The 136,054-nt window shown below is 38.7% G+C and overlaps 2 protein-coding genes across 5 annotated transcripts; one reads left to right on the top strand and one right to left on the bottom strand.

Moving 5' to 3' along the window:
* Nucleotides 1-17,105: 17,105 nt before the first annotated feature.
* On the bottom strand, nucleotides 17,106-32,025 carry gfi1b (growth factor independent 1B transcription repressor). 2 transcript variants are annotated; one of them, XM_020925891.2, is made up of 7 exons: nucleotides 31,677-32,025; nucleotides 31,298-31,389; nucleotides 29,887-30,090; nucleotides 26,762-26,994; nucleotides 25,170-25,307; nucleotides 23,943-24,108; nucleotides 17,106-18,612 (listed from the first exon to the last, which is right to left on the bottom strand). In XM_020925891.2, the coding sequence occupies exons 2-7, from the start codon at nucleotides 31,377-31,379 to the stop codon at nucleotides 18,437-18,439; spliced, it is 999 nt and encodes a 332-aa protein (XP_020781550.1). In that variant the 5' UTR covers nucleotides 31,380-31,389; nucleotides 31,677-32,025; the 3' UTR covers nucleotides 17,106-18,436. The 2 variants fall into 2 exon arrangements, with proteins under 2 accessions (XP_020781550.1, XP_020781549.1); XM_020925890.2 differs by having other exon boundaries at nucleotides 31,298-31,422; nucleotides 31,677-32,020.
* A 9,507-nt stretch (nucleotides 32,026-41,532) lies between these two features.
* tsc1b (TSC complex subunit 1b) lies at nucleotides 41,533-89,912 on the top strand. 3 transcript variants are annotated; one of them, XM_055153324.1, is made up of 23 exons: nucleotides 41,533-41,837; nucleotides 49,973-50,147; nucleotides 50,950-51,053; nucleotides 54,769-54,921; nucleotides 56,079-56,223; nucleotides 57,888-58,042; nucleotides 60,303-60,376; nucleotides 61,921-62,099; nucleotides 63,958-64,070; nucleotides 65,474-65,639; nucleotides 66,213-66,334; nucleotides 67,188-67,278; nucleotides 67,358-67,465; nucleotides 69,955-70,152; nucleotides 71,695-72,103; nucleotides 73,559-73,572; nucleotides 75,234-75,400; nucleotides 77,176-77,358; nucleotides 78,155-78,265; nucleotides 81,398-81,520; nucleotides 83,145-83,332; nucleotides 83,892-84,065; nucleotides 84,483-89,912. In XM_055153324.1, exons 2-23 carry the CDS (start codon nucleotides 50,039-50,041, stop codon nucleotides 85,108-85,110), a joined length of 3,714 nt encoding a protein of 1,237 aa, XP_055009299.1. In that variant the 5' UTR covers nucleotides 41,533-41,837; nucleotides 49,973-50,038; the 3' UTR covers nucleotides 85,111-89,912. The 3 variants fall into 3 exon arrangements, with proteins under 3 accessions (XP_055009299.1, XP_055009298.1, XP_020781547.2); XM_055153323.1 differs by having other exon boundaries at nucleotides 41,534-41,837; nucleotides 67,361-67,465; nucleotides 73,559-73,602; XM_020925888.2 differs by having other exon boundaries at nucleotides 41,534-41,837; nucleotides 73,559-73,602.
* The last annotated feature ends 46,142 nt before the right edge of the window (nucleotides 89,913-136,054 follow it).

Raw genomic sequence — 136,054 nt, 5'->3', positions numbered from 1 at the left:
ATTTTGACTTGTACATACACATTTATATAATTATGTTATCTTTTTGGGACTTATTTAGAATTTATTATCGCCATTTATATTTTTTATTCTTTGTTATTATATTATATTGTGAACTATGTGAAACTAAGTACTCATGATCTAAGTTCAACTATGAATTCATAACTAATAGCTAGTATAGTCACATTTTCTTTGTGTTTTGGTCATTTTTAAGCAGTTTTTCTGTATTTTACTTAAACAAGTGACAATTTATGCCTCTCTTTACTGTTGGCAGGGATCAAATTTGTCAAAAATAGGGATACCTGGGACATTTTTTGTATCAAACTGGGACAAATCACTGGTTTTGGATAAATCTGCCGGGACAGAGCTCAAAACTCAGGTAAACAGAGACGTCTGGTCGCTCTAAGTTTGACGATGTAATAAAAACATAAGGAATTTCCAATGCATTTATAATTTATCTGAATTTGTAATGCAAAAACAGCTTGAAAATATTACTTAAGCATGTCTAGTTGGGTCCATTAAAGCAAGATTACTTAATTTATTTGATAATATTTTAACTATATATGTTTTTTATTTTTCCTTGCTCACTTTGGACACGTTGTGCTCTCTTTGTTATTATATTATATTGTGATGTGTGAGCTACAGTGTCCAAATAATTTCCCTAGTGGATCAATAAAGTGTGTCAAAGTCTAAGTCTAAGTCTAATAAGGTCTATTTGAACCCAGGCTTACAAAGAAAAAGCCTCACTAATCAGATGAGAAGGGCGCAGGGCGAGGCTGCCGTGACTAGATTTGACTCCTTAACGTCAGAAGGACGAAGAGGATGTGAGGAGACGGTCGGACCCTCCCGTCAGAGCAAACATTCCCTCAGAGCAGATCTACACACACACACTGAGGATCCAGGAGCTCAGCCTCTGCCCTGTGTTGACTCTGGTTCTCGTTGGTCTTCTTTTGCCGTGGCTCCGGGGCAGAGACTAAACTGTTGACTGTCGGCTCATTTTCATCTCCACCAGCCCTGTCATGTCAACACTTTACACAGCTATTAGTGAGTGGTTATGAGTCCTTGTAAGTTGTAAGTGATAAGCAGGAGTGACGAGATTGTGGTTGCAATTCCCTGATTTAATTCGTTTGTTGCATGTTTTGTCAGAAAAACAACGATCGATGACTAATAATGCTGCTGATTAATATAGCATTTTTTTGGACACTCAAACCAACCAACCGACCAACCAACATTCACGCAACAACATATTCAGTACTAGGACATGTAGAGGAAGTGTTTTGCCTAAGGACACAACAATAATTTGCACTAGAACCACTGCTGCCCCACTGTAAAAAAAAAACAAAACAACAAAAAAACAAAACAAAGCAGACTGTTCAGCAGAGGTGGAACCAAGTCGTCGTTTTGCAAGTCTTAAGTCTTTGGCCTCAAGCCCGTGTCAAGTCCCAAGTCAAATAAAGCCAAGTACAAGTCGAGTCTCGAGTCACTGGCCCATAAGTCCAAGTCAAGTCCAAGTTGTCTGCTTTGAGCTTCAAGTCATTTCAAGTCTTTAAACCAAAGTACCAAATATAGTTTAGATTTTTGCAATTTATGACTTTTTAAGATAAATTGTGCTTATAAAGTCATAGTATATTTACATGTGAGTATTTATAAAGTATATAAGAGTTGTAGAAATGTAAACTTTTTATTTTTAAATGTCTTGACAAGATCTTAGTGTGAATCGTTACAGTCAGAATAAAACAAATTCAGATTTAAAAGTGCTCCTCAAGTCTTCTCAAGTCCAAGTCAATCCCAAGTTATTGACCTACAATTCCAAGTCGAGTCCCAAGTCTTAGTCCATTTTATCAAGTCGAGTCTCAAGTCCCAAAAATAGTGACTCAAGTCTGACTAGAGCCAATCCCCAACTCTGCTCTTTAGCCAAAATTATGGAAAAAAAGAAAAATAATCACTTGTTAGTTTAAAAATTTCATGCAAGAACACAAACTGCCTACAGAGGCGAGTTGTAATAATCACTTGTGTTTATTCGAAAATTTTTTGATACAGAAAATATAAAATGAGTAAAAGTATCTCATTTAAAACGTACTTTAAGAGTAAAACAAATGTCATATATTTTGAGAAATGTTAAAGCGTTGTGAGTTTGATTGTTGCTCTGTCAGTTTGCTGTTCTTCACCCTAAACTAATAAAGCCTAAGGGACAAATAAATAATAGTAATGAAGAGATAATGATGAAGAATTGTGCAGATTTGTCAACAGTGGCTCTTCAAATAATTGTAAGAATTAAGAATTAATATTTGCTAAAGGCAGGACTTGAGCTCAAAATGTAAAAGTAACGGAAAATAAAGTAAAGTAAAGTAAAGTAAAGTAAAAAAAAAACAGTTATAGTATATTTTAATATCTAAGAGTTGTTCTTAAAGGGATAGTTCAGAATTTTGGACATGGGGCCTAATTTCCTAGTGAGCCAGAGTGTTGTAGATATGTGTAGACACTTTTTGAAACAATTCATCCAGTCCTTGTATTTACAGATGTCGGTGGTGCTAGGCTAGCGCAAGTCAATGGCCATAGTTAGCCTGCCACTAAAAACAGTCTTACCCACTCCACAAAACACCCACAGGAAATCTATTATTACACCAGACTGTCCATGTAAATGTCTGTGTTGATAGAATAATTTTAGAAGTAAAACCAACCTTGCATTTGAAGGATTTATGTCTGAGCAGCAGCAGTGAGCTGTGGCGGAATGATATCACCTAGTGCCAACTGGCTCTGTAATAAAAATGTCTGTTTACGTGCAGTTGCCATAGCGACACATAGAGCACATGAAGAAGCCTGTTCCAGTTATGACCACGTTCACATCATCACAACTAACTAAAGCAGAGTAAAATTCCACTTGCTGCTGAGAAAATAGTCCCTCAACATGTGACAATTCATGCAATACAAGGTTAGTTTTACTTCTAAAATTATTCTATCAACACAAACATTTACATGGACAGTCTGGTGTAATAATAGATTTGCCTCGGGTACACTGTGGCGTGGGAAAGACTGTTTTTAGTGGCAGGCTAACTATGGCCATTGACTTGCGCTAGCCTAGCATCAACAACCTCTCCAAATACAAGGACTGGATGGAATATTTCAAAAAGTGTCTCCACATGTCTCCAACACTCTGGCTCACTAGGAAATGAGGCTCTATGACCAAAATTCTGAACTGTCCCTTTAAGCTTACACAGTACTTTGTCAGATGACACAACTGATTTTATTCTATTCCTTGGAAATAAAACCTGTAAAATTTGACAACACATAACTTTCACCTACCTGAATAACATTTAACTTTCACTACCTTTTACTTATACTTATAGAGTATTTTTTGAAAGAAATAGTGAACTCTTTCTTAGACTTCACTCCCTGGCCTGTTCCTCTAACCCCCTCTCATGTGACAGACTTGACTGACAATCTGTTGCGTGCTGTGGTCACTTTATGATTTGTCAGTTATATTTTTGCCCTGCTGTCTCAAACCCACACTATTACCCCCGCGTCCTATCTCCGTCCCCAGCCCCCTGCCCCTCCTCGCCGCTCCGAGCCCGGGTCCGACCGTTACAGCGTGTCCCTGGTTGATAAGTGTAATCTGCACCATAGGCTGTGCTCCTCAGATTCAACCCCCCCCTCCCTCCCTCCCTCCTCCCTGCCCTCGCTCTGCCTGCCCCGGCGCTCCACAGCTGGGGTAGGAGAGGAGCAGAGCAGGGCTGGGATTGGTGGAGCGGAGCCACGCCTCCTCGCACAGGTGTAATCTCTCGGCAAATGCAAAAAAGACAGATTGTATCCTGAGAAGTTTGAGTAATGTTTGAATATAGACTCGCTGTCAAGTCACGAACATGAAGAAGAGAGCTGCAAGGTTAAGTTTTGATGATGTTTTGTCATCAATGACAAACAGACCTGGAGTTGTGTTTACTTTCATCCACACGTTTAACACACAAACCCTGCAGATTTAGGTTCTTCGCTCAAAACAGAAAATGCCAGACACCGACCATTGATCAGTGGAGATCAAAAATCAGACAAGTTTATACAATGGAACTGTTAACGGCTCAAGAACAGCTCAAGGTGCCAACTTTTGAAAAGAGGTGGGGTCCAGTGATTGACTTTTTCAAATAACACTCATGCCCTAACATGCCATGGGGGGGAGGAGTAAATATATAAATTGTGTGATGGCCCGGTTTCAGGACACTGTTGATGTGAAATGATTTGTGGCAATAAAAAAAAAATGCTGTTACACCTTATAATGGCATGTGGTAATACAGAAAGTGCTCCACTGTGTTTTTAAACTCTATACACCTTCACTAGAATCATTTGGATGATTTAAGCCCTGGAACTGCCAATCTCCACTGAACAAAAGGTAAAAGGGAGCTGTTGTAACTTTATTATATTTATTTGTATTTAATATCTTATTGTTATTGAGAATATGAATAGAAAGCAAGTAAAAAAGGTACACTAAATGCATTTTCACTGCCATCTTGACTCTTCAAAAGAAAACAAATAGAATCAATGTTGCTCTGTGTTACTGTTGTATTTAGTTGCTGCTATTTTCAATAAAATGTGAACACTGATGTTTAAATGAAGAAATCGGCCTCTGTCATCTACTTGGAAGCCTTTACTACATAACAGGAGCTGTTAACTTGTTAAGATGATAACTAATTTCTATGCAGAACTAATACTTGTTTCTATGCTGGTTTTAAAGCAAAATGAGTAAAAGAGAAAAAATTGTCATTCTGCACAATAGGCTCTAATCATGCTCACGTTACAAAACAGGAAGACGCTTGGAAACATGATGACGACTTCCTTTGGGCTCTGTTGGCAAGGCAAGTTTATTTGTATAGCACAATTTGTACACAAATAATTCAAAGTGCTTTACAGAATAAGAAAAACATTAAAATCACAATAAAAACAAATCAAAACATAAATAATCATCATATATTTAAAGCAGGCATGTCCAAACTATGGCCTGTGGGCCAGATGCAGCCCTCAGATAAATTTTTCTTGGCCCTCAGGCTTCCAGGTGATTTGTCCCAAATTACCTTGCATCAATTAAAAATTAACTTTTCACTGCAAGTTTTTTGAAAATCTACCTTAATAAAGCAATATTTTACATTTAGTGTGTGGTTTTAAGGATCTTAGCTTGAGTAAAGACTGATGGCTCATTCTAACGTGTTTAAACATGAACATATTTCAAGTATTGAGCTCCAGTCTACGGCCCTCAGCCCTCTGCTTCATCTATGTTTAGATATGTGGCCCTTGATGAAAAAAGTTTGGACACCCCTGATTTAAAGATTAAAATTAAAAAAGAGAGAGAGAGATTAATTACATAAATAAGAGAGAAGAGTGCGGAATGAAAATCTTTCAGTCATATGCACAGATAAATAGAACTGTTTTGAGCCTGGATTTAAACAGCGTCACAGAAGAGTCTGTCTCACATGTTTAGGAAGACTGTTCCAGGTTTTAGCTGCGTGAACCTGAAACGCTGACTCCCTGTATTTAGTCCTGACTAAATACTGCCAGTGCAGAGACCTGAGTACAGACATATTTACTCGTATTTCCTGGTTCGATGTCGTCAAGATGTCATTGTGTTCTATTATGTTCATCAGATCAGCAGTTAGATCCAGCTGTCTGTAAGTGACGTCGAAGATGAGATTAGAGTCCTGTCCCCCATGGAAAGCTTTGTCAGGTTGTGAAGATGCTGCTGCTGAATCCACGGTTTTGTCACATGCCCAGTGTTGGTAACTACATTGAAGTCATCATCCGCATGTTTCCAAATGTTTTCCAGTAAGCATGACTAGGGCCTAATGTTCTTTTTCACCAACTTCAAACTCAAACTTGTAGTGTGGGTGGTTGTGGCTGAGCGGCTAACACTCTTGCCAAATAGAAGTTTCGACTCTCAGGAGTTTGCATGTTCCTCCCCATCAACCCATATGTATTAAAATTATTAGAGCTAACGTGGCTCATTTCCCTCTTCATCCCTCCACAAGATGATGTCAGACTTAGACTTAGACTTACACAAACTTTACTGATCCACAAGGGAAAGTATTTGGACACAGTAGCTCACACATCACAAAATAATATAAAAAAGAACGCAAATATAAGTGGTAATAATACATTCTAAATAAGAAGCAAAAAAGAGCAAGAGACAGGTGGATGTGTGTCAGATAAGACATAATTATAGAAATGTAAATGTACAAGTCAAAATAAAATAGAAAGATAAGTAATAAAATATAAAAATCACAGTTTTATACAAGAGGTCATAGGAAGACAGTGCAACAATGATGCGATGATTGACAGGACATAGAGTTACATAAAGGGTGAGTAGTTGTTGTACAGTTGTAGGGAGTATTATCTGTTACATAAGGGTGCGTTGTGCAGTTGTAGGGAGTATTATCTGTTACATAAGGGTGCGTTGTTGTACAGTTGTAGGGAGTATTATCTGTTACATAAGGGTGCGTTGTGTGTACAGTTGTAGGGAGTATTATCTGTTACATAAGGGTGCGTTGTTGTACAGTTGTAGGGAGTATTATCTGTTACATAAGGGTGCGTTGTTGTACAGTTGTAGGGAGTATTATCTGTTACATAAGGGTGCGTTGTGCAGTTGTAGGGAGTATTATCTGTTACATAAGGGTGAGTTGCTGTACAGTTGTAGGGATTATTATAGTATAAATGTAGTCCTGTGTCTCTCACTGTTTGAGAGGGGCTGTAGGAGCCCGTTAACAGTCACAGAACAGAGAAAAGTAGAGAAACAATCACACAAAAGCAAATGTAACGCCAGCGCATTCACTATACATACAGCAATAAGGACAGTACATTTGAAGGCAAAAGTTAAACCAACAATCCCTCAATATAAAGATGTAATTTTGCTCAACATGGTGACATATTTGATCACTGAACAATCACTGTTTTAAAGCTTTAGAAAAACGCTGTCAGTGTTGAGAGTTCTCATATGTGAACTGCATTGTGTTCCACGTCTGACCTTCTCCAAAAGCAAAAGACAGTTGCCCAAAAGCACATTTCCTAAACGCACAAAGCTATCACTTCTAGAACCTGCTCTACACTAGTCCAAGATCTGGAGATGGGTCCCACTGCTTCTGACAGGTTGCCACAGAAGCATTGATTGAAGGATGGGTCAAATGCAGAGGACATTGGGGACAAAAAGTGTACCTTCATGCATTCATATACTGTACTGGGCACTGAAAAAACGCAAGATCTTTTGAGTTGAAACAGTTAAATTTCTGCCTCAGTACAGCTATAATGTCAACATGAGATCACAGACCACCCCTTCTAAAGCTTTTTAACATCTGAGAACCAGAAAATACCACTGTTAGAAAAAAACTACTCTTGCCTCTGACAGTTGTGAAGTGCTTCTAAACTTTTAAACTCACAACTAACAATGATGAAAAATGGCGTCTGTAAACATGAGAGCTGAAACCTTTCGTCTGTGTGCCAGTTTAATAATAGTCACAATAATCTCATGTGTCATATTTCCCAGAAGGCCGCAGTGAAATCTTGTTTGTGTCACTCAGGCTGACATGTGTGGGCGTGGCCTGCTGGATCGTCATAGCGATGGGGTTATCAGCTCGGCTCAGACCACAGACTGGAGCTGTATCACGTCTGCGCTGGTACTGCACAGGGGAGGCTACAGGAAATCACTAATGTGGTGACTAAGGGATCTCTGTTCTGTTCTGTTCTTTAGTTCCAGTGTTGGGAAAGTTACAGTACATATTGCACTTAAAGATCTAGGTGCAGATTTTATCCGGAGACAAAAAATGGTTTGAGAGGAGAGTTTTTTTTTTTTTTTTTTTTTTTTTTTTTTATAAATTTCGATTGCACATTACAAAGTATGTATACCAGACATCATATTTATGTAATTTTTTTCCCAAAAAATAACCCCAAGAAAAAACAAAACAAAACATAGAACAAAAAAATAAATAAAAAAATAAAAATAATAATAATAATAATAAAATAAAAATAAAATAAAATAGATTAATAATAATAGCAATAGTAATAGTAATAATAAAAGCTAAAGTAAAATAAAATTAAATAATAATAATAATAATAATAATAATAATCATCATCATCATCATCATCATCATAATAATAAATAAATAAATAAACAGCAGATAATACAAAGACAGATAAATACACAGTGACAGATTAAGAAAAAGACAGACACCACCATGCTAAGGTATGGTGCCCATTTTATATGTGTCCATGTATTTCAAAAATGGCTGCCATGTTTTTTTTTTTTCAAATTTTGTGGTCGAACCTGCAAGGGTAAATTTCATCTTCTCAATGTGTAAAAAACTCATAAGATCATTTATCCATTGGTCATGTGTGGGAGGGATCGCTTCCTTCCACCTCAAGAGAATGAGGTGCTGCGCTATCACAGAAGCGAAGGCTACAGCACGAGAACAATGCTCCGTGGTAGATACACCATGGGGCAGCACACCGAAGAGCGCAGTCAAAGCATTGGCGGGAATTTTTGTTTTATATGCCTCAGACAATATATGGAACATTGAAGTCCAATAGTTGTTAAGGTTAGGACATGACCAAAAAGTATGTATAAGAGAGGAGAGTTTAAGAGGTTGTTTTTGTTAGGAAAGACAATCCATCTAATCCATCTTTAAAGAGACATGGACGCCTCAGACATCATCTATCTCCTATTATCCATATCAACAGGATCACCGCAGGGATACGTTCTATCATCCCTGCTGTTCATACTCTACATCAATAAGTGTCAGAGCAACAATAATTAAGTATGTAGATGATTCTGTCTTTGTGAGCTGGCTTCAGAAAAATGAAAAACAACATGGGAAAATTGTTCATGACTTTGTAAAATGATGTGAGAAGTCATGTCTACACCTAAATTAGGGTGACCATATTGCCATTTGTGAAAACCCGGACACCTTACCGGGGGTGGGAGGTGGGGCCTCGACATTGAGCTACAGTCCCTTGTTATATCGCGGTTCACCTTTTGCGTTCTCGCCGTTTTGCAGATTTTTTTTTTTCTTTTCCTTTTTCTGTCAGTTTTGCATGTTTTTTTTTTACACACGGGTGGGTCAGGACTAAACCAGGTCTAAACCAGGACTAATCTTGGATTTAAGAGAGAGAACGCCGAGCAGTTTGTCTGCAAAGCGCGATCGGGCAATTGCTGCGTTCACCTTTGTGAGGTGCGGAGCTGTCCATCGGTCCTTTCTCCTGCGGTCCCTTCCGAGCCCGTCCCGACAGTGCGTCCTGGTTTAGTCCTGGTTTACTCTTGTTTTAGTCCTAGTTCAGTCCTGGTTTAGTCTTAGTTCAGTCCATGGCATAGGCAGCGCAAAAGTTTGATATAATCTCGGGTTAAGGGGCAGGTGTGGTGTTGTACTGCGCGGGTGCGGTGTTATACTGCGAGTCTCCAAAAACTGACCCGTGCAGGACTCTGCGCTGTAGGGCTCCATTACGGAATAAATTAATATTCAGTTTGTTACATAAAGAAGGAGGAAATTAACACGACGACAGCAGCAATAAGTTTTAAGAAGGATTTAAAAAGGGTTGCACCTGTCCTGTGTGTGCTGAGGGGTTTTACAGCCTTAAAACAGATAGAATAATTGTAAAATATAAAGTTGACTACTTTGCGGATTTCACATATCGCGGGTTATTTTTAGAACGTAACCCCCACGATAAATGAGGGAACACTGTACTCTCACTTCGCAACCTGTGCACTTGGCCTCTCACTTGTCCTGACCGGCATAGAACACGGAGAATTTCTTGTACAAGTCATTGTTAAATGTGCATTTGCGTTTCGGTATGTTGCAGACTGACCAACTGTTTGTGTCTGTTCGCTCCTTCTGAGTCACAGACGCTACGAGAGACGCTCAATTTAATGCCCCCAATGAACGGTAATGAAAACCAGGACATTTGCATCACTTAAAAAAAAAAAAAACGGACGCCCAGGACAGGATGCAAAATACGGACATGGGGAAAACGGACGTTTGGTCACCCTAACATAAATGTATCCAAAATGAAGGAGATGATCACTGACTTTCAAAAGAGTGTTCCTCAGAATGATGTCACATATATAAAGGGGCAGTCAGTTGAGTGTTTGGACTCCTGTAAGTATCTTGGAACATCCATTAATTCAAAATTGAGCTTTGACGATAATTGTACTGCTGTGTGTAAAAAAGAGACAAGATCGCCTTCATTGTCTGACGAAGTTATCCTTTTACAATGTCGACAGAACCATGAAGACGCTGTTCTATAAAAAGTTTATGGAATCAGGTTGAACTTTTTCATCGGTCTCATGGTTTGGGAGCGTCTCTGCTAAAAACAAGTTGGTTAAATGGGCGAGTGAGGTGATTGTCCATCCTCAGAGGAGAGCCGCCTGGACTCAAGACACTTACAGAGGACGTCCCAGAGGATTCTAAAAGACATGCAACATCCACTAAACTCAGAGATTTCGCTGCTTCCCAATGATCAGAGAATTTTAGACCCAAGATCTAGAACAAATAGTTTTAAAAAGAGCTTCTTTCATTCGTTTGTTCGATCTATCTATATATCTATCAGTTTTAGTACGTTTGTCTTGGAAAAATCATGTGTTTTTATTTATTATTATTATTTATTTATGTGTTTTTTGTACATAATGTGGATGAATGAAATGTGGGACCTCCAGAATTAAATATTTCCTTTATTGATATTACACTGTTTAGATCTGTCTCAAGTAACATGGGGTTACATTATTTGTAATAGGGACACACTGATCCTAGCCTGATTCAACAGCATTAGAATTTGTTCGCTCGACAGTAGGTGGTTACTTTTTTAAATTTAACCAATCACTGCTACTTGGTCGTGATGTATGTAATGCATCAGGATGTATGTAATGCATAGGAGGAAGGACAATAACATCTTTCTCCTTTATAAAATTCACCAAACATTCTCTTCGTTCAGGATTTAAATCCTCGATCTCGGGAATCGTTGCCAACACAGAATGTCTGGCTTCATCTACATCCATCTCAACCGCTTTGTTTACTATTGTGTTGTTCCACAAAAGGGACCTAGACAGGCACTTGAGTTTGATGCCATCGTTTCACAGCTCACAGCTAAGTGACCGATGCACAGTCTACAACATCCGGAATTTTTGCAAACCGTCTAGTGTATTCTGATTCCTGACCTAGTCGCTGGAGAGAAATGAAATAGAGTGGAGACACTAGGTGGTGCCAGCCAGGCACCAGCTTCAATCCAGTTCTAATACCAATTTTGATACTGTAGCTTTAAGTATATCCGATACCAACCGATACCAGAGTAGACATGGCAAACATTTATTTCCTTTACACTAAAAAACAGAAAAACAGAACTGATCCAAATGTTTTATGGTTATTTATCTTTACCTAACTACAGAACTACTTTGTGTCAATAAAAGTTAATTTGCATTGTAAGACTTTCTGACCATTAAATAGTTGTACCACATCAGTCTATAAGTCAAACCAGGATAACGGCTGAATCGATATCATCGCCGATATATAGGATACCAACAAGATCGTTGCATCCAACAGCCATTTTCAACCGATGGTACTGGCTGAGGGTACAAATGGATCAACTGTGTGTTTGACTAAGACTTTTAAATAGAGATAAACAACAAATGAGTCGTTTAAAGTGGGTTTAAACACCTAAACTCCACACACAACCACATTTCAAGAGTTGCTAAACTGAAGAAAGCAAGTTTATTTTGTTGAAATCATGTAAAATGTGTTTCTTAGGTGTAAATTGTGTCGAACTTTTGGACTTTGACAACATATTTTTCAACTGTTTTCCACAAATTGCTTCTTGGTGGGTTTAAAACTATCATTTATATTTACAACAAGTATTATCCCACCAAATTAAGTAGAAATTAGAGAATCATCATATACACTTTAATGGCACATTAGGAGTAGTAATCTCATGACAGTTAGCTCATGACACGTACAGTAGGTTCCAGAGAAATACACAAATCTAAACTAATGTCCCTCATGAAATCTGCTTCAGTTCATGCAAAATGGGGGAATCTTAGTGGAACATCAACTGATTGGAGAGTGTGAATCAGTTGGAGATTGGAGCAGAGACAAAGGGGGTGTTGACAGGACAGGCGTGGGACTCTCCCTCATGTAGGACAAACACACACACACACAGGCACGTACACACACACACACACACACGTCCCGGGGCAGGAGGATCAGGCCAGTTCTGCCCTCTGCTCATTTGCATAAACCACATTTGCAATACAAATAGAGTCCCGCTGGCTGCCAGGAATGTCAAAGATAGACAGAGGAGAGACAGTTAGAGGAAAGGAGCATTTACAGGTTATGATCTATCACAGGTTTTTATATTTATGCTGACAGGTATTTGTGTAAATGAAGAGATTTAAAGGAAATGTAGCCTCTGCTCTGTGATTTTAAAAAGTTACCGCCTTCACCTGCAGATAGAGACATATACAAGTTTCTCTCATTCTCAGTTTATGGACAGAACAGGCCTCATGCAAAAGCTCAGAATCTCCAGAATTCCGTTCCGTGACTCAGGATTGGCTGAAGGTTCTGGGGTTTAGGTAAAGTAAAGGCCATTCAGATCAGAGAGAGACATTTTAGGTTTAAACCAGAGACTGTATAAAAAAGTGGACTAAGAGAGTGTGATGTCACCAATAGCGTTCAGCACCAGTCAAATGAAGCTCACGAGTCTCGCAGTTACACGAATTAGTGAAACACCAAGATCACGTAGAGCGGGTTAATACAAACATTTTAAGATCAAAATGACGAGGCTCACTACAGCAGTTAAACGAGGGTTAGCTATGTCCATTTAAATATATAATCTATGGTTTAAACATCTCATTCCAGCATCGCAACCATCAACCCAAATGAGAGACTCGTGTGAGATCACATGTTTCGATCACATGGTGGTGACCTATACTCCAACCCACATGGCACAACAGGGACATCACCTGCATGATTTTATGAAAATGAGTTCAAACCATACTCTGGAATGTTCTCCATGTAGAATGATAAACAGAACAACATTTCCATGGACAACAAGAAGGAGGAGGCTTTGCTCTTGGCCAAATAAAAGTTAGGTTTATGGAGATGCAAGCCCGCTCAGAGCAAGAATGCCTGTTTTTTCATTGTTTTTCAGTGCAATAACCACAACCAAATTGAAAAAAACTTAAATTACAAACCAGATTATATTTCCAGACAGCCTTTATAATTGCTTTTACTTGAATGATGGTTTCCCCAAATACTTCCATAAATCCTGCTCCCCGTTTGACTCCAGGCTAAACTCCTACGCCTTTGTCTACTCCCAGACACTAGAGCTGTTATTTAGCCCCGCCCCCGTCTCCTCGGCACAGGTGCGGTGTACCTGCGCTGGCTGCTGATTGGACGAACTCGTGTCTCTAACAGGATGCAGCTCTAACTGTAGCAACAGGAGCTGGACTGTTGCCATGGAAATAACAGGATTTAAGACCTGAGATTTGTTTGGACCCAACAGTCCCCGTCTCCTCTGTGATGGGGACACTGATTTCTGATCCTGCACCTGTCACATGGAACACACATATTTCACAAGAGGGAAACTGTAGGGTTAAAACATTTTTCAAGAAAAATACTTTTCTGTGTAGTTGTGTGTTCTTGCATATTCACAAGATGTTCTGAGATTACAACATAACATTTAATGTCACATGTGCTGCGTCATTATTAGTCTGACTGTCCTGGTTAAAGCTGCACTATTGAAAGCCTACTGCAGTGACATCACACTGGGGGTGTTCTACATGTATGCCTGAATGACTGAGGAGGATCATCAGAGTGTATCAGACTTACAACTGCAGTCTGTCTTTTGATCAGACAAACAACGGACATGCACAAACGATCAAAGTACATTATTTAAGTTATAATAGTGTGAGGATTTTCTTTTACAGTGAGAAAAGTATGAAAACCATAAGAAGAATGTTGGAATATTTGGAATTATGCATGTGAATGATGTTACGCTAGTTTGTGTGTGTATGTGTTTGTGTGTGTGTGTGTGTGTGTGTGTGTGTGTGGGGTGCGTGTATGTGTGTGTGTGTGTGTGTGTGTATGTGTTTGTGTGTGTGTATGTGTTTGTGTGAGTGTGTGTGTGTGTGTGGGTGCGTGTATGTGTGTGTGTGTGTGTGTGTGTGTGCTACTACTACTACAACAACTACTTCTATTACTACAACTACTACTACTACTACTACTACTACTACTTTTACTATTACTACTACTACTATTACTACTACTACTCCTATTACTACTATTATTACTTTACTACTACTACTACTACTACTACTACTACTACTACTACTACTACTACTACTAGTACTACTACTACTACTATTATTATTACTACTACTACTTTTACTACCACTACCATTACTATTATTAACTAGAAAAGCAGTCAGAGAGCGCAGACCTCCGCCAAGGACTACCCCCATTTTTTATATAAATTGCGATAAAATCAGTCTTCTGGATCAGATCCGGATCAGCCTTTGGAATATGAAAGAGGATCCCATTGTCCATCCCTGAGTCAAATTTCATGGGGTTTGGTCAATAATTAACCCAGATATTGAGAAACAAAATTTTTGGCCCCATTTACCACAATGTTAACTAAAATTTCAAAGTGATCCAGAATCCAGGATTTCTTCCGGATCACCCCCAACATGAAATCAGTTCTTCCTTTTCATTTCCAACAAATCCTGAAAATTTCATCAAAATCGGTCCATAACTTTTTGAGTTATGTTGCTAACAGACAAACAAACAAACAAACAAACAGACAAACGCCGGCAAAAACATAACCTCCTTGGAGGTAAAAATAATAATTCCTTTTCTTGTCATTGCAGTGACAAGATTGAGAGACCAACATCATGTATTGAATGTTTCTCAAGTTTGAGATTTTTGGTTCCTTGACAATTAACTATCTGGTACTTTTTGTTTATTTATTTATTTTTATTTTAAAATGACCAGCTTTTCTTAAAAAAAAAGAAAAACTGGGACATCGCTGGTGTGGGTTGGTTGATATTAATAATACAATTGTGAATCGTGTGCATAATTAAGGAAAATTGTTCTGCACTCGGCACTAATGTGAATCAGTATAGTCACATTTTCATTGTGTTTTGGTCATTTTTAAGCAGCTTTTCTGTATTTGACCTAAACAAATCACAATTTATGCTAATTCTGTTGGCAGGGATCAAATTTGTCAAAAATAGGGACATCTGGAAAATTTCTTGTAAAAAACTGGGACAAATCACTGGTTTTGGATAAATCTGCCGGGACAGGAAACACAGGGCTCAAAATTGGGTAAATAAAGACGTTCTTCTTCTTTTGTCTTGTTCTCCAGTTCTTGGCACATATGTTTAACAGAAAACTTCAAAACCTCCCAGTGTTTTGTTTGTGCATCCTGGTTGAGGGTTGGATTGCAGTTGAGGGAGGTGCTGGTGTGATTTGCCCGCTCCTCTGTCCTGCTCCTGTGTTTGGGAAAGGTGTGAAGCTACTTCTTGTTTGCCAGACTAAATCCATCCAAATGTTTATCTCCGGGCGCGGCAACGGTTAGCTAAAGTAATTAACGTCCTCCCTGCAGCCTCTGATCAAATCTTGCTCTATCCTACTGGAGATTTGGCTGGATGTGAAGGCGTGTGTGCTAGGGTGTGAGCGGCAATCATAATAGTGCAATGAAAGTGTGTGCAGGCCTGATTTTCTGAGATTATAGTGTTAACATCAGGGATAACTTTATGATAGCCAAACAAATGATAAACTGGCCTAATGTTTTCCCATGCCACTGGCTTTGGTTTTGCATGCGCTCCTGTTATTTAGAAGCAAACACGCTGCAGGTGGTGGTTGACATGGAAACATAACAGCACACACACGGACAAATTACGTCTGGCTCACACTTATACAAATCATCTACAAATGATCAGACAAAAGCTTTTTAAAGACAGAAAATGGTTAAGGCTTCAAAGGGGTTCCACAGGGGTCAATGCTGGGCCCAGTGGTTTTTAATTAAAATGAAGTGAGCACTGCAAATGTGTTTTAAAAACCCCCAATGAATGCTTATATTATGTTTCCATTCCAAAAAAAAAAAAAAAAAAAAAAAACATTAAAGAGAGAAATGTGTAAAAATGCGAATGTTTTGGTAAAAAATATGATTTTATCTGATGGTGTGGTCTTGCAAGATTTCTTCTCACAATAATTCTGTAGGACTAAATATGACATTGTTAACTGGGTGTCAGAATCTGTACTTTTTTCATTTAAAGCCCCAACACATGCAATAAATAAATAAATAAATAAATAAATAAATAAATCTTCTTACTGATTGCACATTCCCCTGACTTATGTGCAGTTTTGATTGCACGTTCCCTAAACTTTAATTTTTTAACTGCACTATCAAAGTTTAGCAGTTAAAAAAAAAAAAAAAAACTGCTAAAGTCAGATAATACAGTTAAAAAAAGAAATAAACAAAAGTAAAAAGTTCTTCTTCTTCTTATTATTATTATTATTATTACAAATAAATAAATGTGTGTTACTTTTTATTTTGGATGTTTTTATTGACATAAAAAACTTGTCCATGCATCTCCACAAACCTGACTGTGTGGCCTTGGGAATGGCCTGCTCCTGCTTGTCTTTATGAAAATATTGTTCCTTTGGCCATAATATTTCACAGTATGGTGTAAAAAGTATCTATCCATGCAAAATATTCCGAAGTATGGTATTAATGTTCTATTTCCATGGAATCATGCAGGTGAGGCACCACCACCAGGAAGTTACATGCTGTTGTTTTAAGTATATTTAGAAATGGTTACAGATCCTTTATTATCTTAACCTTGTTTATACTACAGATACCTTACACCTTGATAGTATCTGCTACTTGTACTCTAGCTTTCAAATACTTTCAAATACTTGTATATGAGAGACAGTTAGGATGCATGTAGTCCACACCTGGTCTGTATATCCTCCTGGTTTCCTCCTGAAGGGATTTACTCTGCACATCCTGTTCTAACTGACAATACACATCACCATATTTATCTACATACACTGATCTACCCACAGCAACAAGGATATTTGTGAACAGAAAGCCCAACAGATTTTACAAGGCTCTTTATTTTGTGTCAGTAACACAAACATGAATATGGCATAAAAATAGTTTGAATAAATAACACAACATTCTTCATATAACTTTTACATTAGAAGAATAAGGCTACATTTGGCATTTAAATCTTTGGTCCAAAAGGAATTGCATAATAGTTCTGACCCAACCCCACACACATACATTCAGTAGTAACAATGAACTATAAATACAGATTAAATATACAAATAATAATAATAATAAAAAAAAACACCTTAATTTAAATATAACACACTAAGGACTGTAAATGTTTACATAAACACAATTTTAAAAAGTATTTGAGAAGTGATTGTATTTTATTTTTAGTGCTCTCAGGAATAAATAAACTGAAATTTCAAACTGATATGCATTTAAAAGTTAAGCTTATTCATTCGTGCAATTGCAGAAAGTAGTTTTGAAGTATTTGAAAGTCAATTAGTCCACTTTAGGTCTCATGTAAACAAAGATTACTGTAACAGAACTTATTTTTCCATTAAAGGAGACACGCCATGCAAAACTTTAAAGAAGGGGTATTAAGCAAAATTGATGAAATGTTCCCTCATCAAAAATATACCTGAAGTGGATTTATATGTCATTCATGCATGTTTGTGTCATCTAGCGATGACCTTATTCAAAGCTTTCTTATGGTTAGCTGTAAGAGTGTGTACAATGCACGACCCACATCACCCACACTCCCCATAAATATACAGAAACATATGACAAAAAATAAACTATTGCTTCACAAATCTAATCCAATGTGTTGTAGTTTCAATAGCAAGATACACGCTGATTGTGTTGTGATAGCGCTCTGAAAGGGGAGTGACTGGGCGTGGGGAGCAAGGAGAGGAAGAACTAAAAACACAGCATATCAAACAAAAATGTAACATAGGGATTCAAATGTTGTGTTAATGAATATTCCATACAAGTGTAATACCCCCTCGAAATGTTATCTCTTTGGCAGTTTAACCATGGCACATAGTTATTTTTTATGAACGTGCACAAACCAGGGGTGAGCCTGCACTCTGAGTGTTAACTGGGGTTTGTTGAATCGGGATGCAGTGGTGCGCGTGAAAAAAAAAAAATGACATGCCATGGAACACCGTGCTCTGGTGTGCATTGGCCTTTATGGTAACAACAATTTTAAAAAGTAAAGTTCAGGCTTTGTTTCAGAATGAACACAGTGTAATGTCTACCACTCATTCTAGACCACTCCTGTATGACTGAGGGTCTACAGCACACATGATGCAGTCTTTTTATAACTCTGGGACTACAGCACACATCATGCAGTCTTTTTGCGGCTCCTCGCTCCTCACTTGGCGTGCTGGCCCTCATGGTGGCGCCGCAGGTCCACTTTGCGTTGGAAGCCCTTGTTGCAGATGTCGCAGCCGAACGGTTTGAAGCCCGTGTGTTTGCGGCTGTGGGTGATCAGGTTGGAGCTCTGGCTGAACGCCTTTCCACAGACCTGGCATTTGTGCGGTTTTTCACCTGTGGAAACAAGACCACATGTTATCACCACGTTCAAGCTCAGCCCACTTTGAAACCTACTGGCACTGCAAAGGTTCCCATTCATTTTCCTTCCACCTGCTTGTCTCCATGACAATGTAATTGCATTGCCTGAAATGTTCCCTAGTATGGCATTTTATATACCTATCTCCCTGGACAATGATCAGGTGAAACTACTGGGGCCCAACACACAGTAAAACATATATGTTTTCATTATTATTATTATTATTTTTTTTTTTTTTTTTCATTAAAAACATTTAAATTGAATAAATGCAAGCTAAATTCATTTAATGTTAAAATGGGGAACATTCCAGGTGACATTAATAACACCATGGAGACAAAAAGGACAAAAAAGTGACAGACATCCATCCTAAAACCTTGAAATAAAATGGTGTGAAAATATTCTTCTCATCTTAGCACTTAAGTCACAGCTGCCATGAACATGAAAAAGGTGTGGCTGCCAAACTGCCCCAACGGCCCCTCTAACTACAACTAACCACTAACCACTAACCACACAAACACACACACACATACACACCCTTACCCCAACACACACAGATATTCATACAGGAAAAGTGAATGAAGAGTCTTGCCCAAGGACCAACAACAGCACTGGGTGGAGCTGGGATGGAACCATCAACCTTCTGTTTATTAGAACTCCACTCTACCACTGTCAGCTCCCCCATAACATTGGGGGGGGGGGAGTATTTATAGTTTAGATATGCATAAACATATATGTATAATGATTTTTTGTGCATATTTTCAGACCATGCCATAACAAACATATTTTTTTATTTAGTTTTATTTTACTTTTTAATGATTTTCCTCCACACAGAACAGACTACGCGTGTCTCTGATTGGCTAATGCACCTGTCAATCCTGCTTATCATAACTGAGGGGGTGGAGCTAAGAATCCAGGCTTAGTTGTTTGTATAGAAAAGCACAAGAGTTAAGCTTGAGTTGGTAATGTTATCTCTGTACAGTTAATCTTCATGTTTCCAGCTGAAGAATCGTGCTATTGTCCAGATTTGTAAAACATTTATGGCAGCTCCATAACCCTGGTGCACTTCCTTATATAGAGCTGCGTTTGAGGCAGGATGAACAGATATGCAAATGATTCTGGAAATTTGTTTCAGACTGTGTGATTTATCAGCAGTTATACAGCTCCTGGAAGCTGTTTCAGTTCGCCTGGAAAACACCATCACTAATAACAGTCGTGTGGAAGAGGAGTGTGCGGTAGTGTTTATCCAGGGTGAAAAAATATTGGCAGATAATTAATTCATATTGTGATTTAAAACACTCCTCTACTGTCAATAGTTGGGTCCCTAGCATACACTGTACAGCAGGGGACTCCATCGTTTTTCCTCTGGTCAGCTCTCTTACCAAACTAAAATACCAGAGAGCAACTCATTTTAGCAGCCACAAAAACTGAGACGATTATAAGAAAGAGGGCGAGCCTTTGGGTACAGTTAGAGTCTATGAAACATAAACCATTGTGCATTTATTAGTGCAAAAAGTTGAGCTTCAGAATTATACGTTTATAATAGTAATAGGCGCATAATTAACCAAATTTTTGTTATTAAAAAAAAAAAAAAAAAAAAAAAAAAAGTTAAAAAAAGTATTTCCCTCTTTTCCCTATATTTATTTATTTATTGAATTTACTTATTCTTACTCTTCTTACTGTTATTTTTTTAAATTTTTATTTTATTTTATTATTATTATTTATTTATTTTTTTTCCCACTGGAGACAGTAGAGGAGGGTAATGGTTGACAGGGTTGGGGAATACAAAAATTGTCACATATTACTACTAATTGTTTTTCTCTGAGACATCTGCTTTATGTGCACAAAAATAATGTTATTCATCAGCACAATGGTATAATTTTGAAATCCTCTGGCGAGCTACTTTGAAGGGGGTGGCTCCTGAGCTAGAGGTTGGACAGCCCTGCTGTACAGTATATATAAACAGACATAGCTAACCCACTAGCCGCTGTGTTCCAAATAGGAAGTGAATAGTGGGGTCATCATTCAGTCTTAAAATGTTCATATTAACCCACTCTATGTGATCTTGGTGTTTTTATTTAGCTATTTTATCTGTAAATCACTTCCTATTCCTGATATGGAACTCCAAATTCACACCTATAATTGGCTGCTAGCCTCGTGAGCTTCATTTGACTGGAGATGAACGCTGTGGGTGGTGTCACACTCCTAAAGGCCGCCACACACTACAGGATTTTTCAGTCTTGAATGATTTTTAAAAGTGTGACCAAAAGTGCACACCACAGACTCGAGGAGAATCTGATGAGATTTTAAATCTCCGATCACAAAGACTGCAGTGGGATCTGTCTGCAGACCACAGGATATAAAGTTGTGGGAGCGATTACGTCAACTGTTTCCTGTTCACAGTAAAACCAAAAGCAAAACTGTGTTTTTATTATTTGTGAAATGCGGTGCAATACTTCAAATACATAATTTTGAAAATGCACAGATGGTTGGAGATAAAGTTCACAGGAAGTCGAGTCACTATCACTAATCTGCAGCTTCACCTCGATCCGTGCGCTGTGTGGATGTAAACAGACACACGAGAGGAACGACTATTGCCTTTTTAATTTCAAAGAACGTTTCATACTGGATTAAAACTGCTGTTTTGTGAACTGGATGTCGTTATTTGTGGAGGACAATTTCTGTGAATAATGTGGATGAGATGATGCACTTTAAATTTGCCACTTAAGGAGAGGTGAGTGATAAAGTCTTCTCATTATTTTCACTCTATCCTGAGTTTGTATTTTGCCTCTGTTTCCGTCACTCTTTTGCCCCTGACGTTCTGTTTTACTGGCTGTTATCATAGCATTGATGATGTTTGGTGGATCTGACAGAGCAACTCAGAGTCACACTGACACCACACGAGGAGCCCAGCGGCTTCAAAATCACACAAAAGACATAAAATCGGGTCACGCCTCCCCGGGGAGAAACAAATCGCAGCCAAAATCGGGCAAATTCTCCTGTAGTGTGTGGCAGCCTTTAGTCCACTTCTTTAAACAGTCTAAGTTTCTAGTGTTAAAGCTGCATAATGTAGCTTTTCTAGTGGATGGTTCACTGCATGACCTGTGATTAAGCAAAGACAGTCAAACAATATCCAGTGTCACTCTGTGGAACACGCAAAGCAATAACACAGGGACACAGGGACAAGCAGTACACAGACCTGCACCAGGAAAAGTTACATATTGCACATTTATATAAGTTAATGACACACTTACTAACGGACTAACTAATGCAGGAAGGCCCACTTATGACTTTCAGCTTCCTGTTAAATGCAAGATTCAAATCAGTCCTAACTTGTCATCATTCGTTATCAACTCGTAATGGGTATTTTTTCCACATCTCCAACATTATGATTAATGACCTCAGAGTCTTCCAGCTAAATTAACTCATATGTATACAGCAGGGCTCATGCTAAACAACAGACTAAAGAAATGTAAATGATATTGTATATGCACATGTGACAGTATATGTTTGAATTTAACCATGTTCACATAGTTTATGTTGTGGTTAATCTCAGATCCAGTTTTTTATGGTGATTATCAATGATGTAATATGTCAGAGTTTGTCTTGTATGCTCCCAGTTCACGAGTAGGAATTACCACTTTCAAACATCACCATGAACCAGATATAGCTTCACCAAAAAAATAAAATAAAATAAAAAATTACAAGTATTGAACCATGAGGTTGATAACATGCCAGAAATTGTATTATTAGAGGACTTGACATATAATCGTAGTTTTGAAGTTCCAGTGATGCAGGACATTCAGGCTACGTTTATATGATGACATCTGAACAGAAGTGGCGTAGAGTCTTCAATTTTTATTCTGTGTTTAGATGAGCATTTTCGGGAGGAAATCTGCGTGTATACAATGACGCAAAAGTGTGTGGAATTTGATTGTGTATGTTTGTACTTAAAGCAGGGGTGTCCAAACTTTTTTCATCAAGAGCAACATATTTAAACACAGACAAAACAGAGGGCTGATCGAGGGCCGCAGACTGATGCTCAATACAGTGAATCATTGAAATATGTGGAGGTTTAACACGTTAAAATGAGCCATCAGCCTTTATTCATGCTAAGATCCTTAAAACCACACACTAAATATTAAATATTTGCTTTTTCAAGGTAGATTTTCAAACAGCTTAAAATGTTAATTTTTAATTGATGCGAGGCAGTTTGGGCCAATTCACCTGGAAGCCTGAGGGCCAAGAAAAATTTGTCTGAGGGCCACATTTGGCCCACAGGTCATAGTTACGACATGCCTGACTTGAAGTAACAAAGGCATCTTTCAGACCTTTTCACGCCACGCATTTTCATCAGCTGCTCCTTCCACAAAGTCGTCCCACCATCAACTGATTCTCCAAGTCTCGTCCCTATCCGTCTGACTCGCCTGTGACCAACTGGTGCATCCACAATTGGACAGAGGTGATTGCAGATCCTTCTCTGTTCACTAATAGTATCTCTGCAGATTCTGTACATTTGTTGGGAGCCTCCTGTAAGTTTATTAGAGCTGCCAGAGCAAATCCGGCATGTTTGTTTCTGTATAATCCAATAATCCATTGTTGTGTCTTGACTGAACTTGTTTATTGAAACTGTTGTATATTATCCAAAGGCCATTCTTACTCAACAGTGTATGTTTTATGTTTTATGTTTGTATGTCAATTTACTATTTCACTATTTCACTATTAACTATAATATATGGTACCAAAACAAACACAATCTCAGTCTCCTGTCACTCCCTCCCAGAGTCAAATTCTAGTCTTCTGGTCACAAGCCCATACTAATATATTACTACTCAAGTACCAATTCATTACCATGTCCCATTGTGTATATATCCACTGACACAGGTGTTGCATACAGTATGCATGTGACGTAAACACGTACACGACGTGAGCAGATCTGATCAGAGTTTTGCGTCTTGGGCAGTGTAGACAGAAACAGAAAAGGAGCGTATTCAACTTTTCCACTCTGGAGGCTGGTTTCAGATTTTTGTGGTTTTAAGAAAATATTTTGTTTTTATCCGCAAGTGTTCTCGTGTAAACAGGTCCTCTATCTGTGTAATTCTTTTCACTGAATTCTGAAAATGATAATACAAGTACATCACTGCTCTACAAATGCTTGTTGCATTTCAATACACTGTACGATAAATATAGATGAGTCAGTGTCACTTTACCAACAAACACTAACAGTTTGTCGACATGGCTGCATGATGTCTGTTATTCTAGTTTACGATTGCTCTATTCTTGTAACAGCTCAGTTGTTGTTGTGTCTCACCTGTGTGGATGTAAGTGTGCTTCTTCATATCAGACTTCTGGTGGAACCTCTTCCCACAGAACTGGCAGGGGTAGGGCCGTGTGTCCGAGTGGATGAGCAGGTGAGTGGACAGAGTGGACGAGCGCTTAAATGTCTTACCACACATTTTACACTCAAAGCTCTTCTCCTGCAATAGAGCATATTCACAGCAGGATTAGCATAGATGTGGTCTGAAAGAATTGCAAACTGTGACTGTAAAATAGTAGTTTTATCACAAAATATGTTTTAGTTACTCAAGTTATAGTATTTTGAATGCAATACAATTCTTGCTTGCTCTTCCAACTGTGGATAAGATGATGAAATGATAAAAGGGCAATTTTTTTTTTAAATTTATTGTACCTTGGAATGTAACAATAACTGAAATATTGTGATATCGTATCGTCAAAAGTCTCACAATAATATCATGGACTCACACATACAATATATTGAATCACAAGTTTCTTTGCTTAAATGCAGGTTTTATAGAGGCAACAGCTCATAAATAGAGAACTACATATCCCATGATTCATTTCAGTGGAAACAACATGAAGAAATATGTTATTTACTTGAATTCTTGGGATCATGATGGTAATAATTCACTGCATAAAAGCAAAAAAGTGACCCATCTTTAATTATTAGACTCTTCAAAATATCGCAATAAATATCGTACCATGAGATGCATATCATGATAATATTGTACTATGAGATTTTGATATTGTTACATCCCGAGAATATGACAATAAATGTTGTACCAGATGACTGGTCAAAGCATTTTATAATATCAGTCTTGTTATTATGTATAATATAATATTGTGAGCCTCCCAACCATACAGTGAGCTTTCCCACGATATCGCAATAAATATCGTACAGTGAGGTCCATACCGTGACGATATCGTATCGTGAGACTTGAATATTGTTACACCCCTACTTGTACCCTACTTTTTACTTTTAAAATACCAGAATTTGCTAATTATTTTTAGTTATGTCACTCTTATTTAGGGCTGAGCAATATGAAGACTTAATTTAAACCTGATTTAGACCTGGTTTAGACCTGATACAAACCTGGTTTAGACTTAGTTTACGCCTGATGTAGACCTGGTTTAGACCTGATTTAGTCATAGTGCTTATTTAATCTTTTTTTAGACCTGGTTCAGTCCCACTGGAGTCTCGGCTGAGGGCTAAGGTCCTGGTTTAGTCTTGTCGCGTTACCTGTGAGTGTACGTTCATGTGCTGCTCCAGACTGACGGCGTGTCCAAACGTCTTTCTGCAGATGCTGCATCCAAAAGGCCGTGTGCCGCTGTGAGAGCGCCGCACGTGCACCTCCAGCCCGTGAGGAGTGGAGAACACCTGACACACACAACACAACACCAGAGTCAGTGGAATGGAGCTGTCCACACTGTTAAAGTGCAATATCAAAAGCATCAACAGCATAAGCCAACAGTTTTTCAGTTACTCTCACTGTGAACACTTGTACTCACATGCTCACAAAAATGTGTATAAATCCATTTTGTATTCATCTAAAACCTATCAGGCACACACACTCCTCTCATACATGCAGAACACACACACTCCTCTCATATATGCAGAACACACACACTCCTCTCATACATGCAGAACACACCCACTCCTCTCATATATGCAGAACACACACACTCCTCTCATATATGCAGAACACACACACTCCTCTCATACATGCAGAACACACACGCTCCTCTCATACATGCAGAACACACCCACTCCTCTCATATATGCAGAACACACACACTCCTCTCATACATGCAGAACACACCCACTCCTCTCATATATGCAGAACACACACACTCCTCTCATACATGCAGAACACACACACTCCTCTCATATATGCAGAACACACACACTCCTCATACATGCAGAACACACCCACTCCTCTCATATATGCAGAACACACACACTCCTCTCATACATGCAGAACACACCCACTCCTCTCATATATGCAGAACACACACACTCCTCTCATATATGCAGAACACACACACTCCTCTCATACATGCAGAACACACACGCTCCTCTCATACATTTCCCCCAAAATGATATCACTTCATTTAACTGAATTAACTCCAATCAAACTGACTTTAATGTCTATGAGGTTTTCGCCGAGTGCTGCTAAAACACTAAGCTCTGACAAATCAGGCACTGAACTGCAGGTGGAAGTCATTGAACCCATGTTAAACACTTAAAAAACTCCACTGGAGGGCACTTCTATTTTGTTTTTACAAAGGTACTTCTTTGTGTGTCAGTGCTGCAGCAAGTTACAGTTCATTCCAAAAGACAAAATGAACTCCAGGGGCAGTAAAGTGACCGATAACAATAACATGCCTCACAGTGCCCATATTAGGTTATTTTCTGATCTATGTTATAATGTCGTTTCCTCTTCACAAACAGACCTGGAGTTGTTTTGTTTTAGTCACACATGTATGTTTAACACATAAGCTGTTCTCTCAGACAGAAAACACCTTACTGGTAATACAGGAAGTGCCCCAGTTTGTTTTTAAACTCCATGCAGCCTCTCTAGAAACATCTGGATGATTTCATACTGAGCAATAAGTAAGGGGTAGTTGTTAACTTGAAATCTTAGAATAATAGTAAAGGATTACTCATGGGTGAATGAAATGAAACACAACTCTGGCTATTTTTGGAGGAGGTAACAACTCTCTAACATCAAGTTTGTGTGATAAATGAGTGAATGAAACAAAACACAACTCCAGGTATGTTTGTGAACTAACTAACTGAAAATGGTATGAGACGTGAGAACACAATGGTACCTTGTCGCAGGTGATGCAGTGGTAGGTGTTGGAGGAGAGCGAGTAGGCAGTGGAACAGTCCAGGGGCTGGGGGGGAGGCGGGCTGCTGCTGCTGCTCCTCTGCTGGGGGGACTGGGGGCTGTACAGGGGGCCCGAGTGCTGGAGCACCGTGGGGCTGAAGGTCAGGTGTCGCAGGTCGTAGGAGTTGCACATCCAGTACGCCGGCTTGTAGTACGGAGGATACTCTGATGGATCTGAGGGGGAGAGAAAGTACAAAGAGGTAAAAGTCTGTGGTGTCAACAGTTGCATAGTGAGTTTTAATGGTTTTGGCCTGTCACAATATAGTTTGCGAGTCAGTCATTTCTAATACATGCATCACAAATTTCAGACTTCCAGTCATCGTGCAATGCATACTGGGAAGGATTTCCCGAAAAAGTGAGCATCAAACCGCCATGTTTGTTTTCCCAGTGGGATGAGTCTATTGACAAAGCCGATCTTTTCTAGTCTTTTGAACCATATCACTTTTGTTCCTGGTTCTGATATCTTCATATTTTAGTTTTGGGATTCAGACATCGTAATTGTGTCATTGTTGAATGTCCTAACAGCGGAAAACAGCTCAAGAAACAGGCGTCAGAAGTTTGTGAACTCCATAAATGCAAAAGGGAATCAGATCTGTGTGACTGCAAACCTCCAAACTGAAAAGTATTTGATGAACCCTCCATGAGAAAAGTTACACAATGTACCTTTAAAGACGACATATTGTCTGCTTTGTAGTTATAATCTATGACACCCGTGGATGATTATGTTATCATTTGGACAATTTAAATTGCAATATACATGAATTTGCCATTTAAAATGCCCAAATGATAATATACTTAACATAACTTACACATACTTACTAGAAGAAACAAGAGTGAAACAATGACACCTTGAATACAGAAGAACAAACTCAAACATCCCTGAACCACTCTAAATCCAACTTTGAGAAGGTAAATGAGAAGGGAAACAATTATAATTTAGTTTTTTTTGTGAATTTTGACAAATAGGGTCGCTTTAAAGTTATAGTATGTATGATTTCATGGAAATAGAAAGTAAAAACCATACTAAAACATTAACAATGATATCAAAGAATACTCTTAACACTGACACAATAACCTATATAACCCAATAGCAGGATCATACCAGCACCATACCAATACAAACAAAAGAAATGTATTTAATAAAAAAGAACATATGAAAATCATCTTTTGTTTATAGAGTGATAGTAGAAACAGTACTGAGAGATGGCTGATATTTGCACTTTTTAGCATCCCAGCAGAGGCAGATATTATGTTTTGGCCAAAAGAATACACATAAAGCTTTATCTGAACTTAAGTGCAAAGAGATAACTGTAAATCAAATGAAATTAAATGTGACTACACAGCTCTCTTATATGTTTGTGTTAAAACAAAAAATTTAAATGACACAATTTGGGGAAAATGATCCAAATCAGTCCTACATATCGGCCCAAACATATTGGCAGAGTTTATTGGCTGTTGTATCGTATCGTTAAGCATATCGGTTGATCTCTTAAGTAATTATCATGACAAACCAAGATATCTCAACATATTTACATTAAACAACACACTTTTATGGTTTGATGTGATAATGCAAGTACAGTTAGTATCATGTAGAGCAGACATGTCAGACTCAGGCCCGGGGGCCAAATTTGATCCACGATATATTTATATTTGGCCCGCGGGATCATATAGCGGCTACAGATGGACTATAGAGCAGAGGTCTCCAACCTGTAGCTCGGGAGCTATCAGTAGCTCTCCACCACCTTCCAAATAGCTCACCAAGAGATTTCATTGTGCTGAATATCAAAGATTTGGTTAATTACATGCCAATTAACATTGTATATGTATCGTTTTGAAGTCCAAGTTTATGCACTAATAAATGGTTTATATTTTATAGACATTTAACAGAAGGTTTGCCCTCTTTCTTATAATCATGTCAATTTCTTGCGGCTGCTAAAATGAGTAGCTCTCTGGCTTTTTTGTTTTGTAAATGTAGCTCACTGGAGGAAAAAGATTGGAAACCCCAGGTATAGAGATATTATTAATTTAAAATTTTGTTATTATTTTATATTCTGCTTGTTCTTGTTATTAAACATTTATTTTAATAAGAAAGGAAAATTACATATCTTGAAAGAAGAGAAAAAACATGCAGATGTTGTTGAAATTTTTCAATAAAAATTTAGTTTGGCCCAAGACTTAGTCCCAGTTTTTAATTTTGGCCTCTGTGAATTTGAGTTTGACACTCCTCATGTAAAGGTTCAGTAAATGTGATCAATCATAAAATTATAATTGTTTCTTCTCACAAAATGGCTGTAGTTTCTCCTCCCTGTTGTGCAACACATCCTTGTTACTCACTGCAAAATCTTTGTCTCATCTGTTTGTACGGGCCTATTGACCTAAAGACAATGTAGATTTGTACATTATACAAATCTTGTGTATCCGTACCTGTCCTGTTCTATATTGACATAGTATTGAAGCACAGACCTACTACCAGTGTGTACTTAAGTAAATGTAGTAACTACACATGAAACATATCATTCAAAGTGTTTCTAGTTACATTTTCTACAGAAGTAAGTAGCATCTTAGATCTATATTGTATACTGTCCTTGATTAATTAAATGGAAATAAATAAATAAACACCATAAATACATAAATGGAATTATTAACTTGTTTTTAACCACAGTCTTTATTTTCTGTGAGCCCTGGTCTGACCAATCAGAGCACTGGGATGACTTGATCCTGTATTGTGTTTAGTCAGTCTTACAATTTTAAGTGTAACTAAATACATTTATGTGGTTTGAATGCTACTTAATTAAAAGGGCAAGAAAAACTCAAAAAGTATCAAAGTAAAAACTCAAAAAATACAAAAATACAAATTCTACTCAATTACAGTAACTTGAGAATTTGTTCTTAGTTACTTTCCACCGGACGTACCTAAAAAACTGCAGGCTGTTAATTTGCTATTAGTTATCATTCCAGTTGTGTGTTGTTGTTTTTTTTTTGTCATTCCACAGTGGTCTCTCCTGACTGCAAGGGTGTCAGAGGTGTGTGTTGGTGGTGTGGGGTGTGTGTGGGTGGTGATCTTACCTGAGAGGTAGCAGGTGTTGGCGGCCGGGGGTGTAGAGTTCTCAGGGTGCATAGAGACAGGGCACTGGGGCTTGACCTGGTCCTCCTCTGCAGTGCTGTGGTCCTGCTCTGACAGTCTCTCCTCTGACACTGTCTCTCCTGACAGTCTCTCCTCTGGGGGTGGCCTGGAGAACCTCTCCGAGCTCTCCACCTTTGGAACCACATCTGATACACACAAAGAAAACCCAAGTAAGAGTTTATGTAGGCCTAATAGGGATAGAATAAAAATGTCAGTACTTCCATAGATTTTTTTTTTTTTTACCCATACACATTATCCTTTTTCCCTCAAATTTGTCAATTTGCAAGATAAAAAATGGACTCTGCAATTAATCAAACTTCAATCAAGATTCAGTGTTTTCTACTGGTCAGTGGTGAGCATGTGTCTTATTCATGGAGAGGTCTACGGCCAGTCCTCTGTCAGTAAAGTCTGTGGTCTGGAGCAGAGTTCAGAATTGGTGGAAAAGGGAAAACTGTAGAAAACAGTGGAAAACAGACTAAATAAGTGTACTGATTACTTTTGTTGGCATTTGTCAAGCCCAAATATCAATACACTGACCTTTTACAACATAAAAAATCTCTTTTATTATCTACATCAGGGGTCTCAAACCTGTGGCTCTCCAGCCCCTTCCAAGAAGCTCTCCAAAGGATTTCTGAATTATATGTATTATCCTGAATAACTCAAAATGTATTAATTACATGATTATTACAACTGGTGCTTAACACTGTGCAACTAATAAATGGATAATGGTTTATGTTGTATAGGCATCTAACTGTAGCCCATCTAAGGCTTGCCTTCTTTCTTGTATCAATTTCCTGCGATCCCTAAAATTAGTATCTCTCTAGCATTTTCATTTTGTAAAAGTAGAAAAAGGTTGGGGACCCCTGGGCTACATTCTAAATATGACAGTAATTACAGCACTAAAGGCTCGTATCGACTTCAGAACTCCCACAATATTATAACAATAACATGGATTATTTAGTATTATTTAAACTTAAACAATGTTAGGCTCAACAACCAAAAACCTGTTTGTTTTGGATGATTGTAGTCTATAGTCTGGTAACATATGGATATATAAGCCTATTGTTTTAAGTAGGCTACACACCTATAGTGGCCTTACTCAAAGGAGAGAGAATTTCCTAAAAGACAGGCCTGCTTTTAATTTCTTTGAATTTATGAAAAAGAATGTGAAAGGAAGAAAGCTACTTATGCTTTAATGCCCAAGAAGCGCGCACTCTAAGAAGGTAACTCAATAGAGCGAGATGATTTATTCCGTGCCCTTCATTTTAACTCTTGAATATTTACAGTAGTTTTAAAAATGTTTTCAAAAGTACAGGTAAAGTCTAATGAAGATATAGTGCAGTCCCGTGTTACCTGCGCAGATGAAGGCCTTGGGCTCGTGGCTGTGCGCTCTGTGGACCTTGTAACGCTTTTTCACCAAGAACGAGCGAGGCATGATGACGACACTAAAGCAGGACAGACACGGGTTACCAAAAGCTCTGGAAAACATTTAAAACCAGTAAGTAACTTTTTCAGTGTTAATAAAGGCCTTACTATGTATTTGATCTAACTAAAACGAATATTTCAAATGATTTCAATTTACGTCATACTTGGCTTGGCAATTTATAGAAACATGAGTAACTTTAAAATTCACTTAAGATTCGTTTTGGTTACGCCACGACACTTGTTTTTACATTTAGGTAACAAAATCAACTTCTCCTCGAGTAAAAACACATCAATAAAAGTTACTCACCGTGTAGGGCCTAGTTTTAAAATCCAAGTCAATAAATAAAACGGCAAATTGAAGTAAAAATCCTCAAATTCACAAAAAATAGAAGCTCTCCAAAGTGCATCCCAAATCTCCAAGTGTGCCAAAGTCAAAGCAGTGCGCGGTGCATCTCCACTTGTGGCCGTGTCTTTGCTCGTTCTCCTCCCTGATTTACAATCTGATAAGTGCGCAGGCCGAATCTGACCGTGCTTTCAGCCAATCACAGGCCGAGCTGCAGGTGCATATTTGCGTAAAAGGCGCATGTCAGGCGAACGCGCTAACAGTTACCCAAATCAAGTGCAGGAAGAGTTAGGAAAAGTTGCCCAGTTCAATTTGAAATGAATGTGTAAAAGATTGAAGGATATATTTAAACGGATAGCCAGAGCGCACAGCAAATACGTGCGTAAAATGAGCCAATTGAGATACTGAAGGTTATCTTAAGAAATATTAAACCCATTACTTTCTAACTCGTTATTTCAAGGCTAGCAAAGATGTTTGATTTTCAGATTGACTTCAATATCAAAATAACAAAAGTTAAAATGGTGCCAAGTAGCCAAAAGTAAAAAAAAAAAAAAAAAAGAAAAAGAAAAAAATATTTACGAACCATACCTAAGCCAACTACTCAAATAAGAGTAGCTGTTTGGACGTCATATTTGGTTTGTAATATAAAGTTTAATCAATTATAAGGGAAAAAAACATTAAATAATGCACAGAATTTAATATTTTCAAAAGAATGACCCGAAAAATGTAAAAATCATATCAGAAGGAACAGCACAAGAAACGCAAACGGTTAAATGGCCTTTCAGTCAACATAAAGCATTGTCACTTGTAGATTTACGCACAGTGAGAAGAGTGACAAAAAAAAAAAACCCTAACTTTTACTCAAGTAAGAGTACTGTTACTTCAAATTAGGCCTGGTCAAGTAAAAGACTGCAGTCTGAAAATTAGCCCACCCCAAATGTAGATCTACAGTTTCTTGATCAGTGAAAATAAATGTAGACCTTATGAATTTAGTTGCCTTCCTAACTGAACATTGGGCCTGAATAGTTGTTGTGTTTTCATGTCTGTCTGTTGGCTATCTTAAAATCTAAAAACACTCTCAAATGGGCCTTCAATCCGCAGCATTTGAATAAAGATACGGCGCGGTCTAAAGTGCAATGTCGCCATCTTGTGGACAGTCGTAAGAATGCATCAAGGATTTCATAATGCTGTTTTTTTTAGGCTATATATTACTGAAGTTGGAGTAAATATGACATAAATGTAAGAAAAATGTTATTAAAAGTAAACAAGCCCAATCAGAGATCGCAACCTGGTCCCCCATGAGGCATCGGTGGGGGCAGTTCATCACCACGGAAGCAGCTTATGAGGAGACCAGTCCATACCCTGGTTATCTGTGTGCCAACTTGTGTGATGATTGGGTGAATATTTTAGGCTGCAGATGGTTCAGAAATTGCCGAAATTGACTATCCTTTATAATGGCGTGACCTTTCAATTGACCCGTGTGACCTCAAATGACCTCGCCACCAAACTTTTTTTGCGGCATCGGGCTCGGAGGCTTGACCCACTTACCAAATTTTGGTGACAATCGGCCCATAAATGGCAGAATTATCGCTGGTGAACACACACACAGACACACAGGGTGAATACAAAACCTGGTCAACCCTTCGGGGACCATAAAAGTAAAACCAGCCCTAACTGAGTAGGCCTACTGCCATGATGCTCTAGTCATATCAAAATAACACAACAACTTTAACTTCAAACAATAATACAGCAAATACAGAGCCTACACTAACCAACTGATAAACAGTTTTGTACAGATTTGCCGGCTTCTGAACTCTGTAGACAACAAATGCAGACCTGAATGTGCCAGATTAAGACAATATGAAACAAAACACAAAATTATAGTGTTGGAATTACACATGATTAAAATTCAGACACTGGGTGAACAGTTTGTGCCTATAAGCCCTTAGCAGTGATGCATGATGGGCTTTTCTGGTGCTTGTGTGTTTGTGTATTAGGCAGCAGTACACTAAACAGTTCACACACCGCCTCGGGCTGCTGTACTTCATGTTTGCTTTAAGATAAAAAGTTGTTAAACTGATTAACTGCAGCTTACTAAAACCACAAACAGCCCAGGGGCCTTACGTTGTGATGAATCATCGTAAGTGAACTACTGAACTTTGTAAATCTTACAAATATAGACCTACTGCTGAGTTTAGGTTTGGCAGCCTATAGGACATTTGTGGTTGTTTGTAAGTTGTGCCTTGGGCAAAAAGTGCTCCATGTTATTTAGATGGTAGTTTAATTACCTACAATGTTCATAAAGGAATGCAGGCCATCCAATCTGAGCACAGGCTCTGAGGCTTGGGTTTGGATTGACCTATACTGTCATACAAAGGCAGAACACTGTAACATCATGTCTGGTCAAAAATGAGTTAACGTCATTTTGTTTGTATTTGAGACCTTCTTTATCATGTGAATAAATATTATGAAATACATTGAGCTCAAATTTATTTCTGACCCTTTTGTGTCATTTCCTGTATCTGCCTTTGTATCATGAACCAAAAGTAAGTTTTCGTGCAAGAGCAAAAGGCAGTAACAGTGTATGTTTTGTTTGTGATTTTAGTTCATAAATATATTTTAATATCCAACCTCTTAACACATTGACTAAATAATAAATAAATATATATTTGTATTAAATTATACTTAAATGATCTTTAATGTGAAAGTATTGTGTGTATTTATTCATACTGTACACACTATACTGCAAAGTCAAACTGTTTGACTGTGTAAGTGAAAGCCGCGCGATCCTGATCAGCACTAAACAGGAAATCCAAAGTTCTTCTATACCATTTCAAATAAACACATGATGACTCGACGTTGGTGAGATGTTCTTTAGAAGGGATGGAATCTGGAGAAAATCAAGCAAATAATGTCCATGTCAGTTTCTGCCTTTTGTCTTTGCACGACTTCTTATTTTTGATTACAGGAACTGACAAATAAGGGTCAGAGGTCCATTTTGAGCTCAGTGTTTTTCTCAAACAAATATTTCTTCATTATAGCAACTAGTGTCAATTTTTGGGAGCCCTGCCTGTTATGATTTGGTCTGGACAAAAAAGAAACTCTGAAGTGAGTTAAGCTCTTTTGCCTCTGTAGGGCAGTATGAGGTGGTTGTTATTGTTTACCCAAAGACTTGGAGTACTTACTTTTTTATTGAAATTGCTATTACATACCCATACCCTTAGATTCATGACTGATCAAACTTAACAGACATTTAGACTGTTGCAGACAAGTAGACAAACAAAAACTGCCATTACTCATTTGAAGTGTTCTTTTCCAGTGACAAATGTCATCTCTCCAGGCCCGGGTCTACAGTGCCAAGGGCATATTTCAACCTTATTTTAAAATGCTTGCACCCTGATTTTATGCAGTGTATACTCTGAATCCCAAGTAAAATTATGAAGGTTCCTTTACTAAGTCAGTTATAAACTACCCTGATTCATCATCTGGTTTCACTTCATGGAAATGGTCTGACCTCGCAGCATTAGGATTTGTTCGCTCAATGGTAGGCGGGTACTTTTTTTATTTAACCAATCACTGCTATTTGGTTGTGACGTATGTGATGCATCAGAATGCTCAGTGGTGTCCAAGTATTTGCCAGCACAACAGCAAACAAAGCAGAGAGTGAACATGTCTGTCAACAATCACTGTTGTTTCTGCGAGGTGAACTTGCGAAATAAATGTGCAATAAAAAATTAGAAGTTTGTATTTGTACAAAGAAGTGTATGCAGTCTGCTATCACAACTCGGGTTCAGCTCTTCACTGACTGGCCGGTGCGTGGTCTAAAACTTCCGGGGTTCTTACAAACCGTCACATGCAAGGGTGTTCACACTTTTTCAGCATGTGAGCTACTTACAAAATGACCAAGTCAAAATGATCTACCTAATACAAAGCCAAGCAAACTGCACTGAAACACTCTGTGCCCCTTTTTTGGACCCTCCCCCACAGTTTGAGAACCCCTTCTTTAAGAGAACTTCCTCTGGCACTTTACACAAAACTGTGAAAAAAGTGAAGGAAGATTTTTAAACCTGTTTTTTAAAGTTCCAAACTGGAGTTGCATTCTTTTCTGGTTTTGCAGTGATATTTACCAGCCTCTGCACGTTTACCAAACCAAACGCACATCGTGACAAACACAGATGCATTTGTGCACTTTTGTTAGACAAACTTGAATTTATGTCTCCTACTGTCTGCTCTGCTGTATCTGTCTTTTTTTGTTGTATTTCTGAGGACCCCCTTGAAAACGAGATGGTGAGACATTTCAAGGGGCTTATCCTCTAAACAAATACAATTCACATATTAAACAAAATTGACTCTTGTGAGCGTGAAACCATGTTATCTCATCAAAAACATAAGACAAAGCTACCTGGAGTTGTGTTTTGTTTCATTCACACATGTTTGAGTAATCCTTTATTATTAGTCTGTCTACATCTCCCAAACTCAAATTGCTCTGTTCCACCTTGTGATGTCATATAGTGGTAGTTTTCAAGTTAAGTCTTTAGTTCAGAGATTGTCAATTCCAGGGCTGAAATCATCCAGTTGATTCTAGTGACTCTATTACCACATGATGAGCTACTTATTTAGAATGGATTATTACCATTTTTATATTATTTTACTCTGTGTTATTGTCAGTGTTGGGAAGGTGATTTTTAAAATGTATTCCCCTACAGATTACAGATTACATACCCCAAAATGTAGTTTGTAACGTAATCCATTAAATTACTTAAAGTGAGTAACGTAATCTGAATACTTTGGATTACTTGATTTGCTGTAGAGAAGCAAAGACGATATTGTAACATAAGAAGTTTTGTCTGCTACAAGAAAATAAAAAGCCCAGACTTTACTGAACCAAATAAAAAATATTATTGATAGAAGAGGAGGACACACAGTCCACGCAGCATGATTTCGTCCTGTTAAATCTTGTTTTAGACCTGGTTTAGACCTGGTTTAGCCTTGGTGTAGTCCTGTTAAGTCCTGGTTCCGTCCTGGTTTAGACCTTGTTTAGACCTAGTTTAGAGCTGGTTTTAGACCTGGTTTAGACCTGGTTCAAAGTCCTGGTTTAGTCCTGGTTTAGACCTGGTTTAGACCTGGTTTTAGTCCTGCTTTAGTCCTGGTTTAGTCCTGGTTTAGACCTAGTTTAGACCTGGATTAGACCTGGTTTAGTCCTGGTTTAGAACTGGTTTGGACCTAGTGACTTAGTGTCCGGCAATGAGTGGAATTACCGGGAAAAAGAAGGGATCTAGCCCAAAATGTAAAAACAGGAAAATACCGACATGTAATCCTTTAATTTCAACAAAGTAACTGTAATCCAATTACCACTCACTGAAACAGTAACTGTAACCGAATACAGTTACTCATAATTTGTACTCTGATTACGTAACTCCGGTACATGTAATCTGTTACTCCCCAACACTGGTTATTGTAATATAATGTGATGTGTGAGCTACTGTGTCCAAGTCATTTCCCTTGTAGATCGATAAAGTTTGTGTCTAATGACATCACAAGGTGTGTTTTCTGTTTGAGAGAAGAACTCAGCCTTAATCTGCAGGTTTTGTGTGTTAAACATGTGTGAATGAAACAAAACACAACTCCAGGTCTGTTTGTGATGAGGAAACAATAATTATAACATAGATCAGAGACTAATATGAGCATTTTAATTTCCAAATGCATAATTTTAGCAGGGTTTATTATAATAGGATACGCCTATTCTATTTTAGTTCATTATAAAAAGTGACAATATTTAACTAAAGTAGGGTGACCAGATGTCCCTATTTATCCAGGATGGTCCCAGTTTTGAGCCCAGTGCCCCTGTCCCAGCAGAGTTATACAAAACCAGTGATTTGTCCCAGTTTTATACAAGAAATGTCCGGTGTTTTGATCAATCTGATCCCCATCAACAGTAAAGCGGGGATATATTGTCATACATTGTTTGTTTTTGCCAAAATACAAAAAAACTGAACTTGAAAATGACTAAAAAAGAAAAGAAAAGAAAAAAAAAACATGCACTGACAGAAGTCCTTCAGAACCAGTGTATCATTTGTTCATTTGTTTTTCAAAATAAAACCAAAAATAAGAAAACAAAAGAACAACTATTTTCTTCATTATTTGTTTCCAAAACCAACATGAAAAAATTGGATAACGACTAGTTTTTTTAGTTTTCGATTTTGTGTTTAAATGAATAATGGAAAAAAAGAAAAAAAAAAAGAAAAAAAAAAAAAGAAACAGATAACAGTTTCCCGTTTCCGTGACTTAAACTGCAATGCCTGACTGAACCAGGACTACAACAGGACTACAACAGGACTGAACCAGGACTACAACAGGACTGAACCAGGACTACAACAGGATTGAACTAGGACTAAAACAGGACTGAACCAGGACTAAAACAGGACTGAACCAGGACTGAACCAGGACTACAACAGGACTGAACCAGGACTACAACAGGACTGAACCAGGACTACAACAGGACTGAACCAGGACTACAACAGGACTGAACCAGGACTGAACCAGGACTACAACAGGATTGAACTAGGACTAAAACAGGACTGAACCAGGACTAAAACAGGACTGAACCAGGACTGAACCAGGACTGAACCAGGACTACAACAGGACTGAACCAGGACTGAACCAGGACTACAACAGGATTGAACTAGGACTAAACCAGGACTACAACAGGACTGAACCAGGACTAAAACAGGACTGAACCAGGACTAAAACAGGACTGAACCAGGACTAAAACAGGACTACAACAGGACTACACCAGGAGAAAACCAGAACTGAACCAGGACTGAGTGTCGAGATGGGCCCGAAGGCATGGTCAGGTGATCAGAAATGAGACCAGGACAAGGACCAGGAGTGAGACCGAGACTAGACCAGGACTGAGACCGGTTTAGTCCTGGTTCAGTCCTGGTTCTTCTTACTTTTACTTTGTTGCTCTCTGACCTCTAAATTGTCATGCTTAATTACTTGAGCATTTAACATTGCCAATTTTTTGTATCATATAATTTTTCATAATAAAGACTATGACCCAAAATTAGGGTGAGCGGATTTTCAATATTCTAAACTGTTCAACTGTACAACAACTCACCCTTATGTAACAGATAATACTCCCTACAACTGTACAACAGCTCACCTTCATGTAACAGATAATACTCCCTACAACTGTACAACAACTCACCCTTATGTAACAGATAATACTCCCTACAACTGTACAACAACTCACCCTTATGTAACAGATAATACTCCCTACAACTGTACAACAACTCACCCTTATGTAACAGATAATACTCCCTACAACTGTACAACAGCTCACCCTTATGTAACAGATAATACTCCCTACAACTGTACAACAACTCACCCTTATGTAACAGATAATACTCCCTACAACTGTACAACAACTCACCCTTATGTAACAGATAATACTCCCTACAACTGTACAACAACTCACCCTTATGTAACAGATAATACTCCCTACAACTGTACAACACCTCACCCTTATGTAACAGATAATACTCCCTACAACTGTACAACAACTCACCCTTATGTAACAGATAATACTCCCTACAACTGTACAACAACTCACCCTTATGTAACAGATAATACTCCCTACAACTGTACAACAACTCACCTTCATGTAACAGATAATACTCCCTACAACTGTACAACAACTCACCCTTATGTAACAGATAATACTCCCTACAACTGTACAACAACTCACCTTTATGTAACAGATAATACTCCCTACAACTGTACAACACCTCACCCTTATGTAACAGATAATACTCCCTACAACTGTACAACAACTCACCTTTATGTAACAGATAATACTCCCTACAACTGTACAACACTCACCTTATGTAACAGATAATACTCCCTACAAACTGTACAACAACTCACCCTTATGTAACAGATAATACTCCCTACAACTGTACAACACTCACCCTTATGTACAATAATACACAACTGTACAACAACTACCCTTATGTAACAGATAATACTCCCTACAACTGTACAACAACTCACCCTTATGTAACAGATAATACTCCCTACAACTGTACAACAACTCACCCTTATGTAACAGATAATACTCCCTACAACTGTACAACAACTCACCCTTATGTAAAAGATAATACTCCCTACAACTGTACAACTCACCCTTATGTAACAGATAATACTCCCTACAACTGTACAACAACTCACCTTTATGTAACAGATAATACTCCCTACAACTGTACAACAACTCACCTTCATGTAACAGATAATACTCCCTACAACTGTACAACAGCTCACCTTCATGTAACAGATAATACTCCCTACAACTGTACAACAACTCACCTTTATGTAACAGATAATACTCCCTACAACTGTACAACAGCTCACCTTCATGTAACAGATAACTCCCTACTGTACACTGTACAATACAACTGTACAACACCTCACCCTTATGTAACAGATAATACTCCCTACAACTGTACAACAACGCACCCTTATGTAACAGATAATACTCCCTACAACTGTACAACACCCCATGTCCTGTCACTCATCATATAATTGTTGCTCTGTCTTCCTATGACCTCTTGTATAAAGTTGAGATTTTATTATTTCTTCTTTTTTTTTTTACTTGTACATTTATATAATGTACATGTCTTATATATACATAATTATATAATTGTGTCTTATTTGACAACTGTCTCTTGCTCTTTTTGCTACTTATTTTGAAAGTATTATTATCATTTATATTTTTGTTCTTTATTATATTTTATTGTGACATGTGAGCTACTGTGTCCAAATTATTTCCCTTGTGGATCAATAAAGTTTGTCTAAGTCTTAGTTTAGTCCTGGTTTAAAGTTTAGATCAAATTTGTCAAAAAATAGGCACACAAGGGACATTTCTTGTATAAAACTGGGACAAATCAGTGGTTTTGTATAAATCTGCTGGGACAGGGGACACAGGGCTCAAAACTGGAACTGTCCCAGGTAACTAGGTCTGGTCTGGTCACTTTAGCATAATAAAAAAAAAAAAAAAAAAAGAAAAGAAATCCCTCAGATTATGACCCAGACTGAGTCGAGAATGGGCAATGTTAGGCATTCTTTTCACAATTTTATTTATACCAACCTGGGTGTGTCCCAGTTTAGTTACTTAAGTCTCGTCTTAAGACCCACTTTTAGTCTTTTAATACATTCTGGCGAGCGTTGTGTGGTCGTCTGTGTCTTTTATTTATTTTACTTATTTGCTGCTATTTTATTATTTTTATGGGTTTGCATTTATTTTAGCAAATTTACCAAATTTTAGCAATTTACCTTTTTGTTGTCTTCACTGTGGCCATATCAGCTTGTCAAAACCGGATCCTGTCAGATCTCAGAAGCTCAATGGGGCCTGGTCAGGACTTGGATGGGGAAATCAGGTGCCACAGGGAGGCGCCAGTCTCAAAAACTGTCATTGCGTCCTTAGGCAAGACACTTCACCCACATTGTCTAATATGAAAGTTTTGTGTGTGTGTGTGCGTGAGTGATGGTGGTGGTCAGAGGGGGCGATGACGGTCTGTCAGTCTGTCCCAGGGCAGCTGTGGCTACAATAGTAGTATGGGGTGAATATAAAGTGACGAGTGTCCAGAAAAGCACTATATAAAACTGATGTATATTATTATTATTATTATTATTATTATTATTATTATTGTTCTGTGGATTTGACTTTTAAAATTTAAAGTGTATTTTACGGCTCTCTCACGCACGCGCCTTTACCTGATTAGAAACATTAATTTGCGCGTGCGCTCTCCACATGTGGGTCACGCGAAACCGCATTACACTCTTCACCCTTCCACCAAACGGAGAAAAACAACCGCGGCGCATCGCTAAAAGTCACGCCCGGGCCCCACAGCACCCCACACGCACCCCTCCTCTACTTCTCCGCCCGTGAAACAACTTCTCCCCGCCGCTTTCGTGTCCGGGAGCCGTTAAACCGCCGCGGACGCGTCCCGGGGAACCGAACTTGAGGGGATTAGTTTCAGCCCCGCGGCGGAGGAACACGGCGGTGGGATGGGTTGTGCGGTGTTCAAGATGGCGGCGCCCTGTGGAGTGCAGCTACTCTAACAGGTAAACAGCTCCCGATTTTCTGCTACCCGACCCGTTTCTGTGAGCGATCGCGGGCGCACACGATCCCGGTTGTGAAAGACGGGGTGTTGGGCTCGCTTGACGGCCGGGGAGAGGGGCCTGTCATGCGGGGTGAGGGTCGGGTCCCGCTCGGCTAATGTTAGCTGTGTGTCGGCGCTCGGTGGAGGCTGGAGCGGGTTGTTTTTGGAAAGAGCCAGTGGTTGGATCGGGGGGGATGTTGGTGGGTTTATCCGCATGTTTCGGCGCTAAATGGGATGTGTGCCGCGGTTCCAGGGCGGTATGCCGGGGCCGGTGCATGTGCGGGCTGGGTAATCGGATAAAGCAGCGTTAAAGCCAACCCTGCCCATTGTTCTCTGCGAGTTGTTTACGACAAGCAGCAGCAGCGGCAGCAGCAGCGGCGGTGGTGGTGGTGGTGGTGGTGGAGGCTGTGGTCAGTGCACACCGGGCTACAGCGACCACACGACCCCATTTACCCGGGACAGTCCTAGTTTTGAGCCCCCTGTCCCAGCAGATTTATCCAAAAAACACTGATGTGCAGTGTTGGGGAGTAACAGATTACATGTACTGGAGTTATCAGAGGACAAATTATGAGTAACTGTTTTCAGTTACAGTTACTGTTTCAATGAGTGGTATTTGGATTACAGTTATACTGCTGATGTGTCCCAGTTTTATACAAGAAACATCCCAGGTTTCACTATTCTTGACCAATCTGACACCTGCCTACAGTGAAGAGTAGGGGTGTGCAAAAATGTTGAAATATCAATATATCGTATCATTAAATGTGATGATACAATATCGATATCATGGGGTGCTGTATCGATATATCATCTAGAGTGTTTTTTGGTATATTTTACTAGTTATTTTGTTACAGAGCTACAGTTTTGTTGCTTGTTCAGAGGAAGGAAACTGTTTATCCAGCACATTTGACGTGTTCACTGTTTTGATGACTAAAATGGTGCCTTTCATATTAACTTTGCACAAGAAGTGGTTCAGCATAGACTTTTATTATCACAGCCATGAGTTAGCTTTAGTTTTTTTTTACTGAACTGTATTGAATGGGTTTGAAATATACTGTATCAAATCAAAGATGCACTGTATTGAGATATGTATCGTATTGTAGTCTATGTATTGTATCGTATCAGCAACTTCTTAATGATACCCAGCCCTAGTAAAGAGAGGCATAAAGTGGAATTTGTTTAGGTAAAATACAGAAAGACTGATTAAAAATGACCATAAACCAGACCAAAAAATGTGACTATACTGACTCATGTTAGTCATGAATGGGCAAAATGCAGAACAGTCTTCCTTAATTATGCACTCATTTCACAATTGTATTATTCCCAGCCACCACAAACCAGGGATGTCCCAGTTTTTGTTTAGAAAATTTGGTCACCCGACAGTTGTCCCCATTTCTGACCAATCTGATCCCCTCCAACAGTAAAGGGAGGAATATATTTGTCATTTGTTTAGCTAAAATATTGAAACCATGCTTGAAAATTACAATAAGACCAAAAAAACAAGCTACAACAGACCCTCAGATTATGACCGACCCACAAATGAGTTGAGAATGGACAATGATACTCACTCGTTTTACAATTTTATTTATACCAACAATCCCAACCCAAGTGTGTCCCAGTTTTTAATTCTGAAAAGCTGGTCACCCTACACCGGGCTGTGTCCTGTCCGCGCTGTCTCTGCACACTGAGCCAGGCCAAAGGCAATGCACTTCAGCTCAAAAGACACCGTTACCATGTTGGTATAAACCAGGGGTCTCCAGCCTGGAGCTTGCGAACTACTAGTAGCTCTCCATCCCCTTCAAAGTAGCTCGCCAATGGATTTCTGTATTATTTGTATTGTTTTGAATAACTAAAATTTTACTCATTACCATTCTAAATGTATAATTTTGAGGCCTAACTTTGTATTCTAACAAATGCATAGTGTTTTATGGTTTAAAGGTGTCTAACTGTACCCCATCTAAGGCTCGCTGTGGCTCTTATATGTACTAAATTTCTTGTAAACACTAAAATTAATAGCTCTCTGGCGTTTTTGTATGGTAAAAGGTTGGAAACTTCTGGCATAAACAGATGATGAACTAATGATGTCAGTGCTGTAGTACCATCGTGTATGAGCCAAGTGAAAAGAGAACATTTTTATATGCAGTTAAGTGGTGATTACAGCTAAAATGGCAAATATTTGACATCTAATGCTATGGGAGCAGTCACTGACAAAATGCAAATGAGCGTTTATTTTCTCGGACTGTTTTGTGCCGCATGTCAGACTTTATGAAGACTGCAGACACATCAAATTGACTCATTCTATGGTCATTATAGCTGGTATATTTATGTATATACTCTATAAAAGTCTAATGAATGTGGTGCAGCGTTTCATGAAACAGTGCTTCTTTTCCAAGTATATGTTTGCCTCTTAGCACTGTATTTCAATTATTTATTTCTACATCCTTACATCTAATATATTGTCAGAAGTCCTACAGTAATATTATGTGCTGTTTTAATTGATCACATCTCAAACTTAAATACACCGTTTTATTGCAATAACAGTTCAAAAACAGTGATCAACATAGACCAAGGTTCTGTGATTTGTTTCCATGCTGACAATATGAATCTTATTCTCTTAGAATATGACAGCACTAAAGACTTGTCCTTGGTTTTAGAATAGAAGAAGTCGCCTCTAAAATGTGGTTAGTAGGGATGTAACAATAAAAAAAATGCTGTGATATTGTATCGTCAAAAGCCACAAAATAATTTTGTGGGCCGTTTGTTTCTTTGCTTAAATTCATTGTTATGGTGCAGCAACATCTTAAAAACAGACAGAACTACATTGACCATGATCCTTTGCTTTTTTTTAGGCCAATCAACATGATAAAACAACTGTTATTAAGCACTTTTAAATCTTAAATCTTTGAATTATGACAGAAAAGTAGCATATTCAGTTTTGTTTCACAATAAATATCGTGCCGTGAGATGCATATTGTGAAAATATCTTATTGAGAGATTTTGGTATTGTTACATTTCTAGTAAATTTTGTGAGATTAGAATATTGTTACATCCCTGGTTAGATTTGGTGTCTTTGGTGAAGTAATGAAACACTGATCAGCACTTTTTATGCTCTCTTTTTGCCTCCAGCATCTTGTATTGTATTTTTGTACTTTGCATGCTCTCCTGTCTTTTGTAGTATTGAGTATTTCTCCAGGTTTATACATACTCCTGCCCAGTGCCCAGATCCTTCTTTTCTCCTCCTGACTGAAGCTCTGGCCTCACAGAAGCAGAGTAGACCATAACTTTGGCAGTAGAGATGAAAATAATAGTTACAATATTTTTGTTCTGTAAAAATGCAACTTTTTCTCTGAAACAATGAGTTAAAGTGTTGAATAACTGTAATCTTTTTCCAAGTTGGCTGCACTGAAAAGGCCCGATATTGCTGTCACTTTTGGATCAACACTTCCTGATTATCTGACAGTAAAATGCTTTTTAATTAGATGCAGACAGTTAGTGGAGCCAATCCCAAACAAACAGACCCTTCCAGGAGTGACGTGTTTAGAATTGTTGCACACAGTTTGGTGCTGATATGAACGTTCTATCTCATTCATTAATAGCATAGAAAAATAAAGTGTTAATATTAACTTTTGTAATATATTTGTAACGTTTGGCAAGGAGTAATACAAGCCAAAATCTAACTTCAGCATGACAGTATTAAGTCGACCAAGTTTCAGTTCACTATTCAGTTTACAAGTACTTTTTACAACTCTCTGAGACCAGTGTGGAGCAGTAACGGTGATGTTAACGTGCACTCCCTGATTATCGGACATTTGTTTATTTTATTTTGCATGTTTTTTGTTATGATAGAGGCACATTTGTTAATGTAGGGTGACCAAATGCCCCTATTTACCCGGGACTATCTCAGTTTTGAGTCCTGTGTCCCCTGTCTCGGCAGATTTATCCAAAACCAGTGATTTGTCCCAGTTTTATACAAGAAATGTCTCAGGTGTCCCTATTTTAACCAATCCCCGACAACAGTAAAGAGGCAGATATATTGTCATTTGTTTTTGCTAAAGTAGAGAAAACTGATCTTCAAGTCATGAAGACGGGAAAAATTATTAATTTAAACACAAAATCAAATTGTTATGCGGTTTTTCATTTTGGTTTTGAAGACAAATAATGAAGAAAATAGTTGTTTTTTTTTTTGTTTTCTGTTTTGAAAAAAAATGAACGGATGATACACAGAATGATACACAGATTACTCTGTATTAGTGCTGTTCTGATTAAATTTTTTTTGGGATTCATTGTGATACCGATATTTGGCCTTCGTGCATTTGCTGATACCAGTCCGATATCACAGTGTGAAGAGGGAGACTAAGGCGACTCAATTTTGTTACTACTGTATTTTCCGCACTATAAGGCGCACTCATAAGCCTCCAACCGCATCAAAAAACAACTGCGCGCCCCACAATCCAGAGCAGCCTATACACGAATCCACTCAGGTGTCCCAGCACGACTTCAGTAAACTACAAAGCCGCACCACCCGCAGCGTACGCATGCACACATGGAGCAGACAGCGACCGCACAGTGAAAAACACCCACAGACACACATCACTCCACGCCAATGAGGAACGGAACAGAGGAAGGAACTGTGTGCAATGTGCCACTGAGTCACTGCGAACACGCCGACAATCCAGTGGTCCCAGACAGCACCCTCCCTACACGCCACAACTGAACAAAGCCCAGAGTCACCGTGAATGCGCCAAACAAAGTCCCACGCACCCATCCAACTGTTGTGTTTCGTTTAATGCGCCTTATAGTCCGGTGCGGTTTATATGTGAAAAAAGTTCAAAAATAGACCATTCAGTGACAGTGCACCTTATAATCCAGAGGGCCCTATGGTGTGGAAAATACGGTACTTCTAAAAGGTTAAACTCTGTAAAGAAAATCTAGGAGAATAAATTTGATTTTGAGAGCTAAGTGAGTCAGATACATAATGACCTTGACCATAAGTAGTGCTGATTTAAGCACTTGTACTAATTCTAATTCTTCGCTTTCTATCACAGTGCCTGGATAAAACCAACAGTGAGGCCTGTAAAAAGACTCCTCCACAGTCCATCTGACCTGCTCTGGGCGGCCGTGCACGCACCTACAGGTCCTCATTATGGAAAATACAGAGTGGTATCGGATCTGTGATTTGGGCTGAGTACTCGCCGATATGATACCTGAAAAAATGTGGTATCGTATCGGAATAACCCTATTTGGTATGGCAGGAAAGTACCTCGCCGTTCCCTGTCCTGTTGCTCTCCAAATAGATATGAGTCTAGCAGATACAGCAGTCCATCTGTGAATTCCTGGCACTACCTTACATGTGGTAATACATTAGTTACTCCCATTAGAGCAGTAGATTCTCAGAGGTGACAGTGCATGACTTTCTGCCTTGTCATGCCCGGTTGGTACCATGACTCAGCCGCACTAATCGCATCAGAGTTCAACTTGGACAAAAATCTTCAGCCAAATCTGCTGCGCTTTGAGTTTTAATACGGAATCATTCTGACAGAGTCTAAAATCTATGGGCAGGGTTCACATGACATCACAATATTGCAGAATTCCCATGGTTTAAACAGAACTGGAGGACAGGTCAGGGTACTGTCATGGAATTTGCTGTTTAACAGGGATTGCAGATTTATTGACCTGGTTTAAGGTTTGTATCTCTGTAGTCACTGGGGTTATCCACATGAAACAAAGTCTGGCACACAAGTCAACATCTTCTCTGCCAGTATAAATAAACAAAAGTGAAATGATTTTTTTCACAGCAGCGTCAAAAATTGGTGCAATTATTCAACCCCAAAAATATGATTGTTGGCAGTGGAAAGGACTTTAGACATAAGATTAATATGGCAGCTTTGTGGAGCCAATCCCAAACAAATAATGAGAAGGTTCAACATTTGTGGATCAGAATTTTGGAGATTTATTTTCTCCCATTTTTAGGTTATTAAACCCTTGCCCATGCCTTCCTTTTGAAATTATGAAATCAAATTCAACAATGTGAACAAAAGATATTTGGTATGAAGAAATACTAGTACTAAGTTCGCTCAAAGACTAGATCTCAGAATATAGAAGTGTTGTTGTAAATGAGTCATGCCTCTAGTATCAATTTTAATTCAAAAGTGTTTTATACTGACAAAAAAATGTATTATTTTAAAATTAATTTATGCCATACTGACACAATAAGAGATACACCGATCTTTTTCAGTTCTGATACTGATTTCAGTACTATATCTTAAAGTAGCAACCGATAGCAGTGCTGAAAACAGCATTTATTTCCTTTTAAGATAAAACTGATCTAAATGTCTAGCTGTGAATTTTTTTCAGTATTGACATTGATGCCAATGCCAGTATTGGATCTCTGCATCCCTACTATAATCCTAAAGCAGACTAATCCAAAAAAATATTCTGTACAGTATTGTGAAAAAAACTAAATATGAGCTGCAATTGATAAATGGCAGAGTGAAACACTTTAGTTGTTAGTCTGTATCAGTAATGAGTCATAGAAAATCAAATGTTCTCGTAGTGCAGTGAAATAATTTAAAAAAATCACTAGTGTGAAGAAAAACTATCTATAGACCTCGTAAAATATTGTTCCATCTGTTTTTTATTGAATGAGAAGTTAATATAGTGATTATTATGGCCAATTCCCAAGTGACTTCCTGTATGGAACCAATGTAATGCAAACCAGTGGATTTGCAAATAAGATGCAAACAGTGTGCACCGCCTCATCAACATCAGATCTAGATTATTATATGTGATTGTGAATGAAAGGTAATCTACTTATTTACGGAGGAGTCCTGGTCCTAGTGTGTTTGTGGTTTGATCCTCACTACTGCCACTGTGTCCTTGGGCAATAACCCAGCTCTGTTGCATTTATTTGCTTGAGTGTAAAAGTTGTTCAGGGATTGTACTGTTGTACTTACCGTACATTTAAAACACTGCCGGTGTATTTCTGAGACATCGCCCACCTTCCCTCTAAGCAAATAATGGTTTGAAATCGGGTCTGAGAGTTTTTAGCTTGGTGAGAACATTAGTTGAGTGTTGTTTGGTCCTGTGGATGAAACAATGCTTTGCTCTGTTTCAGTCCGACATGAAGAAAGCGCTGTTGTGAGCCTTCTACTTGGACACAGGTAGACAATAGCAGGCAGTGAGCGTGTGGAATGCTTGTCTTGAACCAGGTCTGGAGGTTTCAGTCCAGTGGAAGTCTGCAGTGGTTTATAAAGCCCTTCTTTGTGCACTGCTTCTTGTTGTTTTTGTATGTGCCTCTGACCTGTCCCCAGCGTCCCTATGAAAAACAACCATGTCCCCAGCAGCCCGGACAGGCCTGTGAGCTCCCCTCACTCAACAAAGAGCTGTGTTTCACCGCACACACACATGTATGAATGCTGACAGATGTGCTGTAAACACAACAGGGATCTGCAGGTATTTAAGATGGAGGTGACACCAGTGATTGGTGTGTGGCATTCTCTGGTACTGCTTGGTTTGTTGGTTAGTGTTAACAAAAGGACTTGAATTGTGCTTTTGTCATATTTATATTTTATATATAAATTAAATATACATGTCTAAAAGCCTATTTCGGATTACAGCATGCTCTTGTTTCTAGCAGGGGGTACATGGACAGGAGTGAGACAGTTTAAATAAGATTTCAAACAATAACTGCTAGTTACAATTAACAATTCATGCTTTGAAGAGTCCCCAGGGAAGGAGAGCACCACCTCATGATGTCACAAGTCACAATGTGAAACAGAAAATCTTTTCTCTTGACATGCAGAGAGCCTGAATAGTCTGGATTACTCAAACATGCCTGATGTAAACATAATGCAAATGATGGGTGTCAGTGACATAACATTGTACCGAGCTGTTGTTTTGCTCATATGCAGATGAATTGCACTTGAATAAATAACATTCCTGTCATGCTCATGGGGCCACTTGTGTCACTATACATGAAATGGTCAAACTTTTTCTAAACCATGCTACCCTTGCCCCCCTGATGAGCCTGTCTTGTCCGGCCCTTCTCTTCCCTGGGGTCTTGTGTGAGTCAGCTGACCCTAATTCTCCTGTGTGTTGCAGTGGTGGGTGCAGATTGTAGCGTGGGTGGGGCTGCCGGGTGGACCCCCCTCACAGAGCACTGGCACCATGTCCCGGGAGCAGCCCAGTGTGGGCGACCTGCTGCCCCACCTGGAGACCTCCGACCTGCAGCAGCTCGACCAGATCCGAGGCCTTATCAACGAGCAGCTCAGCACCGGTAACTCTCACTGTTTATGTCCCTCAAATCATTACTTTCACTGAGTCATCCTTATGTAATGTTAAAGCCATAGTATGCAACTTGTCAGCCCAAAAATATATATTTTTTTATTGCGTTTATGTTTGTTTGTTTTTTTAAGCACATGCATCCTTGCTTTGAGCAGGCTTGCATCTCCACAAACCTGACTCTGATTTAGCCTGAAGGAAGGCCTCCTCCTGCTTGTTTCCATGGAAATGTTGTCTTGGCTATACTCTTCCACAGTATGGCAAAACCATGGTGATGCACTGATACCAATACTGGTATCGAATATCTATTCAAATATCTGAACTGATATCCTGGTTGGACGATTAATTGGATGTAATAATACTATTTACTGGTTGATTATAAGCCTAGGGCATCTCATAATGTTTGTATTTTTGTTATAGCAGTTATAACTGTTATAGCAGTTCAGTAGTTACTAACAGGATAAACAAGTTACATAATACAACTGGATTCATTTTGTGTTTTGGGAGAAAAAAGTAATTTCTAGTTCCTACCCTTGTATTGGTTAATATCAGGTATCAACAGATACTTAAAGCATAAAGTATCAGAACTGACAAAGCTGGATCAGTGAATCCCTGCCATAATGTATAAAGTATTGTTTTAACTTTTTATTTCCAGGAATAGAATCATGCAGGTGATGTGCCACCTCAAAAGAGTTGCATACTGTAGCTTTTGAAATAGAGGACTGTGCTGAAATGGAGGAGCTTATTTCTCTCAAGTCTGTTTATTATTTTTGTAAATCATTCCATTGTCCTTCCAGAGCGAGGGTCCATGCTGCTCAATGGGTTAGTGGACTACTATCTGGAAACCAACTCGACCCAGGCCGTGCACATCCTCTGCTCTGTGCGCGAGCCTCATGACAAGGTGAGTGGAAAACTGCACCACTCAAATAGTCCAGACAATGCTTCACTGTTCAAAATGTGGTTAAGGGCTGGGCCAGAGAATTATACAAAACAACAAAAACAAATGAAAACTACATTGTGAAATAATTTTGTGTGTTTCTGACAATTTATGTCTATGGTGATTCATATTCAAGCTCAGGCACATGTGCAGTCCCATTCCCCTCCCATTCCTCCTATTGCGACTAAAATATAAATAAAAACAAATCATAATCACGAACTAGGTCTAAAAGTACATACATTGTTGTTGTCTAAAACAAAAAGTAGATATTTATGTTGATTAAAATGTTCTGATATGTTTGAAAAATAATAAAAACTTAACAGTCCCTGAGCCCCAAACCAGACCATAAACTTCACACTCAAGAGACATGTCTGTACATGTCCCATGAAGCAATCACATATAAGTGATCAGAGTTACAAAATAAAAAAATAATACATGAAAAAGGAATATATTATAACACTATTAGTGTTCTATTATTACTATGGATTTTATCAAGTCAATTATCATGGCATAGATAGATAATACTTAGATAATACACAATGATACATAATAACATCATCAGTAATAATCAGTAAGGCATTTTGATATTGTAGAGGCAGATTTAAATAAAAATTTCTTGTGAGAATGAACACTGTTGTGAGTGACAGATGTAACTTATCACTAGGGAGCATCATTTGCCCAACTTTTTGAAATTTTTTTGAAAATCACTCTGTACCTAGTATCAATTTTTTACACTTGCCAAAGTAAAATTCCATGAGAAAGTTCATGGAATTCTATTGATGTCTACTGGGTCCACCAAGCCTCTGAAGTTTAGTGCCTGTGGAAGCCTTAAATCTGTGCTAAGAAATCATTTTTTCTGTAATAACATCCTTATTCTTTCTGGAAGCTTGGGTTTACCAAACCCTGGGCCGTACCTGTCACTGGGTCGCTCTGGGTGACGTCACTCTCACTTACTCCACTTTTTTATACAGTCTATGATCACTAGAGAAAGAACAAACTTTATGTCTCTCATTTCATCTTTGGCCTTTGTGGATATGGGATAATTATGAAAAAACACTCAAAATCTTGTAAAAAATTGTCATATCTTAGAAAGTTAGAGATATAAAATTGTTACCAAAAGATGTGGAATAGCAACATTTATATTCAGCTTTCATTGGCCCTAAATTGATTATTTTTAAAGTTATTTGAGAAAAACGTATTTTTCTGCCAAAGCCTTATGGACACTGTTAGGATGGAACTTAAGAGGCTCGGTGGACCCAGTAGATATTATTCAACTGAGCTAACACTCCACAGATTTTCTTTTATTTGGCATTGACACATTTTAAAATTGGGTACAACTTGAATTTCTGACACTGGGGCAATGATGCATCTACTGATCACAGTGAAGTTTCAGCTCTGTATGGAGTTACCACAATGTACAGCTAACAACAGCATTACCGGGCTCTCAGATAATCAGATAACGATATTTTTGCTATGTGACTCATCCGCTAAATATATGAAAAGAGCTGAAAGTTAGAAACTGCTGCTGTGAAAGAGCTTGTTGGTACCGTTACAAATCTTTTTTCTGTAACTGGATAAAATGCTAAAACTGGTTTCCACATAGTCATGTGAGCTATTAGCGTTACTACCACTTGTGCAACAGTTAGTCTTCTCTGCTGTGATGAAGCAGAAAGTGTCACTAAGTTTGTGGGTGTGAGAAAACCATCCACAGTCTAAACTTTAACAACAACAGCTGCCTCAAGATCAGCCCTGAACACTGAGCCGTGGCACAGGGAAACTCTCTTATCCAAAAATGAATAGTAGACTCATTGTTTGAATGTTGGCACTGAAGTTATTCAGATTCTCTGATTAAACGTTGCATCATTTGAGAGTGATATTAAAATGACAGTATGTTAGCTGTTTGCCATACAAATGTGAAGGCAGCGCTTGACTGTCACAAGGGAGTCGGATCCTTGATTCGCCATTAGATTAGAACAGTTCATATGATATAAAATGTTGCTACTGTTTCTTTGTACTGTGAAGTTAATCTTGAGAAAAATGTTAGATTGTCAGAAAATGCATTTTTTTTGCTGTTTGCTTTGTACACAGAATATAAATTACTTCAGTATTGTAGCCAAATCTCAGAGGCTGATGCATTTAATTTTGTTGCGTACTTGCCCAGATTGTAAATAATTTGAAAAGTATGCTGTGTATGTTTTCTTCTAGTTCATCTCATTCATTCATTCATGTAATCTAGAGCAGTGTCACAAAAACATTCAGTTTTACTATTCCCAGGATTGTTACATCACAGGTAAAGTCAGTAAACATTTCCAGGCTTATCTAGAGCAGGAAGTGAGGTTTACTTTCATACTTTAATCTAAGTTCTTAAATGCAAACACATTTTTAAAGGTGCACTGTGTTAATTTTGTGGTGGAGGGTCCGCCACCTGTTTGTGTCTAATGGAGATGTTATTGCTTTGTCTAGAATGTCACCACTGTATGGCATTAAAGTTTTATCTCTTTGGAAACAAAGTTGTTTGTTGTTGTGATTAGGCCAAGTTACACATCTTATCTGTGAAAAGGAGAGCCTGCTATGTGCTGAATTGCAGGCAAGGCAAAAACATCTTTATAGAGACAAGCTGTGTGGGAGACAGAAAAGTTACATAGTTCACCTTTAAAGGGCAATAACAATACACATAATGTCTAATGTATGTTCTTTAAAACTGCACTACATTTTCAAACCATGAAAGAAGAGAATACATGAATCCAACCAGTTCCAACCAACCTAGCTCTCACTAAACTTTGGCAAATCCTTCATATTCACATGCATGAATTTTCAGCAACATGCAAAACCTTCTTCAAAGAAGTGAAGTTGGAAAAAAACAAAATGTACTCACTAACAAGAAAAAAATCAGGTACTTTAGATTTTCCTTTACAGTACTCCATTCATTTCAATAGTCACATTTAGACTGCTCTTAAATCACAAAGGATTCTGAGAACACAAGTTGTAATTCTAGGTATTTTTTTCCACAGCTGACTATTCCTGAAGACATCACGCACAAATAAACTAAAAGCCTTCTTTGAGCAGCTCTCGTTTTCATGAAATACACACAAATATTCATGTTTCGTGGTTTAAAGGCAGACCTGCAGCAGACATGGACTGTAGAGTTTGGGTGGTTATAAATGTGTTTGGTAAAAAGCTGCTGTGTGAATCATTGATTCCTCTCATTAATGATTACTGCCCAATCTGTCTCTACTGCCCAAAGCAACAGTATGCAAAGGCACTGCCACTATCACACTGTTACTCTTACATTTAACAATGTTAGCCCCGCTGAACTTAATAATAATGCATTTTATTTAACAGTGCCTTAAAACACTATACAAACAACAATTAATAAACCCACAATTAAAACAGCTGGATTTCAGCATTGAAACTGGCAACCCAAATGAGAGACTCACGTGAGGCTCATTCTTTCTGATTGGACATCATCTTGAACCAAAACAACTTATAACATAAACAATTTGGCTATTATGTCTATGTTTTTGTAAGTTACAACAAATTGATATACCGTAGCTTTTATTGATAATACTGATTTGAACATGTTTATGTTGCATCTGGAGACACAGGTCAAGTTTATACAATTTCAAATCAAAATTTCACATACTGCCCCTTAAATGACCTGTGCTTGTTCTCACCGCAGCACCTTTTGGACAAGATGAACGAGTGCATGACCAAACAAGCGTGTCGGCTGCCCACCCTCACCCTCCTGGGCCACGTCATCCGCAGACAGCCGTCCTGGATCCACAAGATTGCCCGCCACCCCCTGCTTCTGTCGCTGCTTAAATGTCTCAAGGTACGGCGGGTACACTGAAGACAGGGGCAGCACCTGACACTCTGGCACTAATGGGTTCTCATGGTGGTCTCAGGAAAAGAGGGAGTAGGGATGAAAAGCTGCACTTAGACCCATAATTTAGTATGTGTAGACTACCAGTCAAAAGTCTGGACACATTTAATTTTCATTTTTCATTTTCATTGCATTTTACACTTCAAAATCAAAACTATGAATGAAGGTTGTAAACAAAAAAATAAATGCAAAATAACTCAAAACGTATTGCAGAATTTTTGAAATAGTCCACCATTGCTTTGAACACTGCGTTGAACATAGATTTTTCTTGACCCTGAGGCACAGTTAAAGTGAAAACTATTTCAGGAGACTTCATCATGAAGCTCATTGAGAGAAGGCCGAGGGTTTGCAGCGCTGTCGACAAAACAAAGAGTGGATACTGTGAGGAATCTGAATATAAAATATAAAAAAATACATATTTTTTAATTTTTTCTTTACGCCATGATTCCACAGATCTTGCCCTTGTATCTAAAATGTAGAAAGTGGTAAACAGGCTTGCCTGGTCGTGGTTAGCCTGGCGTGGATGTTGTCTCGTACAGGTCGAAGAAAAACAAGGCCTATGAATTTTGCAGCATGTAGCTGAATTGGATATAGCCTGGAGAGATGGACATAACTAAATGACACCATTTAGAGTGTCTGGTTCTCTCTAATGAAATTTATGTTTTAATTAACAACTAATCGGATTGTTTTCTATGGCACAACTGGCAATACCTCAAACCACACTGGTTGAAAATCAGTGGCTAGGGTTGTCATAAGATGGTTACTGCTGCAGATACGTGGTGTAGGAGAGTCAATGTCAACTGATCACACAGGGATAACATCCCAGTGATGGATCACCTACACGTGTCCTCAGCTGGATCTATGAAGACCAGAGTCATCAGCATCATAGTCACTCACTATATTTAATCTGTCTTCTGTTGTACCGAAGTGTTTACAATCTTATTTTTCATGCCATTGAATCACAAAGTTGAACAGTTATTGCCTTGTCCACTTTGTATCAATGTTTTTCATTTATCTACATTGCCATTTTACTGACACTTTTCTATCAAAGTCTTTATGTGAGAAATAATGAGCTATAATGCGAGTCTATGGTTTTGCCTTGACAGACGGACACAGACGTGGTGGTGCTGATCACTGGGGTGCTGGTGCTCATCACCCTGCTCCCCATGATCCCTCAGGCCGGAAAGCAGCACCTCTGGGAGTACTTCGACATCTTTGGACGTCTGGCCTCCTGGAACCTCAAAAACCCTGGTGAGGAACTCAAGCTCATTGTTAAGACACTGTTTCTGCTCTGGTAATGCCTAATGCCATTTTACTTACGTTTGATTTCACTGCCAAATTTTTGTCCTAGTCCATTTGCAAAGATAGACAAATTCTAGTAAAATGAATTAGGCTGTGCTGATATCTTGAAAGGTTATGGCTTTCACAGTTTGGAAGCAGCTATGGCTGCGTGTGTCTGATACTGGTAACAGGTATTAGTGCTGATATTAAAACATTTGCTGAGTTGGATATCAGCTTCCAAATATTCCACATAATACTGATCTAATATAACTATTTACTGGTTGTAGTGGACCAAGTAACTGTCATCAGGTTTAATTTCTTAATTTATAGAAAGCTGTTCTGTAGTTACATAAGCGATCAATAACAGATGCATTATTTAATTTATGTTTTAAGGATATCAATTCTGCGTTCAGTCGCTGCAATGGTATTGTTTAATATTAGGTATCGGAAGATGCTTAAAGCTGTAGTATTGAAATCAGAACTGAACAAGATGGATTGGTGCATCCTTAGCAGAAGCCGTGTTTAGTAAATTACCCATGTAAATAAGAAAATATAATCTAAATGTTTTAGTACACTATAACTGTCCATGGGTTTCTAAGTGATAGAGAAATACCAGTCTTATAATTGGCCAGGCTGGTGCCACCTAGTGCCTCTGCTCAGTTTCATTTCTCTCCAGTAACTAGGTCAGGAATCAGAATACACTAGGCGGTTTGCAAGAACCCCAGAAGTGCAAGTTCGGGCACGAGCCAGTCAGTGAAGAGCCATACATTCTGTGTTGTCAATGAGAGATCCCAAGATTGAGCATTTAAAGTCAGAATAAAGAGAATGTGTGGTGAATTTCATCAAGGGGAAAGATGTTATTGTCCTTCTTCCTATGGAATTTGAGAAAAGCTTAATGTACCAGTTAGGCCCGTTAGAGGCACATTACATATGTGACGACCAAATAGCAGCGATTGGTTAAATGATAAAAAGTACCCGCCTACTGTCGAGCGAACGAATCTTGCTATGGCAATTAAAAGTAAAATGATTTGCATGGCAATATTCTTCTGTTATATACTAACACAATTCTAAATATTATATCTTTTGAATGGAGAATGGTCCTCACCTCTCCTTCCAATCAAATGAATATGAGAAAATATATATTCCTTTTTTAAATCCCTATTGCTCAGTGATATTTGAATGATGAAAAGTATTCAGAATGTCTCCATAAACCAGAAATTCAACACCATGAATGTGTGAATGATAAGCCATATTATTTAGATGTATGGTATGTAGTGTACAAATGCTCCACTTTTCCAAACAGCCAGTGCTGTAATTCCACATTTATAGATCCAGACACAATAACTGCACTGAAATGTTTTAACAGATTGGAGTCTGTGCTATTTTTTATTCAGTGTACTACTGCAACAGAACAAATAATTGTAGATCCAGAAGATAAAATTTTATAAGGTCATACTTGATGTTTTGATGGTTTGGCCTATTAAAGATTGTGTCATCAATCTTAATAATTGGACAGAGAATGTAAAGCAGATGTAGTCTGAGCTGGAGGAGCTCCCAAGGTCTTTGATTGTGATGTGATTTTCCCTGTCCACTTTCATTATTAGTATAATTTTTATCTGTTTGGTTTTTCTCAGGCCATGTTTCTGAAGTGTACCTGATCCATCTCCATGCCAGCGTCTACTCCCTGTTCCACCGGCTCTATGGCATGTACCCCTGCAACTTTGTGTCCTACCTGCGCTCGCACTACAGTATGAAGGAGAACATGGAGACATTTGAGGAGGTGGTCAAGGTAAAAAGCAATAGGGCTGTAGGCCATTAGCACAGACTGTATAAAGAAGTGGACTATCTGAGTATGACAGTGTTCAGTTCCAGTCACATGAAGGAGGAGCGAGGCTTGCAGTTATAGGAGCTGAGTTCCATATTAGGAATAGGAAGTTATTTATGAACAAAATAGCAAAATAAAAATACCAGGACCATGTAGAGCGGGTTAATATGAGCATTTTAACCCTCGTGCGTCCCTTTAATAATAAAAATAATAATCACACCTGTGACCTTCATAACAAAAAAGTACATCTGAAAAGAATAACACATTATTTTTACACAGTACAGATTTTTGTCCAACTTTTTAATATCATTGTCTTCATTTACTTCTACCCTAATCATACATACCAAATAATTTATCATATTTTAAAATTTTAACCCCTTAATTGCCTTTTTTTTACTGCAAAAGTATTAAATTATGTGCATGAAAAAAATGTAAAATATTAGACTTTTTCTAGATCTTTCAAGTAATTTAAGTTTGTTTGTGTTGGGATTTTCAGAGGCTGGGGGATGTGGTGGATGTGGTTTTGGCACAAAGCCCATTTTTAATAAATAATCACACCTGTTGTCTTTCATGACAAAAATGTACACCGGAAAAGTATACCATATATATTATTTTTATGCAATACAGATTTGTGTTCAATTTTTTTATATCATTATCTTCATTAACTTCTACCCTAATCATGCATACAAAATAATATATAATGTTTTGAAATTTTAACCCCTTAAATGGTTTGTATGTTTTGTATGTGAAAGGAGGGTCACATTTGCATTGTGTAAAACTGAAAATGTAAATATTATGATCATGCTTGAAATGGTAGACCTAAAAATTATAGCATGAAATCTACAAACAGTCAAATGTAAAACACATTTGAACACACTGACAGGAGAAAAACAAGTATCAAGTGAAATAAAATTGCAATTACTCTGCTTTTAAAAATACATTTTCATAGAGACAGATACCTGAAAATGTACACACACACATTGGCACACAAAAACTCACACAAACTATGCACTCTGGGACTCTTCTAGAACACACCCATATCATTTTAACCTCAAATGTCTGTCTCTGGATTTCAGTGTCGACTAATATGTACAAATGTCTTTCTGTTGATATAACCTTGTAATGAAAGATACACAGTAAAAAGAAAAATGTCAAAAAATCCACAAAGATATTAAAACAAAATTTGAAAGCAATTTTGAATGGAAGCCAATGGGATAAAAATGTACCCAAGGACCACGGATGTGAGTATTTTGATTATACAACGTTCAATTAATGTGATCTTAAAAAAAAAACAAAGCACAGAAAATAAAAATACATCACAAACTACCCAAACTGGCCAATATTTATTCTGTTTGGTGCAATATAGCCAAAGTTATGCAAAAACAAAAAGTTGCGATGCACAAAAATGACCCTAAGGATGGGTTAAATTTAAAATGATGAGGCTCACTGCAGCAATTGCAGAGAGAGGAGACAAATTTTCAATGTATGATCTTAAGTCATTCACTCGATTAATTGGTTGATGCTGAGATTTTTAAGTCAACTAATTATTTTATTGTATTTTATTATGAGGATTTACAACCAACTACATCATAGAAGACATTAAAAGGTTTGGCGTGAGTTAGCCTGAGATTTGAGAATTAATTTTGGGTTAAATCTGCCTTTTATAGTATCATATTTTGTTTAGTAGTAGTTATATACTGATACTTTGCAGCTGATGTGATCAACGTTCTCTGGGGAGTGTGAACTGTAACTGTAGGCACTGCTCTATCTGACGCTCTGTTAGACTTTCATCTGAGCTTTATTTCAAAACAATCTGACCAGAAAGAACTGACTTGGGACTAATCAGCTTTCCTGTTGTAGATCAAAATTGTTAAACAAGTTTCTCACACATAAAATTACAGTCACAAGCTACATAGCATTACCCAACAGTGTTCCAGTTAGTTACACTCACCTTTTTCTTTAAAATCAAACTCCTAAACAGGACCATGAACTCTCATAATTATCACACGCTCCTGAAAATGTGCTGTTTAAATCTATCCAGAGTTTTTAGCCAATCTAAACACATTTTTGTTGTCAATATATGTGTTGTGTTTGTGAAAGTCCTGGTTTCTAGTAGTCTCACTGCAGCTTTTGAGGGTTTTGAAAGTTGATTAATTAGTGAAAAGAGCATTTCTTTGGGCGACTACAGCCTTATTTATGTGTTATTATGTCTTTTTCATTTCAGCCAATGCTTGAACATGTTCGTATTCACCCAGAATTAGTGACCGGAACTAAGGACCATGAATTAGATCCGACAAGGTACGGTTTTCACTGGCAAGATATGTGGAGGTCACTATATTCACAAATCAAATTAAATACATGTACAAGTTTTTCTCAAATCAGCACAGATTTAAGTGTGTTTTTTTCTTAATATATTTCCAGCTTTTCTGATAGTAAAAGTAAAGATTTTGGTAGTAAAAATGTTTGGTATCAAAACCTGATAACTAGAATTTAAAGGGCCCATTTACACTGTTTTGTTTCAATTGCACAATTACAACATCCATATTTAGGCTGAGTTCTTCACTGAGATAGAAAATACTATCAACTGTTCTACCTTGTGATGACATGTTGTAATACAGGAAATGTTTCACTGTTTTAGATCCCTGGTTTATTTAGTATCCAACCTGGAGCTCGGGAGCTACCAGTAGCTTTCCATTCCCATCAAAGTAGCTTGCCAAGGATTTCTGAATTATATATATTGTTAATTATATATAACTAAAATGTTATTCATTAAATATATATACTAAATGTATAATTTTGATGCCTAATTTTGTATTCTAATAAATACGTAATGTTTTATGGTTAATAGGTGTCTAACTGTTCTCCATCTAAGGCTCGGGTGGCTCTTATATGTACCATATTTTCTGGACTATAAGTCGCTCCGGAGTATAAGTCGCACCAGCCAAAAAATGCGTAATGAAGAAGAAAAAAAACATATAAGTCGCACTTTTTGGGGGAAATTTATTTTATAAAATCAGAGACCAGGAACCAACATTTCATCTTGAAAAGCAAGTTCTAGTAATAACAATAAAACAGAGAACAACAGACTGTTAACGTCACATATGAACAGTTCTTCAGATAAACTATAGCATAAACAACAGAACAGAACAAGTTTACCAAACTCTCCATTTCACTCCAGATCAGTAAACTCCACTGAATCCACTGAATTCTTCATCCTCATTGTCACTTTTGAGCAACTTCGCTTTGTCCATCCATTCAATGGTTTCGGTGCACCCTCCTGGTTCCTGTGAAGCTGTGTTCTCCATCCCCACTTTCCGTTATTCCCTCACAAGTTTCTCGCAGGGCCACCCAAACCATGAAAAAAAGTGTGACTTATATTCCGAAAAATACGGTACTACATTTCTTGTAAACACTAAAATTAGTAGCTCTCTGGCATTTTTATTTGGTAAAAGTAGCTTACTGGAGAAAAAAGTTTGGAAACACCTGGCATACACCCCCTCTAGAATTTTTACTATTGCTAAATAGGTAAATGGTTACCAGAGTGCAGTGTTTTCTGTTTGTGAGAAGAACTCAGCCCAAGTATGCAGGGTTTGTGTGTTAAACATGTGCATGAAACTAAACACAACTCTAGTATGTTTTTGAATATTATAACCTAAAAAAAAGAGAGAAATCAGAAAATGGCGTAAGTCTTCCAAATACTGTTCCTCTAAAAATCCATTGATTCTGGCCCTGTAAATATACCCACTGAAAAATTCACTCATGTTTTAGAGGGGTGATGGATTGTTTTAAGTTCTCCAAATGTCTGACTAAAGAAATTTCAATTTGATTCCTCCTTTTCACAGGTGGAAAAAGTACGAAATCCATGACATCGTAATTGAATGTGCCAAAGTGTCCCTGGACCCAAAGGAGGCGTCGTGCGAAGAGGGCTACGCCACCATGCCCGAGAACTTCTACCCCCAGGTCCACATCAGGCCTCAGGAGTGCACATCCAGCCCCTACACGGACCTCCACAGCAGCTATGGTCGGCACTCACACACACACATACTCTCCCAGAACAGACTCTTGTGAGCTTTTTGCCATGTTAGAATGTTACTGCATCGAAAACACAAAAACAGACCTGGAATTGTGTTTTGTCTCATTCACACATGTTGTTTGAGGGAAAGGACTGAGCCTAAATCTGCAGTGTTTGTGTGTTAAACACGTGTGAATGAAACAAAACACAACTCCAGGTGATGAGGAAACAACATCATAACACAGATCAGAAACTGGCATAATATGGGCCCTTTAAATATAGAAATGATGAGTCATTGAAGGACAATTTGCCCAAAATAGCAGGGTTAGGGCTGAGTGATTTTCGATGGGTCTGCGATTAATCTTGCAGCCTTAATTTGCCACGTACAATCTGAAAATCTATATATATTTTCTTCCATCGGTGGCACTGGCAGAGCAAAGGATTATTGTTTGTGTTTCTTCTGCTCCTTACAGCTACAACAAAACATTTATTTTACATAGTGTTATTTGCAGACTTTATACCAATCCATATTATAAAAGTACACAATAATATCAAGGGATTTTTTAGTATTAAATATTACACCAAATCTTGTTAGAGTTTTAATGCTGTGTCATGTCTGTGCTGCAGAATGTTGAATCACTCGTTGTCTCACATTGACTCTCTTTGCAATACAGACATCTTCAGCTTTGCATTTAAAACACTACTTTGCTTTGGCAGGTTATTACTGATTAATAAAAAGGTCATTTTAAAGTACACTTCCAGTCAAAGCTTTGGACACACTTTGTTTCTATATTTTTATGACTGTTTACATTGTAGATTCTCACTGAAGGCATCAAAACTATGAATGAACATGTATGAAATGTAGTAAGCAAAAAACAAACTCAAAATACCTCAATCCTGATTTTAGATGTAGATTTTTTTCCTTTTATCGCTGCTTTTGACTGATGAGACACATGTCAAGTGAAAACCATTTTAGGGCACTTCATTATGAAGCTTATTGAGAAATAAAAAAAGTTGAGCTGTTAAATTACTTTTTCCTTTACTACACAATTCCATATATCTTTATCTATCTGTCTGTCTGTCTCTCTCTTTCTCTGTGTCTGTCTCTCTCTCTTTCATTCTGACTCTCTGTATGTCTGTCTCTCTCTCTCTGTCTGACTTTTTCTGTTCTCTCTCTTTCTGTCTCTCTATCTGTCTCTCTTTTTCTGTCTCTCTCTGTCTGTCTGTCGCTCTCTCTCTGTCTGTCTCTCTGTCTGTCTCTTTTTGTCTTTCTCTCTCTTTCTGTCTCTCTCTCTTTTTCTTTCTGTCTCTCTCTGCCTTTCTCTCTGTCTCTCTCTCTCTCTCTCTCTGTCTGCCTCTCTTTCTGTCTCTCTTTCTGTCTCTTTCGCTGTCTTTCTCTCTGTCTCTCTTTTTGTCTCTTTCTCTCGCTGTCGCTCTCTCTTGCTCTCTCTGTCTTAGTTTCTCTCTCTCACTCGGTCTCGCTGTATCTCTCTGTCTCTCTTTTTTTCTCTTTCTTTTTCTTCCTTCCTTCCTTTCTTCCCTCCCTATGTTTCTAAAATGTAGAATGTGATAAACACAAAGAAAGAATTTTTGCCTGGTAGTGAACACATTTCTACACTTGAGTTGGAGATGACTTTGGGTCATCTCTGTCATTCAGATTTCACTGTATGTGAAGATGTCTGCAGGTTGAAGTTCTCAAACTGGACGACTACTACATGTTTTTACATTTCTTGTCTTGCATTGCCCTTGTATTTCCCAAATCATTTCTGCACGGCCTAAAGGACACCTAACAGGTTGTGGAATGTGTGTATATGTGTGTGTGTATGTGTTTAAAGATTGATACCACTGTTTGTCTTGTTGACAACAGGGAGCTCCTCTTCGACCCCGTTCTCCACGCCACGGCAGCCCCCGCCCCTGTCCTTGCCCCCCTTCTCAGGGACACTCTCCTCCTACCGCAGCCCGCAAACCTCCAGACGCCAGGTAAGAGCATCCATAACACCCTCAAGGCCTGTCAGGAGGCTGCCTCTGTGGCACCGCATTTGGCTGTAAATGATGATGGAGGTGAGAGCAGGGCTTAAGCCTGTGTTTGCCTCTCACTACGCTTGTTTACTTCACATAGATCATCTGTCACTTGTTCACAGAGCATAGCTTTTTTCTGGAATAAAACTCTTCCTCTGTCTTAAAGTCATCGGGGCCTACACTTTGGCCCCTGTTTCCCTCCTCTGGGACGGTTGCTGTGGAGATGACTGTTATTGGGTCAGCCACATGGGGCGGGTGGAGGGCTCTGGCTGCTTTTGTGGCCCCTAAGGTCTGTCTGAAGAGGCACAGACAAGTATGTATTTTGATACTGGAGTTGTTTTTGTAGGATTAAGTATTGATGGGTGATATCTCCCAGTATTGGCTGATATCAATACCACAAGTATTTTTGGTGCTGCCCCATTCTCTATGAGCCCTTTTTGAGCAGATTAATGAGTCTAAATGAGAATGGAACAGTAGATGGCTGAATGTTGACACAAACGTGTAGCAAATTATTTTATATCTCAAATATGAAAAGTTCATGTGTAAACATCGGATATAGGCTCAAAAAAATCCATATCAGCCCATCCCCAGAATCCCTAAGACTGTTTTGTTTTTGAAATGATGATTAGTGAGCCCCAGCAGTGGCAGAATGCCGCTGCTAGTTATCTGAAACCACATCATAAAGCTCTGTAAGCATGCCGCATGTGGTGGTGGGAGCCTGGGACTGCTGTGCTGTTTTTAGACTCTTATTGTTGCTGACCCCATGTTCTAAACTAAATCAGACTTATGCAACAGACTAATGGAATTACAACTACATTTGTTATCACACAAATAGGATCAAGTTATTACTCAGACAATGGTGCCTTCTTTTTCTCTGTAGTGTGAGGAAAATGATGTTCTCTGAATACATGTTCTTTATCCAATTTTCAAAACGGCACTAGAGGAGGGCAGTATATCATTGACAAGATAAGTGTTTTTGAAGTTATGCAAAAATGGGATATTGTTTATATTGTCTGTTACTAAAATGCTACAAAGAGTGCAAAGGACGAAGGTTTCTTTCAAACATTCTTGAATCATTCAAAACAAAATCTGTAACTTGTTATTTTTTTTCTCAGGTTTATAGAGTTTAGTGAAATACTTGTTCATTCTGCAGTTTTTTTTAACATTGCTGAATCATGTGTTTTCTCTGGTCTGTTACCCTGAGTTAGAAAATATTGGAAATAGTGGACATGTTCTGGACAAGACTAGACAGTTTTGTAAGGCAATGGAAAACTAAAATATTCATATTTGTCATGTCACTTAAACTGCCTTCCTCCTCTGTACGTGTGCTTTATCTCTGCTTTGTGCTCGTTTGCTTGTTGCAGAACTCGGCTGGTGAGCTGAACTCTTCCTGTAGTGGGAAGGACCCTCTGTGGAGCCCCTCCTCCATGTGCGGGATGGCCACGCCCCCATCGTCCAGAGGCATGTCGCCCAATCTGGAGCTGTCACATAGCTCCTCCCACCTGCCTAGCCGCTTCCACTGCACATCAGGTACTCCACTCGAAGAAGACATACAAATATCAAATAATACATGGCCTATGTTACTTATATTGAGTAAAAAAGAAATTTAGTTAACTGGACAAAAGTTGAGGCGGGAGAAGTTAACTACAGTGAAACTAACACACCCTAGTTGTTTACACTGAGGACTTATTAGTTCACACCTGATGGTATCTGAATGGACAGAGTAATATTTTGCATGATTGTTCAAGCCCCTAATGGGTGAGTTAGTTCCAGTGTAGTTGGCTCCTCCCATCAAACCCATAGAAGGCAGTGACTTGCAGAACCCTGTCAGAACTCCTGGAGCGACCAAATGTATTCACTCTCAAACAATTTTTGTCCAGTTGACAGAATTTTATTTTCTTTAGTGATGGAACCTACCTGGATGACTCAGGGATTACACAGACATGGAGTAGTCGTAGTAGTTGGAGTATGAGTCATTGCAGTATTAGCAGTAGTAGGTGTTTGTGTTGTAGTAAAGTAGTAGATCAGTGGATTGCTATCATCATATCATGTCATATTCACTATGACTTGTGTAGTAAACAAAGCGTGTACGTGTGATTCCAGGAGGGAAGGGCACCCCAGCCTCCAGCACTCCGGCCACCTCTTCTCCCCCTCCCACCCTGTCAGACGACTTCCCCATAATCTCCTTACCCGCCAACACGGTCCAGTCCAGTCCACCCAGGAAGGTGAGCATGGGATACTTCACGAGCTAAGAAATAACATGAATGAAAACAAATCTGTGACTTTACATTTGTACGATAGATCCTATTGAATTTATAATTAGGATTCATATAAACAGTGAAAATACCTCATAAACATGACTGACAAAGGTGTGTTTTTTTCCACTAACTGCTGTATTCCAATTCTACCATTATCTTTTTGGATTCAGAGTAAACTTTAGTTTCAAAACGTTTTTCCAATGAGAATGCAACTTCCTTGAAGGTTTCTGGGGCTGCACAATTTGTCAACAAATGCAGCCACTTATACTTGTCATGTTTGGGCTGTTAACTGCGAGCCATCCTCAAGACTGTCCCCGGTCTTGGTGGTGACGTGTTACACATCAGCTGTTGTTACTCTTGAAGCGTGGTCAGCCTAATGTCTAGCCTGATGTTCTGGCAGGAAGCTCAGTCTGAACACCCTCCCACTGCTCCGTTCTCCTTGAAGAAGGGGAACACTTGTGAACATGGTTCAGAGCTAGCAGCTACTGAAACTTGTCAGGTTAAATACATCTCACTAACAGCTGTATGCCCAAAACAAGATGAATGTGAGTAAAATAACAAATGCAGCCATTGTTTAAAATGCAATTCTTTTGCTTAGATTTTCTTTCAATGTCAGCCATTGTACCAAATTATTTGTGATCTTCAAAATGGGTCTCTTTTTGGCAGTAACCCATGGCTGAAATAATAAAATGTAAGCACTCATATTAAATAGACTCTGTTATGTTATTTTGTGAATTCACAAGAATATTGGGACATTTTGTAGACCTGGATGGAAAGGAGCCCAGAAAGCTCATAATGATTCTCCTTGTCTTGTTTTTAGGATCGAAAACAAGGAGACAACAAACCCGCCCTGGTGCGCCAAGAACAAGTGAAGGATTTAGAGAAGAGTGCAGAGGTCTCCACAAGCCAAGGTTACATTTAGAGGCATTACTGTTACTGCTGTACTATACTTGGTCACTTTACCCTCTGAATTGTGTTTCTTTTTGTCAGAAGTAGGAGCAGAAGAGAATGTCTCCATGACTCTGAATGAGCTGTCGGTCTTTATGAAGAAACAGGAGATGGAGCTTCAGCTTAAACCAGAGAAGGAGAAAGAGGAGGGTGAGGAGCCAGTTTTGTTCAGTACAAATATTGTGGTAATTAGGTGGCATCATGATTTTTTGGTTGCTGTATAAGTAAAGAGGTGAGGACTACAAGAGTGTTTTCTGAAGGTTTAATATAAACATATACAGAGCTCTGGCTCTACTGCCGATATACAATGACAGAGAGAGTGAATCTCATGAAAGGACAGTTTTTATACACTGTGGTGGACAACAGGTGTGGGGCTCATGTCAAACAGAGTGATCAATACACGGTCAAGCAATAACTGCAGTCGTAAAAATGTACTGTGACAACTTAACTTTAGCATCAACAAATGGCCTTGCATTGCTTAACATCATTTTTAGGAAACAGACTTATTCTCATACTCCTCACATGAAGCTTGTTTGTCCTGCAACAAACATAAAAACATGCCATCATTAGGTGTTGTAAAGTGATAATGATGATTTTTTTTTAATTAAATAGGTAAAATATCTGATTAAAAAATGACAAAATCCATAATACAAAATAAAATTAAATCACCATGCTACTCCCTAATTAGTAAGGTGAGCAAATGAGGGAAAAAAATAAAAAGTCCCAACTCACTTAAAGGAACTGTATGTTAGCCCTGCACTCTTACAGTTTTAAGTAGGTGTTACAATCACAACTGAACCTGTGTTGCCAGTGACTTAACCTGCCTCGTGAGAAGCTCAGAACCTTCAGAATTCCCTCCCTGAGCTGCAGAGTTTGCAGACTGGCAAACTAGACTCAGGACTGGCTGCAGGTGCTGGGGTTTAGATAGTGACCATTCAGATCAGAGAGAGACATTTTAGGTTTAACTCAACTGCATTTCAGCATTGAAACTGGCAACGTAAATGAGAAACTCATGTGAGACTTGTTCTGCTTTCTGATTGGAAAATCATCTTAAGGACCAAAATACCAAATTATAATATCAAAACGTGTCCATTGTTTTTGTAATTAATATGTAGCGCCTTTTAAATCTTTAATATTTAGCAATGACTTCATCTCCTAATGGGATGTATTTAGTGTTGAAAGGAACTGCTAGAATTGAAAAATCTCCCAAAAAGTTATTTCTATGTGTGATTTGTTTGAATTATAAATTGCATTAATCAATGAACTATTGCCATGTATGTGTCTATGGAATCTGAGTGTTTGGATTTTAGGATTAATTTATTATTTATTAAGTCAGGTAAAATGTGTGTGTGACCCTTTTTTAATCTATCCTATATTGCAATACCACCATGACACTTCCTTTATATTTCCAGACGTCAGTGTGATTGATCAACTGAAAAATGCATTTACATCCGTTGTTCTCAAACTTTTCACACTAACTACCTAAGAAAGTACTTGACCACCACCAAATCTAAAACAGGATTATGTCAGGACTCTTTTAGGTCTAAATGAGGCCTAAACCAGGTCTTAAATGAGTCTTAAATGAGTCTTAAATGAGTCTTAAATGTGTCTTAAATGTGTCTTAAATGTGTCTTAAATGAGTCTTAAATGAGTCTTAAATGAGTCTTAAATGAGTCTTAAATGAGTCTTAAATGAGTCTTAAATGAGTCTTAAATGTGTCTTAAATGTGTCTTAAATGTGTCTTAAATGTGTCTTAAATGTGTCTTAAATGTGTCTTAAATTACACTCTCGCTAGAAAAGACAGCAGCTCTGAGGTAAAGTCTGGAGACGGAGCTGGAAGTGGCAGCGTTTAAGATCTTTGGCAGTCATCAGAATGGACTGGATTAAGATAAGAATGAGTACTTCAGAGGGCAGCTTATGTTAGATGGTTTGGAAATTAAACCAGAGAGGTCAGGTTGCCATGGAGACGTGGATAGTAAATATATTATCAAAGAGGATATTTTAAGTATGCACTGATAGAATCTGATGTTTCTAAATGCACAGGGGAAAACACAGTATGTAGAGGAGAGGATTAGATGAAGACTTTTTCGTACACATATTGTGATTACTATAAAATGCTTTTATTTTTGTGTTTCTGTTTCTGTTCAAATTCACTGGCTAACTAAACATGGACATGCTTTTAGAAATTGTCTGTAGAGATGTACACAACACCAGGTTCTGTAGTTAAACTAAATTAAAGGCCCTGTACATGAAATTGTGTCTGACCCCATTACAGATGTATTGCATAAGCAGCTCTTGAGTTCAGAATATGTTAACTGTGTCCTGTTTGCAACCAATCATCATCTAAGCATTTAAAGTTTTAATGTATATAATATGGAAGTCCACATTAGCATGCTACTTGATGGCAAAGCTTTGCCCTGGCCTCTGAAAGTTGTGAAAAATGCTTATAAACTGGTGAATGATTAAGATTCTCAAAATGCATAAGGTATGTGAGGAATAACTTCAGACCACAGCAAACTGTTTTAAAGTTCTGTTTTTCACAGTTTTAAAAGTGCTAAAATTAGATACAGTTTAAGATAGGGCATCAATTGTTCAATCCTTGCAAAAAATGTTGAATAAATGAACTATTTTGCCTTTAGCTGCCATCACCGAAGAGCTCCGGAAGCTGACGGAGGACAAGCAGGAGCCGCTGGGCATGAGGGGCTTCGACTCTCCGTTCTACCACACCACTGAGACTCTGACGGGCTGCCAGGACAAAACCCTCTCCAACACCCAGGCGGGGGTCTCCGGCCGCGACCCCCACCTCTCCAACTCCACCCCAGACAAGCTTGACGTCGGTAAGGATGGAACCATATCACTTTTAGATTTATTCTTGACTTAGACCCTTTGGCCAAACAGCAGTGACACCCTTAAAATGCATACGACAGATTTTTATGTTTTTCAAATTCTGACTTGTTTTGGTGGGATAGTATCTGTAGTAAATATTTATCAGAATTTTAAACCAGTTAAGTGGCAGTTGTGAAAGAAAATTGAGAAGATGAATAAAAAAATACAGGAAAATCTACTGACCAACTGATCAACACAGAAAATTTCAGCCAAAAAGCAGAGACATTTATACACAAGTATGACATTTTTATGCCAGTTTAAACCTTCATTTGACAAGGTTTTGTCATCGATTATTATTTATCTAATCATAACTATTGTGTGATTTAGTTTTGGCCCATGTTTACAGTATATTTGCTAGGTAACAGAAGTGAAATTACCTTTACGTATGTCATATCTGCTGCCTGTGTCCAACTAGGAAGTAAAACTATAAACGTCATCAAAATCAGAAAACTGCGTAAAACTAGGCAAGATTTTTAGTAAAATCTTAAATATAATGATGTGAATTATTGTATTTTTGAGATTATGAATCACTGTGGAGTATAAGTCGCACCAGCCAAACAATGTGTAACAAAAAAGAAAAAAAAACATATTTAAGTCGCGCATTTTGAGGAAAATTAATTTTATAAAATCAAAGACCAGGAACCGACATTTCATCAAAGGCAAGTTATAGTAATAACAATAGAATAGAGAACAGCAGGCTGAGTAACGTCACATATGAACAGTTCTTCAGATATCTATAACATAAACAACAGCAAACTCTCCATCTCACTCCAAATCACTAAATCCATTGAATTCTTCATCCTCGGTGTCACTTCTGAGCAACTCGGCCCCGACCTTCGGAGGTAAACGGAGCGCTGCTTCCTCTTCTGTGTCGCTGTCGTCAGACTCTGCATCAGTTCAGTTAGAATTATTCGGGCCTTTCTGAATCCCGACAGGATGGTTTCTGTGTCACTGAAGTCCAGACTTTGTCCATCCATCCAGTGACTTCAAGGAAAGTTACATGGCGCACCCGCCCGGTTAACGTAGCTGTGTTCTCTATCCCCACTTTCTGCCAGTCCCTCACAAGCTCACTCCAAACTTTCTTTCTGCTGCTCGATTACCGTTTTTGGCTGCATATTTCACTAATTGCAGCAGTGCAGCGGCTTTTTCTGCAGGAGACATGCACAGTAGAGGGTGAAGTGACAGTGGTACAGGAATAATAGGAGCAGCAGATACTGGAACACAAGACTAGAGCCTCTCACAGCTGTCATTGTGAACCTTTTTAAATATATAAATTGCACCGGAGTATAAATTGCAGGAAACACCCAAACCATGAAAAAAGTGAAACTTATAGTCCGAAAAATACTGTATGTACTTTAACCTGTCATATGCACTTTAAATGTTTTTGTTTCTGGAATAATGCCTGAATATATCTGTGGCTGAAATAAACAAATCAGTTCTGAGACCTGAATAATCCTGATTATCCATTTACCAAATAATCCTGCCATCCCCAGACGGCACTGTGATGAACTCTGCCCCCGAGAGCCGACCCCCGAACCTGGATCAGTCGTGGCCCTTTCAGTCCGGCTTCACCCCCATCCAGCATCACCTCCACCGCAGCCCCTCCGCCCCCGACGACGCCACCAAGTACGGCATGTTCTCCCCCAGCCCGTGCAGCAAGACCCCGCCCGCCCCCGTCCCATACGAGTCCTTCTTCGACCTGGCCCTGCCCCGCGCCGCCTCGCTGTTCGTGGGCAAGAAGACGTCCGAGGCGGTGCACAAGGCGGCCATCGAGAGGGTGCTGCAGAGGGAGGAGGGGCTGGAGGACGGGGACGAGGAGGGGGTCATGTCCGCCTCGCCCCTGGAGGTGTTGGACCGACTGGTGCAGCAGGGAAGCGACGCTCACGATAAAGTGCTGAAGAGGTCAGTCGAGATTGTTAAAACATAATCGTTTCCATTTGTATTACTAACAACAACTTCAGTACAACCATAGACTGTATATTTAAATGGATATTTATATTTAGGGGCTGTGTTCCAAATAGTTCCTTTGGGCTCTGGTTACTGACTTGTATTGAAAAAAACATCGCTCTCTCTGTGTAACTGCTGCTGTAGTGAGGAAATTATGGTGCTTCAGAAACTGCAGCCTTTTGCAGCCACACAGCCATACTACCTGATTGTCTCACTGGAAATAAAAAAGAAAAGAAAAGCAATAATGTGGAAACAAGCATGTGGCAGACCCTCCACTAGAAAAGTCAGATATAGTTAGCATTTTAAATAAGACATTTTTAAACATCAAAATGGATAATTTTAAAGGAGACTGCTCACAATCATCATTTAAACAGTAAAGGCATTATAACGGGACTGTAAATTACTTGCCTATCTATGTCCCCAGATAAAATCCTTCAATAATAATTTATGTCAATATTAATTTTAGAAAAAAATATATACATTTTTGTCACTACAGCTCTAGAAAAAAATAGGAGACCACTGCATTTTTTTTTTTCTGAAATGAAGTGCACAGCAAGAACGGTCCGAAACAGGCTCCTAAGTCGTGTAAAGCTAGAAAAAATCCTTTCATCAGTGAGAAGCAAAGAAGAGCCAGGCTGAGGTTTGCAAAAGACCATAAGGATTGGACCATCGAAGACTGGAGTAAGGTCAGCTTCATCTTGGTGGAGAGCATGCCAAGGTGCATGAAAGCTCTGTGTTATTTTGACCATTTTTCATTTTCTACAAATAAATGCTCTAAATGACAATATTTTTATTTGGAATTTGGGAGAAATGTGGTCAGGAGTTTATAGAATGGAACAAAAATTTTCGTTTTTTTCAAACCATACCTATAAGTAGTAAAATCAGAGAAACTGATTATTTTGCAGTGGTCTCTTGTTTTTTTTCAGAGTTGTATTTAAAAACAATGTTTATTTTGCAGATAAAGTGACATTTAGTTGTGATTCATGTCACAAACATGTCAAACTCGGGCTCGGGTTCCAAATTTGCGATATAATTATATTTGACCCGTGAGATCATATCACATATGTATTAAAGCTGCCCGCTGGCTACAACTAGGATATAGAGACATTATGTATTTAAAATTGTTATTATTTTATATTCTACTTGTTCTGGATTCAATGTTTAAGCAAAACTATTATTAAACATTTATTTGAATAAGAAAAGGTTTAACATTACATATCTCGAAAGAAGAGAAAACATGCAGATGTTGTTGATATTTTTCAATAAATATTTAGTTTTCATTTAATTTTTAGTTTTATTATCATTATTATTATTATTTATTTATTTACTTTTTTTTGTCAAATTTAACTTAACCTGCTTGAACCTTCATAGCTGTTCTCCAACCATTTAAACTGCTGTCTCTCTCCACAGATTACCTTTGCCAAGTAAGTCAGCTGACTGGACACACTTTGGAGGTAACGCTCTTCTTTTCGCTCGCTCCCACACAAAAGTGTATTTGAGCTTGAGCGGCCATATTTGTCACATGACTCTCACAGCGGCTGAGCCCGGGGCTGAACACAGAGTCTGTCTGTATGTGTGTGTTTACCTCAGAGTGGAGCGCCAATCACATTTTCTGCACCAGCTGTCTGTGTCACTGCTCTCTGCCCGCGCTGTAATGACGACCTGATCGAATTAGCCTGTTTACTGATACGAGTCATGGTGTTTGGATTCAGACTTGTAGTTCATGTTGTAGCTTTTGGAATGAGGAAGAGGGAAACTGATGGACGCTACTGTTGGGGCAAGTTACTTCAAAACTGTAATGCGTTATTTATGACTTGTTACTGTCATTTGAAAGTAATTTGTTACAATATTACTGCATTTAAAATGTAAGGCATTACATGACTTATTGCATTACAAGTGACTCTCACCAAAATGACTGTGAGGACTTTTGCGCTGTATGTGGACTGAGCCAGGACTAAACCAGGACTAAACCAGGACTAAACCAGGACTAAGCCACTTTTAAACCAAACCAGGACCAAAACACGACTAGGACTTGGAATCTAGCATCGCCCCTGAGAGAACCTGAGCCTGTGGAGCAGGGTGTGCGCACAGTGTGACTGGGTATCAGCTGCGATTAGTCCCATGGAGTGCGGAGTTCTGCACCGGTCCTTTCGCCCGCGATCACCCGACGGTCTACACAGGTGCACCTCCGGGCCTGTCCCGATATTCAGCACATTAACGATGGAGTTTCACCGCTGCTGATGTCGCGATGATTTTAGCAAATTTGTATGAAGAAAAACTAAAAATCCACCACTTCAATTCAGGGTAAAAATGCATTGCAATGCACATTACTGACATTTGTTACATTACTGTGTTACAGCAAAAAGCAATGCATTACAGTAATTTGTTACTTTTATAATGTGTTACTCCCAACGCTGATGGACGTATATTGGCCAAAACAGTTGTCTGAGCAGCCAGTCCCTCATACATTCTGTTCGAATCCAGAAGGGACTGGAACTGGACAATAGACAGTGAAAATCCTCTTCTTGTATCATTCAGAACACAATAGATAATAATAGTTTGGTGCTTCGATTGTTGATTCTGCAAAAATCAGCGCTGTTTCTCAGTCTGTTTACTAGAATCTGGTACAAGCATTTTTGTCTCAGGCATTATCTAACTGTACATTGTCTCAGTGAATAAATGAAAGAAAATTTACTCTAAAATTAAATATTCACTTTCGGGTCAGTTAGGAACACTGAAAAAAAAAAAAAAAAAAAAAAAAAAAACGCAGCTTTGAAGCTCCCAAAATGATGATGTCTGAGATCGCGATTTTTGGTCCAAACGACAGATCATTCAGCCCTCATTAGAATCATTCTAACTAAGTCTTGGTCATGGTCAAAACATGTTGGCTTTGACCATTAAATAAAGGCCATTTAACTGTACGTTTGCTCGTGCAGCTTTTACTTTTTTAGAGTGCCTAGATTTCGTTTTGTCTAAAGTGAATTTATTCTGAGTGAGTGTTTACCTCAAGCATAGTGAATACTCTATAAGTAGTTTTCTGGTGATCCTGTCCCCATGTTAACTGTGGTCTGATGTGTGCTCCCAGGATCGGCCCCACTGGACGAGTTGCACACTCTGCGCAGTCAGCTCCTCCTGCTCCACAACCAGCTGCTGTACGAGCGCTACAAGAGAGAGCAGCACGCCGTCCGCAACCGCCGCCTGCTCCGGAGGATCATCAACGCCACTGCCCTGGAGGAGCAGAACAACGCTATGGTAACCACCAGGGACACGTGTGCTCTCGATGGACAAGATTACAACTGCAGTGTAGAGTTTAGAATCTCAAAAGAGCGTACAGTGTTAATTAGATTTTTTTGTTGTCTTTTTTGACACTCTTACTTACACTCGGTACTCTTTAAGTTTATTTATTGTTTATATTCTTTACGAGTAGATGGTAGATGTGACATTTCTCCCCTCTCCCCTCACCTGGCCTTTGTTCAAGCTCGTCTTTGCTCTCTGGTTTTCTTCAGGCTAAAACTGGCACACTGTCAACAAGACATAGTAATATTAATACATGACAACATGGTAAGCCGAATTCAAATGTCAAATTACAGATGGTAGCTTCAAAACCCCAAAAAAATCCCCCCCCTCAAAAAAAACAAAAAACAAAACAAACTGCTCTACTCAGTCATTTAGGCTCTTTTTCTGAAATAAGTTTTGGAACCACACTAATTTTACACTCCACAAAACATCTTTTCATCACTGTCAATATGCAGTGCTTTTATCTAATTGCATATGTATATCATATTTTATTTTATTTTTTATCTATTTTGTAGCCGTAACTAATATTATGTGCGTGCTCCTATGCCTTATCTGTCTCCTCTCAGTAAAACTTGTGTGAAAATCACTAAGAATTGCGCACAGAAGCATCCACTGTTCAGTGAAGCGCGAGCATCTGTGAGAAAGCAGCTGTGGAGTCATCTGTGCCTCCTCTGCTCACTGCTACAGACAAATGAATGAAGCGCAGGCATTCTGTTTGGAGCTCAACTAATCAAACAGCCTCCAGCACGGAAACGTACAGAACATCTTACTGGCTATTGAGACAGGCATCAGCGGGAGTAATGAGTTTATCTGAAATATTTTGGAAATATTTGTGGAAAAGCACATGGAAGTGCTCGTGTGTGTGTGCGTGTACGTGTGTGTGGCTGGCTGAGTTTTTGAATGTCATTTGAAGTTAACCAAGTTAACCAATCAGAGGAACTGTGACTTGCCAGGCTTCATTTTCACAGACTTTATAGAAAGTTCCAAATTTAGTATTATGAAAAAATATACATATATTGCAGTGGATCACTTCGTTTTACTTGCATTACTCCAAAAATAAAAGATTACACACATTTTCTGACATCTCACAACATTAGTATGGCAATATGTCATCAAATGTAATCAGTCTTGCATTTATCCAATTACAGGTCTTTCCTCTTTATAAATCTGACCTATAACTTAGTCTAGAGATGTCATCTAATTGGATCATTTTACGGTTGTACTCATGCCCAGGTGCAGACCAAAGTGACTGAGGGTGTCATTTTTGTCTAAAGTGTCATTTCAGGTGCCTAAAATGAGGGTGTAAACATTTTTAACTGGGGTTATTGCACCTTGTACACCCCTGTAGACTCGGGACTGATCATACAGTGTAACATTCCAGTCAAAGCAATAACATCTCCATGGAGACACATATGTATGTGTGCCTATGGCATAATAAGTGTTGGCAGAAAGTTTCAGTTTGGGTATCAGAATGAAGAAAAAAAAAAAAAACTGGATCAGTGCATCTCTAATATTCACTGTACATTTTATTGTTTGCCGCATATGAACTGAAATAACAGAAGAAACGAAAAAGGTTCACAAGAAATTGTAAACCTTTTTTGTCTCTTCTGTTATTTCAGTGCCACTTCTGCCCTTTCAGATTCTCAGCCTTCTCATGTTCCTTATGTCTTCCTGAAATCTAAGCCTGTTCTGTGCCCTCTTTCTGTGTGTGTGTGTGTGCACGCGAGCAGAAAGACCAGCTGAACCTGCAGAGCGTCGACATCTCCTCCCTCAGAGAGAGCCTCCACGTGGAGCAGCAGAGGTACACGCAGCTGTGGGACGACCGTGAGAAGGTGGTGACCCAGCTCCATAGCCAGATCCGACAGCTCCAGCAGGGCCGTGACGACTACTACACCAAGAACCAGGAGCTCCAGGTAGGCTCAGGAGTCGATGAGGGGTTTGTCCAGGCAGTCGCTCTACATGCACGTCCAGTGTCTGTATTCTTTGGTCAAACATTACACAAGAGCGCATCAGGATGAATATATTGTTTATTAATTGGAATAATCATGACGAGTCGACTATTGAAAATTTTCATCAAAGTTTGATCATCGTTACAGACTTGAGAACACATGTCAAAAGACCTTTTATATAAGACATCAGCATTATTTATTATTAGTTGACTTCTAAAATGAGTTAGTTGCAGCTCTAATATGTTGTTGTCTAAGTATTATAAATTGTTCTGTTAAGTCTAATGAATAGTGTTTTGTATATTGTTTGTCTCAGTGGCATTGAAGGATGGGTCAAATACAGAGGACAAATTTCTCTGTAGCCACAATAAAGTGTAAGATGAATTCTCACGATGTTTGTGAGTCCACAAACTCAATCTCAATCTTGGCATGTGCCCACTGTTCAGTTAATTGGGTGGGCGGACCAATGGCAGAGCAGCACTGAGGTTTGTGTGAAAGCCAAAGCAAATTCCACAAATAAACCAAAACAAACATGGCGACGCCAGCAGACATACTTCAGCGTATTTTAGCGTCAATACTACAGGACTGTTGAGTTTGTGAAAAACATGCAGAAGGTAAGAGCTTTGTGCATTTGTGGACAGAGAAGATGTCTGTGCTTTTCTCTCAAATGGATTTAACTGAAGTATATAGTGTGCCTTATCCTTAATCTGTACAACATATTTTGAAATAAAGCTGTGAATATACTGGTTGTGTCTGTGTCCAGAGCAAACTTCAGGAATGTCAGAAAAGGATGGACGAGCTGGAGGCAGAGCTTCAGACATCCAATAACAAAGTCTGTCACACTGGGCACCTCCTCAACCAAATGACCATCAAGGTACGGGCCACTATCTCTGCTCTCACTCGCATAATACACATTTTATTTGAACAAAATAAAAAAACCTGTGGTAAAACTCAGTACATGTTTAGTTTATATTCATTTTAAGAGTTTCCTTATCTAAAACATACCAGGAGTTTGTGTTTAGTTGTAACCCTGATTCACACACGCATTTAAAGGGCCCATCTCATGCAAAATAACTCTTTTCACATTGTATCTTCTACACATAAACAAGCACTATTTGGGTTTTGAAACGTCCATTACACAGTAGTTATGAAATCTTACTGATTTCTTGGATTCAGTCACAGACCAGGAACTATGAAAGGCCGACTATTGCTCATCCCCCCGCCCGTCCTGAGAAAGCACAGGCTCCATCCTCCAAACGTGACGTAGGATCTGAGTGAGGCGCCCTTCCTCCGCCCATCTCAGGGAGGGAGGGGGAGACAGGCGTTAGCAGATAGACAGGCTGATAGCGGTAGGAATAAACTTTTATTCATCATGGCGATACAGCGCGTTCAGCCGCATGTGCTGGACCCGGAATCGGACAAGGACTTTGAGGTGCACGAAGCGCAAGCACCGCGTCTGCATCATTGGTAAAGTATTAATAAACGCTAGTAGATAAACTTATTATATCATGTACGGTGGAGTGGGGGAGGGGGTTGGGTGCGAAGTGCTTTCTGCTACATCAAACGCGTCATAGGTGTAGCTGCCACGTTATCGTTGTAGCAGCTTTAGTTCGTTGTCATGTGGGAGGGTGGCAGAAATCAATCTAAAAACCACTTCAGCGACATATACAAGGCCCACACATCACTCTGAGAAGGTAAAAAGCTCTGAAAAGTTGATTTTGCATGAGATGGGCCTTTTAACACACAAACCCTGCATATTTATTTGGAGTTCTTCTCTCAAACAAACAACACTCCACCTTGTGATGCCATGTTGTAATACAGGAGGTAGTCCACTGTGTTTTTAAACTCTACATACCTTCACTTGAATCATCACTGTAATTGTCAATCTCTACTGAACTAAAGATAAAAGGTGGCTGTCAACTTGAAAATTACAGCTTCATGACATGTTGGGACAGAGCATTTTGAGCCTAATGATCCTGGATTACTCAAACATGTATGAATGAAACAAAACACAACTCCGAGTACGTTTGTGATGAAGTAACAACATTATAACTTGGCTAAAATCTCACAAGAGTCAATTCGGTGTACCTTTAAAACTAAAATAAGGCATCATTAGCGTTAGATATGTGGTCCTATTTATAACTTTAGACGTTGCCAGCGCTCTGTGATTAGTTGTCAGCACTGGCCTCTTGCAGATACCACTATGCGAACTGTAGACAGGCCAGGGGCTGGTTGCCATGGTGATGGTGTCTCTATTTTTGGGTCAGCGGGACAGGGGGTCTGGGTGTTGTGGTGCGTCCTGGGGCTTGTCTGGCCTTTCTCGCCTCAGCTGACCCAGACTGAGCAGTAAATCCTGGAAAACAACGGGCTGCTTAAGTCCTCTGTGACACTAGAGTACATTTAAGCTACTACTGTGTATGAAATTACTTCTAAGATCAAATTTAAAGTTCTGTCAAGTCAGGCTGTACAGTTAATCAAAGCATTGTATTTAAAACGGGGGTGTTGAAATTATATTTCTTGACACATAACATGTATGTGTAATGCTATATTTGCGCAAAACAACATACCGTATTTTCTGCACTATAGGGGGCTCTGGATTATAAGGTGCACTGTCATTGAATGGTCTTTTTTTTTACTTTTTTCACATATAAACCACACCGGACTATAAGCCGCATTAAACGAAACACAACAGTTAGATAAGTCAGTCAAACTTTATTTAACACGTTCACAATAACTCTCAACTTTGTTCAATTGTAATGCATAAATTGTTAGTGTATTGACTGTAATTCATAATTGTTCAAACAGTTGGGTGATTCCGGCGTCCAGCACATCCTCATCCCTCTCGTCATTATCCGAGTCAGTGTGGTTACTGTTCCCTGGCAGTTCAGTGATGATTCTGGTCTTGGTGAAAGCTCGGACCACAGTTGATACTGATCTTTAGTCCAGGCGTCCACGATCCATTGGCAGATCGTGGCGTAAGTCGCTCGGCGCTGTCTCCCTGTCTTGGTGAATGTGTGTTCTCCTTCTCTCACCCATTGCTCCCACGCAGCTCACACTTTCACTTTATAACAGGTTTGAGTTTAAAGTGGGCGTTGTAAGCGTGTCTCTTGACAGGTGCATTTTGATATTAAAAAGAATCACAGTACGGAGCCATAATGGTGCAAGTGGAGCGGCTTTGTAGTTTACTAAAGTCGTACTAAGACACCCCAATAAATTCATATATAAGGCACTCTGGATTATAAAGCGCGCAGTCGTTTTTTGATGAAATTAAAGGCTTTTAAGTGCACCCTATAGTGCGGAAAATACGGTATTAAAATGTTTCTGTTTCATTTATGATGCATTTGAGTTCTTCCTCTCTTTGCTCCTAATGCTAAGTCACTCCCCCATCAGCACTATCAAAAAACAATCAGTGTGCAGGTTTGTGAAGTCGTAATGTATTATTTTATATTCTGCTCTTGTATATTTATGAAAAATGACTGTTGCTTGTACTGCTGACTGAAAGGAGGGCTTGAATAGTGCCCTGGAAAGATCACGAGATTACTAAAACATGGATGGATGACAAATAAAACCTCTTCAGACATGTTTTTGATGAGGGAACAACATTTTAGCATGGTAGAAAGCTCCAAAAAAGACAATTTTGCATAACATAAGTTTAAGTGGAAGCAAGGTAAAAATAATGAGTGAGCATTCCTTTGTAACATAAATTCTTTCAATGTTTTGCCAAAAATTGCTTGATTTTTTTATTTTTTTTTTTATAGAAACAGATTTTTCCCCATTATTAAAAAATCATTCATTTCGTCATTTCCAAATGTGATGGTAAGTTTGAGCTGAAAGTTTTCCTCTAGGTGACTTGTCAGTTAAGCATCCTTTGTCGTCTCCAGCGTGTGATCATTAAGTCTGAAAGCGACGTGTGCCTGCTGTAGTCCCAAATGCTCACGCTCCTTTGGTTTGTCGCCTAATTGCCGCTCTGCCCTCTGTCGTCTTTGTCTGTCTGTGTGTCCTTCAGCTGAGCACCAGTGAGAGCACCCAGCAGCATATGAGCTTCCTGAACAAGCAGCTGCTGCTCCTGGGGGAGGCCCATAAGCTGGCCATGCAGGAGCTCCGGCACGCCGGCCCCGACAACACAAAGGTACGCACACTGATGCACACACACAAGGGGACAACGCTCAGGTATCTACACTAATGTACACACCCGCAAAAGGGGACAACACAAAAGTACGCACACAGGTACATAAACACATTTCTTTCCTATGAACACAAAGGTACGCACACACAAACGGCAGCTCCGACAACACTAAGGCATGCACACACAAAGATGCGCACGCAGGTACTGTATAAAGAAGTGGACTAGCTGAGTGTGACATCACCCATAGTGTTCAGCTTCAGCAGTCAAATGAAGCTCACAAGGCTAGCAGTGACAGGCACGAATTTTGTGCTGATTTCCACATTAGGAATAGGATTTTTTTTTTTTCAGACAAAATAACAAAATAAAAACATTAGAACCATGTAGAATGAGTTAAAAACAAACAAGACCAAAATCACGAAGCTCACTACAGCAGTTACAGAGAGAGGAGCCACAATTTTTCAATGTTAAGTTATTTAGAGTCAGGTGATGGAGCCAGAAGCGCCCCTATGTTCACTTCCTATTTGGAACACTGCTAGTGGGGTAGCTATGTCCATTTATATACAGTCTATAGTACACACACAAGAAATGTGTACATGGATACAAAACACACATCTTTTTTTTTTTTTTTTTTTTTTTTTTTTTTTTTTTTTTTTTTTTTTTTTTTTTTTTTTTTTTTTTTTTTTACAAATAGAGCTATTACTAATTTCAAAATTTCAAGACTCTCAATCTCAGTCTCATATAACATTAAAAAAACACTCTTTAATCATGTGGTCTTATAATAATAGTTTTGATCTTGATCAGGGCCATTCTCAAACTATTATTCAGGAATGGGCTTAGTTCTATTTACGAGATTTTTCAGTACCAATAAACTACTGTGTATATCTAGTTTTGATATTAGTTATAGTATTGATTAATGTCTGGATAGTGTGGTACAATTTTCCACTGGCAAATAACTTTGAGCAGTGTATTGAAAAAGGTCAGAAAAATATAACAATATCCATCAAGTAAAAAAACTTACTATTGTGAATTGTAGTCATTTGAACTTGCCCAGTCCTTTTTTGCAGTGCACACAGGCCCACTGCAGAGGTGAGAACAGCAGCACTTATTGTGTTTGTCCCACATGAGCCTGTCCTGGGCTATAACAGTCTCCTGTCTCTAACATGATCACAGCAGGACACACCTGAGCTGCTTCTGCTCATGTGAGCCAGGCCATATTAGAGCAAGACCATTCGTCTGAAACAGGACACATGATCATGACAAAGACGAGGAGAGGGGTGCTCCCACTTTTACATTCTCATTCTGTGGGGTACAGCCATCAAAATGCCACCTATTTGCTATAAGGGATGTCACACTTTGTGTTGTAAATGACATAATATAAATATTATTCACAAAATAAGACAACATGACCAATCAAAATATTATATTTTTATGCATTTATGGTGCACATCCCACTGCTAAAAACAGTGCACTGAAGGACAATAGGTTAAGTAGGAAACATTGCACTGCTTTGATCTACTAAATCATTTTTAGTAGTGTGCGCGGGTTCCATGGTCTTAGTTGGAGCCCAGTCTAATGAGCGTGCCTGCTTTGGGTGCTCTGATGTTCTCTGATGTGTGCTGTGGTGCAGGAGGCTCAGATGCTGGCAGCGTCCTGTGGCAGAGAGGTGGAGGCGCTGAGGCACAGTCTGCTGCAGCAGGGACAGAAGCTGGAGGCCGCCCAGCAGAGAGTGTCCGAGCTGGAGACGCTGCTCACCAAGAAGGAGCACCTCATCGCAGAACAGAAGAAGTTTTTAGAAGATGTCAAAGGACAAGCAAGGTCAGGCTCGACCTCTTCTTTGAACAGACGGTTATTAGACTGTAGACACGACTTGATGTCAGAATGATCTGAAAGTAGATTATAATGGACTAAAAATGTCAATGTTTTGAAAAAGTCATGTTCCATTATTTACTGATAAATCAAAAGAAATTACATTTTGCAGTTTCTCAATATCCAGTGTTTAGTATGGTCTAAATGTGGCTGTTCTGTGTAACTACAAAACTATTTTTATAAATGAAAATGAAACCATTATCTAGTTTTTGGGCCATCTACGACCAGTTTTATTACATCAATTGTTTATGTTCAACCAGGATATCAGCTGAACCGATATTTGGAAGCCAATATCTTATTCAGCAAATGAATTTGCTGGCATATTTTTACGTTTTAAAGTGATTACTTCTGTGTGTTGATGATGATACAAGTACCATACCATATCGCTCCTCAGCATGTTCTTTGTTCTCATCATGTCCTGTATGCACATCTCTCCAATGTCAAACAAACATCTTTGGTGCTAATTGTTGTTGCTTTTCCTCCTTTTCTGCCTCTGTGTGTTCTCCAGGACTGAGCTGCAGGCCTCAGACAGCAGGTACCAGGCTCAGAGGAGGATCTCTCAGCTTCTTCAGACTGAACTACTGCAGCTGTACAGCCGCGTGGAGATGGACACTCCCACCAGCACCTCCTCCAAAGCAACAGCAGAGGGCAGTGCAGCCAAGCATGCTCCAGCTGACTCCAGGTAAGCGCAACACCGCTGCTAACTCTACTATAATAACTTGTTGGACTTACTTTTTTGGGTTCTCAGAACAGTTTTATATCTCTTATCATATATCACAAGAACTATGTTCCTTTGTAGCAGTCTTTCATTTGAACACTTGGATTATGTATCTTTTGCCTTCCTCCTGGCTGCAGTGAACCTGTGCTAGTATTGGTCAAATATACTGCAGTACATCATAGGTTGTGTGACTGCTTGTCACCCGTTTAGAATACATGCTGAACCCACCTTATATTAGTGAAGGCATCAACAACCTCACCAAATGAATCCTGCATGTAAAAACAACTGTACTCCAGGTCCAGGGCAACTTTATAACATGGTTAAAACCTCAACTTTGTGACTTTCTCTACATGTCAGATCATGACCTCTTGTCTTTTCCAGTGTCTTGGTGCCTGAGAGAGCAGGTCAGAGCCGCGGCCTGGAGAAGACCACTCCCTCACATCCACACGACTCCCCGCGAGGTAACGGCAGCACTTTACCCTGTACCACCATCTCTTCCACTGCCCTGTCCAGCTCCATGAACGGCAGCCAGGATCACACGCTCCACCAGCACCCGCCTCCCCCTCTGCTGGTGGAGCCCTCGTCCCTGCCCTGCCCCCACGGCGACGCCCCGCTCACCGTCGGCTCCTACCCCAGCGCCAAGAGCTTCCTGGGCATGAGGGCCCGCGAGCTCTTCCGCAACAAGAGCGAGAGCCAGTGTGACGACGACCAGAGCCCCCCTCCGCAGCCCCGCCTCTCCGGCCTGGCCCACACCCTCAAGACGGACATGTGCGTGGAGCCATCCCCCTGCTCCGGACAAACCCCCAGACCCAACGCCCCCGCGGCCTCCGTCACTGTGCCCGCTAAAGAGCCCGCCAAAGAGCCCGCGTCGGAGCAGGCCCGGCCCAGAGCGGGGAGCCAGGAGAGCCCGCGGAGGAAGGCGGTGGGGGGGCGTGGACACGGCGGTCGTCCCCGGCAACAGCAGCTAAAGATCATGGACTATAACGAAACGCACCATGAGCACAGTTAAAACGTGATCAGGGGGGTGCTGTTACCTGATCTGGATCCCTACCTGATTTGGATAGATTTTTTGAATTGCCATACTTTTGCACAAGTTGCTACGGTAACACTACTTAGTCCAATGTATTTTTTATTTTATTTTTTTGCGTCTTTCCTATTTCATTTTCACATTTTTTTATGTGGTTAACTTCCAATTGCAGTTATGTTATTTTGAGAGTCATATACTGTTTTTTTTTCATTAAACTTACCAAAATAACAGTCTGCTATGAACTTCTCAATGCTATTGCCGAACGAGAAAATTTTAAACATTTTGAAGATTACAAATTGGGCAGGGATCCAAATCTGGTAATGACGTGAAGAGACTTTCTGGACAAAGATGGCTACAATTGAGCTAAAAGAGTAACGTCAGCAGTTCAGTGTTATATGTATCATTCCTCAAAGTGGACAACAGGATTAAGATTTTCTTTTTTTTTTTTTCTTCTTTTTTTTGTCCAGTTTTACTCATTCATTCCCCCCAAAAGAATGTTATAAAGTATTACCAGTTAAGAAGCTAATGCTAATTTCCGCATCGCAAGAAGTGGCTGGTTTGCTAAAGCTAGCCTAGCGTTAACTTGAAATTCCATGAAGATGACAGAACCTTTTACTATTCTGGAGATATTAACTGTTTTTTTTTTTTGTTTTTTTTTTATCACATTTCATATTACTGGATTAGAATAATATATGCAAAGTAAAAAAATAATAAAATGTGGCCTCATTTTTTAAATTGAAATCCCATTATTATAAACGGACTATTCTAGCAAAAATAATTATCAAAAGTATAAGACAGAAGACTTTTGTTACCTGGACCACTGAGGGATTACACAGATATAAGGTCACATGGTAATATAAAACAAACAACTATGATATAATGTTGAAAATCATGTTGACTATAGAGCTTTTTCACAACAGCCGGAAGTGCCACGCTGTAGGTTTGTAGGAACTTCCGGTTAATGGTTTTCTTTGTCAAAATGTGTTTGTAAATGTCTGGTGTATTCTTCATCAGCTTCATAAATCTGCCCCATCACCAAAGCTTCATCCAACAAGGTCCACAAAGGATAAACATTCGTCCATGAAGAATTTATCCACAACTATCAAAGTAAGAAAGACCAAAACTTAAAGGAGAACAACGATGCATTAGTGACCGAAAACAAAACAAAAGTAACTTGTTAATTCAGACTGATTCAACAGTTAAAGGGCCCATCTCATGCAAAATCAACTTTTCAGAGCTTTCTACCTTCTCAGAGTGATGTGTGGGCCTTGTATATGTCACCAAAGTGTTTTTTAGATTTATTCTGCGTTTTTTTAAACAAATCGTAGCATATTTCTGCCACCCTCCCACATGACATCGAACTAGAGCTGCTACAACGATGACGTGGCAGCTACACCTATGACATGTTGGGCTGACAATTCCCACATGAACACCTAAACAAAAGCGACAGCATAAGCTCATTGTTCTACACTGCAGTGAACACGATATAATAAGTTTATCTAGTGTTTATTTATACTTAACCAATCAGCAGCGCAGTGCACCTCAAAGTCCTCGTCCCATTCTGGGTCCAGCACATGCGGCTGAACGCGCTGTATCTCCATGATGAATAAGTTTATTCCTGCCGCTATCAGGGTGCACACCTGTCTCCCCCTCCCTCCCTGAGATGGGCGGAGGAAGGGTGGCTCACTCAGAGCCTGCATCACGTTTGGAGGGCGGAGCCTGTGCTTTCTCAGGACGGGCGGGGAGATGAACAATAGCCGGCCTTTCATAGTTCCCGGTCTGTGATGCCTCCAAGAAATCAGTAAGATTTCAGAACTATTGTGTAATAGATGTTCCAATGTGAAAAGAGTTATTTTGCATGAGATGGGCCCTTTAAAATAATAATAAAAAATTTAAAAAAAATGATTTCATGATGTTGAGATTAGCATAGATACATAGATTTGTGCAGTCTGAATTCAAGACATCTCTAACATAACTCATAACTCTAATGCTAGTTCTCCTTTAACTTTTCATCTTTCTTCCCTTGATAGTTGTGGATAAATTCTTCATGGACGAATGTTTATCCTTTGTGGACCTTGTTGGTTGAAGATTTGGTGATGGGGCAGATTTATGAAGCTGGTGGAGAATATACGACCAGACATTTCCACACACATTTTGCCACAGAAAACTATTAACGGGAAGTTTCGGAAACTTTACAGCGTGACACTTCCTTCCACTGTGAAAAAGATCTAATGTTTTAAAGAAAGTGTGTTTTTTTTTTATTATCATTGTGGTATCGGCATTGGTATTGAGTATTGAAATTTGAGTTTGAAATTTTAGTATCTTGATAACGCTAAATACTATTTTAATTTCACTTTTCAATTGTTAACAAAATCGACTCATATCTGCCGTGTTGCTATGACAGGCTCAGCATATGCCGCTAACGCTAATCGACAAAACCAGGCAAACTTGAGCTACTTTGCATCTATTTACTCATCACACATGTTGTCATCCCCACACAAGCTTATCTAAACTGTATAAGCCTTTCTTTTAAACGCTGTATTTGCCTGAACAGAATTACCTCCAATTTGAAAAACACCAACCTGGATCTCGCCGGATTTATTTATTTAGATTTAGCGCTAGGCTAGCAGACGGTAAGATTTCCGCTTTCCTCTCCAATAACAAAAGACACAGCCAGGTCCACCAGTGAATCGTTTCAAACCTGACAATTCTGGCAAACTGCTGTGTTGATGATTTGGAAACAGGTTGTCCGCTGCATTCCTACGGAAACGCGATTCTCGGCCATCGCAAATACACAAACAACTTGAAGCAGCTTGTCCAATGTTTGCTGTCATTTCTTAGAATCCACTTGGACAAATGCAGATTATTTGTCTTTTAAAATGATAGTTTATGTAAAAGCACTTTGGGTTCATTTCTTGGTCTTAAACATTCCACATTTTTTTGATTTGGAGTCGCTGCTAATATATATAGTTAAACTTTTAAAGGCGGACTATGTAAATTATTATTGCACTGACTAGAATGTCTGGTAATCACCTGCTTGTCTACATGGAGGTGAAGGGCTGCAACGAAAGGCTCGATAATCAAGCTTACGTCACAAACCAGGAAGACATTTGGAAACATGCGATGACAACTTCCGGTGTAGTTACCAACACAGGGCTCGCTGATCGATTGTGATCAAACCCGTTGAAGTAAATGTGATTAGTGGTAAAATGAAGATTGTGTGGAATCATCTGGAATCTCTTCTAATCGCATGTACCCAGTGCGCTCAGAGTTGTGCGTCAGTGGGTAAATGACGAAAACTGAGGTATGGTTGGAACTGCTGATTAGCCGAACATAACGGAACGGTACAATGACATGTCGATGAAGAAAACTGGGCCATTTTCTGAATTTTCCTAGATTTTGGCAGATTTACTATCGCGAACAGAACCCGTTGGAAGTTGTCATCGCATGTTTCCGAACGTCTTCCTGGTTTGTGACGTAAGCGTGAATAGAGTCTATAAATCGGAATAGTTCTGACTAGTCCACTACAGGGATGCACCGATTCTGGTATCGGATATCAGCGCCAATCCAGAAAAAATTGCTGTTTCCAAATATTTATTCAGCTGATAACCTGCTTGTTCTTATCAGCGGATGTACTATTTACTGGTTATGTTCGGCGTAGAAAGTCCTTTATTTATACAGAGTTGTTTTGGAGTTACTTGTGGGATAAATTAAAGCTACATAACACATTTGGGTCAGTTTAATCTTATTATTTTTTAAAGCAAATAAATGCCGTTTTCAGCCTCTGCACTGGTATCGATTGGTATTGAGTATTGGCAGATAATTAAAGCCATAGTATCCAAATCTGTATCAAAAAAGCTGGACTGGTGCATCCCTAGTTGGCTATTAAAATCATCTTCATTGTATTTTGATAATCGCATTTGTTAAACACACACAAAAAGAACTTCAGTCACCATATTTCAATCTTTATTTTCATTGATTTTATTTAAAAATCTCCAAGTATGAGTAAGTTGAAGTTATTGTTTGACTAAAAGTTTATTGCAGCTCTTAATGCCACACTGTGCAACATTCCAGTCATAGCAATACCATCCCCATGGAGACGGGAATGGAACCCTTCACCAAAAAAGTTATAGTCCACCTTTAACCTTTATCCACCTATGTAAACTAAAACTGTAAAAGATCTGATAAAAATGACATATTTGCTGTCCCTGTCTCGGCTAACTTGAGCAAGCAGAGATTTCATTTCTTGTCAATATTGTTTTCACTTTTTTGACTAAATTATGCTCAGAATAACACACTCCTATGCTAATCCGCTGAAAAAATGCAATATCTCGCCGCTATTTACATGTATTTAGCCAAAAGGGTGCTCGCGGCGGGCGCACATCCGGCTTGTTTTCGCATTTAACCGCCTAGCGCGTCTCCTAAGTGCCACGCAAACCCAGACTTAATTCATTTTCGCATACAGAGAAATATTAGCACACATTCCCCCCAGGTCTAGTGTCGAACTCGGAATCCTGTTGTCCACTGGGAGCTCTTTCTGTCATTTCTACCCCTGCCTTTCGCTAACTACAGCATGTTCAACAATCCACTTTAAAATGCCAACCGTAGTAACTCGCAGCCAACCAGGACTGAAGGTACAATCAGCACAATGTAAAGGAGACAGACAGACCGAGAGCAGAGCCATGGCGAAGATCTGGGACTACACACGGAAAAGAGCGTTCTTAAAAAGCAGTGGCTTGTGTTTAACTGTGAACAATAAAGATCGTCTTCAATGTTTTGCACTACATCTTCTGACTTGTCTCATTTGTAGCAGCGTGTGCTTCTGTGGGGAGTTTGTACTTGGATTGTAGGAGTAGTAATAGTAGTAGTAGTAGTGTATCGGCTTTTTTTCTGTTAAAAATGCAAGTTTGAAGCAACTCATAAACTAAAGACTGGCAAACATGGCCTTCAGTGGTGGAACGTAACAAAGTAAAAGTAGTTAAGTGCTGTGTACGTTTTAGATAGCGCTACTTTACTGTGGATACTTTTTACTTTTACGTCACTACATTTGAAAGCTGGTATCTGTACTTTCTACTTCACTACATTTTTTATCTGGAAGAAGTTTTTTTTATTTATTTTTTTGATAGTTTGAGCCTTGAAAGACTGGGGGGTTTATTTTTAACATATTTGTAGATTGAGCAAACAAAATATACAATAATATACAAAAAAAAAAAAAAAACAGCTCGAAAAAGTTACAGATTAAATTTTTTCATTTACTCAAAATTCGGCACAAATCTTTATCAAAATCACTTTGAACAAAATGTGTGCAAAATCCTTTTAAATGGGTACTTTAATAGATTTACTTAAGTACATTTTTTCATTTGTTACTTTTACTTGAGTATTTGTTTGCTTTGGATTTTGTGCTTTTACTTAAGTAACAAAATTGAGTACATCTTTCACCACTGTTGCCCTTGAAGCTCAATGTGTTTTTCAGATTCTACTGTGTGATGGTGCTGGTTTCCCCATGTTCAGGCAGGTTTCTTTTGCGTACTCTGGTGTCCATACTAATTACTTCAAATTTGTATGATTGATTTTTTTCCCCAATGTAGCTACCATGAACCAATGACATGCAGAGAATGTAGTTTCAAAAAGGTTGGTGACCACTGTTCTAGAGAATAAGAGCTACTTCATGGGTCCTGAGTCATATGAAGAGCTACCAGTTTGATACGCCCTTCTGAAATCACAAATGTTCTCAGTTTGCCTTTAGTTATACATTATTACTAATGATTAATGATAATCATCTATGTGAAGACACTGATCACGTTCATGATTTCTCACAATAATTATCAACAATGACAGCGAGGTGGGAAACAGATATCAATATTCAACACTTTCACTTTATTCATCTCAGTAATTGTTACATTTTTAATTACAGTGTTACAATTATCATCATTGCTTCTCTGAGTGCGTTTACATGCACAGTATCCCGGTTATAAATCTCGGTTTCTTGACATAATCTTACACATGCACAAGTGCCAAAATTTAATTTTTCCTGGTTTATTAAATATATAAACAACCATGAGCTCCTTTAGCATAGGACGCTCAGGAGGGTCCTCACCAGTGGACACTGCACAGATCCACGTTTCCAACACACTACTGTACAAGTTCTACACTGCAACAACTTAAACCATAACCACTATAGAGCCACATCAGCCCGTTTGATATAACATTTTTTAATGCAGCTTTGACACATTTGTTTACGTTTTACAGAAACAAAACTTAAAACCGCATGGCTCATTTGCATAAACTGCACTAATTGCTCATCTAAATCGCTTATCTAAACTTATAATGTATAATATGTATGGATAATGAACATATTTTTAAGATATTGTCATTTTTAAATCTATATAAATGCAAGGGTGATTAAAAAAAGAATTGCAACAGAATAAAATTAAATTGTAGATGCAGCTCACTAATAAGTTGTGCTATTTTTGGAACCGGTCTGTGAGCGACTTAAGTAATCCTTGGGGGCAACCGTGTTGGTGACCCCTGCTCTAGAAGCACAGTACAGTTTGCTTGCCTGCCTGACCAGCTAAGACAAGGGTGTCAAACTCATTTTGGTCCGGAGACCCTATCCAACTTACTTTGATCCCAAAGGGGCCGGAACAAAAAGTTACTGGAATATATACCCCCAAAAATAGCAATAAGGTATTTGTGCAGAGAAATACAAATCTATTACAGAAATCTTTTTTAATCGATGAACTCTTTTACAAAATATTATAATATTATGAACAACCTGAAACTTTAAGAAAATCGCTGGAGATAAATTATAGAAAATATAATTAAAATATTTTAATAGAAAATCCGGATCCGGCCCCTGGGCCATATGTTTGACACCCCTAAGCTAAGACCACTCTCTTAGAAGGGTTTGGCTCTCCAGGATAGTAGTTTGCCTTAAAGTCCACTCAACAGAACAAGTTGGATTCACCCATAGACTTGGCCTGCACCTGGGATCACTGTCATAACACCTCTTGAAGGTGAAGATTTGATTGATTTTGAGATTTTGAGAGATATTGTTAAAATATTACACAGATAAAACATAAACTTTGGTCATGCCAGTATAGGGTTGTTGTTGCTCTGTTCCAACTTGTGATGTCACATATTCATAGTTTTCAAGTTAACAGCTACCTTCTACCTTTTGTTTAGTAGAGATTGGAAATTCCAGGACTGAAATTATCCATAATATTTTAGTGAAGTTGTGTGGCGTGTACAAATACAGTGCTTCCTGTATTACTTCTTGTATTACCACATGACATCACAAGGTGGAACAGACTGTTTTCTGTTTGAGAGAAGAACTCAGCCTAAATATGCAGGTCAAATAAAACTGTGAAAACAAGTATGCAATTAAAATTATTTTATAAATTATTTAAATGGAAAATTGTTCTGCACTTGGCACTAATGTGAGTCAGTATAGTCATATTTTGGTCATTTTTAAGCAGCTTTTCTGTATTTTTCATTGCAAATATCTCTGATCTGAAGATTTTAAAATTTATATTGGGTTATTCATTTTGTTTTCAGATTTATTATCTACTTACTAGTTCTGAGGACTGCTCAATTCTAGTCTAGAGTTAGTTTAGTTTTAGATAACTTGTCAAGGAAAATTAACTTGATAAATGGACAGACAATTTCACTACTTTTAAGTCATTTTTCTGATAGGTTTAAGTGTTTATATCTTCAATTTTGACCAAGCTTTTTGGCAGTGTAGCTAAACAAGTGACGATGTATGCCTCGCTTTACTCTTGGCAGGGATCAGATTGGTCAAAAATATGGACACATGGGACATTTCTTGTATAAGACTGGGACAAATCATTGGTTTTGGATAAACCTGCTGGGACAGAGGACACAAGGCTTAAAACTGGGACTGTCCTGTGTAAATGGGGACGTCTGGTCACTGTAAACCAGGCTGTCTTGAGACTTCTGTACCACCAGCATGTGCAGAGTGGACATGTGGACAAGAGCATGTGCAAGCTAAGGTAAGTAAATCAAATGCATTGAAGTCTATTAAAAAATGTGCAACTGTTAGAACATTACCTTAAACTGCAAGAAAGTACTTTTCTATAGTAAAACGTGCGACTTAACATGAGGGTGACCAGACGTCCCTCTTTACCCGGGACAGTCCCAGTTTTGAGCCCTGTGTCCCCTGTCCCAGCAGGTTTATACAAAACCAGTGATTTGTCCCAGTTTTATACAAGAAATGTCCCAGGTGTCCCTATTTTCAGTGTTGGGAAGGTTACTTTTAAAATGTATTCACCTACAGATTACAGATTACATATCCCAAAATGTAGTTTGTAACGGAATCCATTAAGGTACTTAAAGTGAGTAATGTAATCTGAATACTTTGGATTACTTGATTTGCTGTAGAGAAGCAAAGACGAGGATATTGTAACATAAGAAGTTTTGTCTGCTAAAAGAAAATAAAAAGCCCAGACTTTACTTAACCGTATTAAAAATATTATCGATAGAAGACGAAGAGACACGGTCCGCGCTGCATGGTTTAGTCCTGTTAAATCCTGTTTTAGACCTGGTTTAGACCTGGGTTAGACCTGGTTTTAGTCCTGGAATAGTTCTGGTTTAGACCTGGTTTAGACCTGGTTTAGACCTGATTTAGACCTGGTTTTAGTCCTGGTTTAGACCTGGTTTTAGTCCTAGTTTAGACCTGGTTTAGACCTGTTTAAGACCTTTTTTGACCTGGTTTAGACCTGGTTTAGACCTGGTTTAGACCTATTTTTGACCTGGTTTTAGTCCTAGTTTAGCCCTGGTTTAGAGCTAGTTTAGACCTGGTTTTAGACCTGGTTTTAGACCTGGTTTTAGACCTGGTTTAGTGTCCGGCAATGAGTGGAATTATGGAGATATAGCCCAAAATGTACAAACAGGAAAATACCGCCGTGTAATCCACTTATTTCAACAAAGTAACTGTAATCCAATTACCACTCACTGAAACAGTAACTGTAACCGAATACAGTTACTCATAATTTGTACTCTGATTACTTAACTCCGGTACATGTAATCTGTTACTCCCCAACACTGCCTATTTCTGACCAATTTGAGGCATAAATTGTCACTTGTTAAACTACACTGCAAAAAAGCTTGGTCAAAATGTAAGACATAAACACTGCCAACAGTAAAGAGAGACAAAATAGGTAAAATACAGAAAAGCTGCTAAAAAATGACCAACACGCAAAGAAAACGTGACGACAATTTTCATTATTTACACACTTGTTTGACAATTTTATTATTATCAACCACCAAAAAACCAGGAATGTCCCAGTTTTTTATCTTGAAATTCTGGTCACCCGACTAAACAAAGCTTTAGCCTTAGCCACCTAGCATCAACTTGACCTAGCTCATTAGTTAGCAGCTAATTTTAGCTTACGTCTGGAACAAACTAGTTTGATTATTTATTCATGAAAAACAGAAAACAACATACCAACAACATTATAATTTAGACATTGTAACATTGAACATTGCAAAACTAGCAATATTTTTTAATACGTTTTGGCTTTATCAGCATATGCTACTTTTCTTGTTTTGCAGCATTACAGATGGGCATGTACAGGCTATTCAAACCTTTTTTTTTTTTTTTTTTTCTTTGCAATTTATTCAGTACTTTTCCCCCCACATTAGTCACAACACATATATTTTTTTATTTTTATAATTTTTTTTAAAAATATATAAAATGAATGTAGTAGTAGTAGTAGTAGTAGTAGTAGTAGTAGTAGTAGTAGTAGTAGTAGTTTATTTTCTTCGGTCAGTTAACATAATCATGTATCATATAACAATGATGTAACAAAACAAAAAAACCAAAAAACACAAAACAAATTATGCAGTTAATGCATATAAATAAAATTATTCTGTAGACCGAGGGGGTTTAGGCTGAAGTTTAACACTTGTTTTGCCAAACCCTATTAACATATAGAATAGGATACAAGATGGCAGAACTATTTACAGAAAACAACAAAAAAATCCACAAAAATCCACTTACACAATACAGAACACAATCCAAATATATGTCAACATAATGGTACATAAAAATATATATATAAAAATAGTAACGATGATGACATTAAAAAGTACTAATGAACCAGTAATTTGAATCAAATGAAAGAAAAAAAATAGATAAATATGACTAATAATAATAATTTTACTCGTTTCTCTTTACTTTTAATCCTAGTAAATGAAATGAAGTGAAGTTGTTGTGTCTCTGTGCAGACAGCAGGGGGCAGCCTTGGCTCAGAAACAGCAGCAGTGGCTCCAGCCCCTCTGAGGATCAACCGTGTACAAGTATATTCAAGAGATCAACAGGTACTGCGTGGATCTGCAATGGTACAGACATGGGGCAATAGTACATCTCTGAGTACACAGCCCGTACTTGAAATTGAGTACAAGTCTCCTATGTAATTGTATTTATTTCGATTTAAATAGCGGTCAAAAGAGTACAGCAAATTTGTGAGCACAAGTACGGCTGTCAAGATTGTACTCACCTAAAAGGAAGAAGTACACATGAAAAATACTACTCAAAACATTCGGTACTTTTGAACAAATTTTAAGCAGCATTTTTAATCAGTATTTTCAATTAATTTAACAGTTTACAGCAGGCGATGCAGTACTATTATGTAGGTTTGTTTTCTAATCATTAACTTCTGTAATTTTAAATGTAACTAATTACAATTACATGGTTATAAATACTCAATTACAAGTACAAGCAAGTCTTTAAAAAATCTACTAAAAAAAGTACAAGCAAGCAGCAGCCTCAAGTATCATAACATGAGTATTTGCAATTAGTAACTTTTCACCCCATTATGTAAAATCATATACGGTACTATAAGTTGCTGAGTACTGTACGTACAACGCAGATCACAGTACTGCAATACCTGCTTTGTTTTGCAAATCTTAAAAATCATACTCAAAGTACTACAATTCTGACTACTGTATTTGTAATTGAGTACTTTTTTTAGCCATGTAACTGCACCTTAACTTTCCACCAATTCACTTTTGTCATTTTTGTTGATTTTGATTCATTTTAAAGCATTTTTAAATTATCTGCAACAATTTCCTCTTTATTTTATCAAAACGTTGCATTTGAAATTTGTAAGTTATTAAATCTAAAATGTTTCATGATTCTGGCCAAACTGAAAAGTTTATTAAATAAATGCTATATTCACTGACAACTTATTTATATTCAGAATGATTTTAGGCTTATTAAAATCCAAAAAATCATGAGACAATTTAACCTACATTTAGAAGCAAAAGTAGTAGTAGAAGTACTTTTAGCAGTAATATTATTACAATGATTAATAGATACATGCGTCGGTCTATGAACCAGAGGGTAGCTGGTCTGAATACTCGCTACTTCAGCTTCTTATTTCACTTCTTACAATCACTTGGATTCGGCTTGTAACTAAACTTGCAACACATTTTTTGAGACGGCACTACAATTTCCAACTCGATTTCGATAGTAAGGAATAGACTCGCTACTCAATACCGATTCTGATACCACACTGAAGATAAAAACTGAAATAAAATCAAAATAGAATGTAATTTTCAACATTAAACTGTAGTATTACCATTCAGAAAAGGTTAATTTTTGTCTTGTGAATACGGACTTTTTTATTATCGATACCTCCCCAAATGAGCATCTAGTTTCGATACTAGTTTTCGTATCGATTACTATCTGATTTTCGATACTTTTGACAACCCTACTTGTAAAAATCTTCAATGGCTTTCAACACACATACCCCTGACTTAGATTTAAGATTAAATGGAATTAATCTCTGTAATTAACCCACAAATTAACATTTCTATCAAACGAATAGGACTTTTTTTCAATGGGCTGGACGACTCTCTGCACATTTCCCTTTTTCTTTTCCCCCCCAGCCGCATCACCCCATCCTCCGTCCACCCAGCCTCCAACCGGCTCGTGTGAACAAAACCAAGCCAATATTATTAGTTTATCAAACGCGTGCATATGTATCAAAATTACACAGAAAAAAAAGAAAGTGTGAAGAAGAAGAAGAAGAAGAAAAAAACGAAAGAAAGAAATTGTATGATTAATTTAACAGCATTCCGCAGGGTCAAGGAAATTGATGCCGGATAATTGGGCACACAGGGAATCCTTGGCAATTTGTGTTTTCCGACTCGACTTGAGAAATTAGATGTCAGTGCAAATGTGAAATCGCTGCTCAATGTTCTCAAAGATTGCATGAAAATTTAAACAGAAATATTAAGCATTTCCAGTAAAAAAAAAAAAAAAAAAAAAAAAAATCACACTTTCTCTTTTTTTAAATTTTTTGTCTCCCTTCTCTGTTCGGTTCAACTTTTCTGGTTTATTTTTAAGGTTGAAATAACTGCGAGGAGCGATCTGAACCTACAGAAGTGAGAAGAAGAGGAGAAGACTTGACGATCGGCGAGCAAGATGTTTCTGGGTAAAAAAAAAAAAAAAAAAAAAGAAAAACTCATGCAAGAATTTATTAGCCTTTTTCTGACAGGGAGCTAAGTTTGAAGCGCTAGTGTAATTATAATATTCAAGATATGTACACCTATAATTCGGCGTAGAAGTGGGAGAGCCTTTGCTGTCTTGGCGGAGATGCAAGCAGCTCGCGACACATGTTGAAATGAATGGGAATACATTAGACACGGGTATAAGAATGAATAATTGATACAAAGCAGTTTGGCTGTCAAGTTCAGGAGGTTATTGATAAAGCTGCGTATCTCTCTGTTTTTTTTTTGCAGCAGCAGCAGCAGCAGCAGCATGAAACGCAAAAGTGACAAATAAAAGTCCCGCGGTTTGAAGGGAGCGTCTTGAATTATTCCCTCATTACAAAGTTAAGGACACCTACGTCTGTACGGCTACGCGGTATCAGAAGAAGTTTTCTAAAGGAGAAGTATTAGCATGTCAAAGTGGTCCCCGCCAATAATGCACAGGCAGAGTGGAAGTTAATAGGCGATCGGAGAAGTTGCAGCCAAAGTTGGAACGGCTGTTTAACTATGTAAGTAAGCGGGATGTCGGGGCTGGCGAGGGCGTGAAAGCCGGAGCTGTAGCCCGCAGAGAGGTAAGGGAAAGGCAGATGTTTTTGAGTTACAAATGTTGTAGACGCCGCAAAACTGGATCTGTTTTAGCGAAATAGAGTTAGATTCAAATGATTACTGTCGATAGTTTGGAGGACTTTTTTTCTTAATCGCTTCAGAGTGTTTTATTTGTGAAGAGGGCACATTTTCAGGGAGGTTTTGTTGTTGTTTCAGACTTCTCGCTTTTGTAGAGTCTTACACCGACTCTTATAGGTCTGCGGTTGTGTCCTTTGGCAGCGCACTTCACCCACGTTATATATGGTGATGACAGTGTAGTACTTTGAGAGCACAACAGAGTAGAAGTAGTCAAGTGCTGTACAGTGGAGTGGGTACTTTTACTGTCGATAGTTTGGAGGACTTTTTTTCTTAATCGCTTCAGAGTGTTTTATTTGTGAAGAGGGCACATTTTCAGGGAGGTTTTGTTGTTGTTTCAGACTTCTCGCTTTTGTAGAGTCTTACACCAACTCTTATAGATCTGTGGTTGTGTCCTTTGGCAGTGCACTTCACCCATGTTGTATGGTGATGACAGTGTAGTACTTTGAGAGCACAACAGAGTAAAAGTAGTCAAGTACTGTACAGTGGAGTGGGTACTTTTGACTTTTTTGCTTCACTGCATTTGAGAGAAGGTATCTGTACTTTCACCTCGACTACATTTTAGAACTGCTCTGAAAAGTAAAAGTATTTTTATTATAATCTGAGACCCGCAGAAACGTTTCTGAGGGTTTTGTTCATCATTTGAGCAAACAAAAATATACTAAAAATAAAAACAGTTAGAAAAAATCACATAATTTCTGCACAAATTTTTTATCAAGCTTTATTAGATCTGGAAATCTGTGGAAAATAATTTTACTTTTTACTCTTTAAGTGCATTTTTAAACAAATACTTTTACTTAAGTTTTGTTTTTGTTTCTTTTTTTCTCTCCATTATTTGTACTTTTACTTAAGTACAGGGCAGCCGCCGGGGTCTTAAAAAGGTCTTAAATTTCATGTTCTTAAATTAAGGCCTTAAAAAGTCTTAAATTATGTTGTCCAAATCTTATTTTTTTCACAAAGGTCTTAAATTTCATTAGCCTATTTTTTTTGGATACTCAGCCGGGCTGCAGTGCGATGTTCAATGGAGGGAGGAAAAAACAACAACAACAACAACAACAATGAATGAACGTCTAATTTGGAGTATGCACAAACAAACCTGATTTGTCTTGTTAGAATGTTATAAATGATTTTTTGGACCTTTTACAAGCAATGCATCCTACTGTAAATGAATTCTGAATGAGATTTTATAATACAAGTATTTTTTGATGTTTAAAGCAGTGAGTAATGGTCATTCATTTTCATTTAAGTGGTCTTCAAAAAGTCTTTTAAAAGTCTTAAATTTGGGGTGGTCAAACCTGGGGAAAAAGTACTTCTTCCACCACCTTCTGAGAGGCATGTCAAGTTTGTGAAGTGTTTACAGATATAATCCTTTCTTTACAATTATTACTGAAGCGATTTCTCTTACAATAACACAAGATAAACTGAATTTGAGTACAAAAACCACAGGAGAATAAAAGATAAGCAATCAAAAATAATGATGAATAAATGATAAATGATTAAACTCTAATATTAGAACAGAGTTAACATACAAAACAGTGCATTAAAGAAGTAAGTAAGTAGTGTAAAACTATAAAGCTGCACAACTATTATGTACAATACGTGGCTCTGACTGTGTTTTCTTACTGCAACCAGCACAGAGACCCATTCACTTTTCTATCAGCTCACATCGAGGTCCCGGGTTTGATCGGACCTGATAAACACGCAGTTATGTGGTGTTTTCAGGTAGTCTGCATATGGCCTTAAAACGGTTAGAGCCGAGGTTTAAAACGACATTAAAAAGCATTACAGTTGATCTGCTCTTAAAGCCTGCTGGTGCGTATTATCCAGTCTGTGAGATCCATTTATCAGAATAGCCCATAGGCACAGGCACAGATCTATAACAGGCTGGATTGGATCGGGAAATGTGTCAGTAATTTTAATCAGATTCTAAAGGTCAACACGGGACACTGGGAGAACGCGTGAGGTGAGGCTTATAGGCTACAGTCTGCGCGGTCCGTCCGTTTATTTGATGAGTTGTTAAGGACAGATACAGCGAGATTATTTTCTTAAACAAGACAGATTGCGTTTTGTCTGCTGTATAGACGCACGTAGAGCGTTATGTAATACGTCCGCTGACTTCCGGGAGAGAAAATGGTGAGGTCCAGTGGGAGCTGACAAACGAAGAGCTGCTGTGTCGGATCGTGCTGTCTGAAGCTCCTATGGATAGCTGCGGAGGACAAATTTCCCTACGGGGACAATTGTGTATCTTAAACTTAAAGGCGTGCTACTTAACTTTCCTGGTAAAGGGTCCGCCAACTACTGAGCTCCATGTAGATGTTTTTTTTTTTTCCTGGAATGTTCTAGTTGCCTCATTCATCAGTCGGTGTGAGATAGTATTTTGACCCCCATAGTATATTGACCCCGGGGTCAACTTACCACTTAGGGTTGTCAAATTATCGCGTTAATTGCGATTAATTAATTACAGTCATATTTAGCACGGGTAACACTTTATAATAACTACACCTTATTTGGCCTTAATAAAGCATGAAGAAAGACTTAATTATTAATGAACAAAGACTTAATTAATAATGATTCACGCTTAGTAACTACTTAATTACTACCTGAATTAGCACTTGCACTTAATTTGCCTGTGCTGTAAATAGTTACTCATAATTATTTCATACTTAATTACTCATGAACTAACCATTTGAACATTTATTAATCATTAGTAAACTATGAGAGAATGATTTACTAATGATACAATGCAATGATCATTCAGGCAGCTGTTATCTGTTAGTTAAGTCTTTTTGAGAGCTTTTCTAAAGTGAAGACAAATTATGTTTTATTAAGCATTTACTAAGCAGTGAATCATTATATAATTAAATCTTTGTTCATTATTAATTAAGTCTTTGTTCATGCTTTGTTAAGGCTAAGTAAGATGTAGTTATTATAAAGTGTTTCCGCACGCGTTATGTTTTTTAATCGTGTTAATCTTATTTTTAATCTCTAAATGTACTGTTTCTGTACGCGAGTTGCCTTATTATAAAATCTGTTTTTATGTGTTGTTGGGACACAGTCGCACTGTGCAGTCCTGCTCCGCTTGCTTCCGCAAAGAATTGTAATTTTCATTCCCGTTTTCGCTGCATCTGCGATAAACCTGCACACGTCTGATCTCTGAAAACATCACGACACAGACACAGAACAGACTCACCTTCACCATCAACACCCCTCTGTCACAGAAAGAACACTCATATTCCACTGAGTCATGTCCTTTAGTCCGACAGAAGCTGAACCGCATCAGCGCACAAGAGCATTTATTTATTTTTTTTTTTTCTTCGCTTAGTTTATGCAAATGAGCCATGCGGTTTTTAGTTTCATTTCAGTGAGACTTGCGCAAAGCTGAATTAAACACATTATAATGTCAAACGGGCTGATGTGACTCTAGAGCGGTGATGGTTTATATGTTGTAAAGTTGAGTTTATTCATTCAGATTAGTCATAGTAATAATAATGATGATACTTATATAAAAACATTAATGATAGTATGAAAATAATGTAATAATAAATTCAAATGAAAATACCTCAAGTTGAAGGCTTTTCTCAGCAATTTTTAGGTGAGATTAAAAAAGAGATTCATTAGATTAATTAATTACAGATCATAATTAATTAATCTCTTAATTTTTTAAAAATCTCTTGACAGCATTAGTATCGCTATAGTAAAGTGACCCCCCCATAGGATTTTGACTCCTCTTACTTTTTTCTTTAGTAGTTACTTATATGATCATTATTTCTCATGTCATTTACTTTAATTATATATTGCTACATATTCACTTTCTTTTAAGGTATTTTAAGGAATGTTTTGATGGAGAACGACTTGGTATTTTGTGTAAATGCAACGTATTGTTAAAATTGCATATACATATACCTACATTTTTCATGCATGGAAGAAATAACAACACACACATAAAAGGACTTATTTATTCAACAAATTTGTGTTCACACATCATGTGTTCACACATTTGTTTTTTATTTAAAACATTCTGAACATACACTGACTCAATGTTTTGTGTATCAAATCACTGTAACACCTTTATGCCTTAAGTCCATTACTCATCATGTTGTAGGCACGAAAATATGAACACACATCTTCATGTTATATTTTCATCTATTGCAATTGTCTTTATGTAAGAGTTTACACATCAGAACTAGAATAAATATATTGGGGGGTCAGATTATTATAGTCATAGGATTTTGATCTTCCTTTATATATAATAGATCATTGTCAATATTCAACTAACATTACTTCTTACTTTACATCATCATAACTATAATAAACATATTGGGAGGTCAGATTACTATAGTCATAGTTTTCCCCAATTTAACTACTCATTTGATCAGCCCTGTCTATTTGAACAAGATTCCAAATCATTATACATCAGTTTGATTATCTAACTCATTAATAACTATTTATCTCATTTTCAGTAAAATATGTGTTTACACAACAAAGTAATTTTTAACATTCAGAAGTTATAATCAACATAAAAAATTTTCTGAGTTCTTCAAAAACACTTTTAAATATGTCAGTATTGTGTGTTTGTTTAATATTTGTTTAATGTTAATGTTTTCATTTGCAGATATAGTATTAATATTCAAAGTTTTTCTATAGAATTCAAGTTCTTTATTAAAATATAGATTTTCATGGGGGGTCAAAATACCATAATAGGATTCTGACCCCGCGGTGAGGTGACCCCGGGGTCAACAAACCATATAGTATTTTGGGTCAAAATCCTATACCACACTGGATTTACTTTATTTCACTTCATACAAACCGTCTGACCTCACAGCATTAGAATTTGTTCGCTCGACGGTAGGTGGGTAGATTTTTTATTTAACCAATCGCTGCTATTTGGTCGTGACGTATGTAATACGCCACTTCCCGTAGGAAGAAGGGCAATAACGTCTTTCCCCTTGATGAAACTCACCAAACATTCTCTCTATTCAAGCTTTAAATCCTCGATCTAGGGAATCATTGACAACACTGAATATATCACTCTTCGCTGATTGGTTGGTGCCCGAACTCGCACTTCTAGGGTTTTTGCGAACATTCTATTGTATTCAGATTCCTGACCTAGTCGCTGGAGAGAAGTGAAATTGAGTGGAGACACTAGGTGGCGCCAACCTGGCTAATGTTCTAGAGCAGGGCTCTCCAACCTGTAGCTTGCCAAGAGATCTCTGAATTATACATATTGTGCTGAATAACTCCAATTTTGTTAATCACATGTCTATTATTGTACTATTGTACCATTATATCGTTTAGCTGCATAATTTCTTGCAACTTCTAAAACTGGTTCACTGCAAATGTTTCTGATCTGGCCAAGATTTTAAAACTTATATCAGGTTGTTCATCTTGTTTTCAGATTTATTAAGTAAATAAATACAATACGTATCATGAGACAAGCAGATGGCAGACCCTCCACTGGAAAAGTTACACAATGTAGCTTTAACTTTAACCTCAGATCATGCTTTTCAAAAAATGTGTGCCAAAATGCAATGCAGCCGAATCCTGCGTGTATCACAGATTGAGAAATAAATCCACACAGTAGTAGAGAAATGAACTGAACTGACTTACATTCCCCTGACATGATATTTTTCTAAGTTTCTAAATTGTGATTGGCAGTAATAGTTCTCCAGTTTAGATAATACACTCGTATATACTGTATTTATCACTTTGTAAACATTATACAAATGAGTTTTTACCAGAAGTCACAATTATAATTTTTTGCCTATCTCAAAGTTGAATAAAAAGACTGAAAGAATGAAAAGAACCCAAGAAGTTTGAATAAAAAGACTGTTGTAAAAAAAAAAAAAAATGTCCGTAGAAGCTTCATTCTAAGCAGGGGTTATCTGCTTTTTTTAAATGATGTAATTTATTTGCTCCAAAATCCCACTTGTAAGGTAAAAACTGCCTTTCATGAATTTAAACGCAAGATTAAGAAATACTTAATAATTATAAATAAATCATGACGTCAAAATCTGGACATCTAAAAATACTCACACCCCCAACATCTAAGCAAGTCTCACTTTGGAACTCCTGCTTGCATTTCGATGTTTTCCACCCGGACTCGCGGCGCAACCAAAAAACTAGTGAGAACCGCTAAACAAGAATATTTTTGGTAAGCATACTACATACTGACACTGCGGAAAACGGCTTCATTTGTCCTCATTAAAAGCTTAAAAGTCCATGAATAAATGATATCAACGGAGAGAGAGGGGCTACTTTTGAGCGCGCGGACTTCCAAACAAACACGCCTTGGTAAAGACCGTGTTTAGACCTCCATCCCGCCAACCCCCTCTTCCCCCGCGCCTCACCCCACGTCCGCCACGCCATTCCCGGGGAGAAATTGGGCCTGGGAGAGCCAACTTTAATGCAATTACGCGCGGATGATGAGTCTCTCCGCGCTGAATCCGTAAGCGCGATCCTACCAACTTAAAAAGGCGCGGCGAAGATGAGAAAGCAGCGAGCAGCCAGGCCCGTCCCAGTGGTTTAATTATTTTCATTATCTCTCCTCTTTCGGCGCGCTTAAAAAAGAGGCCATTAAAAGGATGCCCGATTGGGTTAATCTGATTAAAAAAACAAGATGGTGGGAGAGATGAAAGGAGGCACATGTCGGAGCTAATCAGGGGAGCTAAAACTGCTATTTGTGAACTGGGACGCTTGTTCAAGAGAAGGGAAAGTGAGTTTATGCGAGTGCGTGTTCATAATACATTTTTCGACACTTCAAAAACTCTGTTGGTAAAAGGGAAAAAAAAAAAAACTAATGCCATGTTTGATTGCACGTAGCGTACACCGGAGCTGGCAGAGGGTCAGACAAACACGCTGCCCAGAAATCATAAAAGTGAGTTAAGTTTAATCCCCGGTGAAGTGGTTTCGTTTTTCTTCAAGGGAGGTGCCACGTGAGGAGCCCATCAAAGCCTAACCAGCAATTAGCAAGAGCGGCCAGCAAGAGCGCGGATGATTAGCGACGTTAGCGGCCCAAAGAGAGGCACACCCCCGCAATGCTGTGAAACCATTAGAATGTCCTTTTTAACAGCGGTACGAGGGAGGAAGGCGGTGTGCAGCCACAGAAGTGAACTTCATAGAGATGCAAAAAAAAAAGAAGCGACTGGAAGTTAGACGCACGGCCAAACTATTTCCAATACAGAAGAGTGCAATCTGACTCCATACATTTACTTCAGATATTTAACGATAGGTGTAATGTGTTATTAGCCTGATTCATCAGCTGGTTTCACTTCGTAGAAACTGTATGACCTCACAGGATTAGAATTTGTTTGCTTGACAGTAGGCAAGTACTTTTTTAAATTTAACCAATCGCTGCTATTTAGTCGTGACGTATGTAATGCGCTACTAACGGGGCTAATTGGTATATTAAGCGTTTGATTAAATTCACTAAACATTCTCTTTTTTCTGACTTGAAATCCTCAATGTTGGGAATTGTTGCCAACAGAGAATGTAAGGCTCTTCACTGATTGGCTGGTGCCCGAACTCACACTTTCAGGGTTTTTGCAAACCGTCTAGTGTATTCTGATTCCTGACCTAGTCGCTGGAGGGAAATGAAATTGAACAGAGGCACTAGGTGGCGACAGTCTGGCTAATGTGGTGTAGCAGTGTCAACCACAATTGATACTCGGACTAGTGTTGTAGTCAAGACCTCACTAATCAAGACCAAGACCAGTCCGAGACCACAGGATCCCGAGACTAAGACAAAACAAAGACTTTTAAAGGTTGAGCCCGAGACAAGACCAAGATCATGGCCCATCAAGGCCAAATCGAGACCATCTTTGTAATTTTCCTCTTTTATTTTGTTTGTATTTTACAATTATTTAGGCACATGTATATCAAACGAGTAAGATGCCAAAAACACTCACGCACACGATGCAGGTTTGTTGCCGACAGCAGCAGCTGTAATGAAATATAATCACACTTGTTGAGTGTCAGAACTCGAGTCCATGACAAGACCGAGCCCAAATGTGCTCGAGTCCGAGACAGAAAAAAACCCTCTCTGTCTTGAGACCGGTCTCAAAATCAAGACCGTCTCGAGTACTACGACACTAGCGGATACTAACCAGTACTAAAACTAGAATGGAATCTAGACACCTGTCTTTTCCAATGATTTGAGAACTTTTAGCTTATTCAAATGATATATTTTGCTTTTAATTGTTAATTGCTGGCAACGGTCATAAATTCTCATCATTCTATATGTCATTGCATAAAGAAAAGGGCACATTCTGCTATGCATTACAACAAGAACACATGCTTATTTCTAAATCGTTTTTTGTTTTTTTACATTTGGTATACAGTGGAATTCTCATTTACGTGTCAAAATTTGTAGAGTTTTAAGCCTTTTCCTGAAAAATGTAGCATGAACTTTCTGAATTTTGACTTGCTGATAGAGAAATGGGACTGCTGTGCCAAGTACACAACCAGCTTAGTTCTTGAAATCTTGACCTGCACCATCAAATGGTGTAATACTCCCTACAACTGAAGCATAGCCAAACTTAAATGGGCATTACCACAAAACAGAATAGTCATTAACTCAACTTACTCTTGTTTCCTTCACTGGGCATTCTCACTTTTGGAGATCTCTAGCAATTTAGAAATACTCCTATGTATGGGTTTGAGCTTCCTTTTATATGTGACATTTTGCAGACTTTCTACCATTCAGAAGACATAATATTTAGTTTTCTATCTTGTGAAGTTTTTCTTGAATTATCTACATGAGTTTTAGCATTGCCTTTCTGTTCGGTGTTATCTCCAGTGGTCCTTAAGTTTGTAGATTCTGGTTCTAAATCCTTTCTGATGAACCAGCAGCACACATGTTTATGTTCCAGATACTTGCACCTCATTTCTTTCTTGTACGCTTTTTTCCCCTTGTTTTTAGATTATGTGCTGAAAAGAAAATTCTCAAATCAAAAGAAAGTGATGGTGAAGAGGAGGAAATGGAGAGGATGAGGAGGCTTATGGTTCTCTTGTTGTGCTGGAGTCTGAAGAAGTCTGAACTTTTTAAAACACATGTAATTTAAAAGGTGTAGTACCTGATTACTATCATCTTAAAACAGTGAAAAACAGAATTAGTTCATTTTAAACCATTTACAGTGGTCTTACATCAGACCTATTTTATAAAATTGACTTTTAACCATGTTGTACTTGTTTCCTCTTCTCATTTACGATCTTGGAGTTGTATTATTTTGAGTGATTTGTGCATGTTTGAGTAGTCTTTAATCACTTTAATCAATGATCAGGATTTCAGTAGCATTGTATAGTCGTGTTTGTCATTTTAGATGAATATCGTGATTTAAAATGTTCAAATTATAACATAATGATCCACGGGTGTGATACATTAGACCTATATAGCAGTGTCAAGCACAATATGTCTTCTTTAATTTATTCCTCCGTGAACTTTATGCATTCAAAGCATCCTGATAAGTGTCAAACAAAAAACTAATTTTGACCTCTCTTTCCAATATTTAATTTAAAGTTTATTTCAAATAATCCCAATCAAAATACAGCCTCGGCGCCTATTTTAATTTGGATTTTTAAAAATTCTCTCTGGTTTATTTGCCCCGGAAGTTTTGCTGCTCGAAGGACTGACCTGAAAAATCATTGCAATTTGGTGGACAAACATTTCCTCTTCTTTTATAGCAAGAAAGTCACTGTTGAACTCCATGACGAGAAACAAGTAGAAGCGATAAAGTTTGTTCAGTTGACACCATAGAACTATAATAAAAATAGTTTTTATTATAGATTGCATGGTCGACACTGGGTTCATTTGCGGCGTGCTAAGCAGTATAACTTCCGGGGCAAATAAACCAGAGAGAATAAAATATCAAAATTAAAATAGGCACTGAGACTGTATTTTGATTGGTGCTTTGAAATAAACTTTAAATGAAATATTGGAAACAGATGTCGAAATATATATATATATATATATATATATATATATATATATATATATATATATATATTATATATATATATATATATATATATATATTTTTTAGCATGACACTAAAACAGAATAATGAAATAAACTGTTTTCCCATTTTACTGTTTTTCATTCTTAATCGAAATTCAGAAGAACTAAAGGTACACAGACGACGCATCATCTTGAGTACAGAGGTTTGCCCTGACTGTCAAGCTAACAACAACTAGCATGCTAACACTCACTTTTTGACTACATTCACATTGCAGCCTGAAGTGACCCAAATCTGATTTTTTGGCCTCTATGTGACCTGTATCTGATCTTTTAATGACAGTCTGAACCACACAGATCAGATTTTTTCAAATGTGACCCAGGACACTTGGATATGTGCTCCTGAAACTGATACATATCTGATCTTTTGACGTGCGACTTCAGTCTGAATGGCCAAAATGCATTCATCCACCTACACGTTATCAACAAGCGACAAATGTACACAAACGTTCTTCTCGTCATACGAAAATTGTTAATGAACTCCATGTCACTGAAGCGAAGCACATCGCTATCCCACCACTCTTGGCTACGTCTCCACATCCACACGTTCCTTTCAACAGACTGTCCCACAAAACACCACGACCAAAAACCTCGTCCTTCTCCTTCTCAATCTCCTCCTTAAAACAAGTAAGTTGTTCATGTTCTGGCTCCGGTACGAGAGGAACTTTAAAATCTCCAGGTGCTCAATGCTGCGTCCATGTTTGGACAACTTTCATAAACACAGAGCACGCTCGCTGTGGTTGACGTCATCGTGTCTCCAGTGTGCATGCGGGACACTTTTGGGCCGTTTAATGTTCACACTGGAGATCACATTCAAGTTGAATTTAATTGGAAATGTGAACGACCTCGCAAAAACATCGGATTTCACAAAAAAAATCTGAATTGAGCATTAAGCCCTGCAGTCTGAACATAACCTTTGATCACTGGACAATAAACTGCTTTCTAATTCGATGCAGACAGCAGACAGTGGACTGCTTACAGTAGAAGTGTACTCGGGCAAGACAACAAACAAAAAAAAAAAACAGGTACGGGACCTTTTTAATAAATGCTACATAAATTTAATGCCGTGTTGTGGAACATTCTAAACAAAGCATCTCCATGGAGACAAATATGTTCTCCGTTGGTCCTGGGACTTTGAAGTGTAAAACTTGTGACTCCTTCCTAAACTTGCCGGGAGTGTCGTAGAAGTTGACGCTTACCCGAGCCGTCACAATCGGCGCAGGTGTTAGTGGCGACGCAGGGACATAAACAAAGATCGTCTCTCACACCGAATCAAGCAGAAGGGATGTCCTGCGTGCGTACAGCGAGATGGACGGCGGCCCATGCAATATTAAAGCGCCATGTCTGCCCGTGCCAAGCGTGCCACTCCTCCTCTTCCTCTCCGCCGTAGCCGCCCGCCCTCCCAGCACCGCGGCCATCGGCTCGCTCCCTCAAGGTGACACTTCAAAGGGGCTCCGCAGACGTGGCAGGCCTGGCTGTCGGCATGGATCCAGCCTCCTCCACCGCCACAGCCACCTCCACCCCACCACCCCTCCTCACCCCAACCCCAGCGCTCTCTCTCTGCTCCCGTACCACCTCAAACACCCCCTCCCACGTACACACATACATCCCACAGTACCACACTGCAAAAACACCGTATTTACATGAGCTAAAATGACTTGGATTCAGAATGGTCTTGATTTCAGAAGTTTTAGGTTGTTTATGTTACTTATCTTTTTGACATCTTTCAAAGTATCTGTGCACTGGGCAACTTATTCCTTGACATCAGAAAAAAAAAGTATTGAGACCTTGATAACTGTTAAAATGTATTGTCACAATGAACCAAATAAACCCCCATGTCTTACTGATTTCAGAGGGAGTGATTGACCAATCAGGGAGACACATTCTCAGTTTGCGTCAAAAAGGTAAAAGAGAACAAAAAACAACATTAAGAACTGAGAAACAGTGTGGATTTTCTCAGAATCAACAATCGAAGCATTATGCTATAATGCTGAATGTAATGCTCTGTAAAGTGTCTGTGACAAAATGTCTGTGAAAAGCGCTATATAAATAAAGACTTACTGACTTACTTACTAAACTATTACTTATGTCAGGTAAAAGAAGTTCTATAGTTTGTTTTGAATTGTACGAGAATTTTCAAGGAGGAGATGTCTTCTGTATCGTGCTACAAATTGGTTGTTGGACCATCTTAAGTTTGGACGTACAATTCCCTGTCCTTCTAGATTTGAACAGAATGTAGAAGGGATTGGCCGGTCTGGTCAGGCAAGGAGATGGAGATGTTAAATGCCATACTGTGAAAAATCTTAAAACATTTCCATGGAGAAAAAGCATGTGGTGAAAATGTACACAGTGCATCTTTAGACTAGTCAGACTGGCACCACCTAGTGCCTCCACTCAATTTCATTTCTCTCCAGCGACTAGGTCAGGAATCAAAATACAATAGACGGTTTGCAAAAACCCTGGAAGTGCAAGTTCGGGCACCAGCCAGTCAGCAAAGAGCCATATATTCAGTGTTGTCAACAATTCCCAAGATTGAGGATTTAAAGCCAGAATAAAGAGAATGTTTGGTGAATTTCATCAAGGGAAAAGACGTTATTGTCCTTCTTCCTACGGGAAACGGCACATTACATACGTCACGACCAAACAGCAGCGATTGGATAAATGATAAGTAGCCACCTACAGATGAGAGAACGAATTCTATCACTGTGAGGTCAGACAGTTTCAACGAAGTGAATCAGGCTACTTTTAGACTGCTGTAGATATAACTTCTTTACAATACAGTAAAGTGTATTTATGTTGTTGACATGTTTTGGCTGTTGCTGCTGCCATCCTCAGAAGTGTCCCTGGTGTTGGAGGGGACGTGTCATCCATCAGCTGTTATTACTTCCTAACTGGCAGGTCACTCAGACTGACCACACCTACACGACGTAACATCATCTGATATACGACATGTTACCACCAACAACAGTGACGGTTCTGAAGATGACTTGCAGCTAGCAGCCGAAACATGTCAACAAGGTAAATACAGTTACACATGTGAGAAATATTCTGTGTTGATCACGCTGATTCACCCAATATTTGTACCTTGGAATGACAACAGGGAGAAAACATGCTGTCTCTCCATGGTTCTATAAAAAAGACGTTATTCTGTGCTACAATCCTACAAAGCAGAAAACTGACGGATGTGGACCCCGTGGCATGTACCCACCCATGATAAAGTGTACTGGTTCAGCATTATTGTTAATTTTCTTGCTGTAGTAAATTAATGTTTTGTCAAATGGGTAATATAAAACTACCTCACTTTCTGGGTTTTGTCAGAAGCGTCGTTCCGGGGTGACAGTTGTACTTGGTGATCAACTTGAATCTCTGTGAACTGCAAATGCTAAAATAAAGTGGCCTGTACTCCGATCCTTCCATCTTTTGTGCTTTTTTTCCTAGGACACGCACTGAATTCTTCCAAAAAGCCCCCACACACTATTGTCTTTAAAAATAACCCAAGAAGTTAAAACACATAAGACAAAATGAACATCTTTGGTTTCCCGTAGATATGTTTTTGCAGTGTACATTCTCCCACCGCCACCTCAAACACCTCCCCACCCCCCCACTCATACCCCGGTACACCCCTGCTGGGCCAGGTCAGCGCCAAGAAGCAACTCCGGAGCTGCTGTCAGGGAGAACGCAGAGCCCACCAGCTTAATTAATAACGGCCCGCTCCTAATTCCGCTCCTTCCCGATCGCAGAGGCCTCGACAGACGGTAGACAAGGAGCTGGGCCCGGCCTGCTTTGGGAGCCATCCAAGAGCATTTGAATTTGGAGAATCACATGCATTATTCCACTCACTTTTTTTTTTTTTTTACATAACCTATTTTCCGTGTTGTTCCTGCCTGTCTGTCTCGGAGTGTTTGAGATTTTTTTTTCTTCTTTTTTTTTGCCGCTGTTTTACATTTTGGACGTTCCCGCATTTCCATCTCAAAATGATGCTGAATATGTGCATGTGGAAGTGCGCGGCGGTTCTTGTTGTGTCAGAGGGGGTGATTCAGGAGGACTTTCCCCGCAGACAGTGACTTGGCGGGTGGCCTAAAGCGGTCCGTGTTGGCGAGGCGTTTGGTAATTAAAGCCGGTACTCCCAAACCCGCGCTGTCAGTCCTCACGTCAAACACAAAAACAAAACAGAGCAACCTGCCTGTTCTTGTAAATACTGAAAAAAAAAAAAAAAAGTACATTGATGACTATGACACTTAAAGGTGCACTGTGTAACTTTTCTGGTGGAGGGTTTGTCATCTGATGTTATTACTTTGAATGAGATCTTCCACAGAATGGCATTTAACAAATATATCTTTTTTTTTTTTTTCTTTTACAGGTGTTTTTATTTCTTAACTACCTCAAAAACAGTATTATTACCATGAGGGGGCCCACTTCTCCACAGATCTGACCTGGAACTTGACCTGGTGATGTGATCTGCTTCTCTCCATGGAGAAAAGTTAGGAAATGCACCTTTAACTTCAAGTGCATATAACTTGGTTTGGTGGATTGTACCTGTGGTCAATATTGATCAGTTTTACATCAGTTAAGTGGCAGTTTGTGGGAAAAGGGTTAGGGTTCTAAAAACAGAAGACCTCAGCTTACAGAGGTAGAGGTATTCTGGATTTTGGATCAAATTTGGGTGAAAATTCCATCCAAAATGTAGGAACAATTTGGATGCAAAGAACACAGTTTTTGTTGAACTAGAAAGAGGTGTTGTCATCCATTTTAATGTAATCATAAATATTGTGTAATCATACAGAATAGTTTACAGTTTAGTTGCTAGACAACAGGTATGAAATGACCGCTACATGTGTTATATCTGCTGCCCATGTCCAATCAGGACATCAATTAAAAATACAGAGAAAATAGGCAGAGATTAGGCAGATTTTTTGTGTCTTGTAATGTTATGTTAGTTTAACCTGTACACTAATGTGCTCTGGCACCTTCTTGGAGACACTGTATCACTGAGTGTGTTTACATGCACATCAATGTATGATTATGTTTTTTTGAGTATCCCGGTTTCGTCATCGTGCATTTGTACACAGTATACCAACGTAAAGTTGAGTGCGCATGCTTCCAAAAGCCAAACCCTTGTCAGTCTTTTCATCACAACAGAAGCCAAAATAAACGATCAACATAAATAAAGTGAGTGAAATGATGTTAAATAAAGAGCTGCACTAAACCTCCACACGTCTGATCTCTGAAAACATGAAACATCTCCAACACGACACACACACAGAACACACTCACCATCATCATCAACATCCCTGATCAACAACACTCATATACCACTGAGTCGTGTCCTTTAGTCCAACAGAACCTGAACTGCATCAGTGCACAAGGAAAGAGCTTTGTTTTTTTCAGTGCAAATGAGCCATGTGCTTTTAAGTTTTGTTTGTGTAAAACGTAAACAAAAGTGTCAAAGCTGAATTAAACACATTATAATGTCAAACGGGCTGATGTGGCTCTAGAGTGGTTATGGTTTAAATGTTGTAAAGTTGAGTTTATTTATGCAGATTGGCAGTAGTAATAATAAAGATGATAATTTAAATATAAAAATGTTAATGATTAATCTATAATCGTTAATTCTCCCGAGGATTAATTAAGAAAATTTAAACAAATGCCCATCCCTAACTGTGACAGTGTAACTATTCCAGCTTTCACCGTAGGTACATTATAACCTATTTTCTGTTTTGTCATTTATTAATCACCAATAAACAACGTTTTCTCAATACAAAGTGAATCGGAATTGATGGAGCCGGAATCACGCCCATGCTCAATTCCTGTTTGGTTTATGTCCATTTATATTTATGATTGGGCCTTTCTGAGATGCACAGCAGAAGTTTAATCCTTTTGCTATACTTCAGTTGTCTAGTATTTTCAGTGAAGCCGTTTTAATAGCACCCTACCCGAGTAATATGCTCTGCATGTACTACAAAGTCCCCCTGCTCTTTGTAACAGCGCTCTTTTCAAACGAGAGGAGACATTTGAACCAGCGGCTCTGCTCCTCTGCTCCTCTGAGCTCCTCTGACAGGTGGTCCAGGAAAAACCTCACCTCAACCCCTCCAGGAGCACTTCTACAGCGGGCGCGTGCTGATCGATATTTACCCATGATCCATCTCAAACACGAGGCGGAGAGCGCGGGTGCGGCGTGAGGGGGAGGAGAGGCCCGGACAGATGCCCCCGTGTTTGATATGTGCTCATCAGTGTGGAGGAGACAGGGCCTGGGTCTTGATTGTCTGAAGGTCTGGGTGGGTGGGTGGGGGTGAGGAGGTGAGGGGGGAGAGGTGAGTTGTGTTTTTAATGGGGCCCGACTTGTGATGGGCAAAATCAGCAGGATGTTGGTATTTTTAGAGTCGTCTGCGCACACAGGCCAGCCCCAAAGCAGCACGAAATACAACATTTAAAGAGCCAATATTACACTATTTTATCATCTCTGTTCTAATGTTGTGTCCTCTTCTCAAACAGACCTGGAGTTGTGTTTTGTTTAACACACAAACCTGGAATATTTAGCCTGAGTTCTTCTCTCATGCAGGAAACACTCTGTACCACCTTGTGATGTCATGTCATACAGAAAGTGCTTCATAAACTTCATACGCCTTGATTAGAATTAGTTCAATGATTTCAGCACTAGAATTGCCAATCTCTACTAAACTAAAGGTAAAATATATCTGATAACCTGAAAACTACCACTACATGACATCACAAGGTGGAACAAAGCATTTCAAGCTTTCATGATTGTAGACATTATAACATAGATCACAAAACAGTATAATATGGGCCCTTTAAAAATCTTCAACTTAATATAGGGTGACCAGATTTTCAAAATAAAAAACTGGGACATCCCTGCTTTGTGGTGGTAAAATTGTGAAACGAGTTCAAAATTAAGGAAAATTGTAAAATAGTCACATTTTCTTTGTGTTTTGGCCATTTTTGAGCAGCTTTTCTGTGTTTTACCTAAACAAATGACAATGTATGCCTCTTTTTACTGTTTGTCTGGTCAAAATAAGGACACCTTGTATAAAACTGGGACAAGTCACTGGTTTTGGATAAATCTGCCGGGACAGGGGACACAGGGGTCCAAACTGGGACTGTCCCAGGTAAATAGGGACATCTGGACACTCTAAGACTATGTTTATATGATTGACGGTCTGAACAGAAGACGCAAAAGTGGTGTTGTATCTTCACTTTTTATTCCGCGTTTAGACGAGCATTTTTGGGAGGAAATCTACGCACATATGGAGACGCAAAAGTGTGTGGAATTCGATTGGGTATGCATGCGACGAACTGGTGCATCCAGAATTTGACACAGGTGATAGCAGATCCTTCTTTGTTCACGAATAGTATCTCTGCAGATTCTGTACATTTGTTGGGATGCCTCGTGTAAGGTCCGACGCATGGAAATAATCCGACATGTTTGTTTCTGTGTACTGTATGTATGTGACGTAAACGCGTACACGACGTGAGCAGATGTAAACAGAGTTCTGCATCTTGGGCAGTGTAGACGGAAACACTACAGCGGAGCATATTCAACTCTTCCACTCTGGAGGGTGGTTTCAAATTTTTGCGTTATGAAGCCCCAAAAATGCCGTCACCATCTAAACCAAGGGCCGTATCCAACCTACTTTAATTCCAAAGGGGCCGGATCAGAAAACTCATGGCATATATACCCCAAAAATAAGAATAGGCAAGTTTCAGCTGACGTCATTGTTATTAAAAGCCCGCGTTGCATGCTGGGAAATATTTTGGTTGGAGGCAAGAAACATGATAGCGGTCAAACACAGTGCGTAACCTCGCGTATTTATCCCCGATAATGGTAAATTCCTGCTGCATTATCAGATGCACAAATAGAAGCACGGAAGAAGGAAAATGTCTTTTTCGTATTCTGAGTGAAAAGAACCACTAACGGTGAATTAAATGACTTTCAAACATTCACAGAGCAAACGTAGAAGATCCTAACAAACCGTGGACTCCAACAAGTTCAACAACACATCGAGACTCTTGGAGGTTTTCATCTTTTCTGCTGTGAATGGCCCAGGAGTTTCCACCAAGTCATTGTGGATATCGCCCAAGTGAATATTTGTCCAGGTAGTTGGCGATTCTGACCAGAAATTTGGTTTGGTCCACCTTTTGTCGGGGTTGAAAAGGGTGATTTGGCTCCATCGATGCTTATGACCAATTTCTGGTCAAATGGTCTTGGGTCCTCTGCTGTTAGAGTGGATAAATAACCGGGATCAATACCCTTTACGTGCTTTCTCGCTCCGTCCGTCATGTTGAATTAGTGTTTCTTGCCGCCGACCAAAATAATTCCCAGCATGCAACGCGCGCTTTTGTCAACAATGAAACTCGCCTATAAGTTCAAATATTTGTGCAGAGAAACGCAAATCTATTACAGAAATCTTTTTTAACTGATGAACTCTTTCTTTTACAAAATATTATAATATTATGAACAACCTGAAATTTTAAGAAAAATGCAATTTCAACACAATGTTTTAACATTAACTTGTTTGCAAATAGGAATAAGTCAATTTTTGTTGTAAAATCCTGCACTCGGCTCCAATTTTCTCATTGTTGACATTTTTCTGATGAGGGTGTCACGGTCAACAGTCAAAACGATCGTCCTTTAAGAGCGTTTGGAAAGAGACAAGTCTTCATTTGTGCTGCTCTGGTGGGAGGGGCCACGTACAGAGACGCTGGAGACGCTGCTGTGATAAACACCACAGAAAATTACCAATATTTTAATAGAAAATATAATTAATATATTTTAGTAGAAAATCAGTCGAGGGTCAGATTAAAGGTCTTGGAGGGCCAGATCTGTCCCCCGGGCCGTATGTTTGACACCCCTGATCTAACCGAAAGGCACTTCCGATGAAATATTTTATCATTTTTACCCGCAAGCGTTCTCATGTAAACAGGCTTTAACTTCATATCTGTTACTCAAGTAAATGTAGAAAAATGTCAGTGCAGTAGATTGTATCCGTGGTGGCTGCTTAGTACTTACCGATATATTTTCACCTATATCCATCATGCCGTTGCCTCCCTTGTTTATGCATTCAAGCTGCTGGAGCACTTAGTTCCCGCTGTAGTTACATGGTACAGCGCTCACAAAAACAACGTCCACTGACTAGCCAGCGCCGGGGCAGGGGAGCTTACGGCATTTAGGCCAACTAGCAGAGCGCGACTGACATACGAGTATAATTAGGGCGCAATAAATAAGAAGTGAACAGGGAGCTGAGCAGGGCTGAGAGGAGAGGAGCCACCTGCCCACCTGAGCACCACGCTCCAGGCTGCTCTGGCCTACTTGTAAAGTGCACATTAGGGTTATTTAAAGTCAGATTACCGACCGAGGGGATACTGGTTGGTTCTGGACACAAATAGAGGCAGAATTACTCAAGTGAAAGTGACAAAAACATAAAAAGGAGTGCTGGAAGATTCAATGCAATCAAATCAGCATAGAAACTTAAATGGATCCAATTAACAAATCATGAAGGCTGTAATTTATATAAATACCAACATTTCCTCCACAAACAACAAATATCCTGTCTTATTCTGCAAAGAAAACCTGCTAACCCTGTAGTTTAGATCTGTACAAACATGTTCTGAAATGTGATGTGATTTTTGTATCAGTTTGTCAGTTCATATTTCAGTGTTTTTGGCAATTCTTCTGAACACGTTAAAATGTGAAGTTTGAACAGAATCTCACAGAATCTAAACACATTCACAATGCATGTAAAAAATACAAAAAAAGCCCATTATTTTTCCCAAATTGTTCAGCTCTATTTAAAATCTAAGTAAAAGTATTGAAGTAGCCTACATCATATTTTAAGAGTAAATAGAAAAAGTACAATTATTTATCAAACCAGACAAAAAAAGTGTGAATAAAGTTACACAAAAATGTCCTTGGTTTTACGTTAGGGTGACCAAACGTTTGTTTTTCCCTGGACATGTCCATTTTTTGCGTCCTGTCCTAGGTGTCCGTTTTTTTTTTTTTTTCATAAAGTGATGCAAATGTTTTTATGATCTTTCACTGGGTCATTAAATTGAGCGGCTCTCGTAGCGTCTGTAACTCAGAAGGAGCGAGCAGACACAAACAGTCGGTCAGCCTGCAACATGCCGAAGCACAAATGTGCATTTAACGATGACTTGGACAAGAAATTCCCCGTTTTCCGTCACGGTCGAGACAAGTGGGAGGCCGTGTGCACAGTTTGCGAGGTGAGAGTAGCTCATTGTCGAGGCCCCACCTCCCACCCCGGTAAGGTGTCCGGGTTTTCACAAATGGAATTATGGTCACCCTATTTTACGTGGAAATTTGTCATATCGAAAACTGCAAAACCACATCAGGGACTGGACCAATGCCACATTCATCCGTGTTGAAAGCAACAGATATCAGCACTAGATCAGGGAGGCCATCGAGATCCAAACCATGTCCAAGGAGCAAACCGTGACGAGGGAGTGTACACCTTATCACGCACATGAGATGCAGTCCTGGAGAAGGTGCCAGACAGTAGGGGGCATAAGCCTTGTCCTACACTGTAAGCAATTGCTGTAAATTTACGGCCAATTTCCAACAGTAATATACTGTATTACTGTAATACAGTTTTATACTGTAATTTGCAATGCATTGTGGGCTGCTGAACGTGAAGCAACAGCACACATGCCTTCAACAGTATGTTAATGTAATAAATCAGAGTAAATCACAGTAAACTACAGTATTTTTGAAATCTGGTGCGCGCTAAACTTGCGAGGGAAAGTTTTACTGCCAGTGCATCGGAGACATGCGCTGCAAGACGACCTGCTTCCTCTGCATCGGATTGTGCATCTACAAATAAAACGGTAAGTAAAAACTGTCTTTGCCAAGAGAATACAAGTAAAATCATGTTTGAAATCGAACTGTTGCTCAACAAGTTATCTAGTGAGTGAGTGTGTTATTGTAATTTATTTTTTGCATTTGATTTTGCTATGGTCAATTTAACATACTGCTCACGTTAGCATAACCAGGAGGGAAAGAGGTGCATGAACTAAAGCTAGAACATATTTACATCTAGCAGAGTGTATTAAGGGGTTATAACCAGTAAACTACAGTTGGTGGATGAGGAAATAGTGAAATGACAGAGATCAGAGATGCTGTGATGAGTTTATTTTACTTTCTGTCGAGTCTGAATGAAATTTGTTAAACATTGAGTTGTTAGCTAACGTTAATCCTTGTTTGGTAAAACAACTTTTACATGAGGCGTAACGATTTTTGTAACGATTAGACTGTTGAAAATGGGTTTGCTTTCTTGAAATTTTGAATTTAATTTATCTAAATTGTCTGTCTGTTGCAGTATGTTATTTGGTCTCCTGCGGGCCACAGACACACACGCACACAGACAGGAATAAACTGGCTGATGAAAAGTGGCCTCATGGAAAAAATAATAATAATTCCAGTGGCAGAGCGTGCATTTCACACCTAGGCCTTCAGTAGGTGCTCCGTCTGAAACAATCCTCAATAACTATTTTTATGGTTACCTCGCTTACGAAGGATGTAATGTTATTGTACGTCCCTTATTTTTGATTATTGTGTTTGTTGCTGTTTAGAGTGGCAACGCTGGAATAAAGCCAGGAAGAGGAACAACAACTAGCCTGGTGACACTCATTTCTCCATGACTGAGATGATTCCTCTTTGAATCACTGTCCACACCTACTCATACAAAGATAAGCATGCACTTACTTTTAAGAGGTAAAACACAAGCCTTACGGGACTCTTTGGTGGTAAAGCACAAGCCTAACTCACAGAACTTGTTTAAACACAAACTTCACCATACTATTTTAAAAGTTTAAAACATGAGTCTATGTCACAGAACTCCTTTAAGAAGTAAAAGTACCTCAGAGACCTATTTTAAGAGTTAAAACTATGGAATAAGAAAGGTTTTAGAAATATTTGTGTGCATAGAATCTGTGCATATTTGGGAAATCCGTGCATATTTGTCTGTGGTTGAGCATAAAATAAATATTCGTAAAATCTCGAATGCGTCCAGTCGTACATAAAATATATTGTGTGTATTTTATCCATCAGAATACGAAACTGAAAAGTTACGACATCAAGAATTACAATCACGAAATGAAAATTTACAATTACGCTTTCTTCAGTACGAATATGAATTCACAGACCCCGACTCAACTGTCAAAAATACAACATCACTTCACAAGCAGAAGAAACATCAATCGAGATGCATGGTTACATGGTTTAAACATGTTTTAGTCCTGGTTCAGTCCTGGTTTAGTCCTGGTGTAGTCCTGGTGTAGTCCTGGTTAGTCCTGGTTTAGACCTGGTTTAGACCTGGTTCAGTCCGTATGCGGCCCAAAAGTCCGGCATCTCGATTGATGTTTCTTCTGCTTGTGAAATGATGTTGTATTTTTGACAGTCGAGTTGTGTCTGTGAATTTGTATTCGTACTGAAGAAAGTGTAATCGTAAATTTTCATTTCGTGATTGTAAGTCTTGATGTTGTAACTTTTCAATTTGTATTCTGATGGATAAAATGCACACAATACATTCTATGTATGACTGGACTCATTTGAGACTTTACAAATATTTATTTTATGCTCAACTACAGACAAATATGCACGGATTTCTATCCTATGCACAAGAATATTTCTAAACCAGGACTGATCCCAGGACTGAACCAGGAGGACTACATAGTTTTTCCCCCAAATGTTGCCATTGACTGAAATTCTTACTGAGGTATAGTTCTATAGACAGCAGCTAATACATTCCAGTAAATCTATATGCTGGAGATATAATTGCTTTTTGATAGAACATATACATGTACCTCACAGGACTAGGAAAAAACAGCTTACCTACAGTTTCTTCCCAAATGTTGTAATTGATGCCTATTTTCGACAAGTTCTTACTGATGTGTATTTTCACAATTGTCTTAATATACATTTTCAAAATCTTGGAAAAGTGTGTTTTACAAATGTTGTTATTGATACATACTTTTAGATGTTCTTAGTGATGCATATTTGCAAACAGCAGAGAATACACTGGAGTAAATTTATACTTAAACTGCCTTTTGAGAGCATATAAGCATTCCTTAATTCTTTCTAGGTTAAACACTCATTTCCTTTGTATTAGTCGCCTCAGTGTTTGGCCCAATTGGTTGATCCAAGGTAAAGTTCAGTATGGTATGCATCCTGCAGACACTATTTGGCTATTTTTATTTTGCTACTCAGAATCTCTTTGGCTTGTCATGTAACATTTTTTTGTTTATTATTATTATTATTATTATTATTATTATTATTATTATTATTATTATTATTGTATTTTACAGTAACAGTATTCATATTGACAATGCCTGTTTCAATAAATATTTGTGTGATTTATATCCTTTGTAAATTGTTTATTGGTTATTATGCATAGGTTTAAGCCATAGTCCACAGAACAATTTTAATTTTGATTGCAGTGAATTTTGAGATTTTAGATATTCTAAAGTGCTGAGTCACTGTATTATGCCTGGCTACAGTAAACATTTAGTAACCCAAGGATGTTGTAAATTAAAATAATCACTGAAATACTGCATTTTATTTTTACTGTAATAGGTTATGATCTGTGAATTGGTCAACAGTATGGAAACTACAAAATCACAGTATATTGGAGGATCTCTGCTGCCAGTAGTTAATTGTAAATAAAAAAAAAAAAAGCACACATATATACTGTATTTCACCAAAACAATAATAAGCTGTAAAGTCAAATTACTGTAAAATAACAGTAAAGTGCTGGCGTCTCTGCTGCCAGAACTTTACTGTAAATTTAAAAAAATACAGAAATATACTGTAATTCACTATTACAGCAATATGCCGTGAGGTGAATTCACAGTACAAATACTGTAAAATAACAGTAATGTGCAGGCGTCTCTGCTGCCAGCTCTTTACTGTTATTTTACAGAGAAATTCTTTACAGTGTACTGTCTGTCAAAACCAAGTAACTACACTACACCATCATGTGATACTTGTGAGGAAGACTATAGGAAGTAGCCGACACATGTAAAGCTGGTAAACAAACTCTCCTGTCTGACTAAGAATTGCTCATTCTAAAACAAAAAAACATGAGAGGACATCAGCAGTGCTGCAATTTATAATGGAAGGAACCCTGTTGTTTTTTCTCCACTTTAAAATGAACTTTTCATTTAAAAATATGTTTTAAATCAATAATGTATTTTAATCCCATACATATGTTAGTGTCACTGAGTGTGCGTGAAGTCTTCTTAATTGGCTGTTAGAGCACAGGGGGCAGTTAAGGCAAACCTCTGCACCGCTGAAGCCCTCTCACCTCCAGTTACCTTCTGTAATGGGCTCTAAATTAAGGCAATTTGCTGAGAACTGAGAAGTGGTCGGTACTTTAATTTGTCTTAGACTGATTTAAGAGTTTTACAAATCACTAAATCTCGTGCTTTTCACATTTTTCAGAGGCCAGAGCAGAGTTTTCTGTCACAGTAAATCTTATAAATAATTAGGAAATGCATCAAACGTGCATTTCCTAATTATTGGACAATAGAACTCTAATTAGATGCAGACAGTACGCGACAGAGGACTTATACTGACTTCAAGAGCTGCTTATACAATATATCTGACATGAAGATGACGTGAAAATGGAACCTTAAATAAACTATTTGCATGAGTACTGTATTTTTGAGTCTATAAGTCGCACTTGTTTCATGGTTTGGGTGTTTCCTGTGACTTTTACTTCGGTGAGACTTATATATTAAAATTTTCACACTGAAGCCACGAGAGGCTCTAGTCTTGTGTGTCAGTATCTGCTGCTCCTGTTCCTCCTGTACCACTGTCAATTCATTCTACTGCACGTCTCCTGCAGAAAGAGACACAAATGCTCATGTCATATTTTGCAGATTAAAAGCTGTAAGTGGCAAAATATTCAGCCGAAAACGGTAATCAAACAGCAGAAAGAAAGTTTGGAGTGATGAGAAACTTCTGACACTGGGAGGGTGTACGATGAAACTTTCCTGAAGTCACTGGATGGATGGACAAAGCCTGGACTTCAGTGACACTGAAACCATCCTGTTGGGATTCAGAAAGACCCGAATAATTCTAACTGGAACTGACATTTACCTCTGGAGGTTGCAGAGTTGCTTAGATGTGACACCGAGGATGAAGAATTGATTGGATTTAGTGATTTGGAGTGAGATGGAGAGTTAGATAAACTTGTTCTGTTCTGTTGTTTATGCTATAGTTTATCTGAAGAACTGTTCATATGTGATGTTAACAGTCTGTTCTTCTGTTGTTATTACGAGAACTTGACTTTACACAGGAAATGTCCTGGTAAATTTCTCCTAAAAAGTGCAACTTATAGTCTAGTGTGACTTTCATTACAGTTCATTTTTTAGCTGGTGCAGCTTATACTCTGGAGCAACTTATAGTCCGAAAAATATGGTATATAAAGCAGGGTGGAGTGTTGCCATGATACTGAAAAAGTTGATTTTGATACTAAGGCATAGACTCGATACTCAATACTGATACAAAAAAAACTTTTATTTAGACAGTAGAATGTGATTTTCAACATTAAGTCAGAGTACTTTCTTTTATATTATGTGTTATATGTGTGTAATCCTCAGTGGTCCAGTAGGTTCATAGTGTCCATGTGTGTACACTAGTCTATGTGCTCTTATATTTGTTCTGATACAGCTCAAGATCATTCTAAAAACATTCAGGAAAGGTTCATTTCTGTCTTGTGAATGTAACTTTTTTAGTATTGATACCTGCTCAGATAAATATCTAGTTTTGATACTAGTTTTAGTCTCGATTGGTATCAGATTTTCGATACTTTTGACAACCCTCGGCCCACATCGCTGCAGTGACAAAGCCATGGAAGATAGTGCACATATGTTAATCCTCCAGCTGAACGGTGATCAAAGCGCCGAACAAGCAGAGCCCCGCCGATCGCCCCAGGCCACAGCGCGAGCAGCCGGCGAAGAGCGCAGGCCACGAGTAAACACATAGTTAGAGAAATCAATAAGAGGAGGAGGACGGAGCCGAGGTCGGGGGGAGGCCGGTGTCCGAGGCCAGGGGCACTTTTAGACCAATTTAAGGAACAGTACCCGGGCTTACAGCTGAGTTTAGTCCACACCTTAGGAGGATCACGCTGCGGTCAGGGAGGATAAGGACCGACAACAAGAAAGAGATATGGAAATGTGATTGTTTATGTTGGAATGTTGGGCCTAAAATTCATAGATTGAGAGCTTGAGTCATTTCCACTCAACTGTACATACTAATGATTTAAGAAGAAGAGATAGACACTGCAAGCTTAAATGTTCTTTATTTTGCATTATTTAGGTGACAAATTATATCAATATCATGCTTTATTCTGTTATTATCAATTAATTTTGTTATAGTAAAAGGCACTGGACCTGATTTAGTTCATTTTTCAGTGGTGCAAAGTTATTCCTCACTTACCTTTTGCATTCTGAACATCCTAATTATTCACCGTGATGAGTTTTAAAAGCTTTTCACTACTTTTGCCTTCACGACTAGCATGTTAACACATACTTCCTGTTTGTCTGACAATAAAACACTTTAATACTCGCATCAAGAATCTCGGACTTCCGGTTATTTCGCAGTGCATACTGGGAAGGATTTTCCGAAAAAGTGAGCATCAAACCGCCATGTTTGTTTTCCCAGTGGGATGCATCTATTAACAAAGCCGATCTTTTCTAGTCTTTTGAACCATATCACTTTTGTTTCTGGTTCTGATATTGTCATATTTTAGTTTTGGGATTCGGACATTGTAATTGAGTGGTCGCTGGATGTCGTAACAGCGGAAAACGACTTGAGACATTTGTTTGCGAACTCCATAAATGCAAAAGGGAATCAGATGTGTGTGACTGCAAACCTCTGTTCAAACTGTTTCCCTTCCCAACGGAATTGAAAAATAGTGAAAGGTGAAGGCGATGGGCAGGATTTGATACAAGGGAAGGACGAAAAAGGAAACCTTTGGCTGCCTAAATCATCCTGAGTTTGCTGCGAACATTTTGTATGTGGAGCACCATCAAAGCAAAATCCCGATCCTTCGCTCAACCTCGGTTACGAATTTAAAAAGTCAATGCCAAAGTGAAAGGCACCAGCTGTTCGCCAAGAAACACCTTCCACTGCAAAGAGACCAAGACTTAATGTTGCTGTAAAACCACAAGAACAAGAAAGTGCAGCTCAGTCTGTTTGTCTTCTGCACCTCTTGCCAGTTAACAAACGGGATCCCACTTTGACGCAGCATCGAGCACCTGGAGATTTTAAAGTTCCTCTCGTACCAGAGCCAGAACAACTTACTTATTTTAAGGAGGAGATTGAGAAGGAGAAGGACAAAGTTTTTGGCCGTGGTGTTTTGTGGGACACTGGCAGCGACGTCCGTTGAAGGGAACGTGTGGATGTGGAGACGTAACCAAGAGTGGTGAGTGGTGATGTGCTTCGCTTCATTGACACGGAGTTCATTAACAATTTTCTCCTACTTCAGCACAGAATAGTGACATTTGTGGCTTGTTGATAACGTGTAGGTGGATGAATGCACTTTGGCCGTTCAGACTGAAGTCACATGTCAAAAGATCAGATATGTATCAGTTTCAGGAGCACATATCCAGGTGGCCTGGGTCACATTTGAAAAAATCTAATCTGTGTGGTTCAGACTGTCATTAAAAGATCAGATACAGGTCACATAAGGGCCAAAAAATCGGATTTGGGTCACTTCAGGCTGCAGTTTGAACGTAGCCTTCGTATTCCCCAGATACTGGTTGTGACATGTCCCCACTGTCCCTATGGAAACCTACACCCTTGCCCCCGGTGGATTGCCAGACATGAGCTGGGAATCGTAAAATGACTTGAAAGATATCCTTCTTAAAATCCGGGACACTGTATTTGAAGTATTTTTTTTTTAATTGGAAGAATTAATTTCTTTAAGCAATGGGCGTCCCAATCTGAAAAGTTTGGATTCCACTGGTCTAAACTACAGTATAACCAAGTTTTATAAGTGCATGGGTTTTGCCAGTTACTCTTGCAAGCCCAATATTGACCCCGGCCCTCCACCTGAAATTACGACCCCATAAAAAAGTAGAATTTGAACAGAAGATGCATCAGGTATCATAACAAATTCTTTTTTAGTGATTAGTATTCTGCAAAAGTCAAGTCACTTTCTTACATTTCTTGTTCTTCACTACAGATGGTTACAAATTGCTGACAAAAGTGTTCAAAATTCCACCAAAACACTTTTCCACCAGTGTTTCCCTTAAAAACCTGGAAGCCAAAACACCTCGAGAAAGTTCAGTGTGAGGTTAGGGCTGTTTTGTGCAAAAATACATGTGTTTGGGCTTCAAAGTCTGCAGGATCATTTGATGGGCAGTGGTGCGGGTTTTTCACTGCAGACCTGGAGTCAACTCATTTGGATTTCAAAGAACGCCGCATTTTTCTTTTTAGTGTCAAAAACATCCCACGCAGGTCCAAGCATTCTCCGCATCCGTTATTATCGCGGCTTGATTCCTACTCCGACCTCCGTATTCCCAGCTGGCTCTTACCCCCGGAATTCTGCGAGCGTCCTGGGAATTGATAGCATTCTTGTGATCTCATTTTTGGTTTGAATTCTTCACGGTTTTCTCATACATAATGTCCCCTGGTTTGCGTTTTTGATCTTCCGTACCTCCCCCCCCTCCTCGCCAGGTAAAAATATCCCAGCAATTATAAATTCCGCTTTATTTGCTCGGAAATGACTTCTCTTCTTAGCCTCGAATCCTTTGACTCCCTCCGCTTTTGTTTTTCGCTCATTTGTTTAATCCGTTAATGATGGCGTTCCCTTAGGCTAAACGCTTTATTGCCGCTTACCGTTTCTTACTTTTGCATTTGTACTTTTGACGTGTTAATCTGCATAAGTGGCGCGGGGCTGCACCTGTCTGCGCACCTGTCAGTTACCGGAGCGCTCCTGCTCCCGGCCCGCGGTGCACCGAGGACTGAACCGCGCCTGTCAGTCAAGCCGAATCACCTCGGTACTGTCAGGGAGCGGCTGATCACAGGAGCTTTCATCTCCCCATCAACGCGCCGGCGCTAATTGAGCGGGACTAGCGCTAATTAGAAGTGATGAGTGATGCTATGTGACGCCAATCTAGTCGCGTCTTAAAACCAGCATTAGCCGGGATGATTTCAAAAAGGTATATTTCTGCGTTTAAGTGACTGATCGATCAAACGCTGGATTGTGAAACTCAAAATGCACTTGTGGGTTTGTCGCCGAGGCTTTTGTGTGTCACGTTTAAAAAGTAAATATGAAAATGACCTGTTTTGATTGACGGTATTGACAAGAGAATGAGAGCTCTGGAAGACTTAAATAGACTCTGACAGTCGAGCGAGGGGCGAAGAACGGTTTATTATCTGTAGATTTGTTGGCGAATTATGAGTAAGTATCGATAAAAAGAAAAAAAAAAGTCACAGGACAGAAATGAAGCTTTCCTGAATGTCTTTAGAGTGATCTTGAGCTGTATCAGAACAACTATAACAGCACATAGACATTTTCCTTTTTTTTTTTTTTTTTTTTTTTTTTTTAATTAATCAAGGTTCATGAACTAATATAACACACACTCAAGTCTGAACTGTCAAAGTCTGAACTCTGCTCTAAACCCAGTGTTGGGAAGGTTACTTTTAAAATGTAATCCCCTACAGATTACAGATTACATACACCAAAATGTAGTTTTAACGTAATCTATTAAATTACATAAAGTGAGTAACGTAATCTGAATACTTTGGATTACTTGATTTGCTGTAGAGAAGCAAAGATGAGGAAATCGTAACATAAGATGTTTTGTCTGCTACAAAGAAAATAAAAAGCCCAGACTTTACTGAACCAAATAAAAAATATTATTGATAGAAGAAGAGGAGACACGTCCACACAGCATGATTTAGTCCTGTTAAATCATGGTTTAGACCTGGTTTTAGTCCTGGTTTAGACTTGGTTTTAGACCTGGTTTAGTCGTGGTTTAGTCCTGGTTTAGACCTGGTTTTAGTCCTGGTTTAGACTTGGTTTTAGACCTGGTTTAGTCCTGGTTTTAGTCCTGGTTTAGACTTGGTTTTAGTCCTGGTTTAGACTTGGTTTTAGACCTATTTTTAGACCTGGTTTAGACCTAGTTTAGACCTGGTTTAGACCTGGTTTAGTGTCCGGCAATGAGTGGAATTACAAAAAAAAAAAGAAAAAAAAAGGGATATAGCCCAAAATGTGAAAACAGGAAAATACTGCCATGTAATCCACTTATTTCAACAAACTGTAATCCAATTACCAGTCACTGAAACAGTAACTGTAACTGAATACAGTTACTCATAATTTGTACTCTGATTACATAACTCCGGTACATGTAATCTGTTACTCCCCAACACTGACTACACCACATGCTTTTACTGACACGACTGGCTGGTCAGTGATGATTTAAAATGATTTTGTACCTAATAAATTTTTCTTACGTTTATTTTATTAAGGAAAAGACCCCTTGAGGTGAGTCAGCTCATTTTCGAGGGGGATCCTTAGCATCCAAAGAATACAACAAGTCGCAAAAATACTAACAAGCAAAACAAAAACAACACAAAAACAAAACAACAAATTTTAAACAGAAACACAAAACGATAAGACAAAATACAAAGACACAAACAGACATTAAACATAAACATAGAGAGATGTCAATATAACAACCAAACAGATCCATCACTAAAAGAAGTCACACTGTGTTTTAAGATGAATGAATAAGTCTTTCTTGAATATACAGAGTGATGATGTGGAGCGCAGAGAGTTTGGCAAATTGTTCCAGTCTGATGGTGCTTTGAATCTGAATGCTCTTCGTCCGATGACTCTGGAGGTCTTGGGTATTATAAAGGAAGGATAGTCTAACTGTTTGAGAGAGTAAATATGTAATAACAAATAAAAGAGTGAGTAAAAGAGTAGCTAAAGTGACAAGAGACTGGAAGTAAACACAATTGAACACATAATCGTGATGCTCAGTATGTATATTCAAAACAGGATAAATGCACTAATTCTCTTTTTTTGATTCTGTACTTAACGGGGGTCCAGAATGCACACGTCTTCAACACTTCACAATGATATGAGTCTGGTCACTGGTGAATCTTCCTGTTTTCAGATGGGTATGATTGACAGGTGGATTGGCCAATCAGGGATACACACGGTCCGTCTGCATCAAAGCAAATATGGCTGCTTATGAAGAAAAAGGAAAGAAAAAAATACCACAGGGGACTGAAAAAAGGAGTGGAGGGAGAGCGTTGGGACTAGACTATGTTTTTTTTTTTTTTTCATGGCCGATGCCGATACCAATGTTTAGAATCCAAAGCAATTGATAGTGGATAAGCTCTGCTGATTTTTTTGGCCAATATGTAAGGCAAACTTTCACTGTCTTCATCAAATTATGCGATTGAAATTTACTACAAGCTCTGTTTTTGTAGAGGTGTGTATATATTTAGTGCAGTTATCTATTTGTGTTAACCCTTATATTGTGTTAGGGTCAAAATTGACCCGTTTTCAAGTTTAGGTATGTAAAAACTGCCATTTGCTTTTTTTGTACCGGAATGAGGCTTCATCTAATCCTCAGACACAACTATTTTAACGCAACAAAATCAATTTTCACCATTTTAGTAAATTGTAAAGGTCTGAAAAAAAAAAGTGACATCTGTGGTGTTACGGGTCAAAAATGACCCGGCAGAGAATAGTGGCTGTTTTATGCATCACTTACAAGCTGTAGGCTGCTCTGTGGATCAAATATGGCTCAGTGTGTCCCACAACACACACACACACACACACACACACACACACACACACACAAAAGGTCGTCTTCACCCACGTGAACTCTTCTCTTTCTTGCAGCACATTGACACATTTTGAATCTAAAATAAACATTGTCATATATAAACAGGGTTTTAGTGAGATATTATCAGCTGTATCTGTTGCAGCATCAGTCAACATGAGCAGGTTCACTGTTTATGAGGCGCTGGATCAGATTTTTGGTCATGACAGTGATTCTGAAGACAGAGAGGAAAGTGAAGCTGAGGAAGATGTGTCTGAGGATGAGGATGAGGACACAGACTGAATAAAAAGAAGTGGACTAAGTGAGTGTGACGTCACCCACAGCGTTTGGCGCCGCTCAAATGAAGCTCACGGTTACAGGAGCGAATCTAGAATCAGGTTATATGTTATGAAATAGGATTTTTTTTGGACGGACAAAACAGCCAAAAAAAAAATAAAAAATCAGGATCATGTGTCGCAGGTTAATACGAATATTTAAGACAAAAATGACGAGGTTCACAGCAGCAGGTACAGAGAGAAGGACGACAAGATCCTAACATAAGTCAATTGGAGCCAGAGTCAGAAGGAGCCGGAAGAGCCTCCTGGAGAACTTTCTATTTTGGAACGCGGTGGCTACAGCGTTAGTTATGTCCATTCATATATACGTCTGTGGATGAGGATGAGGTTCAGTATGACCCTGAACAAGAGCACACATGTGGTGAGGAGAACCCAGATGTCACAAAGACTGAAAGAGACGTCTTCAAGTCAAGAAAAAGTGACAGTTCATGGTCACCAAGCCTCTTGACACCCAATATAATTATACTTATATAAATTAGATTTATATTATATGTATTATATATAAAATTATTATGATTATAGTATAATTATATAATATAATTACAAATTTTATCACTATAGGAAATATAATTAGTGAAATTTAAGCAGTTTTTGTAATCAAAAACGAGTGGTATATTTTAAGATAAAAGGTCTGTGCAGCCAAAAAAAAAAAATAATAATAAAAATGTTTCCATGGACATGAACACATACTAAGTTAGTTATGAGGGGAAAAACAATATTGGATGATATCTAGTGTTTTTAAGTATTTTCAGGCTGAGTTAAATCACGGGTCAAATTTGACCCGGTAACACTAAAGACGCGTGTAGCTTTCTAACACAATACAAGGGTTAAAGCAGGCATGTCCAACATACGGCCTGTGGACCAAATGCGGCCCTCCAACAAATTTTTCTTGGCCCTCAGGCTTCCAGGTGATTTGGCCCAAATGACCTTGCATCAATGAAAAATGAACTTTTTACTGCAAGTTTTTTTGAAAATCTACTTTGATAAAGCTCATATTGAAGATTTCATGTGTGGTTTTGAGGATTTTAGCATAAATAAAGGATTGATGGCTCATTCTAAAGTGTTAAACATGCACATATTTCAATTATTCACTGTACTGAGTTCCAGTCTACGGCCTCGATCAGCCCTCTGCTTCATCTGTGTTTAGAAATGTGGCCCTTGATGAAAAAAGTTTGGACACCCCTGTATTAAAGTGTGGGTGTGTGGGTCATTTTAGACAACTGATTGACCAGAACAAAATACAGGCCTGCGCTGGAGATTTAAGGCCCATAGCAGATGTGCTAAAAAGTCAAAAATATCGGCCAACCCAGATATCGGTCTGTCTCTAACCACACTGATATCTCTTTGTATAAAAAAGAGAAAGATTCTACTGGATTTGCCAGGCACGTGGCTCTTCTAAACATGTTGCCTACTTTGTATTCACAAATGTATGCCTCCTCAAACCCAAAGATTCACTCATCACCCATCATCAATCAGTGTAGCCTTTTTAGTCAGTACTTTAGCCTTTTTAGTCAGTACTTTAGCCTTTTTAGTCAGTACTTTAGCCTTTTTAGCCAGCCTTTTTAGCCTTTTTTTTAGTCAGTATAGCTTTAGCTTTTTTTTAGACAGTTTTAGCCTTTTAGCCTTTAGCCTTTTTAGTCAGTACTTTAGCCTTTTTAGTCAGTAGCCTTTTAGTCAGTGCCTTTTTAGTCCAAACTTTAGCCTTTTATCTGAAAATGTTTATTAAAAAACTTTAGCCTTTTTAGTACTTTAGCAAATTTTTTTTCAGTCACCAACTTTTCCAATTATTTGTAAGCTTTTCTTGAGAGAGTGTGGACACCCGGTGCACCTCCTGACCTTTGGCTGTGTCCATTTGCATGGCTCTCCTCCTCCTCCTCCTCCTCCTCCTCCTCCTCGTCCAGACCTGTCATTTAGAGCTGTGTGTCTGGGTTAGCCCTACAGCGGGCCCCTGGTTATCCCATGCAAATGTTCCCCAATGAAATGAATGGGAAATATCAACACGCCCTGAGTAATTGCGCGTGATAAAAAATGCATGTGTGCTGTGGATGCGGCGTGGAGCGGAGGTTAGCTCTCGTTAGCGTGCTGTGATAAAGTGTGCTGACTGGGGCGGCGGGCTAAAACCATGCATTCAGCTGGCTCCTGTAATAAAGGCAGCTTCTGTGGAGCACTTTGTTATGGACCTGATGTATTGTTAGCTATGCGGACATTAATTTTCTCTCTCTGCGCTTTGACGCTTGTCTCTGTAGTTAAAAATCCCCCCCTACATGAAGAGAAGATGTTTTATTCATTGTAAAAGTTAATTTATACACCGGCGTAAACTATATGCAGGGTTTTAATTCTCAGGATACTCTCAAAAGTATATGCAGGCTTCAGTCTACAGTGGGCTAAATGTTTTTTTTCAATAGAAAGAATAGGGTTAATGAAAAATGTTGTAAAGCAATAGTTCTCAGTGTCTGTGCAGTAGCTCACGTGATTGTGGTGGTTGTATTTAGATACAGCCTTTCCTAGGGTTGCCAAAAGTATTGGAAATTAGATACTGACTGCTACTTATACTATTATGGAAGCTAGATACTCATTTGAGCAGGTATCGATATTTAAAAAAAAAAAAAAGTCCTATTCCCAGGACACAAATGAACCTTTCCTGAATGTATTTAGAATGAGCTCAAGCTGTATCAGAACAAGGCTAAGAGCACATAGACTAGTATACACACACGGACCAGTATGAACCTACTGGACGACTCATATGCACACATACAAAACCACATGGGAATAGAAAAGAAAGTACTATGTTATAATGTTGAAAATCACATTGTGTTTTATAAATCAGGGATCTTCAAATATGCCCCTAAGACCAATTTGTATTGGGCCTCAGGCCTCCTGCTGGAATGGCCCATCTGATCCTAGGCAGGGATCTTTACATCAGATTTAACTCATTCTAAGTCAATAACATGACACTGCACTGTGACGCAGACCTCAGCTTCATGTTTCAGGCCTTATGAAAGATATTGTGGCTCTGTCAAATGCACACACGTCACTGACTTTTCTATAATAGGTCAAAACGTGTTGTGATGATTTTGATTTGTAAAGCTGAGCACAGTTTGAGTACAAACAGGTGAGTTATGTCGTAGTGAGAAACTGAATAAATGCAGATGTTTTGAGGCGCTGCACGGCTTGCTACAAGTGAGCAATTAACATCCCAACATGCACTGTGCTCTATGTGTTTTCAGCTTCAGGTGGAGTTTTGTCTTGTTTTTGTGCAATGAAATCTAATGACCAATGTTCCCATTGCGAAAGATGACACATTATTACAGTATTTGTTGTGTTAAGGGAATGTTCGCTGAGGCATTGTGAAAGGGGGGATCACTCATCCTACTGTGCTGTCAAAGTCAATGAAGAAAATACAAAATAATGAAGGGAAATATGAAAATATTTGAAGAGCATCATTTTGCTAAATTGACGTTTATGTACAAAGACTCATGTATGTATCAGGTATCTGTTAACATCATGTTACTAACACAAGTGCTAATAGCATTTTTTGCTGTAGGGCAACATGTCTCCAAAGAGCAGCCCCTGCATTATGAAGAATAACAGAAACCACATGTCAACAAATATGAAGTATTTGTTATTTGTTTCTTCATGGTCATTAAAAAGCCCATGAAGTATATGAGGATGTAAAACAAAATCAATACTCATATACATCCAAACTATATACTAATTCAGTGATCCTTAAGCATAGGGCCATTCTTGAGAGCTGCTGCACAATCAGAAGAATATATATTTAATTTGAGTTACATGTGGCTACTTTTACCAGGAAAGGTCAGGTTTAGAACCCCTGGACTAATTGGAGTAGAATGACATTGTCACATTTCAAGGTGAAATTGAATAGTATTAGATTTTTTTTTTTTTTTAAGTTCTTTGTAGTCAGTTCTATACTAATCAATGTTTTGAAGGATTCTGAGAATATACTATTAAAAAATGAAAATATAACTATGCCACTAATAATCAGATGTGTTATCCTACTATCTGAGTTAGAGGAAACACACAAATACATATTGAGTTTGAGTGTTTTCTGTAGTTTGAGAGGACTGACGCTTGTTCGTTGTGTTTCTCTTTACCCCACACTTCTGTATTGTACTGCCTTTAAATGACACATATTATCACAGTCTGATCCATGTCACTATATCGTCCTTTAATTTGCCTATGGGTAATGTCACAATCTAAAATCCTAACTTTTCCTCAGGCTTATTTCACCTTGATAAATGATCGGATGTGTCTGGGTATCACCTCCTTCACTGTGCCCCTCTAAAGGATTCCTGGTGAAGGCTAACATCTCTGACACTTGAATTCCATATGTTGCCGTGGGAGATGAAAGTATGATTAGCATTGCGGCGGCGCGGCGGGGTTAGCGCTCGTTGGCTCTGCGCTGACGTCAACAGCTGTTCTCAAAGCAGCCCTTTGATGACTCATTGACAGGGCTGGCTCCAAACTGACAGCCTCACTACAGCAGGGGAAGTGTTAGCTCTGTGCGTGTGTGTGTGCGTGTGTGCATGTGTGTGTGTATGCATGTGTGTGTGTGTGTGTGTGCACTCTTTCTTATGGTTTGTTTCAATACCATTTTATCTGTACATACCCAGACTTTAGAGCAAGTGAACCAGTCTGATACCACAGGGTTTGAGCAGAAGCATTAAACCAGTATAAATATGACATGGTTTTATTTAGTCAAACTTCAGGGTAACGGTATGAGGTTCATTTCTCTCCAGCGACTAGGAATCGGAATACACTAGACGGTTTGCAAGAACCCCTGAAGTGCGAGTTTGGGCACCGGCCAATCAGGAAAGAGCCATATATTCTGTGTTATCAACGATTCCCCAGATTGATGATTTAAAGCCAGAACGAAGAGTGAATTTTATCAAGGGCAAAGACGTTATTGTTAGTGACGGGCAAATGAGGAGGAGCTCCGGAGCACGTCTCATTCTTTCTGAAACAAATTACTCCAAAGTGCTGCCTCGGAGCTCGTCTCGCAGCAGCCGCTCACGTGACCAAAGTGTGGAAGTGTTGGTCCCTCCCCCGACTGCTTCACTCTGCGTGTCAGTCGCTTCAGTGTATCGAAGCGTTTCATTGGCTCCGCTCTGTGATTGGTTCAGAGTGCTTCAGCGCACTTCCGCGGTTTGACAAGCGCTAAACTGCTACAGTATAAAAGACGCACCAATATTTGTTAAAAATGTTGGGTAGTGAGGAGTATTGTGTGACGTTAGGGGTGATTTTGGTGACTTTTGGCGACTTTTGTCATTTGTTTCATTTTCGATGGCATCTACAAGTGGAAAAAAACGATCCATGGTTTGGGATCACTTTGATCTAATTCCACCTAACAAGGTAACACCTATTTTCTTATTTACAGCTGCTATTTATGTTGCTCTTTACATATTATTTTAAATCATCATTATTGTTGTTGTTGTTGTTGTTAGGTTCGGTGTCGCTCTGCACACAAGTATTGTCTTACACTAACAATACTTCATTGATGCTGAGACACCTGTGTGCCAAC

This window comes from Boleophthalmus pectinirostris, unplaced genomic scaffold (assembly GCF_026225935.1).
Source record: "Boleophthalmus pectinirostris isolate CB_2022bp ecotype Guang Dong unplaced genomic scaffold, ASM2622593v1 HiC_scaffold_18, whole genome shotgun sequence".
Classification (NCBI taxonomy): domain Eukaryota; kingdom Metazoa; phylum Chordata; class Actinopteri; order Gobiiformes; family Gobiidae; genus Boleophthalmus; species Boleophthalmus pectinirostris.
This window is presented reverse-complemented; position numbering and strand designations above follow the sequence as displayed.

Excerpts from the sequence above, each read along its gene's own strand:
- tsc1b (XM_020925888.2), top strand. The coding sequence starts at position 50,039 with ATGTCCCGGGAGCAGCCCAGTGTGGGCGACCTGCTGCCCCACCTGGAG. Across the intron at positions 78,266-81,397 it reads TCAACCAAATGACCATCAAG|CTGAGCACCAGTGAGAGCAC; the intron begins GTACGGGCCACT and ends TGTGTCCTTCAG. Across the intron at positions 84,066-84,482 it reads CATGCTCCAGCTGACTCCAG|TGTCTTGGTGCCTGAGAGAG; the intron begins GTAAGCGCAACA and ends TGTCTTTTCCAG.
- gfi1b (XM_020925891.2), bottom strand. The coding sequence starts at position 31,379 with ATGCCTCGCTCGTTCTTGGTGAAAAAGCGTTACAAGGTCCACAGAGCG. Across the intron at positions 30,091-31,297 it reads CAAGGCCTTCATCTGCGCAG|ATGTGGTTCCAAAGGTGGAG; the intron begins GTAACACGGGAC and ends TGTGTGTATCAG. Across the intron at positions 18,613-23,942 it reads GCACACTTACATCCACACAG|GTGAAAAACCGCACAAATGC; the intron begins GTGAGACACAAC and ends TTGTTTCCACAG.